At 46.1% G+C, this 144,179-nt stretch overlaps 2 protein-coding genes across 6 annotated transcripts in view; both read right to left on the bottom strand.

Moving 5' to 3' along the window:
• The window catches only part of Rgs16 (regulator of G protein signaling 16), a 5,161-nt gene extending 3,999 nt beyond the window's left edge, over positions 1 to 1,162 (bottom strand). The window contains exons 1-2 of the mRNA XM_021170586.2: positions 976 to 1,162; positions 514 to 624 (exon numbers count right to left, since the gene is read on the bottom strand). Coding sequence (XP_021026245.1) covers positions 514 to 624; positions 976 to 1,019 — 155 coding nt within the window. The 5' untranslated portion in view covers positions 1,020 to 1,162. The remainder of the gene's footprint in view (positions 1 to 513; positions 625 to 975) is intronic.
• Positions 1,163 to 43,957: 42,795 nt separating this feature from the next.
• On the bottom strand, positions 43,958 to 88,513 carry Rgs8 (regulator of G protein signaling 8). Of its 5 annotated transcripts, none has more exons than XM_029483087.2 (6): positions 88,233 to 88,513; positions 75,926 to 76,002; positions 71,331 to 71,432; positions 70,367 to 70,431; positions 50,519 to 50,685; positions 43,958 to 48,949 (listed from the first exon to the last, which is right to left on the bottom strand). In XM_029483087.2, the coding sequence occupies exons 1-6, from the start codon at positions 88,338 to 88,340 to the stop codon at positions 48,767 to 48,769; spliced, it is 702 nt and encodes a 233-aa protein (XP_029338947.1). In that variant the 5' UTR covers positions 88,341 to 88,513; the 3' UTR covers positions 43,958 to 48,766. The 5 variants fall into 5 exon arrangements, with proteins under 5 accessions (XP_029338947.1, XP_029338964.1, XP_029338966.1 ...); XM_029483104.2 differs by lacking the exon at positions 88,233 to 88,513 and adding an exon at positions 76,300 to 76,598; XM_029483106.2 differs by lacking the exon at positions 88,233 to 88,513 and adding an exon at positions 76,341 to 76,598.
• Between the last annotated feature and the right edge of the window lie 55,666 nt (positions 88,514 to 144,179).

Here is a 144,179-nt window from a genome sequence, read left to right as displayed (position 1 = left end):
CAGGTTATGTAAGGGGCACCTGGGCATCCGTTGCCAGGAACCCTTTAGTCCTCAGTATCCCTAACGCCCCCTTCTTCTGTAACTAAATGGATTCTAGTCCCAAGATTCTCAACCTTGGTTTGCCCACCTCTCCAATGAAACAGGAGGCTGAGAGAGTCTCTCTATTTACCTACAACCCCAAAGCCTAGCATCACGCCTGGCGTTCCATAAAAGGAGGCTTCTAGGCAGAGTGCTCACTAGACAGATGCAGACCCTGCCCTAGCCCTGTATTCGAGTGTTACAACATCCTCAGAGAAACAGGGATGCATGTCCTGCACGAGGGCATCTGCTGGGGGTGGGAAACCTGGACTCTAACACCTCCACAATGGGGCTCCGCAGCCACAGCACAGCAGTAAAGTCTGACTCAAATCTCCAGAGAGAGGCTTGGGGGGCACCTAGCTTATCTGCTCCTATTTTCCCTTTCAGGCCTTCTCCCCTCTAAAGCCCCAGGGCTGGACAGACAATGGGACTTACCTCTCTTTGTTATGCTTACTGGCCCACTCGAATTTGCTAATACCCCCAGTATCGGAGCTCAGCTCTGATTTATGAAGAAAGATTCCCAGCCGCGTCTTGAACTCTTTGGCTCTGAAAGAAAAACCATCAAGGTGTAAGGATTCTGTTTGTTCTGCCAGCACCGAGAAGTTGGGGAAGGAGGGCCTCCCAACGAGAACTAACTCCACCACCCAAAGTTCAGTCCCAAGAAACCTGGGGACACTTGACCATTCCCAAGGCCCTAAGCGCTTCTCTCATTGGAGTCTTCAAGTTCTAGGCCACAAAGGCAGCACTTGGGCTATGCCCTGATAGGTCTTAACACTTTGGGGTCTTTATGGCACAAGTTCTGCCCGGCTGTCCCCGTTTCCCCGCGTTCCCGAGGCTGAGGGTTAGTGGATTCGGGACTTTGTCGTCCAGACTGCTAAAAAAAAAAAATCCTCTTACCTCTCCAGGCAGGTGTTGGGGAAGGTGGCTAGGGTGCGGCACATGGTTGCGGACGCAGGACAGCACGTCGTGGAGAGGATGGTGGCGCACCGGAGGGCGAAGAGGGAAAAGCGAGTAGCAAGTACCAGGCGGCGCAGAAGAGGTCTGGAGAGCGGCACGCGCCGGGCCCGTGGCTACTAAGGCTTTTATCCCCGTGAGGCGGGGCGGGGACGAACGTCGCCGACCAATAAGAGAGTGGGGCTGGACGTTGGGAGGGAGGAGGCGGAGAGGGGAGTCTGAAGGGGTGGGGCACGACTGGTAGCCCCCAGGGCCTCATCTCGAGCGCACGGGGCTGTCCCCACCCCTGAGGTCGGAGACTTGGGGTGCCAGGAGACGAGGAAGGCTTGAAGACCAGACATACGCCCACAGCTTGCCAGGAAAAAAAAAGAAAGAAGGAAAGAAAGAAAGAGAGAGAGAGAGAGAGAGAGAGAGAGAGAGAGAGAGAGAGAGAGAGAGAGAGAGAGAGAGAGAGAGAAAGAAAGAAAGAAAGAAAGAAAGAAAGAAAGAAAGAAACGCCGACCTCTAGTAAAAGCAGGAAAACAATTCAAAAGTGACAGGAGAGGTTTCGTAGGGGTGGAGAGTTCACGGAGGGCAGGCGCATGGGGTGCATTCCAAGTACATCACTATACTGCACTCTCTCTCAGGTCAGAACAGGTACCATCCCATGGGCTTCGAAGGTGACGGGAGCCAAGTGAGCTCTTCGCCCCACGGTCATTACCTCCACTTTGAGATGAAGGATCAGAAGATCAGAAAACTAGCGACTTGGCCAAGCTCAGCAGGCATGGGCGGAAACATTTACTTAACACAATTATAGCAGAAATCTCTGCAACCGTGCTTAATTGCGCTAACGCTCTATAGTTACAGGGTAAGTCTTGGTGCCTCAATCCAGCTTTGAATTTACCATGTTGCATCTGCTGGAAAGCAACAGCAACAGCAGCTCTGTAACCGGTAAGTGATCCTGAGGCTAAGCAACTGCTTAGTTCCGCTCCTCATCCTGCCTTAAAGGTGCCATTGTCTTCCCCGCTGGCCCTCGGGAGCTCCCTTCAAGATTGCTACTAAGAAGCAGCAGGTAAGGTTAAGGGTAGATAGTTACGCAGTTTCAAATCATCAATTATGAGAGACCTTAGAGACTCCATCTTTCCATTTCTTTGTGGCTGGGGTTTAGACAGCACCATACTTATTTCATAAGATGTGATGGGGACCGAAGACATTTTTGGAGAGCTGGACTTCCCCAGGGAGCATTCTGTAGGGCTAGCAGGCATGCTAGGGATAATTCTCAGAAGCGAAATGAGAGCAGAGCAGAGCAGTTATGCTGCACACAGAGAGAAGTGATGTCTCACCACTTCAGGAGAGACCCCCACCCCACCCCCAGAGGGTCTTCAAGGATGTTCTAGAGTTGTGTAGACCTTTGCAAGTGTCTACTTCCGAAGCTGAGCAGGCCTTAGCATTACCCGTTTATTGGACTCTGCTGTGCTGAGATGCCTGACCTGGCTCCAGGTGATGTCTCTGTCAAGAGCAACTCCCAGAGCCTATAACAGAGACCATACCACACTGGTGGTGGCCAGGATAGGGGCTCTGGGTGGCATGCCAAAGGACCCACATCTATATACAAGGCACTTGGAACAAGTCTTGGCACACAATCAAACAGATTGGCAAACAGATAGACTGGAATTCTATGCTGTATGGAATTCTATGCAGTAAGGAAAACCATGTTTTGTGACTTTTAGAATACAGATTCCATCTCATAGGGGGCTTCTCTAGCAGTTAAGGACTGCTCTATGCTCTGTGAAGTAAAAGGTCGGGAAAGGAAGAAGGGAGGGAGTGGGAAGGAGGAACGGAAAGGGAGGCAAGGAAGGAGGCTGGAGATGCAGCTCAGTGGTAGAACACTTGTCTAGAGAAAGGGCACTTGAGAATGTGCATGCACAGAGAGAGAAGGAGGAGGAGGAAGGGGAAGAAGAGGAAGAAGAAGAGATCAAAATGCCTGGATTATACAGGGAAGAGGCATTGGGGGAAGGGCAGCCCAGCCCCTGGACTGAAAGTTCAGAGTTAGGGGCAGGGTATGCCAGGTGAGACTGAGGGATGCTGGGAGAACCTAGAGGCCAGGTCTGCTTTGATATGAAAAATTTGCACCTCAGTCCCTTGTACCTGTCCAGTCCAGTCTGAAACCAAACATGTGGAACAATAGTTCAGGTAGACTCCCCTCACTGAGCCAGGCCCTATGAAGGGTGGCCCAGTTAGTCAACCTGATCCACCGTTCCCAAACTCCCACGTTCTCAAGGCAGAACCAAGGCAGAGAGGACAGGGCACATACATTCCTGTGCACACTTCTACCTCAGGTGCAGCGAACATCAAATCCACATGCCGGTCTTGCCAAGCTCAGCTCTTGAGGGCTTCCTACCTCACAGCCTAAGGGCTAGACTGGGGCTGGGCAGTGATGTGTGGGCACTCGGTGGGTGGATGCCTTGTTGGGCGGCTGTGTATCTCAAGTCTCCATCTACATGGAGCAGCCGGCCAGCCCACCAGGAGTCCCTTCAGGATCTGGCGGAGAGGTGCTCAGCTGAGCTGAAGATTTTGCTTTGTCTGGTGCTCCTCATACCCACAGACACACTTTTGTCACACAGCTGCCAGGCACAGATGTGGGTGTTATCCATGGCACAGCCGTTCTCCATGTGACACGGATGGATCAAACCGGGCGCTCTTGCCCATTTTGGAATCAACCCAGAGTCACGTGACAACAATACTAAATTCTGCAGAGGATCATCCTCTCAAACCTCCCTGCCCATTCTGCATCCTTGTGGGGTCTTTAAGGAGGTTTGAAATTTCCATTTGGCAGGCAACAAAACAGCAGTGCCCAAGGTGTTTTTCATTAAATACATCCAGGCAGGGCTGCAGCCAGATTCCTGGGCTACTATGTTCTATTTGACAAAGCAAGTGGAGACAAAGGAATTGATACAACCGCAATGGCACAGACAGGCAGATCCAGAGAGCTCACAGCTCCCTGCTGAGGGTGAAGAGCCCTCCTCTGAGTTCAACTTGCCTCCCAGTTGCCATGGTTACCTTTCTGGTTTCCAGACAGAAACTTTCTGAAGTTCACAATGTATCCAGACTTCTCTTCCCAGCAGGTCAGTTCCTATCTGTGATTTCAGAGATGTGATTGACTCCACAGTAGCTGTGAATCTAGCCCATTGAATATGCTGGTGAATTGCACTGGCTCTGACAAAACCTGACCTCATTTTTGCCCAGCAGGTCCAGCACAGCTGCCATCTCTTTAATGGAGGGTGTGGGGACAACAGCTTTGTGGCCTGGGTCATCTGGGATCAGCAATCTGGGCAAAGCTGGGGGTCAGGATTAAATATCCCATAATGCCTCAGCCTTTCTGTCCTTCATCTCCTTCAGCCCCCATGGTACATCGCATTACCCTTTCTGTGGTAGCAGAAGTCCAGACCGAGCTTTGTCTAGTGTAAATGGTTTGGTGGTGAATGACTGTAATCCATTAACACACCACACACACCACAAACACACACACACATCCTGTGCTCTGGATCCTCCAAATGCAATCATCAGTCTCCCCACAAATAGTCATTTAAAATTTACTGTGTTCCCAAGTCCGTGGGAAAAGGCAGTAAAAGGCTATGCTGTCTTCTTAACATCGCAAGGGACTGTCCACCTGCCTTTTAGACTTGCTAGACTTCCCTTAGAGCTAGGAAGATGTGTTGGTGAGTAAAGTGTCTGCTATACAAATACGAGACCTGAGTTTGGGTCCCCAATGCCTACCTAAAAAGCCAGGTGGTGGCCACATGTCTATAATCCCAAGACTGGCAAGGGAGGGGTGAGGGGGATACGCTGGGGTGCGATCGACAGAGCGGGGTGGATCCCTGATGCTCGCTACTCGGCCAGTATAGCTTCAAAACAAAACAAAACAACAACAAAAAACACAGGTTCATGAAACACCCTATCTCAAAAACTAAGCTGAGGGTGTCTAAAAACAAAGGTGGAGACTACAAAGTCAGACACAGGCAGACAGGCAGATAGGCAGATAGGCAGACAGGCAGACAGGTGCGCACACACACGCACACACGTACACACACACACAAAGAAAAAAGACATTATAATCAAACACTGGGGTTTGAGCTCTGAGCTAACTCCAGAGCCCACATTTCTGAGCATTCGCCACATCAGCCTTTCTATATGTGTTCTCCAGCTCACACTTGGCTCATGATGAGAAACCCTGGAGGAAATAGCAGGATGCTTCACTCATCCTTCCTGTCTCCTGTCTTCTCTCTCTCTCTCTCTCTCTCCCACCCCCCTCATTTGCTCGCTCCATTCCTTTCTCCCCACTCACATTTTCCACTTTCCAGTCCTTGCCCTTAGCTATGGTGTCGTCACTGGCTCTGGACTTTTCTGCTTTTTTGCTTCCTGGTCCCTCGTGTCTCCAGTTCCTTTGTGTAGCCGTGGAAAACCCCTTCCTCTGCTGAAGTCCCCCTGGTTAATCTTTGAGGTCTTCAGTCCCCTGCAGCACTTCTCAGCCCATGCTTCTCCATCCCCTTTTGCTCTCCAGAGACCCTGATTCCCACTGGGGAGGGAGGCCAGGGCTAGTGTCCTGTAGTCAGAGCTTCATGGCTCCCAAAGTCATAGGGGACAGGGATCCATTGAGTCCTGAAGGCCCTTGTTCCTCCTTGACCTCCAGGGCCCTGGCCACAGCTAGAAGGAACCCGGCTCTCTGTGTTTATGCTTCCTGGATTCTGACATGTTGGTCTGAATCCTCATAAGCGTCAAGCATGCTGTTTATGTTTGGGTACACATGGTTTTGTCTGCCAAGCTATGCTGTCTTCTTAACACCGCAAGGGACTGTCCACCTGCCTCAACCTCCTGAATTCCCCCTGACTACCAATGACCAGGTTTCCCTCTCTTCACCAGGCTTTACCATTCCATGGTGCCTCAGTTTTCTAACATCTCCCCCCACCCCCATTCTTTCCTACCCCATGGAGTCTCAGTTCACAGCAGCAAGCAAACACACCTGCCCACTGCCCTGACATCATAGTGATGCATTCCCTGGAGACAATGTCAATGGGTAGCATCCATGAACTCACTTAACCCTAACATCACCATTTCCAAGCTTCAAGAATTACCTAAGGGGCTTCTAATTGTCTTCTTCTCCCTCTCTGTGGCTCCCCATCCCTTTCCTCAAGGTTGCCACAGATATTTCTTCACCCGAGAGCACCTCTCTTGGGTCCACTACTACGCAGAAACAAGTTTCAGTTAAATCTAGATTTCCTCCCACCCCTCCCCAGGCATTTTCCAAGGCCCTGAGAAATCATTTAGAATAAAAGACTCCAGAAGAGGGAAAAACTGAGGCCTGCCATTTTACAAGTGCCTGGAAGGCAGGAGTTAGATCTCTAGTTCTCTCTAAGACTGGGCACAGAGCTGCACAGTCCTATAGGTTCTGGGTGAGACTGTGCTCCGTTTTCAGGCACCTGCCACCCTGGAACTGGATTCGAGGAGGTGTTCTAACCACCTCCCCACCCCACCCGTCTGTCACCCATCCACCAACAGGAACTTCCAGCAGGGTGTAGCAAACAGCCTATGATTATGCTTGTGGCACAGTGGAGATCCAGGACAGATGAGGAGGGAGCACCGTTCAAATCTCAATGTCAGGATGGCAGGACTCAATGATGCTCACAGAGGAGCTTTCCATGATTCACTGTTTGTGTACCAGCCCAGAGCAAATTGGACCATCACTCCTGGCTTGAAGGACACTCAGGTCCTTTTCTTGGTCTGAAGCTGCCTTTGAGATATAGGTGCTTGCTTAGGCAGAACTAAGATGACCCCAAGGATGCTTCAAACCCCAAATCTTAATGTCCTGCACAATATCCAACACAATACACATAGTCACTAAATATCAACTCTATGAATAAACAAAGGGACAGCAACAAACTCAAAGAACATTAACACCCTTGGAGAGTCTCTGTCAGCCCTGCCTCCCAAGGGTCTTTGAGTTTCGAGCCCTTCTCTGCTGAATTTCCTTCTCTCCAGGCAAGTTTCTGGAAATGGGTCCCAGAAGGGTTAGATTATGCAGTGAAACTCAGTGCTAGGCATGCCCCTAACATGGACAGCCACTGTAGCTTTTGGAGTTTCATGAAACCCAGCAAAAGGAGCCGAATCAGAAGGAGGAGCAGATAGCAGGGCTGGGGCTAAAATCAAGACAAGAAGCACACCTGGAGCTTGTGCAAATTCTCCTTGTCCCTTTAGTGTAAAACTCTCAGAACATCTCACCTCTTTTGTGTCCCCTGAGGTAGTGGTGGGGGTGGGGGTGGGGGTGGGGGTGGGGGTGGGGGGAGGGTCATTCCTAAGATGCCTGTATCAGGATCCCAGCCAACTTGCTAGGAAGATTTCCGTGGCACTACCAGACCAGAGTACTCCAGACTCTGTCTTGGCATAAGGAAAACTACTGTGTTTAGGGACCTCCATCACCTGCCACTTAACTCCCTGTTTTAGAGACACCCTGCTAAAGATGGAAAGATAGTTGTTAAGGGTAAGAGACCACCTACCTATAGTGACACACCCAGGCTACAGGGATGTCAAAACTGGGCCCCAGAGGTGTCCAAAAGATCCAAACCCAGAACTACTCAATACTGACCTCAGAACAGCTTGGGGCGAGGCCCTGGGTGTGACCTGATTATGGGGTGATGTCTCCACACTATCCTGAAGTTCTCCTAGGCCACGGCTGGGGCGGGAGAACAGCAAGCACCAGCATATGATTATCGATGGCATCTTCAGACATAATGCAAGAGGCACTAGAGGGCCATGCCCTGAGAGTCAGGGACCCTTGCCCTAAGAGTCAGGGACCCTTGTACGACACCCCCTCCATTTTGGAGCCATCACTCCCCTGACAGGGAAAGTGGGATGAGGGATGAGGAGGGCTGGCACACGGTGGCACAGGTTTCACAGGAAAGCAGAGACTCCCCACGCAGCCCCTGCGCTGGCCATGATGCTGCGACCAGCTGTAAGCAAACGTGCCTCTCTCAATGCGCCCACAACACCTGAGCAGAGGGATTAAAAAACGTGGATTGATGTGTGAGCAGCCGGGAGGCTGGGTCTGGCAGCCAGGGAGGGGGAGGGCGGGAGTGAGCCACAGGAACAGGTGGGCCTTTCACCAGCTCCCAGGCCACCCGCCCCTGACACAGCAGCTGTCCCAGAAACAGGCCCAGGTGGACAGAGGAAGGAGCACGGCAGGGGGCCCATGATGTTTTGCAGAGAAAGAAATGAGCCTTTCCATAATGGGCCCCACACATCTGAGCAGGGGCGACATGACACGCGGGGAGCTGTGTGACTGAGCCTCTCCTTCCCACCCACCAGCAAGCAGCTGGCTCAGCTGCTCCAAGGCCACCAGGGAACCTTCTGGATCCAAATCCCCAGGCTTCTTAAACTGCCTGGCTACAGTGTTAATAATGGTGACTGTGAGCGTTTAGTGAGCTGTACATCTGAGTTCTCCATGCCCTGCTTCTCATAGTCGCACCGAACCCTCCCCCAGCCTCTGAAGGAGGCACAGGGATTGTGGTTTTCAGGTCGGGGAAACTGAGGCATGGAGAGGTTAATTGAGGAACAGACAGAAGGACCAAGCTATAATCCCAGGCTGTCTAATTGCAGTATCATCTCAGTCAGCCATCCACTCTGCAGACTGCCCAGCCCCCATGTCTTACTGTTCCAGAAAGTTATTTCTTGGGCCGAGCTCCAAGAAGATTCCTGCAGTAAATGTTTTCTTTCACATTCTTATAGCTGGTCTTTACTTCTCAGAAGGGGTCAGAGAGAGCTGAAGAAATGAGCTTTCAACTTCCCAAGTGTAGTATACAGGGGGCCAACACTGTTACTCCCAGGAGTAACAGGCCTTGGGGCAGCCCTGTTCATCCTTTCGAACAATCATCTACTCTAAACATACTTCACTTATCCAAGCGCTTTGAAGCCCTCAGTTGGGAGTCTGGAATTTCACACGCAAGGGCTCATCTAATGCTCATTAGGACATGCTCACTAGGACTGGCCCTCCATCCCCCATCTGTGTACTTTATTGATAACAGCAGGATTGTGACCTGGACCCTTATCTCTGTTCCTTCTCTGGCCTTTACCAGAGTCTATCGCTGTTGTTTCCACCACGACCCATAGGCTGATGAATCCTCCACTCCAGGTCGGAACCTGTATTTCCACCTGAAATTTAGATGTCTTCATATGTAACTTATCTGAAGTTGATTCGATGTCTTGCATGTATCTTCCCACATCCGACGTCACTGGATGGGTGGCATTAACAAACAACATTTAGTGCTTCTGTTCAGCTGCCTTTGAAAACCATCTGTTTTTTTTTTTTTTTTTTTTTTTGAAAGCCATGCTTGTAAGTCCAGCGCTCTGCAAGTGGGGACAAGAGAAGCTTGAGGTCATTTTTGGCTCTCTCTCTCTCTCTCTCTCTCTCTCTCTCTCTCTCTCTCTCTCACACACACACGCACACACACACACACACTCACACTCAAGAGCACGTGCCATGGTGCATATATAGAGATCAGAAGACAACCTCATTTGTGGCTTCTCGATTGCTACCTTGTTTGAGGCAGTGTCTTTTTATTGTTTGCCACTGTGTCCACCAGACTAGCTATCCCTACAAGCTCGCAGGGGTCCCCTTGTCTCGGCTTTCAATCTCTTTGTAGCAGCAAAGGGTCTGCAGATGTGTACTACCATGCCTGGCTTTGACATGAGTCCCGGAGATTCAAACTTGAGTCTTCAGCTTGTACAATAAGCATTTTATCAGCTGATCTATCTCCCAAGCCCAGAGGTGAGTTTCATAATATCATACTTCTTTCCAAATGCTTCAGCTACATGTCTAAATATATGTATACATTGGTATAAGTCTATATCTGCTCTTCTATAGTTCAAGAAAAAAAAAAAGGGACCAATATGCAAATTTGGGGGGAGGGGCATTGTTGAATCTAAGTAATAGGCATTTATAATTATTTCTCTACTCCCCTGCATGCTTGAAATTCTAATAGAAAAACTTCCTTCTGAATTGCCCCCTGGCAATGCAATTTACCTTTCTCTCGTTCCCTAATCGTATATTAATTAAGTGCTTAGAAACCTTCTACAGATCATTTCCTCTCACGAGGCTGTACTTGAGGAGAAGCAAGCCCAAGGATGGGGACTCCACCAGGGTTCCCCATAATCAGCCCTTCCTTGCTTCATTCATGGCCACAAGAACAGCATCTTGGCCCGATAGTAAATCGCTCGTAACTGAATGAGTTGTGAATGAGGTAATGTGATATAAAACACAGGAGAGCTGTACGCTGGGATTGCTCTGTGTGGCCATGAGCAATCACTAACCTCTCTGTGCCTCCTCTGTCTTCTCATTAGCAAGCAAGACTTAATAAGAGCTGTTTCCATCAACAAATGGGGGAAAGTGGTTGAAAGTACTCTGAGAAATGAATCTGTGTGTTCACTTTATTTTTGTTATCAAAATAAGGAAGATGTCCAGTGAAAGATTCTGAGACAGGGTGAGTGTGTTGGGTGTGTGTGGGGGGGTGCTACTTTCCTTCCATGAAGGATGGGAATTTCCACTCAGCTGGAAGTAGCACACTCCTGTGGCTCGGGCCTCATTGTCTCTCACCTCCTGCCTTCGCCCAGCCTTTCCTTTTCTCTAACCAACTGACAAGTGCTGGGAAACACAGGGAATCTTAAAATAGAGCAACAGATCTCTCCGGCTCACAGCCTAGGGCTTGGCTGGGCCGGGGACTTGTGCAGAACTCAACAATTGGCTCACATGGCCCTGTGCTCCGGAAGAGCCAGGCCATGGAAAAAGCAAGCACATGCCTTCCAGAAAAGGGCCATCATCCAGGATGCTGTGTTTAGTTTGGCTGCCCATCTGAGGCCCTGCTGCCTGGGATGCTTTGGCCTGGAGAGTCTTGTGTCTCTGGGGACCCAGCTTACAGAAGGACCAGCTCTTCCTGGAAATAGTAGCAGTCCCACTGGCCCTGAAAAAAATGGGGTTACAACAAGAGTCCCTGGAGCAGGGTTGGGGCGAAGGGCCCAAAACTCCTTTGTTTGAAAGGTGCTTGACTTCAAGCTGAGGATCAGATAAGAGATGCTTATGTAACTAAACATGGATGAATACACTGTGGGCAAATGGAGAGCCACCTTGAAGAGTGAGTGGACCCAATGGGTCCTGAGTAACCAAATGGCAAGCTTTCAACCTGACTCTTAGAGGAAAAGTCACTACATAAGTGTATGTGTGTGTTTATGTATGTGTGTGTGTTTATGTATGTGTGTGTATGTGTGTGTGTGTTTGTGTGTGTGTTAACCTTCCCACCACCACCCTTCCCCCCAGAAACCCCAACTGTTCTGTCACCTGAGTGTCAACTAACCTGGTAAGGCAGAAGCTCCGTGCCAAGCACTCCCTGGATACATCCGTGCCTTTGATCCTCACAACTGAAAGGCACAGGAAAGACTATTAACCTGCTTTACTGATAGAGGAACTGACACACACACAGCCCCACATATTCCCGTGACAGAGCCAGGATCCAAAGCCAGCTGCTGGCTACAGCTCTCGTGGGTGCCACACACAGCTCTGCCAAGCAGCTAGCAGGCCCTGACAGAATACACCCCTAGACTGACCTGCATTCTCACAGTGAGGTTGGGACTGAGAGGGACTGAGGAAATATCACATATCACTAATAGTTGATTAATGCCGTAAAGAAGGTAGAAGTTGAAGGGAGCACCTCCCCCCCCCCCCAAATGAGGCATTCTGAGGAGGGAACTGATGGAGTCTCTAAGGATAAAGAAAGACAGGCCTTCTTCTAACTCAAAGAGAAATATGTATGAGTTTGGAATAGCCCACAAAATTTTCAGGGTGGTTCAGAAAACAGATAAGAACAAAGCAAGGCAGTTAGAAACCCCTCCACAAAACCACTTTGATGAGGCACAGCAGGTACTAGGCCTTTGGGCTAGACAACTAAGCCTCCTCCACAGCCAAGCAGAACTCCCCAAGTGTTCCCCCAGCCTTGGCTGGCCCTAGAAAACCGGATGTGGTAGCTACCTCTGTCCACAAAGTGGATCCTCTACCATCCCTCCTCTTTGAACCACCAAGCTCTGATTCAAAGGCCCAGCAGGGTCTGCCTTATTATCACCTATGCTGCTATGAAATCTGTGTTGGACAGACACACAGCTGCAGGAGTTCCCAGTCCACTGAGTATGAAGGGTGGTAGGGCATAGAGGATACTGTAAACTACCCACTCTTATCATTCATTCATTCACTCATTTAGTGTGTGTGTGTGTGTGTGTGTGTGTGTGTGTGTGTGTGTGTTCGCGCGCACGCGTATGGCACTTGTGGAAGTCAAAGAACAACCTTAGATGCTAATCTTACCTTGTTTGAGGCCAGATCCCTTTTTTCATCACTGCATAGACTACTCATTAGCTGGCCCGTGAGCTTCCAGAGAATCTCCTGTCTCCACCTCCCACCTGCTATGTAAGAGCACTGACCTTATAGACATGAGCGCCACAGCTTTGGGTGGGTTCTGGAATTCAAACTCAGGTCCTCGTGTTTGCACAGCAAGCACTCTGCCCACTGAGCCACAACCCAGCCCTACTTATTTCCTGAGGTTGGGTCTTCCTACCTAGCTCAGACTTACCAAAATATCCTGATCGTCCAGCGTCAGCCTTCCAAATACTGAGATTATGACCAAGGGCCAACCCACCTGGCTCATCCACTCTACTCTAAACTGTACCCACCCTCAACATACTTACGGACACACCCTATTTTGTCTAATGTAGCCTCTTCCCTTCCCTGGGTTGAATTACAGCCTCTTGTCCAATAAAAATAGCAGCTACTGATTTTGAGCCCTTATTTGATGCAAATCCTTCGAGATACCGTGCAGCCTCTGTGTTCTCCATTTCCAGATGCAGAATCTAGGGCTTTTGGGGACAAAGGAGCTTTTTCCCAGTCTCTATGAACCAACAGACAGAGATTCAAAACTGACTAGATAGTTTCATGGTCAACTTCACAAGCAAAAGTCATCAGACAGGAGGGAACCTCAATTAAGGAAATCCCTTTCTAAGATTGGGTCGTACACAAGCCTGCAGGGCATTTTGTTAATTCGTGATTGATATTGGAGGGCCTAGCCCTTGTGGGTGGTGCCATGCCTGGGCTGGTGATCCTTAGTGCTACAAGAAAGCAGGTTGAACAATCCAGTAAGCAATAAAGACATACACACACCCTCTGCACCAGCTTCTGCCTCCAGAATCTTGCCCTGTTTGAGCTCCTGTCCTGACTTCCCTTAATAATGAACAGTGATGGAGAAGTGTGAGCCCAGAAGCCCCTTCTTCCTTAAGTTGCCTTATGTCATGGTGTTTCATCACAGCATTAAACTTAACACAGCACATCACCTTAACTAGGACACCAAGCCTGGTCTGTAATTCTTTTAGCATATGCTCCCTTTCCAAGGAGCTGATAGGAAAAGCTGAATATCAGCAGCACAGAAGTGACCTCACCTCCTCCCCATCCAGATGTCTGACCATGGAGCACAGGGAGAGGGGAGAAGAGTTCACTCCTCTGGACTTAGGGCACAGACTCTACAGCCCTTCCAGCCAAAGTTCAGCACCTACTACTACAGACTCACGGACAGCTGGACTCTGAGTGTCCGACATCCCCCTCGACCCTCTGAACCTGGCCCTCTGCTGTCTATCACTGAGTGGGGCTCAACTGTACACAGAGAGACTATGACTCCCAGCTACTCAAGGGTCCCGTGACTCACCAGTTTTCACTGCCATTGTTGATAACCAGTGACTTTTCAGCCATCATTGACCCCTTGGAATTCCAGATTGATGCTGTATTCTCCATCCCTTCCCTTCTTAGCAAGCAGAGACATATGCGCCAATAGTTAAGTGAGCCACGGAAGTGCAATACTAAGGAATTCCTAGGGGAAACCATAAAGTGAAAAAAGTACTGTTTATAGAAAAAATTATTCTCTAAAACATTTCTATGATGGACTGGATTTTTTTCCTTTTGCTTTTTATTAATAATGTTGCACGCATAGTCATCTAGTGATAACCAGTGCTTTAAAATGAGTAATTTGGTCAGAGACAATGGGAAGAAGAAAGTACAGTGAGAATGGATGATGACTTCTAGATCTTTCTATTACTGGGTAATCAGCCCATTTCTTATGACTCAGTTTCTCTCTTTGCAGTATAGTATAGTCATTTGTATTTTTGTGAGGCGGTGGTGAGATTTAGATTAAGATGTCTGTTTGAGGCCCTGTGGGAGCTGCACAGATATTAAAAGGCCACCTGTAGGCACCTGTAAAGAGAGCCGACTGTCCCTGGGTTGTTATGCAGAGGTTGCCACCCTCACCTGCCAAGTGCCCTCCCTAGGACTAGGTGTCTATCTTCCCAAAAGTCCCAGGGCTGCGCCACTCCTAGCAAGGAGGGCTGGTGCAGCAGCGCTCACGCTTTCTCTAAGGACAGAGTAGCAAAACAGATGGTTACAAGGCTGAAGACGCTGTCCCCGGCTGCTACTGAGAATCAACACACAAGTGTTTCCCCTGGCAGCAGACAGCTGCTGCGTTAGGTGTGAATCAAATGTGTAAACCTCTGGAGATTTCTCTCGCGCGCGCGCGCACGAGCGTGTCTATGAGACACAATTTAGCAGAGCTGCCAAAAATATGGTGACACATTGCCTCAGCACAGAGGCTCTGAGGGCGATGGAGGCGGGGAGCGTGAGCTGTCTCCCAGCAGGGCTCAGAGTGTCCAGTCCTGTCAATACCCTCCTGTGTGCCTCCCTGTCAGTATGCCATCTCTGTTACACCCAGGCACTTGGCCAAGACACTGACTAAATCTCCAGACATACTAAGTCTCCACCTAGAGACCTCCAGGTAGACTGGAAATGACCCTACTTCTCACATCTTTCAAGGTTTCTCTCTCAGGAGGCAGAGGCAGGAAGATCTCTGTGAGTTTGAGGCCAGCCTGGTCTACAATATCAAGCTCCTGACCAGCCAGGGTTACTGTCATAGTTTGAATATGCTTGGCCCAGGGAGTGGTGCTATTGGAGGTATGGCCTTGTTGGAATATGCGTATCATTGTGGGTATGGGCTTTAAGACCCTACTTCGAGCTGCCTGGAGGTCAGGCCTGCAGATGAAGTTGTAGAACTCTCAGCTCCACCTGCACCATGCCTGCCTGGATGCTGCCATGCTCCCACCTTGATGATAATAGACTAAACTTCTGAACCTGTAAGCCAGCCCCAATTAACTGTTGTCCTTACAAGACTTGCCTTGGTCATGGTGTCTGTACACAGCAGTAAAACCCTAACTAAGACAGCTACATAGTGAAACCATGTCTTGGGGGAAGGGAAGGACTCCTAAATAACTGCACCTGGGATACACACACACACACACACACACACACATATACATACACATTACATCTGTTTCATTTGTGCATATGGGTACCCCTACATGTAATTACTAGCCTGAAACCACTGAAATCCTCTCCATAAGTTCTGCAGTTTCTGCAACATTCACCCCCTTTTCAGTTGTAGGACCAATGTGTGACTTCAGGAAGTAGAAACATTCATTGTCCAGAATCCTCCAGTGGTGGACACAGGCTAGACCAAGAATCTACTGCTAATAGCCCATCCAGAGCCTGCTCCTCCCTCTTCAGCCCTGGGAATTTCTTTCACACTATTGCTATTTGATGAACTTGGTGTTATTTATATGTAAATGTGCATATACCAGTTATCAGTCTCAGCACATGACTATGTTTTATTTCCCAAAGCTCATCTTAATTTCTCAGTCAGAGCACTTACTCTACAGAGCGCTAGTTCAAAATGAGAAGTCTAACCTTTTTCCCCTAATACTTCCCCATGAATGACACCAGGGTCACAATGCCAAGACATCAATTGCAGGCATGCGCAGCCCTGTAAGGTCTTGGATCTTTCCTTCCCTCTATTTTCCACTGACATTCTGTGGTAAGTGCTTTGAGTCCAGTGTCCTCCACTGCTCATAACTTCAGCAGTTCTCTTGGTCAAAGGCACCTGTGCTGTCTTTTGCCCTCCAACCATTCCTCCAAGGGATGTTGTCAATCCCTTGGGGACACTGCCCAGACACAGCTCCTACTTACCCTGCTTTGGTAGCTGGCTATTCCTCCCTGCCCCAGCCCCAGGACAATCTTTTTCCAAGGAGGCAAACCACTCCAGAGAAAATACTTACAGGGGCTGAAGTTGAGGGTTGCTGGTAGGAAAATGAGCCAATGGTCTGAAAGTCACAGCCTCTTGAATATTGCAGACCAACCAAGGGTGACCAGGCCTTAGAGAAGAGCCTCAAATTTAAAGAAAAAAGCTAAAGAAAACCAAGGTTAGGACAAGAGCCTGGGGTGGGGATGGAGGTGGAGCATGGGTTCTAGTGGACTGAAGAAAGAATTGGGAGACAGGAGTTGGGGGACAGGGGAAGGCATGGGGAGGGACAAAGAAACAAAAAAAATGCAGGGAACAGAGTAAAAAGACAAACTAGAAGAGAACAAAACTCCCCCTTAGTACCCAGAAAAAAAAAACAGGAGAAAATAGTGAATTTATAAAAAAAAAGAATACAGTATTTCATTTTCTAATGAAGCAAGGGGAAAAAATGAGTTTTATTTTGGTTGATTTCAGTTTATTAATAAAATACAGTTGTACAGTTGTCTTCAGCTAAATTTTATTTAAAAAGAAAATTGTATATAGATATTTAGCAAACAAATTAGATATTTAAACAAAATAGATATTTAGCAAAAGAAAATTGTATATAGATATTTAGCAAACATTAAGGAATATATATATAATATGCATACATACATACATAGGGGTTTTCATGATACAGAGGGGATGGTCTCTGGTTTGTTTTCCTATCGGTTCTAAGTCACAGTATGTGAATCTCTGTCAATGTTCATTCATTATTGATAGTTGCTTCATTCACAAAAATCATTACTCAGATATGTTCTTTACTTGTGGCAGACTCATCTTTTATCTTCAGTTTCAGTGATAATAGCCCATCTTAGGGTTATTTTTAATATGAAGTCTATTTTTCCATCATCTTTTAGGTCTACCTGGAAAGTTTTTATACCACTATGTTTCTTCTATATTTTGGTTTTTTGAGTTTATAAATATAAGATTCTTCAAAATTAAGCTCATCAAAAATATATTACTAACTATTTTGATTGGAGAATATAAATAAAATCCAATTGAAATCTGTAGTCGTCAAACAGACTATATCATTACACCATTCTAAATCCAATATTTATTGACACTTGGGTTTTCAGATAAAACTGCTTGAAGACATATTTGGAAAATGACTATCACCAGTCCAATCAAAACACAGGCACATGCAGCTTTATCAATGACTATATTGATAGCAGTATTAGGATTGCTGACAAACTCTTTTTAAAAAATAGAAACCAGTTCCATGTTTTGGTTCACAAATGCATGAGACAGTCTCATCCGAGGAGAGGCAAAAGTGCAGCCTCTAAACTCTGGCCCCCTTATTGCGATTACGTGACAGCTGACAGCGCTGCTACATCCCTGCCACCTCCTCGTCCCCCCAGCCCCCGCTCCCCCAGCATCCTTCACCAGAAGCCCATTGATTCCATCAAACTCAGCTAGGCGTGGCAAGGGCTCCGTGCACCAAATTACAAAGTCTTAAAAACAAAAAGTTACCACGCACCCACCCCAACCCCCACCGGAAGTAGTCAAGGGCAATACTGGGGAAATCCCACAGAAGTTGAAAGAAGATACAGACAGATCACAGATGCTGTGTCTGTAGAGGGGGGTTTAGCCTCTCTGTCACCTCTCTCCACCCCAGACAGGATCCTCACTGTGACCTTTAGAACACAGATGCCACCTGGTTGGAAAGGGTGACTGGATGCCCTCGCTGCCACCGCCCACATGCCCAGCCAGGCTGGCTTGTGATCTCACTTTGCTCCTAGAAGAGACAGTCCCACAGCATAGTCACCTCATAGCAGCGTCTTATCCACTAGCCAGAGACCCCTCTCTGTTCAAAGTATAGGAAGTAAGAAATCTCCTCTGTGGGTTATTGACTCTCCTACCCCACCTTCTCCGGATGCGATGCGGTCGGCCTGCGCTACTAAAGGACAGCTCACCTGAAGTCCCCCTGCCATGCTTCTCCGTAGAGCGTGGAAAGAACTTGACAACAAGGGAGAAGAAAAGTAGACAAAACTGAAGAAGTCTTATTTCGAGGGCCAGCAACGGCTCTGGGGTTAAAAGGACTTGTCACTCAAGCCTGACAGCCTGAGTTGAAACCCAGTGTGGAAGGAGAGAACTGACTCCCGGAAACAGTTGCATGACTCCCGCACACATGCCAAAAGCACTGCTCACACTCACAAACACATCCTGAGCACACACAATAAGGCTGATAAATGAAATTTTTTTTTAAAAAAGAAGTCTCCTTTCTAATGGGAATTCTGGGGGTAGGACAAGAAAAAAAAAGAGTAGCAGACATTATCAAAGAGATAAAGCAGAAAATATCATTCTGAAGTGTAAATAAATCACCATGCAAGGCCTATCAGATGAATGGAGAAATCCAACCTCATTGCACATATAGAGTCCTGGGATACAAAGGGGATCCTGAAGGTTTAGAAGCACATAGAAACGTGGAGGTTGGGGACACAGACCCCAGAGAAGGCTGGGAGTCAGTGTGGCATCAAGAATTATACTGAAAGCAGATGACAAGGTACAGTAACATTCCAAACTCCCAGTGGGAATTATAAACCAACCACGGCAAGAGTAAGCAGAGAATGAAAAGGTTTCTGCTTGCCTGGCTGGTTGGCTGTCTGGCTGTCTGGCTGGTTGGCTGTCTGTCTGTCTGTCTGGCTGGCTGGCGGGGGTGGGGATGTTTGTTTTTATTGTTGTTTCTGATTAGCAGAAGAGTTCTCAGAAGCTGAGGATGTCGCTCCACTGAGAATGTTGTCTCTCATGCATGAAGTCCTGGGTTAGATCACCAACGCCGTATGAACCTGGCATAAGGAGGCTCACCCCTCTCAGCACTGGAGAGGTGGAGGCAAGAAGGATCATCCTTGGCCACTCAGTGAGCTGGAACTCAGCTCTGAAGTACATAAGATTCTGTCCCAAAAAAACAAAACAAAACAAAACAAAAAAATCTCAGAAGCGATTATCTCTCAGGCATCCCTTCTCAGAAACTACACTGGAAATTATGCTCTGTTGAAATACGGCAACAAAATAAGACAGTGAGACAGAGTCAGAGATGGGAAAGATAAGAATTCACAGGAACTCAGCAAAGGAAAGAGCAAGAGACTCGACAGCTGACCAAGAGACGGGCCAACTCTGAGTATGGGGTCAGAGGACCCAAGAGGATGTCTGATTGGGAAAGTACACACCCGATGAGTTGGTAGCTATCAGTGAGGCAAAAGCTCTGAGCAGTGTTTCAGAGCTCTGGAGACATGGGAGAGAGTTTGGCTGTTACTAGACAAACAAAAGCCCCCAAAAGAGGCAATCATTAGCTCCAGGAAAGACAAGAAAAATTCTATTAAGTGTAAGAATTAATGTGTAATTAGAGAGTATACTCTGCTTAGCAGTAAACAGTATTTATGCAACCGTTGCTTCAGAAAACCATAGTGCAAGAAAACAGGCTGCCAAAGGCAGAGAGAGGCATCAGGAAACCAGACAAAGGCAGGCATGTTCAGGACTGTGTTGTGTCAAATGCAATTCATTAGTGAGGACCGAAGTGTGTTTTGAGTAGCAACCAAATATGATCTCCACAGTTTAAGGCAAGAGGAGGAGGACTCTCCAGTGAGCAAGACAGAGTAGTCTAGAACCAACTGAAATATACTCGGCCTTCTTGTCAGGCATCAGCTGAGAAATCACTGGTATAATCAAACATAGTGGTTCATACCTGTGATCTCAGGTCTTGAGAGACCAAGACAGAAAATTATGAGTTTGAAGCCAGCCAGCGTCTCAGGGAGAAGGAGGGAGGCCAAGATGGAAGCGGACAAACAGGAAGAAGAACCAGCGTGGCTTTAATTAGCCACAGAAAGTTATGATACGAAAGATAGAAATATCATTGGGATATTTGTCTAATCTAGGTGGACCGCTTTTATCATTATCAGTTGGTTCTGAAGTCATTGTATTGGCATCTTGTGAATCGAGAAGTTATTGCTATATAAAAATGTTTGGTTAATTATAAGCTTCTATAGTTTTGTTTTGACTGGGTTGATGAGTGGATGGCCGTTGTGTGGGACTAGTGGGGCAATGATCCGCCAAGGGACTCAGGAGCTCCGGCCCAGAGAGGCGGAGCTCAGATCACCTGGCATGCAGCCATGTCGTCCACTGGTTGCTGGTGGTAGCATGGGAAGACTGCCAGTCAGATTTTTTTTTAATATTTCCCACAACACTAGGCTACATAGCAGATTCCAGATAAGTACTGGCTATAGATGGGGGTGGAGAGAGAGAGAGAGAGGTGGTTGTACACACCTTTAATCCCAGTACTCAGGAGTTGGGGTGGGGGGTGGGGGTGGCCTGGGACGTAAGCAGACAGAGAGACTGATATAGAGAGACAGACAGAAGAAGAGGTAGAGAAGGAAGAGTCCAGTTCTGGGTCACCTGTGGCCAGAACACTTTGTCCTACAGAGCGTCTAGTGTGTCCTAAGGCCATCTGGTAGGTGAGAAAGTGGTCACACCCAGGATGACAACAGCTAAGTCAAACTGAATCCCTATAAATCATCCAAATTAGAGCTTCATTAGCCAAGCATAGGAGGGGCAGGGGCCCTAGAAAAGCAGGACAGAATGCATGTGAGTGTACAATCCTCTTTCTAGGGAGTGGAACTCAATAACCAAGCTGATGAAGCAACAGGGAACTGTCCCTCCCGTGAGCTGGACACACAGCAGAGGGCAGGAGAGATGGTTAGGTGAGTAGAATTCTTGCCATTCAAGCATAAGACTTGAGTTCATAACCCTAGCACACACACAAAGAACCAGGCAGTCGGTGTTGATAACTCATTTCTGAGGGACAGAGGTAGAAGTCTGGGGCTCAAAGGAAAAAGCAAGCATAAACAGCCAGAGCCAGATTCAATGACAGACACTATCTCAGAAATGTAAGGTCTCGAGCAAGGGAGGAAGGTACCCTAAAGTCAATACAGACTTACACACACACATACACATGGACACACATACACACACATATGTATGTATACATATACACATAACATATACACACATACACATATATACATAAACACATACACATATAAACACACATATATACATATATATACACATACACATATACACACACAAACACATATATATATACACACACACATATACACACATACATATATACACATACACACAAAGAGTATGAGGATGACAGATGAGTTGCTTGACTTGAATGTGAAAGAGGTTTTCTCTGGAGAAATGGGTTAAAACAGAAGGGAAGGGTTGAGTTAGAGTTTGTTGTATTCTGTTTTATTCCCACATATATGATTTAAAACCAATTGCCTAGCAACCATTTTATTCAAAATAAAGTAAATATTTTTAAAAGAATACTCTTTTTATGTACACACATACACACAAACCAATAAGCAAAAGGTATCACCTAGACATAGACAAGGTGGGCAGAGACAACAGCCAGGTCTACTAGGAAAGAAGGACCAAGCATTTCATGGTCCCTCCTCCCCTCATTCTCCAGGCCATTGCCACACACACACACACACACACACGCGCACACACACACACATGAATGCACATAGCTCTCTTGAAGAAGCCTACAGGACAAGGCAGAATCTCACCAGCCGTGGAGAGAAGAGCAACAGAGACAGGCCTGTGTTCAGAAGGCCTATCTTGAATCCCTGCTGTATCAACCACTAGACAATTCTGGAGAAGTTATGAACTCACCTTGGTCTCCTCAGATGTTCCTGCCTTGCAGGGTCATTGAGAAACTGAATGAGTTGGTGTGGAAAAGGCTCAAAACAATGACAAGTGTTAGTCTTTCCATAGACACTAGATGATCCACTGATCTCGGGCACCAGATAAGCATTGGGGGTAAAATGTCTAAGCAGGCCCTGCCTCAGAGAAAGGAATAGAAGATGCACTAATTAATAAGCAAGCATTATTAGATTCATTATTCTATACCAACAGTAATGTACAAGTGGATGGATGCAAACGAGGGAGGGGCTGTTTCTTAAAAGAGGATTCTGTGCTTCTATACACGCCAAGAAGGTCTGAGGACTTGGAAAGATGGGCAGTATTTAGACACGTGAAGGCCAACCTTGGTTTGGCACAGTGGCACACACCTGTCACTCTAGCCCTGAAGATGCTAAGGCCAGAAGTTCACAAGTTTCCAGCCACAGTAAGGCTCAGACCACTTTGGATTGTGTCTCTAGGAATGTTCCTAGGCCCCTCTCACAATCCACATGTTGCCGCAGAAGGGACCATGGCTGATGTTGTGTCCTCCTCTCCTTGACCGAGTGAGCGCAACCAAACAAAGCTGTGCCAATCAGCCAGGCAGTCTCAGTCACCTGAGCCCAAGAGAATCTTCCTCCCAATTTCTTTGTATTAAGACTGACATGTAACATGGTGCTATTGGCTAATTTTCATCATATGAATGAAGATAGAGAGAGGCGGACCCATGAATGGAACAGAGAACCCTGATGAGAAGAAGCAGGACTCTGGATTCACTAGGGCTCTCATCCATTTCTAACCCATCTGGGCTGCTTCTCTGGCCAGTGTCTATGATATACAGTATTGTGGCCAAATTCCCCTTCTGCCAATGATAATTTGACTTGGATTTATGTCCATATCCATGTCAATATTTCCCTAATAATACCAGGGTGTCCCCCCCCAACTTCTCACCCCCATCTAAATCATCAGGAGAAAAGATGTCCATGTTCCCAGGTCTAGTGAGACATTTGATAAGCCTAAGCCTGGAAAACCCCAAAGGAGTCCCTAGGGTTGCATCAAAATGTAATCTGGCTCTAAACCTGGGGCAGAGCAGTGTCATCTGCTCAGGGGATGGGTTTGGACTGTGAGGCATTAGAGAATGACAGCAATGGCTGAGGTCCTAGGTTTCAGTCAGGTTGGTGAGGGCATCTGGAGCTGGAGTTCATTCAAGCTTGCAGTGCAGAGCCTGCAGCAAGAAGACAGGACGAGGAGGCTTAGGAGGACCTGTAGTCATGGCAACAGATAGGTCCTTCTTTGCCACTGATGCAAAGGAGAACTAGACAAGGTGAGAAGCTAGACAAGGCACAAGACCAGTCGAACAACACCCACTGATATTTGTCATTTTCTGTCTACTTTATATTAGGCAGTAGCCTCTTAAGTGAGGGAATCTAAGGTTTGCTTTTCGGGGACCTAGCTATGTAGGTGAGTCACAGAATTATGGAGTCTTTCCTCACCACTCCCGTTGGGCATGGCTCAGGAGCCTTCAATCTGCACCTTTCAAAACTGCAACTCCAGTTCTCCAGCAGGCAGTAACAGAGACTGTTGCTGGATTGGGAACTTGAGAAGGTTCTGCAAATGAGGAAGACCTTGAAAGATAAGTGGCATTTAGACATACGAAGACCAACCTTTGCTGGATGTGATGGCACATGTCTGTCATCCAATCACTCAGGAGGCTAAAACAAGAGCACCGTGAGTTACAGGCCAGCCTGGGCTATATAAAGAGACCCTATCTCAAAAAAAAAAAAAGGAAGGAAGGAAGGAAGGAAGGAAGGAAGGAAGGAAGGAAGGAAGGGGGAGAGAGAGAGAGAGAGAGAGAGAGAGAGAGAGAGAGAGAGGAAAGGAAAGGAAAGGAAAGGAAAGGAAAGGAAAGGAAAGGAAAGGAAAGGAAAGGAAAGGAAAGGAAAGGAAAGGAAAGGAAAGGAAAGGAAAGGAAAGGAAAGGAAAGGAACTAAAATAAACAAAGAGCAGGTTTTCCAATGCCCAGCAGCTAGACACTAGCCCCGCCTCTCAGTCCTAACTCAGCAGGTTCACACGCATGGGGTTTAATTGAATCAGAGTCCACGCATTTGGAATAAGTACAGGCAAGGGATGAGAAATGGTGTGATATATGTGGGTTGGGGGTGGGAAAGCTATTTGTGGGTAATAAAAAGTGCAACAGGCAGGGCTGGAGAGCTAGCTGGCTCAGCAGTTAAAAGTGCCGACTGCTCTTCCACGGGACCTCAGTTCTTTTCGCAGCACCCTATAAAGTGGTTTTCAATTGCCCAATAATTCCAGGTCCAAAGGATCCAATGCCCTCCTCTGGTCTCCATGACCAGCTGCACATACATGGCATATACACAAATAGAAATAGAAATAAATATTTGAAAGGTAGAAGAAACCATGAAACATAAGTTGAGGAAGAAATCAAAGCCAGAGCTTTAATGCTGAGCTACTGTGTGTTGAATTCCATGAAGAAAAAGCCATGACTTCATCTTGACCTTCCTGGTGACAGTCTCAGGGCCTGGGGCACAGTAGGCATGGAAATGTGTCCAGTGAATGAAAGAGTACAGAAAGCTATCTCATTAATTAAATGGTGAAGAATACACCATTGAGTTCCATTAAATCAAACATTCCTTAATTCATTAATTTAGGAGTCAGTGTGTAGAAAGATACTCCCCAAAGAACTTCTGAAATGAAGTTGTCTTCATTGCTTTTCCTATTGCTATGATATAATACCCTGACAGCATTAACCTAAGGGAGGAAGGGTTTGTTTGGGTTCATAGCCCATCATGGTGAGGAAGTCAGGCTAGCGAGTCTTTGCAATGGCTGGTCACACTGCAGAAGCAGAGAGCAATAGATGCCTATGCACATGTAGTTTCCTTTGTATGCAATCCAGAGCCCAAGCCTAGGGAATGGTACCACCCCATTTAGTCAGGCTTTCTACTTCAATTAGCCTAAAAACAATAATCCCTCACAGGCTTGGCCAGAGAGTGAAAAATCCCTTACAAGTCTGTGTGTGTAAGCTTGTCTCTTGATGATTCTAGGTCTTGTCAAAGTGACAATTTTAAGCACAATAGAAGCCCATTGATATACTACATCCTTTGGTAGTAAACAGGGCTCTGACCCTAGCACAATGGTTAAGGGGAACATTTCTTTCTGGTTCTTCTGTTTCCACATTAAATAACTGCCCTAAAGTAACACCTGAACCTTTCCCTAATTTAGTCAGCTCTATCCATGCCCATGAAGCCACAATCCCTAATCTCCTATAAATTTAGTGGAACTTCAGGGGAAGCTGGAAATTTGAGCATCACATTCAATTCGGGAGAATTATCAGATTCATTTGGCATTATTAAACTCTGAGCCAAGCCCTCCGAAAAGCTTTTATTAGTAACCAGCTGACATTTTCATCACCATCTGTCTGACTCCGGTGTCAAAGGTTAGAAGTCACAGAGTAGGGGTTGTTGGTCGTTGGCTCTTTCAAACACCAACTCTTATTGGCCTGAAATTTTCTTAGCAATGAAATGGCTATGGTGACAGTATCTGCCTCATAGATACACAGAAGATAATGTGTTAGAGTCCCACCACGTGCAGAGTGACCTGCATCTTGACCTCTGTCTCTGATGCCCTCTTCTTTCAGCACATCTGCAGGAAGGCAGGCTCTGTATCTAGCCTAATGAATGAGCCTTCCACAAAAGTTAAAAGGTGGAAATGATTGTAGCAACTCTCAGTAACTTGTTTATATCTATAAATATTTTTAAATAGATTTGTTAAAGGACAACAAAAATACAAGAATTTGTAAATAGGTGAAGTAGATATTGATAAATTCTGACTTAAGTAAATGCCAAGGAAATCAGCATAATCAAAAAAGTGAATACATACTATATTCCAATGATATTCTCTTTCCTTCTCTCCCTTTCTTCCATTCTCTCCCTCTCTGCCCCATCCCCATCCCCTGCCTCCCCACATCTGTTTGTAAGTGTCTTAGTTAGGGTTTTACTGCTGTAAACAGACACCATGACCAAGGCAAGTCTTATAAAAAAAAAAAAAAAAAAACATTGAATTGGGGCTGGCTTATAGATTCAGAGGTTCAGTCCAGTATCATCAAGGTAGGAGCATGGCAGCATCCAGGCAGGCATGGTGCAAGAGGAGCTGAGAGTTCTACATCTTCATCTAAAGGATGCTAGCAGAATACTGACTTCTAAGCAGCTAAGGCAAGGGTATTAAGGCCCACATCCACAGTGATACACCTAATCAACAAGGCTACATTTCCTAATAGTGCCACTCTCTGGGCCAAGCATACACAAACTATCACATTCCACTCCTGGCCCCCATAGGCTTGTTCTAGCACATGAGTCTATGGGGGCCATACCTATCCATAGCATAATAAAAAATACATTTAGTCCAGCTTCAAAAGCCCTCATAGTCTATAGCAGTCTCAACAATTTTAAAGGCCAAAGTTCATCCAATCACTTAACTATATATATATAATCCTCAAAGCAAGACAGGAAGCCAGCTTGACAAAGTCCAAACTCTGCATCTCCACGACTGATGTCAAAGTGGTCTTCAGATCTCCAACTCCTTTTTTATCTTTGTTGACTGCAACAAACTTCTTTCTCCTGGGCTGGTTCCACCCCCTTGTTAGCAGCTATCCTCAGCAGATAGCCAGCCCATGGCTCTAGCATCTCGAACATCTTGGGATCTCCAAGGCAACTTTAATGTTACAGCTTCCTGTTTCAATGTCTGGGATCCACACATGATCTTCTGGGTTCCTCCAAAGGACTGGTACCACTTCTCCAGCTCTTTACTCTGTAGCACTCTAAGCTCAGGTTGATCCACTCCACTGCTGATGCTGTTCTTGGTGATCATCCCATGGTACTGGCATCTACAATACACTGGAGTCTTCCACTGCAACTAGGCTTCACCAATAGCCTCTCATAGGCTCTCTTCACGGTGCTAAGCCTCAACTTCTTTGCATTACCCCTTCAGTCCTGGGCTGTCAACTGCAACTGAGGCTGCACCTTCACCAGCGGATCTTCCATGGCTTCTCACAATGCCAAACCTCAACTGCTCTTCATGACCTCTTCATGCCTTTAAAACCAGTACCACCTGGATGACTCTTAGACATTATCAAGTACAGCTGCAGCACGAGGTACAACCTTGGCTATCACTGGAACACAGCTTCTTTGTGCTCTCAGAAAACACTTTCCAGAAGATTTCACCACAGTGATGCAGGTCTCTTCTTAATCACCACTAATTTCTTAGCTCCAGCTAACCAGCTATCCATTGTCCTAGTAGTCTCCTTCCCCTCTTGACCAAGCCAGAGAGCCAAATGACTCAAGCTACTTCCTGGGGCTGGAACATGCTCCTCTTTTCTATTACATTATTACCAGCTTTCTGTTTTCCAACTCCTACACTGCCTAAGCTTAGCTGTCCTGCAACTTGCTCTGTAAACTGACTTTGAACTCATGCCTATCTCCTAAACACTGGGATTAAAGGTGTGGTCCACAATGCCTGAGTCTAAAACTTGCTTTGTTCCAGGCTGATCTTGAACTCAGATCTGCTTGCTTCCATCTCCTAGAATTAAAGGAATGCACTACCAAGCCTGATCCTAAACTTTGCTGGGTGGGATCTTGCCCAAGGTCACCACTCCCTTAATTCAATTTAATATCCTTGAACAAAGGATTCAGCTCCATTTAACTTCCTGGTGCCCCTTTAATACTCGAACCATATATTTTATATTTTTCCTTTCTCAGCTTGCTATGCTTGTTCAAAATGTTCTTCATGAGATTTAACCAGAAAACAAAGTTTCTGCTGGGCTTTTTTGAGATTTCTTTTGTCAATGCAATTAATATAAATCTCTTTACCTTAGCCTCATGTAGACTCTTCAGATAAAGGCAGAAAGTGGCCACATTCTTCACCAAAATACCACAATAACAGTCTCTAGACCACATACTTAAATTCTCCACTGAAACATCTTGGTCCATTTCCACACAATTCAAATCACTCTCAGTAACAAAGTCTTCCATATTCCTACTAGGATATCCCTTAAGCCCCCATTTAAAATCTTCCATGGCTTTCAAACTCCAAAGTCCCAAAATCAACATTCTTCCAAACAAAAGCATGTTCAGGCCTATCACAGCAATACCTCACTCCTGGTACCAACTTCTGTCTTAGAGTTTTACTGCTCTGAACAGACACCATGACCAAGACAAGTCTTATAAATGACATCATTTAATTGGGGCTGGCTTACAGGTTCAGAGGTTCAGTCCATTATCATCAAGACAAGAACATGACAGCATCCAGCCAGGCATGGTGCAGGAGGAGCTGAGAGTTCTACATCTTCATCTGAAGGCTGCAAGCAGAACACTGACTTATAGGTTGTTAGACAAGAATATTAAAGCCCACATCCACAGTGCACTCCTACTCCAACAAGGCCACACTTCCTAATAGTGCCACTCCCTGGGTCAAGCATATACAAACCATCACAATGAGGGATGATATCATTGTACTGAAGAGGAGAAGAATATAGAAGAACCAAGGCCATTGTGCTGGTTATGGAGTAACATGTAACCTTGAACAGGTCACGTGATCTTTTGGGTGGGTCAGTTTTCCTTATAAGTAAAATAGAAAGAGATTACACAACAGCCTACACACTCATTTACAGTAGAGCTGATGCAGGGGATACCCTTCTAAGGAATGTGTAATACATGCATATATGGAAGTAGCTAACTGATGTTTGGTAATGGTAACCTGATTTCTTCCTACTTAACATTTTGTCTCTCCTTTCATTTGAGCAAACGGCTGAGTATGTGCCTTATTCAGTCAAGAAAGTGTTAGAAACAGAAGCACCATGCAGAACTTCCTGGCTTTAGCCTTCCCAGACCCTGTGACTTCCAAGGGTTCCATTTTTTTCAGAATGGCAAACTGAGGCTGGGCCTTGGAGACAAGGATAAAGCGAACCCCTCCAAGCAGATTCTCTAACAATCCTATGTCCGCAGTCTTCGCCCCTCCACCCAGCTTATTCCTGTGGGACCGGAGCCTTTCAGGGATACTCTAGGCAACTGCACTTGCCTTTTGTCAGTCAGCCAATCCTCTTTCTCAGTTCCCCCGCTGTTGCCCTCTGCTCGGAGTCAGGTCCTTACTTTCTGGTTATGAGTAAGCTGAGAGTAGTTTACCTGACCTAGCGTTTCACCTCAGCAGAATCACACAGAATCAGACCTTCTGGGTCCTGTCTGTTGTAGAGACATATTCTGTATTCTGTGCACGAATAATCTGCTTATTGCTGCCTTGCTTATTGCATTGTTTTGAGTTTTGCTTATGGTGAATAAAGCTGGTGTAAGCATTAGCATATGCATCCTTTTTAACATTAATTTTAGTTAGCTTGTAAAATAACAGGTTTCATTGTGATAGTGCACACATATACACATGTTTGCATTTGCCTAATCCCCCCACTCTCCTTCCTCCCTTCTGTTTTCATGTCACATATATATATATGCCTATATTTATATGTACATAAATCTGCATTCTACCTATGCAATGTTTTACTTCATCTCCCACACTGCCCCCACCCTTGGAGATTTTTCCTCTCCTTTTTTAATCACCGTCTACCTTATGTTATATACGTGTTTAAATCTAGATTCTACATATGAGAGAAAAGGTGATATTTGTCTTTTTTTTTTTTTAAATCTGGCTTATTTTGCTTAACACAGTGATTGCTCCAGTTTCACCCATTTTCCTGCAAATTACACGATTCTATTCTTTTTGAGGCTAAATAAAAGCCCTGTATACATATTACATTTTCTCTCTCCATTCCTTGGTTGTGTATATCCAGGCTGGTTCTGTGTGTGGGCTGCCATGAAGAGTACAACAGTAGATATTGCATAACTGACTCCTGATAGACATGTATTTTTCCTAGTAACTGGGCCATAGTGTAAGTATACATTTAGCTTTATGTGAAGTGCCCAAGTGTCTTTCTGAAGTGCTTTGGTCCGCTTTGCATTCATACCACCACTGTGTAAGAATTTTACACAGCCACACTTTTGCCAGACCTTTGTGTGGTCTAGTGGATTTACAGCACAATCTCACTGAGGGACTTGGATGATTTTTCCAAAAGTTCCCCAGTCCCTGGGAGAGCTTCCTGGAGCTCCGGTGCAGCTGGCTCTCCGTTGGGTTGTCACTTATTCTTCACAAATGTGGCTGTTTATGGGCAGAAGAGAATCGTCATGGCGCTTGGCTGATAGTAATGATAGCCTGCTGGCTTGCAGAGAAGAGGAACCACAGCCCACTTGGATAGTGCTCCCTGGCAAAGAGGATCAGTAATACATCATTTGCAAACTTAGAAAGGAGGTCTGTAAAGCTATACATAAAAATTATATAGCCATTGACATCTGTGGAAATCTGGCTGTATCCCTGTGGCTTTAGTGCTAGAGTTTAAAATAATTTGGAGGAAGAAAAAAGAGCTATGAGGAAAAGAGGGTTAGGCAAAGGGAGGAAAAATGTATTTGGAGCTTGCTCTAGTTAGAATCAATGACCTCAGAAGGGCTATGTGTCCAAGGCTTGGTCCCTCCACACTCCTTTTGGAGGTTTGGGGTCATTAATAATGTGTCCTGAATGGAACCCAGCTGCTCAGTCTCTTTTCTTTATTTGATTTTCTGGCTTGTGATAAAAGTGGGTTTTCCCCTGCTCTCTTGCTATGGTGAGCTGTCCTCAACCAAGGCCCAAAGACTGGAACCATCTAGTCTTGAACTTGACTATCTAGGGTCATAAGCCAAAATAAACCTTTAACACACACACACACACACACACACACACACACACACACATTAGCAACAACAACAAAAAAAGCTGACTAATACAGGGACCCTCAGATACAAGGACCCTCGGAACTGGCAAGGACACAGGCTGTTTCCGGTTCTGGCATCACTATCTACAAAACAAACAGTTGGTCAACTATTTGTTCTGCACATTCCTGATGATTATGAACCAATTTTTAAATGTGCTTTTTTTGGCCACGTAGATACATGATTTTGTGATGGGCCTGTTCACATCTTTTGGTCAAGGTTATAAGTTGTTCTAGGATCAGATTTTCTGTTGAGTTATAAGAGTTCTAGATACAAACCTTTTGGCAAACGTGTGCTGCAAAAATCATTTCCTGACCGGGCTATCCTATCTATTTCAATGCTGTCATTGGGCAAGGAGAAGTTTTAAATTTTGGTGTAGTCTAAGACTCTTTCCTCTTCTGCCTGCTGCTTTTATGTCCGAAGGCTCTTTGTCTATCCCTAAACTATGCAAGTATTCTCTCCTCCATCCTTCTGTAAGCTGTGTGGAAACTGATGCCCTTTAAACTGGGCTCTTTGAACCCTAGATGGGCCTAGGGGAGAAAAGATGAGGTCTGCCAAAAGGAACCCTAGACTTCACCCTCCTCCCCTTCTCCCCTCCTCCCTTCCTCTCTTCTTTTCTACCTCTCCTCCTTCACCCCTCCCCTCCTCTCTTCCTTCCCTCCTCTCCTCCTCTCCTCTTTTCTACCTCTACCTCAGCTGACACTGCCCCTTCTGCCTTCTACGGATTGCGAATGTAACTAAAATCTCACTGAACAGGAAGATGTCCACTCTGCCCTTAGCCATCCCACTGAGCTGTCCAGTCATCGAAGACAGGCATGGCTTGTATTGTTTTCCTTTACATCATCATCAAGGCACATTGTCTGGGAGAAAACACTGTAAAAAAAATAATTGAAAAACCAAACCAAATATGGACTGAGAAGAGGGACTGTATTCAAGTTATCTCAGTGTTATATAAGATGCCATTCTGAGCATCCCATCTGGGTCGGCCCCATGAAGGGAGACAGGCCCCTGGTAAGATGAGCTCAGAGACCTTTGCCTATGCTCCACGGGCAGCAGGAATAAAATCCATCACTTCTACTTACATAACCTTTCCTATTTATAATCTCCTTTCCTATATCACATCTTTTAAAAAGGAGCTTCAACAGTAAAAGCCCTCTTTCCCTACTCACAAAGACAAGCAAAAATACCCACAAGAATTTCAAATATACGGAACAATCGGGAAAGGTGGTGGCAGGTCACAGTTTCAACTGAAAAAGAATTGCACCAGGTAAGGGGATGACGGGTCTATGCCCCTGGGCCTCCCTTTAGCCAAATCCCAACTAATGCATGAGAGCTCTCAGCCTCATCTCTTCTGGGTGAGGACGTCATCTCAGTTAAATGCCAATCAGACAGACAGTGTCCCCTTCCCCCAAGACAGCAGTGTGGCCGTTCACTAAGGGCAGGGATATTACACATAAGTCTCATAGTTACTGCCTATTCAAAATTCACAGACACCACCCCCACCTCTGAGCGAGACAGGCAAGCGTGACCCCAGACAGGACGTGACACTTCCTGTCTGTGGTGGTCAGCAACTCCTACCTCCATCACTCACTCCACCCCTACTCCTGGTTTCTTCACCCCCAGTTTCACTGTTTATCTCCATGTAACTGCAGCTGACCTAAGAAGCTGACGTGATTATATTTCCTATCTGGAAAATGAGTATTTGGACACATTCAATGGTTGGATAATAAGTTGTGTTTGGGTATGCAGAAACACAGCCCGTGCCTAACACATAGAATGTGCTCACTCTCTGTCGCTATGATGAAAATAACCAGCACTGCTCCCTCAGGCGTCTTGTCTGTCTCACAGGCCTGATCTCAGTTTTGTATCTGACCCAGACTAAGTTCTTCCTTTAGGAAAAGGGAGGTAATTTTTCTGAAGCCACGACTAACAACTGTTGTTAACTTGTTTCTGGTATTTGGGGCAGGGTCTCACTTATCAGGCAGGATGGCTTGGAACTTGTTATGATACCTAGGCTGTGCTTGAAATCCAAACCCTTGTGCCTGTCTCCTAAGTTCTGGGATTGCATGTGTGCACTGTACCTAACTAAGACTGAAGCCTGTCTTAGTTAGGGTTTCATTGCTGTGAAGAGACACCATGATCACAGCAATTCTTATGAAGGAAAACATTTAGCGGGGGTTGGCTAATAGTTTCAGAGGTTTAGTCCATTATCCTCATGAAGCATGGCGGCACACAGGCAGACACGGTGCTGGACAAGGAGCTGGGAGTTCTACAGCTCGATTCTCAGACAGCAGGAAGGGACTACCACACCAGGCATAGCCTGATCATCCAAACCCACCCCCAGTGACACAAGGCCACACCCCCTCCAACAAGGCCACACCCAACCCAACAAGGCCACACCCACTCCAACAAGGCCACACCTCCTAATAGTGCTACTCCACATCCTATAGGAGAATTTTCATCCAAACTATCACAGAGCCTAACACTTTTTAAAAGCCCCTGTTTCCATTTCACACCCATGTGTGTTCCCAGAGCTTCTTTTCACTGAACTCCTCCTCCTCCTCTTCCTCCTCCTCCTCCTCCTCCTCCTCCTCCTCCTTCTTCTTCTTCTTCCCAGGCCTGTTTTTGGTGTCTCTTCCCCTTCATTCCACCTGACACACAGGTTGAAGACAGTAGGCTCAGACCACATGCCTTGTCACGTCTGAATTGTGTACAGCTCAGGGAGCATGGATGGAAGCTAATGACTTTCCCCAGCCACCCAGGGCAGAACTTCACCCTTCATTCCTTTTGTCCCTTTGTGACTGGCTGAAACCATGAGTCAAACTAATTTTTTTTTGTCCCCATAAGTTGTTTCTTAAAGTATTTTAGTCACAGTGACAGAAGAAATCATCAGTACCCCAGGCTGTACCATTCAAGCCTAAAGCTTTTTTCTGTTAGGCCATAGATACCATTCAGATGCAACCTCAGGTCACCTCCTCTATCACCCTCCTAGAGTGGTAGAGATCACAGCAGCTGAGCTTCCCTCTGCACGGGGACATCACAGTCCCTGTGAGTGGGCCACCAAAACTCAAGGAGCTCCATGTTCAAAAGCTATGTTTTCTTCCTATTTTCTGGCTGAATGCAGGGGAGATAGAAAACAAAATTCTATCGGGACATTTAATGCCTGGAAGAATCTGTCATCAGCTGTTATACTCGATCTAATTCTGTGATATAGGACACGGAAGCTTTGGTCTCAGGAAGCGGAAGCAGAGGAAAAGACAAAGGAAATGGATGTGAATGAGTGACTTGGGAATCCACCCTGAAGAATCAAAGCACTAAGAATACAGTTACATCGTGGTATTGGCCAGGACCAGGGTTCCAGGGATACTTGGAGGTTCTGAGGGAGTTCTAAGTTCTTGGGCCCAGGAACAAGGAATTGAAGAGATGGGTTGGATAGCTGTAAAAACAGGGACAGTTTATTAGAAAAAGATACATTTTAAAGAATGGAAGGGAGCCAGAAAGGTTAGTGACTCAAATGTCCTCTGCTGCAAACAGGGCAGGGTTCTTATGTGATGAGCTGAGTCATTTTAAAAGCAGGACACTTTCTTGTGTGTGCTCCATGATGTGAAGTTCTGGGGACAGCTTCATGCACCACACAGCTCATTAGCATCTTAAATCTCCACCCAGGAGTATACATTTTAATATTATAATGAGTTGTCACCTTCAGACTCTCTGGCCTGTCTCTGCACCTGTGCTGGTGGCTTCCTCCAGTTCTCCTGGGCTTTAGGCCCAGGGATTCTGTCCTTCACCTTTGCCCACCATTTTTGTTTGTTTTGTTTGATGATGATTTGTAAGGCGTTGTACAAGGCCATCCAGCCTTTACTTTCTTCTCTCCTCTCCTTGGTGGAGACTAAGATAAAGTCCCTGTTTCCTGGGAGAGCTAGTTCTTGAACTCCTGGTGGATGGTGGATGCTAGAAGTATGGGATGCACTTTCTCTTGTGCAAAGCAATCCTGCAGTCCCTACAACTGTATCTGTTATTAGACCATAGTAAATACACAAAATCAAGTGAATCTTTAAAACCCTTTGTTCATTTTATACTATCCTTCTTGACCCATTGCTTGAGTCTTCATTATTTCTTCTTTCTCTCACCCACTTGTTTCAACGATGTGGCTTACATGGATGTGAATTACAGACATTCTCCTGCGCTCTTTGCCTGCCCTCCTCTGCCTCTCATCACCCAGGCTAAACCTATCCCCTACCATTTTCTTGTTCTCTTTAGGTTCATTGCACACACCTTGAAATATATTGTTTCAGGGCATATAGCTCTTAATCCCATCACTCCAGAGGCAGATGGGTCTCTGTAGTTTGCAGCCAACATGGTCTATATAGTGAGTTCTAGGCTACATTGTGAAACCCTGTTTAAAATATATATTTATGCATGAACAGATTCATTGTGTTTAAATTTTAAGAAAAAAAAATCAAAGCATTCCATAGCTTTCCAAATCCAAAGTCCCAAAATCCACATTAATTCAAACAAAAACGTGGTCAGGCCTATCATAGCAATACCCCACTCCTGGTACCAACTACTGTCTTAGTTAGGTTTTTATGTCTGTGAAAAGACACCATGATGAAGACAACTCTTACAAGGACAACATTTAATTGGAGCTGGCTTACAGGTTCAGAGGTTCAATCTATTATCATCAAGGCAGAAGCATGGCAGTGTTCAGGCAGGCATGGTGCAGGAGAAGCTAAGAGTTTTGTATCCTTATCTAAAGGCTGCTAGGAGAAGACTGCCTCTCATGTGATTAGGAGGAGGGTCTCATTGCCCACCCCCACAGTGACACAGCTACTCCAACAAGGCCACACCTCCTAATAGTTCTACTCCCTGGGCCAAACATATTCAAACCACCATACACACACATCTAGAGGGGTTTAGAGTGTCACTGTTATCTGTTGTTTACAGCTGCATGATATTCCTGTAAAAGTATTAATCTCTCTTATAAGAAGTCTGTTTAAAATGTCTAGTCCTTTAATCATCAACGGTGCTGCTGCTGATGTTTGGTGGCAAGCATATATAAGAGCACTTCTGAAGTTACTAGCTCCACTTAGCAAATGAGGAAATGGAGTCTCAGAGAGATTCCTGAAAGTTCTCCGTAACACACAGCAAGCAAGCAGTCAGAGAATTAGGATGGCCACATAGAATAGAGTTGAGAAAAAGTAGAGGGCGGGGCTTGGGGGCAATCAGAATAATGAGGAGACCTCCACCCAGCACAGTCTTATCTTGAAAAGAACTCTTATTTGCTGGCATTGATGAACTCGTTGAATGTCTGTTTAATGTGCCTTGGTCTATACTGGTCTGGAAACCCTGCTGTGGTCCAGATGAAGAGTCACGTGGCCCTTTAATCTGCAGGGCTGAGCTCTGCACTGAGAAGACCGTCTCTGGGCATCATAAGCCATCATCTCTCAGGGTACTGCCTTCCTCCCTCCCTCAGAACAGAGGAGATGCTCCCATATTCCCTGGCAGGTGTCCCTCCCCCAGGGTAGGTTGACCCAGAGTCAAAGCCTCCCTAGTTACTCCTGCTTTGCCTAGTTACACCCACTCCCAACCAATCCACAGGCTAATCAGGGTGAGGCCACCCACAGAGCCAGTTAACTGCCCAGGAGTGAGTGCAAGATCATGCCCTGGGCGCATGCAACAGGAAGGGAAAACAAGATCACAGCTGCACCGTGATGTCAGGGATGGGGCAGATGGGCATTCAAATAAAAATTAGAATTACCAGGCAAATACGCCCTAGGCAGACCAGCTGTTGCTGCACCGTGGCTGACAGACTTCCTGCAGAGTCTATACAGTCCCTCCAAAGAAAGTCCCTGAGACTTAGGCAGGAGCCTCACTTTTTCCCAAGGTCACTGATGAGTGCTCATAGGCTAAATCTTCCAGGGGAATTTACTACAGCAGTGGTTCTCAAAACTTCCTAAAGCTGCGACCCTTTAGTACAGTTCCTCATGTTGCGGTGACCCCCCAACCACAAAATTATTCTCATTGCTACTCTCGTAACTGTAATTTTGCTACTGTTATAAATCGTAATGTAAATATGTTTGGAGCTAGAGGTTTGTCAAAGGGCTCCCAACCCACAGGTGGAAGAACCTCTGTGCTAAAGATTTAAATTGAGGTTAGAAGAAAAAGTGCAGGGGTCAGTTTGAAAAACCTAGTGTTGAAGCCCCACAGGTGGAGAGTGAGGGATCTCATCTTTGTGTAGGAAAAGCTGTCCCAGGTCTACTTACCATCATCATGAGAACTAGGATGGGAATCACGTAGCCAGCCAGGGTCCTGGGCAACAGGACTGCCAGAGAAGAGGTATCAGCTTTGACTCACTCCCTCTGAGACTTCAGACTCCAGGTAAAGAGAGCGACAAGAACTGAAGAGCTAAGAAGCTTAGTTCGCTCACACAGGAAGTGCTCTAGAGAGGCCTGGGGCTTTTCCTCAGGAAGGCAAAGCACAGGCTGGGAGCCAGGGCACCACAGAGGCAGAGTCTGCCACCCCAGCTGCTACTCATCAGCATACTCGGTTAACCCTTCAGAGCCCAGGGATCATCACACCTACTGCACTGAAAATGAAAGGAGATGCGAGTCACAGCATCCCCTACATGAATGTGTGCCCCCCTTTTCTCATTGACCTCTCTATGGGGTTTATAGTAAGTGCTACTTCTGTGCTTCTGATCTATTCCATTCTTCTCTGGATGGGTGGTGGATGTACATGAAATTTCTTCTACGGCTTTTGAGAACATCTCCAGACTCTTCCAATCCACCCCCAACTTATGCTCTCAAGCAGGCACCTAAAGGTCCTTGGCTTTGCCCACCCACCTTATAAGGACAGGTTGTTATGCCCTATGAATGGGAAGGGATAGCAATCTAAGAGGCTGAGGTCCCTTCAAAGTGGCCAGGCTTCTCTGGCTTCTGTCCAGCCTGGAATGCTTCATTCTGACCCTGAACACTGTAGAGAACAGGGGCAGGTGCCAGGGAGACAAAAAAGGCCCTCAGGGACAGGATGGACAGCTGTCAAGATCCTGAGTGGGGGAGGGGCAAGAGGGGAGCGGTATGAGGACTTTAGATGAGGTGAGCAGGGGAGCCAACCAAAAACAGCACACTGGGCTCACCTCGAGAAGCTAATGACCCAGACAGCGGGCACTGAACATGCCGTGGCGCTTCTCCTGTTTCCTTTATTTTAGAATCCAGGCTTCCAGCTTCCACTCAAAAGAGGGATTAGCCCAAGCCAGTGAACAAGTGGCCAACAGCTGCTCCCTCAACAATGCGAGCCTGTCTCTGTGGCTGCAGATGCCAGTCCCTCTGTGTGAGAACACTTCCTCCCCGCCTGAGTCAAGTCCCTCTGCAGAGCTGCCTGCAGAAAAGGCCATTGAGCAGTGTGAGGAACAAGGGTCCGACAGCTCTCCTGTACCCCCCCCCCCCCACACACACACCTATTCTTTCAGGTTGCTTCAGCTCAGGCGTGGCAGCCCCTGAATCAGGTATGCAAGGCTATTTGCTCCTGATTGCGTCAGGGTTGGGTCCGCCCTGAGCCTGTCCCTCTCCTTCTTTTACCCAGGCCAAGGCCACAGGGAAAGCAAAAGAGCTGCTGAGTAATTGCCCACAGTCACCTCCCCAGGGATCTTTCCCCCACCTCGCAGTAAGAGTTTCCCATGATCCACACAGACCGGACCAAAATGTGGACGTGATCATGATACACAAGCTCCCGGAAGCCTAGCATCCCAGCCCCTCACCCCAGTTCTCTGCCATCTCCTGGGAGACTCTGCCAATTGTCAATGATCCTTACACACTAGCTACAACTGGCCTAACAATACCCTCACTTGGAAAACCCCAACACATTCATTTTTAGAACATGCGGTAGAAAGCATTTCCTTTGGAGTCCCAGCAAACCTACACATCACTATTATGAGTTGAAAGTGACTCCATCCCCATTCATCCCTGAGCAGTTTACACCGGGGTGTGGGGGTACTCAGAGTATGAACATCCACCTGTGGTACCCCAGAGCTTACAAGCCAAAAGTATTGTTCGATTCCTGCCATTAGGTAAGGGCATGCTGTCAGTGCCTGATCAGATCTGATGCAAGGAGGTTGTTTTGGGTTTTTTTTTTTTTGGTTTTTGTTTTTTTTTTCCTCTGCCAACTCAAACATCCAGTTAATCTGTTTGCATTTGGGGTGGTGATTTGAGGAGCTAAGTGACAAGCAGAGAGTCCTGGCATATCTAACTTGCATTTAACACAGTACCCTCTTAGGTGAGAAGCGTTGTTTACAAGCTAACAGAGGCTCTGTTTTTCTGCAAGCATTCACCCACCTCAGCTGACTAACTGCCAACTGATCCCAGATAATGTTAAGGGACTGAATAGTAAGATAGCCTCACACCGGGGCCAGGGTCGCCAACGCTTAGAGCTATAATTTTTTAAGCACTTCCCCAATACCCAGTCCTGCTCCATGTGGTTTCAATAAATTACCCATAATCCTGTGGCTACCCTGCCAGGAAATGTACTGACTGGGCCCCTTTTGCTAATAAGCAAAGCAAGACCTGGAGAGGCTCCTTCTCCAGGGTCCCAGACAACACCAGTGTCCAGGCCCCTGCCTCTGTGGTTCAGAATCCTCTGTGCTCTCCCACCAGTGACCTCTGGGAAGAGGCAGCCCCTGTTCATGCCCATGATGCTAGTATTAGTGCCTGCTGAATGGAGCTGGAGGGAGATAGCATTGAGGTCCACACACTGGGGACATACCTTCCCACGGCAGATGAGGGAGATGGAGCCACATGTCCTTAGTCTGGGGACTGGGCTGTGGCTCAGCAACCCTAAAAGGAATGTTGTATCCTTGATGTGCCCTTGTGGAGGACAGACTGAAGGACTAGGGGAGACAGTATGAAGGCAGGACTGACACAAATCAAACTGAGTGACTGCATCTGTAGACTCATTGCCAGGGAACAGCCTTGCACACAACTGGCCATTCTAGCCCCAGGCAGGTTCTACAGTACATCTTTTCAACCATGGTTGTTTTCTATCAGGATTCCAGACTTCTGAGTGAGCAAAGGTCAGAAATGTGTCCCCCATCTCTACTCTAGTCAGTGTACACTTGTTGGTCCCATCCCAGGACAGTTTAGTTCTAGTACTCCAAGTTCCTTCCAGTACCAGCTCCACCCACTTCATCCCCTAGAACCTCCTGTCCACAGCACAGTAGACACTGGGATGTTGACTCTGGATTTAGAGTGCCAGAATTCTAAACTCCACTTCTGCCAGCCTCGACCCATGTGACATTGGGGATATCATATAATCCATCTGTGCTTTCGTTTCCTCTTGTGTTCTTGGTGATAACAGCAGCATTTACCTTATAATGGGCTGATTCCTAACCCCTAGTACCTCAGAAGTTGGAGACAGAATTTTAAAGAGGATGACATTGAAGTTATGCAAGAAGGACATATCTGTCCATTAGGACAGCTGTCATTAGGAGAAGGGAAGAGACTCTAGGAGTTCCTTGGCTCTTCTGAGGACTTTCTACATAGCAAGCATAGGCACCTACCAAATGAACATAAGTGGCTCCGTACTTCAAGCAGGAAAAATAGAATCCAGTGCTTGGAAGTCAAGAGCCATCCAGAGGGTGCTGTACAGAGTCACCATTGAGTCTCTGATCTGACAAGATCTGAATCCTCTTGTTTCCCCATCAACTATCTCTGCACAGAGCCAGCCCCTGTAGGTGCTCATACGGCTGGTTTCAGTGCCTGAAGGAGAAGGACTAGGGACACGACTTGCTGAAGCCTACAGTTCAGGGATGTATATTCCCAGTAGCAAGCAAAGAGCCATCACCAAGTCTAGGGGCGATGCCTCATTGGAAACCAGCTGAGAAGGGCCTTGATCTTGAAAGTTTAGCTCCAGAGTCATGAGACAATAAAGTTCTGTTGTCTTGGTCATGTGTGTGGAACTGACTTCCTCCTTCCTCCTTCACATAGGTTCTGGGGGTAGATCTCAGGCTGCTGGGCTTGCAGAGCAATTGCCTTTACTTCCTGTGCCGTCTCACTAGACACGGTTCTCTCTCATAGTCATGCAAGAAGCAAATGGGTTTTGAAAGGAGGAAAGCGCTAACTTGTTTTGACCATCCTAGGAAACTAATGCCCCATCCCATAGGATTGTCATGGGGATCTGGCTAGACAGAGTCTCAGCTGCTCAGCTAAGCCTCTGACTCCCAACTGTTTCTTTTCTTTCTTCCTGCTCATAAGTGCACAGCTGTCCACATTCACCTGGCAGATGCCAATGCTTATAAACCAAGGAGAGTCATTGTAAGAGCCAAGGAAGTTCACCGAGGTTCCGGGTTTTAGAGGTCTTGCCTCCACCACTAAATTATACTAGCGTCTCAGCCGTACACAGTGCCTCCCCAAAGCACTTGTGGGTTCAACATTCTTTCAGTAAATATTTAGGGAGCCAAGCAAGGAATGAGGAAGACACAGTCTCTTCTCTTGGGAGTTTAGTGAAGCAAAGAAGAGAAGGCATACTGATTTTATAATAGCATTGGCTTTCTGAGGTTTTCTTTTATTGTTATTTATTTCTGCAGCATCACAGGCACATCCGCCATGCGTTTGGAAGCCAAAGGACAACTTTGTAGAGGTGGCTTCCTCCTTCCACCTTTACATGGATTTGGGGGATAGAACTCAGCCTGCCGGGCTTGAACACCAGTCGTCTTTACCTCCTCCGCTCTCTCACTGGTCATGGTTCATCTTTCACAGTCATGCAAGAAGCCAGCGAGTTACAAAAGGAGAAACCTAACTGCACTTAACACGCACTGCATTTGCACTCATGAGTGTAGCAGCACTCAGATACAAAAGTCATCTCTACACCAAGTAACCATTAAAGGAAGGAATGGAGAGCCAGGCAGAGGGCCCTGTTACCCCATCCAAGGAGCAGGAGAGCACAGGTAGGGCAGTGTGTGAAGCTTTACAGAGGAAGTTGTTGGTAACCAGAAGTCCTATCACACCCCATCCTCAGAAGGAAGAAAAGGAAGAGGAGTCAGTGCTAACTACTTATTGATCACAGCAAACCCTAGTACTGGCTCTGTTAACATCTCAGTTTTACAGATGGGAATTCCCCCAAACTCCTATACCTTGCAAGAGTTAAAACTGGAATTCCAACCCAGATGTTTTTAGTGTCAGATTCCAAATCCCTTAGAGCCTGTAGCTGTGACCCTATCAAAGACAGCTCTTGGATTGTGGCCTTTCCTGTCTAGCTGTGACCTGGGCTGTGAACTTAGATGCCCTTCTGTGCCACGGGGTGAGGCATGGACTGGTGGGATGTGTATCCTTTTATAAAAAGAGACTGAGAGTCCCTTATTTTCCTTCTATTATTGCAGCTCAGAAGTATGACCTAGAGTTTGGCCCGACAGGAGGTGGCACAACAGAAATACAGATCTATTTATGCATAAGCCAGCCTGTCTATGGTGTTTTGTTATAGCAGCTCCACAGAAAAGACAGGCCCAACCTAACAGCTTCCCACAGGAGTCTCTGCCTCTGGCAATGACTCTTACTTAGTAGATGTAGGACTTATTTTTTCCCGTGTGTTAGGAAACTTTAGGTGTAGCCCCAAGTCTCTTACATCGGCCAGAGCTTCTCTCAGAGTTCAGGAGAGCACACAGACACAAAAGCCAGTTCCACACCAAGTTACCATTAAGGGAAGGAGTAGAAAGCCAGCCAGAAGTTCCAGTTACCCCATCCAAAGAGCAAAAGACCATGGGAAGGGGAATTTGTGAAGCTTTATAGAGGAAATTGTTAGTAACCAGGAGCCCCATCACACCCCATCCCTAGAAGGAAGAAAAGGAAGAGGAGGAAGAAGACTGTGCCTGACTCTCACCTCAGCCCCTGGAGGGAGCGGGTTCCATGGTCTGTTGGAGAGCCTGGCATATACCCGATGCCTGAAGCCCAGAGATGAGGGTCTGATTTCAGCCCCGAAAAGCCAGTGATGTGTTAGGCTGATTAAGGAGCCCTGGCTGCCAAACAAAACATACTTTCTGCTTTATCAGGCCTCAGGATTCCCAGTGGACCAGTTGTGAGCATCCTAAGTGAAGGTCAGCACAGGGTCCTCCTGTGACCCGTGGGAACGCAGACTTCAGGGGTCATACCACAGGGCATAGTCCAGGAAAAAGCAGGCACAGCCAGAATGGAAATCACTCTCACTGAGGGTGTTGTAAGGAGTGTCTCCTGAGACACAGAGTCACCAGTAAACTAGAAGTGTACCAGAGTCCACTCCAGTTTCTCGTTCACAGCCCAGGCTAGAGAGCATCCACACTGGGCATGATCACTGACTGGGTCCTTTGGCTCTCTGCCCCCTCCATTCTCTCCTGGCCATAGGAGATGACCTCTGTTGGCAATAAAAGAAGCAGCAGAAAAGCAAAGCTGGAAAAAGAGAAAGAAAGCCACCACATGTATTCTCCAGGGAGGGCTATAGTCTGCTGTCTTCCCGGTGGTCATGATTCCCGGTCAGCAACATTGGAATTTGAGGGGTATTGGTTGCATAATAACCCTTTCTACGTATAACCCTTTGAAGAAAAATCAGCTTTCCACTAAAGCCAGACCTTCTCTGGTCTGATTTTATTTTTAATTGGGATGTATTTGGATTATAAAGTTTCAATGTACCTCCATCTTTTCACCCCACCTGAAGGATAAGCCTTTGGCAGCAGAGTTAGTGGCTCACTCTTCTACTGTCCCCTCAGCAGGACCTGAGCACCAGGCACAAAGATTTGATGACTAATGCAGCACCTTTCAGGGAGACGCCATTGCACAAAGCAGTCGACAGCTATAAGCAATATGAACCAACTGCGTCTCAGATGGCCCCAGCTGAACAAACTTCCAAACCGTCGCCAGCCTTTTCTCTCCCAGCATTTTCAAGCCGTAGGTGGCACAAATAAAAATACCACCTGACATTTGTATGGCACTTCACAAAGCCACTCTCATAACCACCCCCGACGCTCAGCCCCAGACCGTTCTCAATCAACCCGTGTCTATCCACACCCCTACTCTCCCTGGTGGCCAGCCCCGTGACAGACACTGCAGGGCCGGGCCACGCGCTGCCCCCCTGCGGAGTCCACGTGTTGTGGGAAGAGTTTGCTCATAGAGAGTCAGACAGCCAGAAATGTGGGCAGAGAGCGAAGGGCAGCTTGTTCAGGTTTTGTTTATTATGTTCTCACAGCCTGTGTATAGTAAAGGTGAGTGAGTGTATTTCACTTTACATGGTAATGAAAGAACTCAATGAGGATTCGGTCGGCCAAGCGGTTTATAGGGCAGATGAGCTGCGTTGTGCTCCGTGAGTGACCAGCTAAGGCTACTGTGGTCGGGGCGTATGTAGGGCCTACTCGCCTTGTAACCCGGCAGAGGGGAAGGAGCAGAGGGGTTAAGTTCAAGAAATAAACAGTTTATTGAGAGGACCCCAAACCCAAAACCTGGTGAGGGCCGGAGTCCCATCCTGACGTATCCCATGGTGCCCCTACGGCATCCTGTAGAGTCTTTGAGAAGCCACAGGGACAGAAAGCCATCTCTCCTCTTCGCTTCTCCCTCCTTGTCTCATGCCAAGTGTCACAGTGGCATAGATGCCCAGCGCCAGGAGTATTGTTGGTACTACCTCTCCTGTTTTAACTGGAAGGGGGTGGACCTCAGGAAAGCTGACACTTGACAGACTGAAGGCAAGGGTAGAAAACCAGAGTTCCTCTGCAGGGTCGACGGAGTTCTGGGGTTCTTGCTAGAAGGCCATCCTGCCTATGAATGTGCCCTCTCCCCCTTTCCCTCTGGGAAATGGAGAAGCAACTGGGGAGTCTCTCCTGCCTTGCCCCTCCTCCTCAGGCTCCCTCCACATTGTCCACCTTTCCCCGGTTCTCATGCCTTCTTCCAGCAGAGAAAGCTTCTCTACTGTCCAGGCGGTGCGGGTCCATCCATGACAAACACCTGGGCAGAGCATTCGCCTGTTCACAGCTTTGGTTTCTCAGAGCAGCAAGTTCTGGAGAAAGCACCAGAAAACAGAGCCAGCTTGCAGCTTCCTTGCTGCCTATCCAACACAGGGCCAAAGAAAATGGTGAGGGCTTAAAGCAGGAGTCTGAGTCACACTGTAGTCTTGGAAAAGCCTCCCAGATTTCATCCAGGAAGGGCCACCCTCCACAGAGAAATTTGGAAGCTGTTGCATCACGACTGTCACTACTGAGACACTTTTCACTCCCTAGCTATGTTCCAGTCACCCTACTGCATGACCTTGGGTACAGAGGCACAGCCTGACACACAATGGCCAAACACAAGAGTATATGAAGACAAACGGAGATGGAGTCCATGATGCAGGCCGGGGAGGAAGCGCTGTGGTAGAGGCTGGGGAAGCAGGGCAAAGCAGTTCTCCGTCAAGTGCCTTGATGTCCCCAACCTTGGCGGACCTACTACCAACTATTGCATTTAGCCTGAACGCAAACATGACCTCAAAGGAGCCAGTCAGACTGAGAGGCAGGAGGCAACCACCGCGAGAGCCAGCTGCAGAGTGGGCAGGGTGGCCTGGTTATTGTGCTTTTGGCATCCAAGTGGGCTGCCGGGCCCTGTTTTACTCAGTTCTGTTCCTCTTCATTGCTTAGGCTGCCGTTTCCTGTCCACATCTGCACATTGGAACTGCTATCAAGACATTAAAAACTACTGCCACCTGGCTCCCTCCGAGCCTTTCCAATTTAGCTACTCTATGGTAGAAACTGAACAGTTAAGTTTTTTGTTGTTGTTGATGATGTTGTTGTTTTTTAGTGCTCCCCTGGTAAGCCTAGTGAGCAGCGAGGCTGAGAACCACTGTCTTGGGCCATCTCTGTCCAGTGCCTGTAGGCCATTACACGTCCAGGAGCTTCTTTCTTTTGTTCAATGTTGTTTTATGGGCCTCTTGCCTAGGTCTATAGGATCAGCACCTCCTCCGGGTGTGGAAGCTGGGAGTTAGCGTTTGTGAGGGGCTTTCAAGGTGACCCTCTATTCTTCATGCCTAATAATAAATACTACGTCAGGGTATCACTCCCCCCTTCAACCCAGAATGCTCGAGTTGTCAGTGACTGAGATCTAGTTAGTCCACAAGAGCAACGGCCAACCACACACCAGACCCAAAGCAAGTCAACACTCCAGTGGGACCAACAGGTCGCTCAGGGATGGAAAGTCACAGCACGGTGTCCTGCTGCCTGGGACAGGTCGCTCAGGGATGGAAAGTCACAGCACGGTGTCCTGCTGCCTGGGCTGGCCTGAGTCCAGGGCCAGTCGTCAGCACACTCGCATGACTGGAGCAAAGGAAAACATCAAATGGAAATGGTGGCATCTGTGATGACAACCCAGTGAGGCAGATGAGGCTCGTAGAGGAGGAGATGAGGGGAGGGGGCTGGGAGGCGTGGAAGCTCGGAGATGAGGTATGCTTGGATATTGCTCTAGATGTTGTAAACATTTCTCTGTCTCAACACAGACCATAACCTGGGCTAGCATGACCAAAGTGCCTAAGAGGAGGTATCGGGGATAGAAACGCTGTGCTTTCTAGAAGAAGCAGGGGAGATAGGGGATATGAAAAGCTACTCACATGGGAAGATCATGTCTGAGGTGTACTGCCCAAGACTCACAACTCACAACGAAACACACACACAGACACACACACAGACAAGATGCTTCATGGGAGTACCATAAATGGGACTATGACACAGACACAAACTTATCTAGCTACAAAATTCAGGATACTCAAACTTGGTCCTTCATACCTACTCTCCGCCCCCACCCCCACCCAATGTGGAAAGGAGTCATCAGGGTGCATGACATCATCATCTGCAGCCTTCATCCCACCAAGAGCTGGCAAGAACTCTAGGCCCCAAAGGAGGGTGCCACACCACACACGTGGAGCCGTTTTGCATTGGGATGGGGCCAGTGTTGAGAAGACCCATCTGGGATGATTCCATCACTGCAGGTCCAGTGTATATGCACCGCATATTGGACAGTAGCATTTGGCAGCAGATGCACATTTCATATGTAAACAATGTTTAAAATACCCTGTGAGAGAATTTAATCATTACACTAATTCTGGCAGCTTTAGCTAAGAATATTTTTATGTCAGGGTAGGGAAATCTATGTGCTCTGACTAGGATCACCATTTGAAGCTTCAGAGTTCTTTTTAAATGACTGCCCCAGGTCCCTTCAGTGTGAGGCCTAGGACGTAGATGTTCTCTCTCTTTGAGGTTCACACCCATACACTAACACCCACTCACAGATGACAGTGTGCCACTTGGAAGGGCAGTTGGCACTAATACAGACTCATGGGGCCTTCTTGGCCTTGTCTGGCTACAACCAAGGAAGGAACTGATTCTCCAAGACCAGAATACAAACCCTAGGATGCCTTAGAAGGCCTAGCACTCCACAAAATGAGAGTATCAGCCCAGCCTTCCACCTCCTGCTTTCTAGGGCAGCTTGGTCACAGACTTGGCCAAGCTGAAAGTTTATGGCTCTTCAATGGGCCCAAGTTGACTGGTTGTGAATTATCACAGCAGTGCCTTCACCACATTCTCAGGTCACCCAGAGGTCACAGCTTCTAGGTTCATCTTCCATCTTCTGCTCTCTGTGCTGAAGATTCATCTTTCTGTCCCTGCAGGAGATGGCAGGGTCAGCTTTCTCCTGGGGAACTTCAGAGACTCCATGATGTTCGTGCCTCCTCCAAGAGAGAATATCCTGGTGTGTTTCCAGGAGCCAGCGCCCCGCCAGGGTACCACATAAACATTGCAGGAGAGTTTCCACAGCCTGATATTCACAGTGATTTTCCCAGGTCAGTCCCAAAGGCTAGAGACCAAGAAGGGAGCTATTTCTCAACAGCCAAAAGTGGACCCTCTCTAAGAAAGTATGTCCAGGAAGCAAGCTGCAATGAGAGTCTCAGGCTAGGTTCTCAGTGTTCCCCATCATAGTTACATGCCCTTCATGGAAGAAGGAGGTGGAGAGACAGGGAGAGCAACAGGCACTAGGGAAGCTGTCATGCTATGGGAATGCACCTCCCTTTGCCAAGCCATCTTTCATCCTAAGAGATCAGTGCTATGTGATGCCACGGGAAAGTGAGGACATGGAATACATTAGGCAACAGACAGGTCATACGGAGCCTCATTGCACAAAACTCTACTGATGCTACATTCCCTGGTCACTCGGCTTCTAGGAAAAGTTCTTAATAGAATTGAAGAAGATTCACAAACTCTTATCTTTCAAAAGGACAGCTCTGCTCAGAAGTCATGGGAGAAATCTCCCAGGACCCTTTCTAGAATTGCAAGTGTAAAGGAAGTTCAGTGAATTCCTTAGACCGAAAAGGGACCTCAGACTCCCTATTGGTCCCATGGAAATGGAAGACACAGCCAACTCCAGGGAATATATATCCTTTGTCAGGTCAGTCTTTGTCAGAGGTCACCTGTCAATGATGCTAGGGAAATGGAATTCCAAAGAGACCTCTCTTCTAAACTGTGAGGTCCAGTTACTCAGGCTGGGCCTCTGGGTTGTAACAGTGCAGCAGAACTGAGAACCTGAGGCATCTAGCTAATCCTCCTTTGGGGAAAGGACAAGGTGAAGGCCAGGAATCCTGCTGAAGAGGGTGTGGTGTGGAGGTCATGGGAGCTGCATTTGCGTTATTTACAAATTAGCCCGGCACAGTGAATTTGCCTTCTCAATAGAGATGACCGAAGGCATTATAAAGGGCCTGTTACTGGCCCACCCAGAGAAGGATGATAGCAGCGGTGCTGCCTCTAACCAAAACACAAATCTGGGTAGAAGGAATAGAGTCCCAGCTCCATCAGCTCGGTCATACTTTGGAAAAGCCCTTCATTCCCTTGTCACCGCCCCCAGCCTTCTACCCCAAACCCCAGCGCCTTTGGACATCTATGACATTTCACTTCAGAATATGGTCTTGGCAGCAAGGGGAAAGGAAAGCCAGTGACTTCCAAGCGTCCCCATCCGAGGTCTAGCTGAGCCTCCTCTGGCTTTGGGACAGCAGATCTAAGTACATTTTGGATCTCAGGAACCTAGGGTAAGAGTCTTTCTCCATGAGGCTGTGGACTTTTCCCTGAGCTTGATCAAAACAAGTCAGGGATGGCTCTTGCATGTTCTTCCTCGTGGCCTCTCGGGTCTGGAAATCGATATTCACCTGGAGATACAAACAGAGAGCAAGGTCACAGGCCCTCAGAGGCCAGGGCACCTATTGGGCAGCAGGCCAATCCACGGCAGCATCTCACTCTTTAGCTTTACTCCTGCTTCTCAAACTGCTTTCCTGGGCTTTATTCCTCAGGATTCTAGATGAAATGTGGTGGAGGCTGAAGTCCAAATAGGCTTAGTTTTGTGGTGTAAGTAAGGTAAGTGAAGAAACAAGAGACTAGCTGGGTTTGGTGGCACACACTTTAATCCCAGCACTCAAGATGCAGAGGCAGCTGGGTCTCTGTAAATTCAAGGCCAGTCTGGTCTACATAGTGAATTCCAGGAAGGCAGAGTTATGCAAAGAGACCATGTCAGAAAAGGAGAAGAGGAGGAGGAGGAGGAAGAAGAGGAGGAGGAGGAAGAGAGAGAAGACAGAGAAGGAGAGAGAGAGAGAGAGAGAGAGAGAGAGAGAGAGAGAGAAACTACAAAGCTTGTCTAAAAAAGGAAGGATGGGTAAGAGAACCATGGCAAGAATTCTCAAATCAACGAATCCTAATCAAGAGGGTTGATACCAGACTAATGTGAGTCTCAAGCCAGTTGTTAATGAAGGTCCCCCTAAATATGCTCTCTCATTCTTCCTTAACTACCAAGGTCAATAGATGCCCAATACAGACAGACCCTGGTAAATGTACATCTCTCTATATGTCACTATTAGGGGCTAATAGCATTCTATCCAACTGGTAAAGGCCTTACATCCAAGTCAAAGCTGCCTAAATAGAGAGAGCAAACTGTTCAATTAAACCTTCCCGAGGGACATGCTGTATTAAAATTCAGAACAGCTATACCTCATTCTAATCCAGCAATGAAAGTGACTATAAATATTCATTAATGAGCAATGGCAAATGCTCAGGAGGTGCTTCATCTCTAACACTTAGAGTAGCCTGGAAAAGCGAGTGACATTATCCTCTCTTATATCGGGGAAAATAAGGCTCAGAGTGATTGAATAAATTGAGGACAGTCCCACATTATGGAAGAACTGCAAACAAAATCCTTTAAAAGAGGGTACTTATTCTGTTAACCTCTGCTGTCCTTAAAAGCTATTTATCACAAGTTTGTTCATTTGTTTAGTGGTGTGTGTGTGTGTGTGTGTGTGTGTGTGTGTGTGTGTGTGTGTGTGTAGACAAGTTTCAGGAGTCAGTTCTCTCTCTGCACCATGTGGGTCTCAGAGATCAAACTCAGGTCATCAGGCTTGGCAGCAGGTGCCTTTACCCAGTGAGTCATCTCAGAGGCCCCAATGCTGCCTTCAACAGGAAAATAGACATGCACTCCACGGTACCTACTCTTGCAAAATCACTGGGGCAAAATAACATCCTGGATTACACGTGTCAGGCAGACAGCAAAACCACTCCTAATATAGGGCCTTTTGCACAAACTCTTGGCTTTCACTCATTAAAAGCTACCCCTTTCTCATCGGGATCCAACTCAACAGAGTTAGGAGGCCCATTGGAACAGGAAGAAATCCCAGGGCATTGTTCAGCCCCACCCACAAGACCTCAGGAGATAGCTGTCCTGACAAACTCACCTCCCGTGGAGCCTGCACATCCACAAACTCCTCAAAGATCCTGTGGGCCTTGGTGACTAGCTTTGCAGTTGACCTGGTCTTCTTGAACTCCTCGCAGGCCAGCCAGAACTCCAGGTTCTCCTCGCTGAACTCCGTCTTCAAGAAGGCACGGAAGGCTGCCACCCCATCTGTGGATGCAGAAAGAAATGGGAGAAAAGACAGACAGCAAGAAGCTTAAGATCAAAGATTGCAGATGAAGGAGACACAATTTGTCAGCATCCTGACTAGTCAAGCCTGTTGCTCCTCCACACCTAATGACACACAGCTACTCTAGGAGCAAGCCATGTTTCTTGTCCATGGGCCAGCATGCAGTATCAGGGAGAAATGTTTAAATCCCATAGTGACAATAATGGTCAGTTCTGATTAAACCCTCAGAGTTTACTGCCTTTCCACTAATGCCGAGTTGGCTAAACCCCCGAGTCTGCGGGTAAGCCAAGGTAATAGGCACTATACTTCTATACCCTAAGCTGAGTCCACACCAAAGAGAAGACTCAGGCAGTTGTAAGACAAACTGGATGGGAATGTCTCAGGGCCAAGCCTTTCCCACTATCAGAGAAATATCCAACAGAAATTCAGTCTGTACTACACCCTGCTGCATGGATAGTATTCTCTGTCTCTTTTAGAAAACCTTTGAAGACCTGTATTTGGTGTTTTAGTCTAATCATTTTTTTTAATTTGAAATTTGCCTACCAAATTGGATTTTAAAGAAATTTTAAATTACATTTATTTGTCTGTCTGTCTGTCTCTTGCTCTTCTCTCTCTCTCTCTCTCTCTCTCTCTCTCTCTCTCTCTCTCTCTCTCTCTCTCTCTCTCTTGTAGATCAAAGGACAATTTGCAGGAGCATGGAAGTTAAAGGACTTGTGGTCAGCCTTGGTGGCAAACACTTTTTACCTGCTGAGCCATTTTTGTGGCCCAATATGATATGAACATACACACACACCACCACCACCACCAACAACAACAACACCTTGTGGGTGTGGATCCTGGAGGTGACCTTCAGGCTATCAAGCTTTGTAACAGTTGCACCTACTTGCTAAATCATCTCATTGATTCAAGTTGTATGCTTTAATTGAGGTTGATTATAACTTTTCTGCCAATGTATCTAATGGCTAACCCAGTCTTTCCTCTTATTAATCAATGTCACATGCACTGCCAAGCAGTGTTTCCAGTCCGCACATACAAGGTGAGTCACCACATTGGGCTAGAAGGAAATAACAGCTATTTATAGCCTAGGTTTGTTTTCAGTAGTTGCTTTTATTTGAAAAAGTTTTTAATCAATTGTCTTAACTCTGGAAGCAGTCCCTTCTGCTGGAATAACAATGATGCCCTTCTGGAAAGGGTTCCCAAAATAAAGAACACCCTAGAATACGGAGCCAACCTGGTTAAAAAAATGACTCGATGACCATTTTTATTTCTTTTGTAATATTCATGTAAGGACAAAATGTTACCATTTTTGGGTACTGGTCATTGAACCCAAACCCTCTGGTATACCGTGCAAGTGCTTTGCCACTGAGGTATGTCCCCATCTCTCCCACCCCGGCCCCCTTGTAATTTATTGCCGGCCTAATGTCAATCTATAGCCCAAGCAGGGCTCAAACTTGAACCTTCTTGCCTTAGCTTCCTGAGTGGGGTTTAACTAAGATGACTTGCTCAACTGATCCTAGCTCAACAATCTCCTGTCTGTCTGTCTGTCTGTCTGTCTGTCTCTCTCTCTCTCTCTCTCTCTCTCTCTGTGTGTGTGTGTGTGTGTGTGTGTGTGCGCGCGCGCGTGCTGCATACACCTGACTGTGCAGTTGTACACACCTATGAATGGTCATGCTGGGGCCAGAACAAGATACAGTATGCTTTGTTGTCTTGAGAGAGGGTCTCCCACTGAAGCTGACTCCTGTTTCATATAAGTTGATTCCTAAGGCCGGCAACCTCTCAGGTATCAACTGTCTCCCCACCAATGCTGAGGTTGCAGTCCTGCCCAGCCTGGAACAAGAGTATTGTGGATTCGAACGCAGGTTCAAATTGCACAGAAAGCACCCTTGCCTACTAAACGGTCTCCCAGGTCCCAGCACTTTTTAATTCCATGTCATCAATGACTTAGACATCTGATAACCACTGCTATATGACAGGCGAGAGCCCTAGCCAAGACAACTCAGTGCACACTGGTGGGACATGTGATTTTAAACATTTATTTGTAATGTATATTTATTATTATTATCACTGTCTGTATTTATATCATGTGTAGAGAGTAATGAGTAATGTGTCATGTGATCATCAGAGGATAACTTTGTGAAGTCAATTTTCTCCACGCACTTTTATATGGATTCTGGGACTTGAACTCAGGTTATTAGGTTTGCACAGCAAGTGCCTTTACCCACTAAGCCATCTTACTGGCCCTAAAATGTTTATTCTAAAATGTTTTTATTTCTTCTTATTAAAAAGCATTACATTTTGCCTTCTTTTGTATATGTATGTATATATATATATATATATGTGTGTGTGTGTGTGTGTGTGTGTGTGTGTGTGTATGTATATATTTAGAGTCTAACCATATTGTTGCCTAGACTTTCCTTCAACTAGCCCTCCTCTTGTGCCTCCTAAATGCTGGGGTCTCCATCACACATTAGCCAAAGTAGGTATTTCAATGTCCACACTAGAACAACAATCCTACAAGCTACAACCTTTTATGGCAAACACCAAGGACTTGAGAAAGAAAAGTGTTTTCTGTTATATTAAATAATCTATTACTTATCTTTATTTTATGTGCATTGGTGTCTGCTGGCATGTATGTCTGGAGGGGGGGTGTCAGAGCCCCCTGGAACTAGAGTTACAGACAGTTGTAAGCTACCATGTGTGTGCTGAGAATTGCAGAGGTCCTTTGGAAAAACAGTCAATGCTCTTGACTGCTGAGCCCTCTCTTCAGCCCAATAAGAGCATTTTCATGGGGGCTCCAAGAGATTTAAGCTTTGAGGGGAGGGCTGTTTTAAAGTGACTAAGTAGGGTGCTTGTGTGATTATCATCCCATCCTGGGAAGGGACTTCTGTATGGAAGGGACATTGTTGTTCACTGCATTGAATAACTGGCTTAAGTCACAGCACCACAGGCAAGGCCTAGGACGGATCCAGTATGGAGAAATCAAAAAATCACGTAAGGCTCCTTCCCACTGGGCAGGATGAGAATCGAAACCTCTCTGCCAGGGAAGGAAGAAGAACTGATATGATCTAAGTTCAAGAAAGAGAGAGAGAGGGATGTTCCAGGTACCTCCCACGCCCACTACTACACAGGTCAAACCTCTAGGGAAAAAAAGTAGAAACACTAAAAGCTGGCACTCCAAGTGACGAACAATGAGCTGAGAGTGAGTTACTCCATCTGATATGAATTTCAGACTAGAGGTCTACATAGTTCTGTACATCTCAGGATGCTGCCTATGGCACAGGCGATGGGCAAACACTGGATGAAATACACCAGAGAACAAATCATAAAATGACTGGCCCTTAGCACCCTGTGGATGCTCTCTTTGGGACCCTTCCACATTCTATGCCCTCAGAGTTCCCCATGGAGGACATACAGACATTTCTACATGCTCTGGAGTAAACTAGATTTGCTTACAAGCATGCATGCCAGGAGACAGTCACTGCTTACAGATGGTCCTCTGCAGTGCAAGCTACAAGCTGAGGTTAGACGGGAGACACCCGCCCCAGAAGGGGCTGGGTCAGCAAGGGAGGACTCTGAGCAGCAACCTACAGCAGATACAGGGAAACCCAAGGACCATGGAGTCTTCCCACATCCCTCCTTCTTTTTCTCTGCAGTGATTATTTTTCATAATAAAATTATTTTAACTGATGTAGACAAACACAGAAATCATACATACTAATGAGATAAGATATGTTCTACATGTTGTGTAATATTTAAATCAAACATTTAAACACCCTTTCTTGGTGTTAAATTTTTTTCAAAATACTTTTTAACTTTTAGAAATGTATAACACATTTGCTTTGACTGGTTTGGTTTGGTTTGGTTTAGGGCCAGAGTTTCACTTTTTAGCCCAAGCTGACCTGGAACCAACTGTATCAGCTTCATAGCAACTCATAACAATCCTCCTGCCTCAGCTTCCCAAGTGCTGGGATTCCAGGTATGAGCCATAATCCCCGCTTGTATGATACACTGTTACACAAAATGTAGTCACCTTCCTGTATACCCTAGACCTTCTTGCATCTTTCTAACTATATTTTATGAACAACCTTTCCTGGCTCCTGGCTCCCGCCTTTCCTCCTTATTCTCCACAGTCCCTAGCTGCCACTCTAAACCTCAACAAGATCTACTGTTAGGTGCTACAGATAGACGAGGTCATGTGGTACTTGCCTCATCGTCACACACTTTCCACTGCTGTCAGGGAGAGGGTTGGAAAAGTATGAATGACCCTCAAACAGTGCATTTACCTAGGCCAGTGGTTCTCAGCTTTCCTAACCCTGCTACCCTTTAATACGGATCCTCATGTTGTGGTGCCCTCAACCATAACGTTACTACTTCATTGTTGGGCACCATCTGTTGTGGTGAATTAGTTAAACCATTTTGGCTACTGGCAGATCACATGCACACACCCACCCAAGAGCTCTCTGGATTGGTGAATGAAAGGCACACACGTCAGTTTAACATGTCTTGACTAGCTCAATGGTTAGGCATTCTAAAACTCCCCTCCTGCATTCATAAGACTTCCTAAATCTATATTTTCTCTTTATTGTCTTGGATCCTTCTGGGCAGCCCTCTATCTTTTCTGCCCAAGTTGCTTCTGGGGAGCCCTTCCTTCCTGTACCTATATTTCAGGTGGTACTCCCTCCTGTTCCTTCACAGCATGGTCTGTCCTATCCCTTCTCATGGCAGACCCTCTCCTCCTCCTTCCTTCCCCCAGGAACCTAAAAGTCTTGCCTCTTTCATCCTGCGCAGCCATTGGCCATTGGCTCTTTATTGATCAATCATAAACCAATTGGAGGCAGAGGCCGTCAGTGTTTGGACATGCTGTGTCCCAATTTTGGGAGTCGAATTAAGACAAAACATTAGCACCAATCCCCAGCATAACAACTGTAATCTTGCTACTGCTATGAAGTGTAAGTAAATAGCCATTTTCTGGTGGTCTTAGGCAACCCCCGAAAAAGGGTGAGTTTACCACTAAGGGGTCATGACCCACAGGTTGAGAACCACTGATCTAGAAGGCCTGGGAAGTGACTCAGCTGAGCTCTGGCAGTTTTTAAGCTAGAGGGAACTAAATTCCTTAAATGGGAGAGTTCAGGTTCACTGTTTTGTTTCCCTCTAACCAGAAACAGATGCCTGAGAATAAATGGAGTTGCAGATAGAGAATAATACATTTCTGCTTCCCTCTACTGTATTAATAAGCAGCCCTTATGGCCCCAGCTCTCTAGGACACAGAGCTTATCTCTCTTCACTTAGATTCCAGCTTTGGTGGGTCTTGGTGGGGATTAGAAGAGCTTATACCTACGCCGTACTCCCTGATGTGGCTCTCCTTCTCCCCAGCTTACAGAGAAGGTTATGGAAGCTGAGAAAGAACTTGCCTGACCTCATAGCTGACAACACACTGCATTAGCGATTAAGGGTTATTAACTGGAATAACAACTCCATCTTTACTGATTGGTGCATTCACCCTATTAGGTGACCCAGCCATTCCAACGGGTACAGAGAGCAGACACAGATACAGTGGGATGAGCACCAACACTTACTTCTTTTTGCATCTGGAATGTGGGTGCAATATGACCAGCCACCTCACACCTCAGACACCATGACTTTCCTGCATTGCTAGGCTATGATCAGGACGATTATGATGCGGTGGGGTAAGTTCGATGACAGGGAAGGACAAGGTGCTCTGAAGGAACCCCAAATCCCCTGAACTAAGTCTGGAATCAAAGATCTGCAGGAAGAAGCCCCTCACCCGCTGGGAGTTGTAATGGAGAAGAGAGCAACAAGAAAGAAGGAAGGGGTGGTGGAGAAGATGATTTCAGGAAGAGAGAACCACATTACAGAGGTGCAAACTTTAAAACATTCGGTTAGCATAATGTAAAAACCCGTTAGATAGATCAAACTCACTGGCCCTCCCTTTCAGACAGGCATACACAGAGGAAACACCTGTGAAAGAGCCAGGGAGATGGAGGTGGGTGTACAGCCCTGCAAAAGGCCAGGAGAGAGAAATTCTGCATGAAGGAGGAAGTGGCTGCTGTGTGCCGGCCTCCTAGAGGTCAGGCTGGAGAGGATGGAGAAGAAGATATGGGAAGGAAGTGTCCATTCAGGTGTCTCTCGAAAGAGATTTGGCCAAAAAGAGAGAAAGAAAGAAAGAAAGAAAGAAAGAAAGAAAGAAAGAAAGAAAGAAAGAAAGAAAGAAAGAAAGAAAGAAAGAAAGAAAGAAAGGAAGGAAGGAAGGAAGAAAAAAGAAAAGAAAAGAAAAGAAAAGAAAAGAAAAGAAAAGAAAAGAAAAGAAAAGAAAAGAAAAGAAAAGAAAAGAAAAGTGGGAGTGGGTGGGTGGGAATGGCGCGTAGACAGCATAGCTAAGGGCAAGCCTGAGATCAGCGATGTTTCTGTTCGCTTTCAGGATACTTTCGATACACTTAAATGTTGATGTGTCAGAAAAGACTTGTTGAGTACGAGGAGTTAAATAAAGGCTTGACGGGAAGGCAGAAAGGTGGCCTGAGCACACAGTTCTGATGGAGAGAAAGAGAGGCTGTGGGACAGTGCAGGGGATCCTCGAGTTTAGGGTGGGGAGGGGAAGGAGTTCTATCTGATGTGTGGGAGGTGATGGGCTAATTTTTATTCATTTCGGAGTTGGGTCAAGGAACTCTATTTACTGTACCTCAGGCTTTCTGTTCAAGATTTTACAAAACCCCAGGTGAACCAATTTTCAAAATGCTGCTCGGTAATAGATAGCATCCCACACCTTCCACAGGGAGATGCTAAAGGGGCTGGTGGTCTGCCTTTCCACAGGGAGATGCTAAAGGGGCTGGTGGTCTGCCTCGGCAGGTAGAGGGCTAGGCTTCTGCACATGAAACCTGGGTTCCGATCTCCCGCAGCACATAAAACTGGATGTTACGGTACGAGTCTATAATTCTATAACCCCAGTGGAGGGGAGGTGGAGGAAGGACAGTCAGAAGGTTACTCTCAGCTACATAGTGAGTTCGGGACCAGCCTGAGGAGATGAGAGCGGGGAGAGGGAAAAGAAGAAGGGGTGGGGAGAAGAGCAGAGAAAGGAGCTAAAGCTTAGAGAAGCTGAACCAATGGCCCCTCTGCATAGTTGGGGTGAACCAAGATGCCGTCTCAGGTCCACAGGACTCCAGAGCAAGCTCTTTACAGCAGTGTTTGTAGGAAGGAGAAGAGCGGGTGAAATGAGTGCTTGAAGAGCAAAAAGCTAGCGTTGGGGAAGGTAGGTTTTAGAGAGGGACTGAGAGGAAATGGTAGGGCTTGCCTTCCTTAAGGATGAGAGTAAGCAAACAAAACGGTGGTGAAGACAGAATCAGTCGTGGGGGGGGGGCGTATATTTGAGATGTATCCAACTGGATAGCCTTGACCTTTATTCATTTGGGGTGAGGTTGCTGGGAACGAGGTTCTGAACTACAAGCACAAAGAAGTCATATGAAATCACCGCCTCGCTTTCCAGCCTCTCTAATGTAACGAGCGTGAAGGAGTCCTATAAAATAATGGATTGTGTCATGATAGGTGCCACATGTGCTATAGGGGAGACGCCTGGGAGAGTGGCAAAGAGTTAGAGCAGCCAGCCTACTAGGGGGAAATGAACCTAAGTGCAGCAGGGAACAGAAAGCAATCGTGATGGCTTAGACTTTGATTCCTGGAGAGAGCTTCCATGCCCAAAGAAGGGAACAGAAACAGATTCTAATTTGAGAATGTAGCTATCCTTCAAAGAGTCCTTGACCCTAGAGAGCAGCAATTTGGGAACTGGAAGTTAGAACAAAGAAAGGCAGAAGAACAGAAGGAGTTTTAAAACAGCGCTGGAGTCAGAATATATGCCTTGAAACACTCTCCGAAAGTATTTACTGAGCACTGACTTTGGCCACACCAAGTGCTTTCTGAACCTCATGGTAGATCCATAGCATAGATCTTGATGACTTTACCATTTGAGAAGAGAGAAAAGCAAACCTTAGGGAAGGTACATGACTTGCCTTGGTCATGTGATCCATTGGTGGCAGGAAAGGCAAGTTAAGAAGCAAATATTAGGGGGCTGTAAAGGAGGCTTAGCTGTATAGAGCACTTGTTGCTCTTGCTGAGGACATGGGTTTGATTCCCATCACCTACATGGTGGCTCACAACCATCTGTAACTCCAGTCCTGTATATCAAACTCCCTCTTTGGACATCTTGGGACACAAGACACACATGGTGAACATACGTACATGAAGGCAAAACATTCATACACATAAAATAAATAAATCTAAAATAAGGAAGATGTCAACATTAGCATCTGTGTTGGTGGTTTCATCTCCAGACCTCTAGGACCTGGGGCCTAAGGGTTGCTAAGGTGGAGCGACAAGAAGGAGCCCCACGCAAGGCAAGACAGGGAGCCATGAGGAACCCTGTGGATTCCCTGTCTACGAGCGACAGCAGAAGCCAGAGGGATGGAGAAGTAAATGAAGAAAGCCACTTAGGTGGGAAAGAATCTAGTTTCAAGAACCAACACATAGACACAAAGATGGGCGTGGGCCTCAGAGTTTGATGAATTACACTCTGAGGAACTGAAGGAACTGCACAGGTTGGGAACCTGAAGGGGTGTGTGTGGTAAACTCTCAGGTGGCTCGGCAGCACCCCTGGCTGGGCAGGCAGCCTGCCAGAGATAGCCACGCCTACCCACAAGTGGAAGCAGCAGAGGCCTCACTAGACACCAGTTTGAGCACAACCAAGCCCCCACTCATGTGCACAACACATTCAGCCTTACTGATCTCATGGTCCTCACGGGAGAAGGCCAGGGTAGATTGGAACACCCTTTCCAAGGAGAGTTACTGCTCTGTTGTGTACTCAGACCTGCCCTCCTCCGACATCCCATCTCCTCCTTCCCCTCAACATCGTCACTGCCACACACAGAGGACTTACTCCAGGCCACTGTCACCCTAACTTTATAGCAAGATACATCATGTCATCAATGTGATTAAGAAAAAGGTCCTGGAGCAAGAGAGGGCTCTGTCAATAAGTGCTCATTGCACAAGCACAAGGACCTGAGTTCAGGCCCTCAGAATCTGCGTAAAATGAAACAAAAAGCAGGCTGGCCAGCCCAGCCTGTGTCAATGAGAGACTCTGTTTCAATAGAACTGTTTCAATAGAACAAGGTGGGTCCTGACAAGACGCCTGATCTGCAATTGCATTTGTATGCATGTGCTTGTGCATCTGCACATGTATGCACACACACACACACACACACACACACACACACACGGGCTCTGGTTTTGAATCCCTTATGACCTTGGGAGAGTACTCTAACATCTTAAAGCCCAAGATGGAAATCTAACTTGTAAAAATGGAGACCATTCGGGAACTCACTGCCTCACTGCGCTGTACGGATCAAGTGAAACAATCTATGCAAAACTGCTTGGTACTCACTATGAGCAGTCAATAGTGCCAGCTGTAGGTTTGGTTTACAAAAGGAGTGTGAGATCTGAGCATAGAACTGCCTGTGGTCACTAAGCCAGTAAAAGGAGCAAAGGAGATTTGCCTACACATCTGGGTGATGTTAGAGCATGCCCGTCCTCTCTCCAATGACCACTTTCTTCAAAGAGGGGATAAATGGTAAACCCCGGTCAGGCAAACACACTGAGCATATGTGTGCCACAGCCCTGCAAAGGAGCCATTTGGCTCACAGGCTTGGGGCTGGTCCAGCTGGAGGACACCTCCCATCACCTTTTCTATGGTGAGAACTGAGGCTATTAGGAACCACCAAGAGCCTGGAATCTACCTAAATTCTTTCCATCCTGCAACCTCAACAGTCAGCCTACCACTAGTGGTTCTTTCATTGAGAGAAAACTAACTTGTCCTTCTCAGCATCCCATTGTACCTTCCTGGGCATCCTTTCCAGCCTTTAGCTAGGGACCACAAGCATCCTTGGAAATACACTGCGCTCTTCCAGGCATCAAATCGATTGGTTGCCTGCAGTTCAGGATGGGATGGGGAGTAGGGGGTGGAGGTGGGGGTCGGCAAGGGCTAAACTCAGGCATTCACTCCACTTTGGAGTTGTCAGGGGTTTCAAGGGAATGTTTGAGGGGCCAAGAAAAGAGAAAGAACAGCTCTGTTGCCATGGACTCTCCTGGTGTCTGGACCTGAGAAGCAAGAACAGACGGCAGCAAAGGCAGCCATCACAAAGGCCCACAGATGCACCTGCCCTCATCCCTTCTCAACTCACCCACATTCTCTACCCAATCGCTCTCAGCCACAGCCTCCTCCCCCTACCCTTTTTATGCTCCCAGAACAGGTGTCACTGCAGGTAGGCCATAGAGGGTCACTGAGCAAAGAGACATTCCACCCAAGAACAACCGAAGTGAGTGGTGGGAATGGGGGATGCAGGGATCGTCAATGCTTCAGAAGCTCCGCCTCCTTCTGCCAGCAGCCCCGCCTCTTCCTGCCAGTAGCAGATGGCAGGAGACAACAGCAGCCTCAGGACAGACCACTTGCTCCAGGCCTGGTCCGCATCTCTTGCTGATGTGTCCCAGCAAGTGAATTACTGGATGCAGGGGGGGCAGGGACCTATTTTTCTTCTCATTCACTTCTTTTCTCACCATCCTTCTCCCAGTAAGCTTTGCATCGGTTCCTCTGCATCTTCCCTACCCTCTGTCCTGTTTCTTGTCTTTTACCATTTTTCTCCCCTGTCATTCCACCATTCACTTTCCCTCCGGTGGACCCTCCTTCCTGCCTTCTGTTTGTCCACAAACCGTAATTGGTTCCAAATGCAGAGTGTTGATTTATCACTAAACAACTCAGCGGCATCTGCTGTTATCTCTAGGGGTGGCCATGTTTGCATTAGCAGTGCCGCCGAAGCTAGAGGCCTGCGTACACTGCACACTAGGTGGGGAAGACTGGAGCTCTGATCCAGACCCCACTCTAGAACCTTACTCCTGAGCTCCCACACATTTTGGGCAACATGACTCCAACCCCAGAAGCTATTGTGTCCTGGCTCGGACACACAGTATTTGGCATGAGTTAGTGTGCAGAGAGGTGTGGCCTCTCTGTTCTTTAGTCTCCTCCACAGGGTTAAGGGGACTGCAATGGGTTTACACACACAAGTGACAGGCAGAGCCTGACTTATAAGCAGGGAACGCTGGATACTTGTTCGTGACTGTTACTCTCATGTTCTAAGGGAATGATGATCCATAACTGAATGTTTAATGCTAAATGCAGTCCTGGCAATCAAAGGCAGTGGACAGGCAGTGAACAGTTCAGAAAAAACAGGAGAGGAGGAGGAGGGAGGTAAGGGCTCTCTTCTAGTTATTTTATTAGCATTTGACTTGGGCTTTCTTTGAATAACCCTCCAAGGAGTAAAGGCTCTGGAAACAGCACAAAGGTTTTGGGATTGGTGCCTTGCCAGCAGTAGGAAGGGACAGGCATGTGTTCAGGATTCCTGGAACAGTGGGCAGGATATTGGCGTCCTTTCGAACAGCCACAGAACCTCCAAGAACATGCCGTGGCCGCACATGCTGCCGGCTGCTGGCTGGCTCCCTCTGATTCTTTCCTGCAGCGTGCTTACATAAGGGGAGAAATTGGGTCACTATGAATGAGCGGTGCAGCGGGTACAGCAGGGAGGGTGGCTTAGGTAACAGTTCAAGGTCCAGCAGCCCCGATTTAGCTGGCAGCAAGGGTGGACTTGAGCCTCCATCAGTTCCCAGGCTCAGGAAAACACAAAACAAACAAGGGGGAAAAACTATTTTTAAACACTGTGTTTACCAAAGTACTCTCTCAAAAACCAGCGTCCTCTTGCATTCCTGATCAATGGGAGAAAACAGTCCATTGAATAGAATCCAAAGTCAAGCCGAGGATAGGAACAGGAAAATGTGTTTATACAAGCTAAGGTGCATAAGCTACTGGAGAAGACAAGACCTGTTTCCCTCAGAACCAAGCCGCTGGTTTGAATTTTGCAGTGAGAATCACATCAGGGTCAGAAAATCTTCCTCTGTGTCATCTGTGAGGCAAAGGTTTTGAAGTAAATTACTGTGGCTAATCAAGATTTATGTTTGGATTTTACTTAGGGAACAAACTATTGCCAGTTATGAGATCTGCTGGCAAGCAATTGTGATGCTAATTATAATTTCACACTTATGATTACTGGTTTTCTTAAATGATCTCTGGTATATATCACCTGAGTGTGTGTGTGTGTGTGTGTGTGTGTCTGTGTGTGTGTGTGTCTGTGTCTGTGTGTGTGTGTGTCTGTGTGTCTGTGTGTGTGTGTCTGTGTGTGTGTGTCTGTGTGTGTGTGTCTGTGTGTGTGTGTGTGTGTGTGTCTGTGTGTGTGTGTCTGTGTGTGTGTGTCTGTGTGTGTGTGTGTCTGTGTGTGTGTGTGTGTCTGTGTCTGTGTGTCTGTGTGTGTGTGTCTGTGTGTGTGTGTGTGTCTGTGTGTGTGTGTGTGTCTGTGTGTGTGTGTGTGTGTGTGTGTGTGTGTTGGGATGACAGTATATCAGGCTTCTCCCTCTTCCTAAGGTACAGAAGTAGAAGAAAGGCCTTACAGAGCTTACAGCTGCTACCCCAGTGATCCTACCCCAGTAAAAAAGTACTAAAGGCCAGGTGGTGGCTGCCCATGCCTTTAATGCCAGCAGTCGGGACAGAGAGATCTCTGAGAGACCCAGAACAGAGTGAGTTAGAGGACAGCCTGGGCTACGCAGTGGAGCCCTGTCTCAAAGAACAAAACTAAACAACAGGAACCCAAAAAAGTACTGTAAAGCTCACAGATGCTAGTCTGTAGCCTAAAAAATCTCTACATTCAGTATCAAAGAGGAGTAGCTCTCGGATGCATTTTATGGAAAAATACTGCTGGGACCCTCAACCGAGGGAACATACCAGATTTTTACCTCCTGGGCTTGTAAAAACTCCACTCCCAGCAGGGTTCTCTCACATTCATTAGGGAAGGTGGGTAGGAAGACAAGAGGGAATCACAAAAGCTCAGGAGAGCTGAGTAAGAAGAAACATCAAGTCACTCTGGGAACTCTCCCTCTCATCTGCTGCCTCAAGCTGTCCACGGGATCAGTACGCCTTCCATTAGCACAGGCACACAGGACTCACAAAATGCATATTTTCTCAGTAAGCCAATGTATTATAGCAAAAAAACAATCAGACAGCTATCCTTTATCAGGCCTTCTGTGTGCCAGGTCACCTCTTTTAGCATTTGGGGAACAGCAACTGTGTTGAAGTCTTACACCATACAAGCCTTCCTTCCCCTTTCACAGATGAGGAAAACTGAGGCTCCTTGCCATTAGGTGATTGGCCTGAGGTCACAGAGCTGATGGGGGACAGGAGGCAGGGTTAGGAACTTGAACAGCTGCTTCTCTTCAGACCTTTTATAGGCAATGAGGAGCTGCCCATTGTCCTGGAACTCCTCCCAGCAAGGTACAAGGGAGGCATACAGTGGTGTTCTTGTAATTGACAGAAGAGCCAGGAAACTCCTTTTCCACCCATTCCACTCCACAGAGCTAACTCAGCCTCTGCCTTTTTGTTTTAGTCTATCTATCTATCTATCTATCTATCTATCTATCTATCTATCTATCTATCTACCTATCTATCTATCTATCTCTTCCTCTCTTTCCTTCCTTTCTTTTCTTTTGACTACCTATGGGATCCTCCACACCACACACATGGGACCCATGATACCCTGATAGTCCATTACAGGCAGATGCTGCCTGAGGCCTCAATGTCCTCCATAGAATACAAAGTTTCTCCAAAAGCCTGGGCTACCCACCCCACCAGGACACAATCCTTTCCTGTTTTTGCATACTTGTGCTTGAAAGCAGAGTTTCTCAAGCTTGCCATTTCGGAAAGACTCCTGGGAAAACCATACCCCAGTCTCCAGTCCCCAGGGATTCTGGTTGCACAGGTCTGAGATAAGATCTAAAAATGTTCATTTCATACAAGCTCCTGCAGGTGTTGCTGCAGATGCCTTGGTTCGCACTTTGAATAAGACTTCTCTAGAATTTTCTGTCTTAAACAGTATGGGGAGAGTCAAGTGATAAATGGAAGCCTGCCTATTTGCCCTGGAGCTAAAGCTTGCCCAGATGAACACTGTAGAGTGTCCCCAAGAGCTGATCATTTAGCTTTTATCTGATCATTGGTTTGGGGTCTTTTATGTAGTAGCTGTGTGAACTAACTTATTTTGTGTTTTTATATCTCAACCATTCCCTGAAGGGGACTAAGTTTTATGCGCCACAGACTTCTCCATTGGCCTTGTTTTACAGAGACAGACAATGATGTTACTGTGAAAGGGCTCTCTGTGGTCTTACTTCCCCTAACCTGTCATTCCCTGGGGCCAGTGGGTCAAGTGAATAGAAGCCTTCCATCAGATTCCATACACACTATTACACAAGATGGCCTTCCACATCAGTCCCCAAGTGAGGCGCTCCAGGTGGGGTCGGGTATAAACCTGCAAGTTACTCAAGTTTTATGTACAAGGAAGGGAGGGAGGGAGGGAGGATGGATGCATGCAGGAGCAAGGCAAAGGCAAGAGGAGGAAGAGAGAATGAGAAAGAGAAAGGTAGTAGGGAAAGAGAAGCAGGAGGGAGGGGAAGAGGAAAGCAACGAGAGGAGGGGAAGGGAAGAAGAGAAGGATGGAAGGAAAAAGGAAAGAAAAGGGGGGGAAAGCAAAAAGAGAATATTTCTTCAGAGTTCAGGGCTAAATATCCCTCTAAAAGCAGGACAGATAAGTGCATGCCTAAACCTCATGGACAATAGAACTAAAAATAAAAATAAAAGCAAAAGGTAAAACACTGGGTTTTTCCTATCTTCAAGTTGCCTGACAGAGTAGATCTCCCACACACTGGAAGGTTTGGTTCTGTTAGGAATTAGCTTCGGAGCAGAAAGACTTCTAGGCACACACACACACAAACACACACTCGAGAGCACACCACACACACACTCACTCAAGAGCACACCACACACACAAACACACACACACACAAACACACATTCGAGAGCACACCACACACACACAAACACACACACACACACAAACACACACTCGAGAGCACACCACACACACACACACACAAACACACACACACACTCACACACTCACACTCATCCCCCTTCAGGGCAGACTGCATGCACAATTCAGATATCAAGTCTAACTATAATTAGACGAACAGGGAAAAGCTTCCAAATTAGCACATATTAGAAACCCATCTAGCTAATGAAGCCATCAGCAGTGCCCATTTCAGTTGCATTTGTTGGTTTTAAGGAAAGCACTTAGCAAGTGCTGACCTCTTAGCTCATGAGCGCTTTTCCTCTGTGCTCGTCTGTAAACAAATATGATGAAAATAAAACTACTCTAAGTATTTTCCTCCCACATTTTTTTTAAACCCTAAGGTTTGGGAGATAGTAAAGTAGCCTTTTTCTCCCTGAGACCTGAGCCTATGCAGTGCTCAAAAGGAAGACGAACACAGGTACGTTGGTCCCCCTTCTGGTTGCTGGGTCCATTTCACGTAAAAGCACACTTATGTAACCGCACAGGCAGTGCTTAGTCAAACCACCTGTCACAGGTGATTGGTTATCACCCAGCCTCCATGTCTGCTCCAGAGAACACCCTGAGACCAGAGCAGAACTGAACTCAGCCTCTGTCACATCTGGTTCCAGCTCCTTTGTCAGACAGTTGAGAAATCCGATTTCCTAAATAGCAAGGTTTCCACTAGGGCCACCTCAATCTCCAGGAGTAAATGGGACACGGATGTGCATGCGCGCGTGCACACACACACACTCACACACAATCAGGATCATAGATCTAACACCAGCTCCTATTCTTCCCTTAAATGTCCGAAAGCCTGGTCCTTGACTACTGGAAATCATTGTCCCAGCCAAGTAGGACTTTGGCACTGATGAAGCAGGATTTAAGAGCAGAACTGTAAGTCAGGCTTCTGTTTGCAATCCCAAGGCCACCTGGCCTGCGATGAGAACACTGCTTCTGTTCCTTGCCTTATTGTGAGCATTGAGAAGCTGAGTTCTCAAAGACCTTCATTCTCTGACAGAGATAGACCATGGCCTCTTTCTCCTGTGCTACTTCCCTGCTGCACAGACTGTGTGCGCGATGCACAAACACACCTTTAAGAAATAACTAAACAACATCAGAGCATGGGAAGCAAAGATGCTCTAGAGGTTGAGAAGGGCCTGGAGGGTGGGGTGGGGTGGGGTGGGGTGGTAATTATCTGATTCCACAGACTAGAGAAGCCTGGGAGGGAGAGATACCTCAGTGTGAAGAATGACAGAGGAGTGGGTTCTAGACTAAGCCCCACTGTTCTGGGTCCCAGCCATGCAGGAATTCTGTACTCTTCACTCCTTAGGATATTATGTGTCTTAATTGGAAGCTCTGCACCGGTCCCATTAGTGCTGTTGGAGACAGGCGCATGTGAAATCTCATTGGAGAAGTTTAATCAGCTCTGATTGAGTCACAATACCAACCCAAATTCATTAGAGTTCTAGAAAGCTGTCAGCACCTTTTAAGGTGGCCTGGGTTCTGATTGCTTCACGGCTTTCTGGGAGCAATAAACATCCGAACCCTGAAAGCTCGAAGTTCTTCTGCCAGGGACACTAAATACCCTTTTCCTCCCAAGAACTCTCCTATGGCTGGCTTTTTTATTTCTATATTAAACAGAAATAAAAAACAGAACCTTGGACTCCAAGAAGAATTAAAGAACTTGCGTTCAAAAAGCTGGTTTTTTGTTTTTGTTTTGTTTGTTTTGTTTTGTGCTTTAGCAAGGTAGCGAATTGGTCCCAGCTATGACCAGGTAGCAGGATTCCCATCCCAGCGGTCCTGGAAATCAAAGTGTTCCTTGACAGGAGGACCACACATCTGCAGATCTAAGAGTCCCTGAATCTCTAGGTCTCTTCGCTGGCTTAATATTAATAATTGGGTACAAAGTTCACTATGAAGGTATGTGTTTTGCATTTAGTAAATAAACGTATCATAAGGGAAAAACCAACCACAGAATCATTACATCACATCTTGAGGAAAGAGGCCACCGTTCTGACAATCGTTTAGTTTCCTGTCTGCTGGTGGTGGCAAGCAGGCATCTCTAACCCTGTTTTTGGAATGAGGGAACAGCCTGGGGGACTTGCGCTGAGGCTGAAATAGAAACGGGACTTGAGGATGACCTTGAATCAAAGCCAGCCCGAAGAGAAGACATAGCGTGGCAGTGACATTTCTTCCGCAGAACTCGACTCCAGGAAAATAATCAATACTCTCATTTTTGGAAAAGCATTACTATCTAATGCTGAATATCACCACACGTGTGCCACTGCCTTGGCAGACTCACCCTGCCAGCTTGCTATTGAGGCACGGCTGTGTCACGTATGCCGCACACTCCACGCTGAATCATTTTCCTGCCTAAGTATATCCCGCGGAATACCAAAGTCACAAGTGGTTTGTAATGTGCACTTACTCTTAGATATGGCAGCTTATTTTTAAATCTACTCCAAAGTATTTGTTCAGCTGAGGAGATGGCTCGGTTAGCAAAGTGCTTGTGGTGCTGCCATGAGAACCTGGCTTCAGACCCCCAACACCTACATAAAAAAATAAGTGGGAAAGAAGAGGCTGGTTCCTGGATCTCATTGGTCAGCTAATGTTGCCTAACTAGTAGGCTCCAGGTTTACTGAAAGACTGTCTCAACAACAACAACAACAACAACGTAGATAGCTGGCAAGCTGGCTGAGCAGGTAAGGGCATTTGCAACCAAGCCTGACTCCTAAGTTCAATCCCCGGGACCCTCATGGTGGAAGCAGAGAGCCAACTTCCAGAAGTTATCTGCTAACCTCAGTAAGTGCCCTGACACAGGCATGAGCCCACACACCTACACACCCACACACCCACACACCCATATGTATACACATACACACAAACAAATCAATTATAAATAAAGTAGAGAGTGATAGAGGAAGAAACAGCAACCTCTGGTCTCCACACACATGCACACATGTGTACACAGGCACAGGCACAGGCACACACAAATGCATACTTGCATATACCCCCTTCCCCCCGCCCCTCCTCCCACAGAGTATTTCTTAATTTGTTTGTTAAGAATGAGAAGCAAAGTCAGAGGATGTAACTTCATCAAATTAAGAGCAAAATTACTTCTTGTCCTTGTATGATGGTGATGGTGGTGGTGGTGGTGATGGTGGTGATGGTGGTGATGATGATGATGATGATGATGATGCAAAGCTGAAGATGAAACCTGGAGTCTCTCCACTCAGCTACCATTCCAGACCTGGACAAGCCAAGTCACTTTTAATGGCATCTGCTAAAAACCACCATGGCCACCCCAGCATCCAGTAACCAAGCCAGGTCAACAATTGAGGTCACAGATCTGAGTCCCAACCATAGCGTTCAATTTAACTGTCCAGAGACGCATTCCCCCAATATAGGAACAACACAGCAAAATGTAGGCAGCCCTTCTGTTCCCCGACCTCATGCTGCCATGAGGAACTGAGGAGGAACACTGAATGTCTTGTCTGCAACCTTCCTGTCTCCTCAGTACACCCCCTCTCTCCTTCCCGCCCCTGCTTTGCCACTTCCATGCGCTTAATGCCAGAGGGATTTCAGAGCCCGAGGAATTTCGACTTGCTCATGGTAAGAAGGAAGAGCTGAAAAGTTTGCCAAATGATAAACTGCCCTCTGCTCACCGTAATGTGCACAACCCTCCCTGCCTTTGTAGGGAACAAAAGATACAGCAGAGAAGAGACGGAAGAGGAGGTGGGGTGAGCGAGCGGAGCCGTGTTCTGGCCGGGAGGAGGGGCGGGACGGACACATGCAGCTAGGATATGAGTGGGGTTCTGTGGATCCAAGGGACCACACAATATTCATTCGACTAAGTAGCCAGCACTCCCCAATGGCATGGGGGAAAGGAATCATTTTCCCTTCTGAGACCTCACCTGGAACCCAGACCCTCTGCTTCCGGTCAGCTCATCGCTCCAGCTACCTAAACTGAATCCTCTCTGGTCAAAACTGCTGAGCCTCCAGCCACAGTGAGCCACACCTGTAGCTCTCAGTGCTTGGAAGGTGGCAGGTTAAAAAAAAAAAAAAAAAAAAAAAAAAAAAGGCAGGAGAATCCCGAGTTCAAGGCCATCCTTGGCTAAATAGCGAAGTTGAGGCCAGCCTAAGCTATAAGACACCCTGTTTCAAGATTTGAATCCAGAGCCTCAACACACTAAGCAGGCACTCAACCATTGATTGAGCTACCTTCCCAGACCTGGAAAAGCAAAATCTCTTTTAATGGCATCTGCTAAAAAAACAAAACAAAACAGGGACTCCACCATGACCACCCAAGTCTCCAGTAACCAAGATAGGTCAATAATGAGAGCACAGATCTGATATATAATATAATATAATATAATATAATATAATATAATATCTGAGAACCTGGGGCATCCTGGGACAATGGAATACAGAAAACAGGAAAGACAGACCTAACCTAACTTCATTTAAAATATCAGTTTTCTCAGCAATCTGCTCCCCTTGCTGTGTGCAGTACCACGGAAGGCTGGTGTCCCTGCACTGGGTCCTGAGCCTAGGAAGGAAGCATTCACTACGTCTTTTACCACATGCGAGATTTGCTTCGATGTGATGGGGCCTGAATTCTACTTACACTTATGAGAGAGAAGCACATCAAAAGACTCCGCCCACCTCGTTGCTTCTTCTGTGGAGAGTCTCCTAGGAAGCAATAGCATCTCTCTGAGTGCCTCTGAAACATCACCTCTCCCCCAACCATCGCTCACATCTGCTCGGGACTCCTTGGATTGGTGGAGAGCAAATGCATACCCTACTGAAGCCTTGAGCTGCGGTGAACCCGTAGGGATTCAAGCCACAGCTGGGGAAACCTCTAAGTGGGGGTGGGGCTACAGCTTACAGGTATAGTGCTGACTTGGCATAATGAGGTTCTAGGTTTACTTCCCCAATACCAGAAAAAAAAAAAGGTATTCAGAATCCTATATATTACTTTTGGTCTGAACAATAAAGGCATGTAGCTATGTCATTTCAAGATGTCAAGGTGATAGTGGGGGTGGGGGCGGGGAGAAGGACTAGTCTTGGAGACAAAAGAGTTAGTCTCAGCTCACAAACTCTACCTCTTCCTGTCACCTCAAAGTCTTCACCTCTTGGAATGGAGACAGCGATGCCCCTTACAGAGGTGAGTGTGTGTGTGTGTGGGGGGGGGTGAATCGAGGTGACATCTGTGACATCATTGAGTACAGTGTCTGCGCAGAGCAGGTGCTGAATCCAGATGATCTGAATCTAAGCATATTTTTAGAGTAACTTTGGATGCTTATTTCCAAGCTGAGAGCTCAGGTTGTCAGGTATGTAGAATCAAGAAGCGCTCTTCCCTAGCCTCGGCTCGAGGCGCAATGGGCAGGATGGGTTCTTAGGAGACTCAGGCATCCCACCTGATCTATGCCTTTTTATCACTCACATGCAAGGGTAGAAAAGGAGCTGCCAAGGATCCAAAACGTTTTTGTCCTATGGTTTATCTGGTTGACAACTCGCTAGAGAACAAGATCCCAAAGACACCCCAGAATGTGGGGACCCAGGAATGCAAGGCAAGCCCTGCTACTCACTTGAGAGCACGGTTGGGTTTGTCAGGAAGGATGGCGGTGAAGTCACTGCAGGAGTCTGATTTGTGGGACAGGCACCCCAGTCGAGTCCTCATGCCTTTGTTCCTGCAGTGGGTGGGGACAGAAGGAAGGGACTGTCATGCCATGGCCACAACTGCCAGCTCTGTGAAGGGCCCCTGGACCTGCTGCCCTGCCCACTCCCAGGTGGCCTCCTGAAGAATCCATCAGCAAGAGCAGAGGCAAGGGCTGTGCTCACACCTTATTTCACTGTGGAAATAGTAATGATAGGTGTGGGGCCCTTCTTCTGCCCTTCCCCTTAAGGCTGAAAGCTTTTTAAGGCTGACATGGCAAGCTGATGGTAAGACAATGAAGGTCATTAGCTTGGGAGAACTTCTAAATCAGGATTCTCTGTAGGGAGTGGAAACGCAGCAGTTACAAAGTAACAATCCGCATTCTGCTTTCCTACGAGCAGGGTAAAGCGGGTAAAGCGACAAGGTTGGTGGTGGCAGCCCCTAACTACGAAGCCATGAAAGCAGGGCTTGCACACAGAGGAGAGAGGTGACTCAAAATGCAGGGGTGCACAAGAGAGGGTCAGAGCACAGAGTGTGGGGCTTTCCCAAACGGTTTCTCTCAGCTTATCCCACCCAGTCAGGCTGTTTGTACACAAACGGCTACAGACCAGCAGGGATGGAAGAAGGATGGATGCCTCCCACAGAGGAGAGTCAGTGTCCCCTTGAACAGTCCTTATGCCTGCATAAATTGCCCTGTTTACCTTCAACCAGTGGCTGGCAAGCTACCTTCCTGCAAGGTGTGTATCTACATGGTTTGCTGGGAACAGAACACCACCGTTGGTTCACATACTGTCTAAAGTTGCCTTCAACTACAAGGGCAAAGTTAGATAGCTGCAACATTGACCATACACTCAGCCTGTAGCAAAGCTGAAAATATTTACTCTCAGGCTCATGACAACAGAAGTTTGCTAACCTCTTACCTTTAACCATGACAATGCCTCACACTGAGGGCAAAAGTAAATGGAGGGGGGGAATTGGTATAACCACCGGGTGTTCAGTCTGACCTGAAGAAGGAATTACCATATGCATCATGGTAGATATCACCATGGAAACAGCCCTACAACAGGTCATCTTCATCATGCCAAAAGCAAGTCCTTCTGGCCTGTCTTCCTTTCCCTCTTTTGCACAAACCCTAAAACCAGATAGGGGAGCTAGGGGTCATGCAATTCATTCACTTCCATTAACTTCAAATGGATTTCCATCCCCTGGCCTGTTCATTGTCTTTGTTCACAGAAATCTTATCTGACATTTGTCTACTGAGATGGTATTGTCTTTGGCGGGGATGGACATTTGTATTCCACAGCACATCTCTGCAGAGCCCCCTTGGAGCTGGAGCCTCCAAGTTTCCAGAAATATCCTCTCCCACAGGAAATCTGCCTGCAGGTCTCTGCCCCACCTCTCCTCCCAGGCAGGCTGCACTGCTATCTATTTTGTGACATTTCAAAAGGGTTTTGACAGCTACTCGCCTGAAACAGAGAACATCTTATGTGTCCATTCACTGTTACAAATCGCAGGGTACCCCGCACCAGGCCATTCAAGCACCTGATTAAAAGCCCTATGAATCATCAGTGCTGTGAATGCAAGCAAAGGTCCGCTCGCTCCGGCTGTACCACGGGTCAGTCCCCAACCTGCGCTGACTCCCGTGCCTTAGGACCATCAATCATAAAAACTGTCAGGTCACTACCTCAAGAGCAACAAACAGGACTCTCAGAAAGAGGCAAATCCACACCATCTTTTATGCACTGAGGTTTGGCTCAGGCTAGTTTAAATAACACTGCTTGCTCCCAAGACCACTCTGAGGTGTTCAAATAGTTACAAAAGCAAATTTACTTGAGACAAAATTTCTAGTCTTGACTATTTCTAGTCAAGAGCAGAATTGCCACCTCCTTAGCCAGGTAGGAAATGATGGGAGCAGACACAGGAGAAAAAGGCTAAGAGAAGGAAGGAAGGAGGGAGGGAGGGAGGGAGGGAGGGAGGGAGGAAGGAAGGAAGGAAGGAAGGAAGGAAGGAAGGAAGGAAGGAAGGAAGGAAGGAAGGAAGGAAGGAAAGAAGGAAGGAAGGGAGCAAGCAAGCCAGAACAGAAGGAAGGACGGAAAAGAGAGAGGAGGAAGGAAGGAATGGATAGAGGGAGAAGGAAAGAAGAAAGGAAAGGAAAAAAAGAGGGAGTATCGTTTCCTCATCTTTCTCTACAAACCCCTGTCCCAGTAACTCACAGAGTTTCATACACGTTCATGCACAGCCCCTTATCCTACCCCAAAAGTCACCACCAAGAGATTCTACCAAATCACCAGGAGAGCATGGGGCTGATGCAGGTCCGACTTGCAAGGCTATAACTTTGTAAGAAGCACAAAGGCAAGAAAAGCACAGTGCACACACTGGAGGTCCAGCAGAACTAGTCCAAGAGGACCAGGGAGAGCTTTAGAGCAGGAGAGCTGAGAGACCAGAAGGTGGAGCAAAGAAGAGAGGGGCAGGGACAAGGAGACAGGTCATCAGTTCATTACCTGCGTGGCATCAGTAAGGCAGCCATACAGGCATCCGCTTACGGTTACCCCTTGGGCTGGTTTGCAGGGACGTCAGGGTTGGAAATAATACTGCTGGGTGCAGGGATTTACCCTCTCACGTCCTCTCACCTAAAATCAAAGAGTCTGCTGTAAGAGGGTTCACCCCCTCACATCTGTCTGCAAGATACACCTTTCCAACGGCTCTCCACCATCTGAGCACTTCCCACAGCCCCCACAAATGTCAGCTCGAGCTTAGCAAGGGCAGCTGATCCAAGACTGACAGGAACAGATGCCAGGTGGCCTCACATTGCAGACTGTTGGTCGGAAGTTCCTACTTCCCTAACCACTGGCCATCAACCAAAATTGGGACATGTACCCTTAGGGAGGCATGGGCCTGCAACCCAAAAATTACTGTTCTCTTTCTCTCGCTAGACCGATGCCCAAGTGACCAGCCTGGAAGAGGCCAGGGAGGAGAGGTCAGCACTTGTTCCAAAATAATCTGATTGGATGCTACTCTGGTTCCCACCTCCCTCCAAGGACACCTGTCCCAGGTGGAAATGAGCCAGGGTTTGAGAAAAGGGGAGCAAGGAGGGGGGTTGAAAGGGACTTGGAGGGAAGCCATCAGACACCCTCACCACTGGGCATGCTCCTTGGCAGGGATCCCAGACACAAGCTGAAGAAATGAATATGCAAGTCACTCTCGCTCATAACGGGGTGGGGGGGATTTGGGGGGAGCCTTCTTGACCTAAGACAGGGAAGATTTGGGGATGGGGGAAGGGGTTATGGAGGCTGAAGGATGATTGGCTTATAGCCTCTCCTTCCCATGGGTGTTACTGGCAGCGTTTCAGACCATTATTCCCACAAAAGACAGCTGATAGGAAGAGCTACCTACCTATCCATAAAAGGTTCCCCTGGGGAACCCTGCCACCAAACGTAGAATCCATTTTAAAAGAAACCTAATTTGGATAAATAAGAATCCTGCGTGGCTGCACCATTTAAGTGGTTTGTGTGTTACCCTGGTCAGGTCACAAATACTTTTACAAATCACTCTCAGAGTAATTATATCAGTAGCCACATGGAAGGATGACTTTATTAACACTGAAAAAAGAAAATAACAACAAAAATCAGGCTTCTTGTAAAGGCTCATCCCACTGGGTCACGTTCTCTAACGACAGGGGACATTTCCTTAATCATTGTCCTAACTGGGATTGCACCTGCTTTCCAGAAGTGAGGCCATCAAAGCCCTTTACAGCTCTAAGGGTCTCCAGAAAACATGTCTGGGGCACCTACGCCTCATTTCCTCTTGTTTATAGAATATGTCCCCAGGGGAGGTGGGGGAAGATCTTGCCAGGGGCCTTCATTTTTCTGTAGCTGAGCAGACCAGAGGTCACAACCCATATACACCACAGGCAAGGTCGTTCAGGGCAGGGGACTACTGGCTCTGTCCCTGCCTGCCTCTCTTCCCTCCCTTTCCTACTCTCAGCCCACTCTAGCTTGCTGCTGCTATCCAGTTGTCTCCTCTCCAACCCCCACCCCCACCCCGCGACTTCAGCACCTCCCAAGTCACCCCTTGAGTGAGGTCAGCTTTGGACTCACAAATCAGAACCAGCTGGATATTGCCCCAGCTGCTTTGTCTATTCCAGGATCCAGAACCCTCAGGGCTCTTATCCCACTTAGCCCTAGACTGACTTATGAGGGACAGATAAAGGGTTACCCAAAGCCTGGGAAGTTCAAAGATGGACATGTCAACCCCCCTTGCCCCCATAGTGCATATATCCTTAGAAGTAGGCACCAAGTCACAAGTGACTGGAACAGACAGCGTAGAAAAAGATGTCATTCAAGGTGGAGAAGGGGCATAAGAGGGGGAAAAAAAGCAAAGATTTATAAAGAAGGGAAGAGAAATTAAGCTCAGCGGGGAGAAAGCAATCAGTATGCATGAAGAGGCAGATTAATTAAATATGTATAATGCAACCAGCTTCCCAACATCCCAGAAAAAAAAAAGAAGAAAGGCAGAGCCAATACTTACTGTCGTTGACTGGTCCTCATGGCCTGCAGGTCTTTGCCAAGTAGATGGTCAGAGATGCTCCTCCGGGCTAAGGAGCTCTAAGGGAAGAGTAGATCTTTCTTTTAGCAGTGAAATCCTTGGCAGGTGGAAGGCATGTTTGCAGGGACACCTAAGCTCGCGCATGCACACACATATACATAAGCATGCACGTACAACACACCTCCCACCACTTGAGCCAGGCAGCAAGCGGCCCCAAAAGCTCTTCGCTCTGCTTGTCACATCCAGTAAATACTGAAGCAGCCTACACCCAGCAGGCGGCGGCTCAGCTCCCAGGCACAGTCTGCACGCCCATCCTCATTGGCAGGACGCAGGAGATGCCCCCAAGCAGAGCTGACCTGGCATGCATCCTGCGCCTTCCTCCTTCGGCCTCACTAACCTGCAGCTCCTTTGGCTGCAGCTCAGGGAGAAGTCTCTCTCCCAGCCCACAGCAGCTGCTCTGCCCCCCAGCCAAGAGTAGGTATTAACTCTTTTCAGGCCACCAAGTGGCTGAAAATCCAGGGAAGGGGACTTTCCTAATGAGCTCTGCTGCTGGCTGGAAGGCTGAGAGGCTGGAGGCTGCACTGAGGAGCAGGGAGCAGAAAGATCTTGCCCCAGACAGCTGCTGACAGCAGGAGCCAAGCCGAATCAAATCTCCTAATGAGCCAGGAGGAGGGGGCCTGTCTTGCTGGGTGTGATGTGATGTGATAAATGCAGAGAGGGAGAAAGCTACGGGGCAGGTCGCACATCTAAATTCCACCCCCTTTCTCCCATTCTATTGCACTGCACTCCCAAGCCAAGCCAAACGGCCCTGAAATTACCCCTCTCTGCCAAGTCTTGGCTGTCCCCTTACTCGACGGAGGAACCTCTCTTTTAGCCTATTTCCACCCCACCCACCCACCCACCTCACCAGGACCAACCACACCATTCCCCACTCCTTAATGAAAAAATTCCACCTCCTCTCCCTCCTGGAATGTGCAGATTTCCAACTCTGCACTCCTGCCTCTCACCTGGTTTTTCCTACAGTAGAAACTCACCTCTCTCCCTCATCCATCACCTAGCAACTCCCCCCCTTGCATCCGTGATAGAGTGCGACTTTTCCCTTTGTTCTGCCCGATCTGCTCATCTGCTCGTCATCTCTATGTTCCTCGCTTTCCTTTCCTTTTTTTATTTCCAATTTTATTTCCAAACCTCTATACCCACATAGACCTTCACACTGCCTGCCTCTGTTCCAAAAGGAAGATTTTTTTTTCCTGTTTGTCCTAGTTCCCCAGAAGTGGTACCCAGACCAGTGGTCTGGGCATCACCTAGCAGCTGTGGTGGACATGCCAGTGCTCAAGCCCCATGCAGAGACCCTTGGTGGCAACCTAGCACCCCCCAGGGATTCTAATAAAGCCTTCTCTTCCTCCTTACATGCTGAGTCTCTAAGGGCGTCCCCAAGTCTGTTCAGGAACCAGCTCCAAATACACTTGGCCTTTGTGGCAAATCATTTCCCAAAACAGAAGTGAGACTACATCTCCATAGAAAGTAGTGGTTTATCATAAAAGTACATTCTGTTTATTTGACTTACTGTTGTTCATTGCTAGGGATTGAACCAAAGGCCTTAGATATTCCAGGTCCTCTGCCTGGAATATCTCTACCACCGAACTGTGTTCCCGGCCCCTCTTCTGTCTTGTTTTCTTTTCTTTCTTTCTTTCTTTCTTTCTTTCTTTCTTTCTTTCTTTCTTTCTTTCTTTCTTCCTTCCTTCCTTCCTTCCTTCCTTCCTTCCTTCCTTCCTTTCTTTCTTTCTTTCTTTCTTTCTTTCTTTCTTTCTTTCTTTTTCCAGACGGGATCCTTAAATTGTCCAGGCTGACTTTAAACTCACTCTGTAGCTCAGGCAGGCTTTGAAACTGCTATCCCTCTATCTTGGCCCCCTGAATAGCTAGGGTTATAGGCCTTGCCATCACGTACAGCTTATTTAACCTTTTTAAAATATTTAAAGCAAAACTAGGTTGATGGTACAGCACCCACGAGGCTGAGGCAGTAGGATCAGGAGATCAAGGACAGCCTGAACCACACCCACCTTTACAACCAAGTATAAAATATTTTCATGTATTGTGAGTCAACAGTGCCATGTGCCTGCTGGTGAGATGGCTCAGCGGTTAAGAGCACTGACTGCTCTTCTGGAGGTCCTGAGTTCAATTCCCAGCAACCACATGGTGGCTCACAACCATCTGTAATGGGGTCTGGTGCCCTCTTCTGGTGTGTCTGAAGAGAGCAATGGTGGTGTACTCATATGTATAAAATAAATAAATAAATCTTTAAAAAAAAACATTTAAAAAGAACAATGCCATGTACCCACTCGGGATTATTACTAACCCATGCCACAGATGAGAAAGCTGAGGCCAGATGTGATAAAATTCCTTCTTCAATGTGAAACAGTACACAGTCTTAGCACAAGGGTCAAAATTTGTCTTATGGCTCTGACAGAGGAGCTTTTGCTCCCGTGTCATGCTGGGACACGGTCTCTGGGCAAATCTATTGGTGCGTGACCCATGTTCTGACAGTGAAATTAATGTGCTGTAATCATTCACTGCCTGATGCTACCATGAAATAGAAATCTGGATGCTGCCCCCACAGTGACTCACTGTCTCCCTCCAATCATGTCCACACCATCCCTCTGTGAGGCAAAGACGACTTCATGTTACCAAATGCAATGTCTTGAAATATGATGCTAATTAGAATTTAAAGCTAAGCTGAAAGAGAATTTTTTCATTTTCTAGACCCTTTCCTGGTGCTTTGTACTATAAGAAAAAAAAATTCCATGGATAACTAAGACACCTAGGATGTGTTTACACCTTAAGATGAGTCCACAGAGCTAATATTTAAGGATCATTTTGTATGTGCTAGACACTGTTCCTGGCACTGCACTTGAGTTAATTTCATTCTCCCAACAAATTTACAAAGCTAACATTTTTATCAGCCCCTTTCACAGGTAGAAAAACAAAGACAAATCATTTGTAAATAACAGAGCTGATGTCTGGTGTCTAAGTCGGTGCCTCCGGGCCCCTCCCTCTAACACAAAGGTGACGTCATCAGCTTACTCTTCCCCACCAGGGCTAATACAAGGCAAAGCTTTCTCAGAGTTTCCCCTTGTCTGATACCCAGGAAGGAAAGGCACTGGGGAGAGGGGGAGGCGCAGCAGATGGGCCTGGGTCTGAGGCAGGAGCTGATCAATACTAACCAACCAGGCATGAGAATCTTCAATTAGCCTTAGAAAAAGAATGCAGTCAATAAGTCAAATGAACTGGGAAAGATACCATAATTAATAAAGTTTTAAAGAAAATGGAAAGAACGGATGGAGGGAAAAGAGAACAGGGACAGGGAAAGCATGAGAAAAAGAAGAAAATCAAAACTAGCCAGAAGTTTCTAGGGACACATTCCTAAGCACTGACAGTGGAACGTAGAATACCCAACCCAAGAAGTCACTAATGCAGCTTTGTCTACAGGAGGGCTCTACCATAGCCTTCCAAAGAGCCAGTGTGTGTGAGGAACTTCTGAGGGTCATGAGATGTCACTTCAGCACTGGGGAGGCTGAGACAGAGCCACAAGATTGAGGCCAGCCTGGGCTACAGAGGGAGACCCTGTCTCAAGACAACAACAAACTCTCCAGGGCAAACATTAAGCTGGCTCCAAAGTTAAACTCGCTACAGTGGCTTTTCCTGGATGATGGAGTCAGAAGAACAGGATTTTACAGCTCTAGGAGGCCAGAATTCACCCACTTGGACGCTGGGTTCCCCAGGCTTAGAGCCATGGCCCGTAAGGCCAAGCTTTTGTGACTATTGCTCCTGACATCCTGGCTGAAGACTGGCTCCTCAAGTTCTGTTTTTCCCAGGAGAGCAGTGATGGCCAGCCCTGATCTGGTTCCATGGATGATACAGCCTCCCCTCTGCTCTTTTCCTTCTACAGCACTATGCCTCCCTCCTCCCTCCCCCAAACCCCTTTCCAGGGCTCAGGCCAGTCAGCACCTCTCTGAAATGAGGGCTGCAGGAACAGGGCTCTGCTGCACAGCCCCAGGCACCTCAGGCCCATAGGCTTCAGATATACCCAGCAACCCTGCTCTCGGCCCTCCCCTTCTTCCCGCAGGGCTCCCTCTGTTTGCCCATGACGTCACTGTACCTTCACCCCTGGGGTAACAAGTGCAGATATTTCTGGCATCTCCTTCATTCCTCTTGCTAAATCGGTGTTTCAATCTGATCATTGTGTTTCTGAGTTGTTCCTTAGCGCCATCCCCCCTCCCATCCATTGGCACAGAGGTTATTCAGCTCCCAGTACGGATCTCCCTGCCCCACTCCCCCCACCCCCTGCCCGCCCACCCGCAAACCTCAGTTACCCACTGAACAGACGCCATAGCAGATCATCTGTATAATAATCTTTGATGGGCTCCGTTGCAGCTCCTCTATTTGCCTGACAATAAGCTGGTCTTGCTTCTCTGTCTGGTTTTATTGCTCTCTCAAATACATACATACACGCCCCTGCACCTGCTCCCTCCGCTCGGGATTGTCTACCCTGTATCTGCCTCTCAGCTCCGGGCTCCTTTGCCAATCCCTTTACCTCTGAGATAAAAGCTCCCTTTCCGAGCTCTTTCAGAATGATTCCAATTAGAGGAGCCCCTCTATCCCACCACCTTGCCGGATGAGACTGACAGCCTGAACCACAGTCTAGTTCATTCATTTCATGTGAGGTTTCCAATTCTCCCAAATACATTCCCACTCCAAGATGAGAGCCTCTACAGCTGACTCTCTTTGCTTCATACAGTGTAGGTGCTTAATTCAATGGCTGTCATTTATGAGTTCTTTTAAATTTTATTTTATTCATTTATTGGGGGGTGGGAGTTGCTGTGTACATATGTGGAGGTCAGAGGGCAATTTGCACAAGTTAGTTCTTCCCCTCCTCCACGTCGGTCCCAGAAATCAAACTCTGGATATCTAGGTTGGTGACAAGTGTCAGCCCTTAGTATGAATTTTTGACAAAAACGAAAAGCAAAGAAGAATCACCAAGTCTTCCTCATGACAGAAATGTGTTGAGACTTCTGCAGTCTCCTGGTCAGGACTGAAGTCAGCAGAATGCTGATAACTTCGGAGGACAGTAGTGTAGGCTTTTATAAACGACCCCAACAGCCCACTCTGTGCAGGGTAGAGTTAATCAGGAGTGAAGGGGGCACCTGGCATTGCCACACAGGCTCAGGAATATAATTAAATTGAAGATAAGAGGAATTAAAATCTGCACTATAATATTTTTTAAAAGCCACAGCAGAAGAGGTTTATTGCCGAATGCCTGCTGTGTGTTTATTTAATCAACGCGCCACCTAGGACAGCACCGTTTCCAAAGCTTTCAATAAAAGTCATTTGGATATCAGATTTGAATTCTGGTCAGCGTGCTCAGGCTCTTCCCACAAATCTTTTAAAAGCAATTTCCACCGCTCAGCTTCCTAGTAACAGTAGAAACCTGGATCAACATATGCCACATTGATTTGGGGTTTCCATGGAGATCAGAAGGACACAGGGAAGGGCAGGACAGAAAGAGGACACCTAACCCAAAATTCTGCTTTAAAATAACATTGAAAACATGCATCTCATGAGCATCCCCTCTGAGCATCAGCAGTCCCGTTTCCTGCCCATCAGGTCAGACATCCAGATACTTAATTTGTAATAACCTTCCTGGAGTCCCATAAGGGTTGTCACAGGGTCAGAGAGAAGGTCAGTAGCTAATGCTGAGAACCCATGCAGTCGGTTTGCAGGAACACACACACAAGTACAGAACAAAGGGTCATTGTTCATCACGCTTGTTAACTAGCTCTGCAACACTAAAGACCTGTGTTAGCACTGCGATCGATCGACCGGCAACTAACAAGACCAAGAAATCTTGAACTTTAATTTTCTCCCTGAGCCAGGCATAGTGGTATTGCCCAAATGACCAGCCCTTGGGATGGAAAGACAAGAGGACCAGGACCTAAAGACATCTTTGTGTCACTACTCACCATAGTCCCAAAATTCTTATCATAAGACTCAAATAAACACACCTGCCCTGTCTACTTTCCAGTGTGTGTGTGTGTGTGTGTGTGTGTGTGTGTGTGTGTGTGTTGAAAAATTCTATGGCTGCTTTGTAAGTTCCAGAACACAGTCTTCTGTTATTATATTTGGAGGTGACTATGGCTTTCCTTTAAATAGAATTTTGCCAGTGAGAAGTATATACCAGAGAGAGAGAGAGAGAGAGAGAGAGAGAGAGAGAGAGAGAGATTATTAATCCAGTGGAGACTATAGAAGTGGATTTGTCAGCCCAGAACTTTCAACACAGAAGTAATGCTCTCCAGGCTTGTGACTCTGGGCAAGCCATTCATCCTGGATGTCATAATCACTGTGAGACATAATAAAGACAACAACCATGCCAATGTCCCAGGCTTGTTAGCCAGGTTAAGTGAGGTAAGAGCATAGGGTGTTTTCCACAATGCCTGACAGGTAGCAAGTGGCCCTTAACTGTGAGGCACCTTTGTGTTATTGTCAGCTTTGTCAACAGCTCTTTGCAGACTGTAAATGGAAATTAGGTTCCTACTACTTCCCTGCTTGACACAGAGGCAGCACCTGGATGGTGTCTGCTCAGCTATTTAATAAGCTATTTGGGGAAAGGTGCTAGAGTAGAATGTTATTATTTAAAGACTTTCTTTTTTACCACTTGCTCACCAAGGCAATACAAAATGTCTAAGACAATGCATTCCTGAGGTTTTAAGAGCCTCTGGTCTTTGCTGCCTTTCTTTATCCCTTTTGTCCCTCTTGGGCCTCCATTTGTCTCCTAGCTACTCACCACAGGATTTTCTTCTTTCCATCCTTTTTTTTTTTCCTCTGTACTCCCCTTTCTAAATGTATCTAGAAAGGAATTTTAAAACTGGACCACAGAGGATTTGATATCTAAGTCTGCAGATGCTCCTTGGGGCTCCTGAAACTTGCAACACTGAGAAAATGACCCAAAATGTGGAGACTTGGTTACACAATCAGTCCCATCTCTTGGACAATGATTTTCAATGTTTTTTTTTTTCCTTACTGCAATACACAGACCTTATATCATGTTCCAGTTTCAGACAAAAATGATTAAAATTTGATGAGGCAATTAGAAAAAATGTGAACACTGATTAGATATTTAATGATCTGGGGGCAGCCCTTCTCCTTGGCTCTTGGCTGGCTCCTCCTCTGCCCATCCTATAAATGCTTCCTATCTAACCTTGACTCTCTGCCCTGCTGCTACTGCATGCTCCCGGAGTAATCTCACCTTTGGTGACTTTGGGTGGACTCCAACTCTGATGCCTTTCCCAGTCATGCGGATTCCTCTAACCTATGGATTGCCAGACACAGTCCTGTGATAGCCCACAGGCACATCAAATACAAATATACACCTACAGCCCAAGCATACCACATCCCCTTTCCTGACCTATCTTACCTACCATCCCCTCTAACCCTTGGCTCCCTCTGGCTCCCCCTGGCTCCCCTGGCTCCCCCTGACTCCCCCTCATGCCCCCTCACTCCCCCTGGCTCCCTCTGGCATTGGCAAAATTTGATTTTTGGGTTTTTGTTTTGTTTTGTTTTGCTTTTTTGAGTAATCTACTGAGTAATTCAAGCCACCAATAGAGAAGCAGTTGGAGGTCACGCCTTTTCTTTTGGTCCCCGGCTTTTAACCAATTATCAAATCATGCTGATTAAATGTCCTCATGGTTTTCAACTCTATCTCCTGCCTCGCATCCTTACCCGCACTACCCTGACTCATTCCTCATGGTCCCAGATGATTTCCTCACGGCGTCTGTTCTCTGCAGCCCAGTCTGTGGCCTTAAACTCAGCTCCATTTTATAGTCATAATCATATGTTTGAGTCCCAAATATGATTAGGCTCCTTTCTCCTCACAGCTTATAAACCTCCATAGATTAAGCATAAAGTTCAAGCTTAATTGAGACCTTAATAAGCAAACTCCCTCAGACCTGGGTCTTGCCTCCCTTCCTTGCAAGCTAGCTGGTCCATCCCTCTCCCTGCTTGAGCTTCGAGCTCCATCACCCCCACAATGCTCACCCTCTCCGCCCAGGGCTCTTATCCCTACCCCTTTTTTGTTCCAGTCCATCTGCTTAGAATTCTCTTGATGTGCCTAACCCAACTCATCCTTCCAACTGAACTCCAGGAAGCCCCCCTTGCCCATCCCAGTGTAGCAAGTGTCCTCTACACCCTTGAGACTTCTGGAAATATTGGAGTACCTCATTACCAGGCACAGGGGCAAGGTACCTTCAATTCTCTCCTCCAAGGACACGGGGATGTATTTACTTATTTATTTATTCCTCCATTCAAGCAAACCTTAAGGACCTCTTTGTGACAAGCCAAGTGACATGCATTGTGTTACCTATGCACATTGCATAGGCAAAAGACATTTCCACCTGCGTGTCCCTCACGCTTACCACGGCACCTGAAACTAAGGAAATGCTGCAGTGTCAGAATACCTTGATCTGGTGAACAGTAAAGCAAGTGGACCATGTCTTGGCCTGGAGCAGGATGCTGACCAACATGGAGTCATGAAAATGCCACGGGCTTTCTGGCATCAGTGATGCCAGAAATAAATGCCAGCACAAATGGTGGGTTTCTAGCTCTGGTTCTACCTATTCACGACGGGTTTGCCTTTCCTTAGGATCTCCCCCACCCCACCCTTTATAAATCTATGAAATTAAAGTTACGAAGGCAAAGCCTACTCCCTATGTCATTGTACAGGAATTCATGGAAATGTCAAAGCAGGCATGGATTGCCAATTACTCCTTCTCAAGAAAACATGGAGCCCCACGATAAGCATCAGTCAGACAAGGCAGGGGCCAAGATGGAAATAGAAGTGGAGGCTACGGAAGCTGAAAAGGCAGTGGGGCCAGGGATGAGGAAAAGGGCAACCTGGCTTCCAAGGCCTAAGGGCAGGAGGCACTGCCACAGTCAACACATGACTCAGTCTTCCTATCTATCAGTGCTAGGTTATCAATTTCTTTCCCTTATAGACAGTCACAAAAGCCTCCCTATTTTTCTTCAGGGTCCATAGCTGAGGGCAGAAGCAGCTTTAACAGAGAGAGAGAGAGAGAGAGAGAGAGAGAGAGAGAGAGAGAGAGAGAGACTTTCAAACCCTCTATTTTATCTGCTTCAGGCAATGGCTTTCTGTCTTCCCTTCAAGTATCATCCTAGGCAGCCACTTGGATCAGCAGAGGAGAAAATCTACAGCTGCCAGAGCCTGGACTATGATACGGAGGTATGCCACAGCTGTAGCCACAGGAAATAGTGCTGTGCAGACTGGGGCCCTGCTGACGGGTCACCCTCTTCGTATGCTCTTGAATCCAGAGTCCTCTGGGAAATGAGTGTTCTTCAGATGCCTCACTCCAAGATACATGCCCAGCTCGCATCAGTGATGGCCCTGGGGGTGGGAGCAGGGCTGTGTGGATGCACCTTGATGTGCAGAGCTGTTAAGCAAATTCTCACTGGCCCTTTGCCTTGATAGGCGAGGCCTTGGCTAGGTGTCTACCTGAAGCCTCTCAGCTTTTCCAAGACACTCTTCCACTTAGAACCTCCTACTGAAAACGTCAGAAGACTCTTATTGGAAACTGCAGCAGAGAATATGGACAAAGACCTTGAGGAGAGGGCTGGTATTTGTGGATAGCGGAAACTCTTCCCTATAAGCCATACAGCAGAGCAATGGGACCTTAACAGCATCTCCAGAGGTATAGGTGTTTGGATTAAGAAAGTATGAAAAAGCTACAGTACAGGGAGCCTGTGATGGGATTCATGTGAAAAATGTTTCACCTCCAGGGATGTAGCTCACTCAGGCAGAGTGTTGGACTAACGTGAGTGAGGTCCTGGCTTCAATCCCCCAAAGTCCGGACAAATATTGGGAGCTGGAAGGCCATGATCCATCACAGACCTTTCACTTGAGCAACACAGTGGAGACTTAGAAAGCGCGTTCACGTCTCAGCCGAACTTGATTGTGGTTTTTAACCTCACTGAGCCTCATCTTATCTCCCAAGAACTTGGACATTAAACCTCACGACAAAGGGAAAGTTCCGAGCAAAGTATCTTGGGACATCTTCATCACAGGAGGCTATTTTGTCTCATTCCTTTTAGCTGACTCTCACCAAAACTTTCAGAAATAACTGGACATTTGCAATTGTTCCCATTTTCCAGATGACCGAAGTGAAGCTGCCCAGTGACTCTGGGTAAAGGGCCCCAGGAAATTAGCTAACGGCACTAGGAAGCCAGCAATCCAGCATCACCAGAACTTTTTCTTCCCTGCCAGCACATTCTTTGCACCTCTACCTGTTGCCTCCTCATTGAGATCACGGTTTTAGGAAGAAGGGATTTCATAAAGCATGCTCTGCTTAACCAGCCAGCCACACTCTCGAGGGTCTGTGAAGAGTACCTGGCATTCATAACATGGCTATTGTGGCTAAGGACCCATCCCAGGGTTCACTGAGCCATGAGAGAAAGACTCTGCCACCATTAGCAGGTGATTTACTGAACCGAATCTGCGTACATTTTCAAACTCCTTTTGTGTTGCTGGTCATGGCGATAGATAATATCGTCAACTTGACAAGATCTAAAATCGCCTAAGAGATAAACCTCTGGGCACATCTGCATCCGGTTAATTGAGGCAGAAAACCACACTCTGTGGGTGGCAACATTGTATGGGCTGGTATCCCAGACAGAATAAAAAGGAGCTATGGAGTTGACCACCCACATCCATCTCTCTCTGCTGTCTACTGCAGAAACAATGTGACCAGAGGCTTCATATTCCTGCAGTCATGGCTTCCTCACCATGATGGGCTGCACCCTCAAACTGTGAGCCAGCATACACCCCCCTTCAAGTTGCCTTCGTCAGGTATTTTATCACAGCAACAGGAAAGTAGTTAATGTGGGCACTTCATTAAATAATAATAATAATAGGAATAAAATAAAGCTGAAAGGGTCTGATAGCCAGGAGCACTCCAGCACTGCAGATGGCCTGGCAGTACTGATAGATATCGGCCATTGAAAGCATATTCCCCAGTCACCTGACTCCCACTAGGCCCCAACCCTGACACAAACTTCTCCCAGGTAACCTACTCCAAGAGTAAGCTAGCGAAGACTAGACTACATGGATGGGCATGGGCTGTGGCGATTTCCAAAAGGATAGTAATAGCTGCCATGGGCACAATCTCACGTTGCCTGTTTTCAGAGGTTTAGCTTTTCCGAATCGCTGATCCGACTTTAGAAATAGGGGTTATGCTCCCCCACCCCCACCCCCCACCCCTGTATCCTCTGAGAAAACCCTAAAGGTTTCCAAATCTGTAAGAACAAGTGGCCCCAACTTAAGTCGAGTTGCAGGCTAGGTTAAGCTTCGAGGCATTTCTGCAGCTAGAAGCCTCCCTCACAAAGTCAGACAGAACACACCAGAACCTGAAAGCCCACTCTTCAGTATATGGCCAGACAATAGGTGGATGTTAAGTCGTTCTAACACAGCAAGAAAAACTAACAACCTCCTTCCCCTAACATGACACCTCCCCATTCCCGCCCCCCCCCTCAAAAAAAATCAGCAGCTACCATGCCAGGGAGCCATCACCTCCTGTTGCTGGTATGTGTGCCCCTAACTTGCCACTTAGGAACTGGCACCCCCCTCCCTGGATTCATTTTAGTCTCCCTCCAGTTCACTGTCATTGTGAGTCCTTTTGCATCGGAATGTGTCACTAAGTGTTAGTCACCGGCAGAGCCGACCTGCTTGGCTGACTAGAAACAAGACAGATGCTATGTGCAGCCAGGCTGCTGTGCAAGCGACCCCTGTTCCAAACAGCTGAGCTGAATGGAACTAAATATAAGAAGCCCGTGGCACCGTGCAGACATCAACTGACAATATTTTCAGGGACACCCCCTCCCTGCCAAGAAATCTGAGGCCAGAAGCAGGATCCTTGTTTGACAGAAAGCAGAGTTGGGGGGTCCTGAGGAGTTGAGACTGAGGCAGATGGGGGGAAAAAAAGAAAAGGAAAGAAAGAGAACCCTCCACTAACTAGAAAGAAACGGCTATTCCTGCATCCTTACTAGGACCAGGGTGGCAGGGCTTGCCCTCCCTGCTCCGAGCAGCTCTGAGAGAAAATTAGTGGAGATTATGAGAGGAGGACGTGCCTTTCTGCTCTCTGTTGTCTGTCCTGCTTCTCCCAGTAAGCCTCAGCGGGCCGGCCCAGGGATCCATCCCAGACCCTGTGAGAAACAGGCATTCTTATCTTACCTGTCTGGCGGTGGGCAGCGCAGCTGGAAAGATGTGGCTGGTGCCGGCAACAGCTGTACATGGCTCGGTGAAACCCTGAGTGACAGAGTCGGCCCTCTCCTGGTACATGGGTGAGGGTGGTGGAGCGTGGCCGCCTCACCTCGGGCCCCTAGAAGAGCTCCTGCATCATGCTGCTCTGAGGGCTCTGCTCTGCACCGGACTTTGCATCTCATGAAAAGGGAAAGAGCTAGCGAGCGAGCGCAGGGGAGGGGGCAGGGAGCCAGAGGGAGGGGAGAGGGGCACTCTGACAGATGATGCGCAGCCACGCAGTTGGGGGAGGACCGCAGGCTCCAGCGGGATGGCAATGCCTGTGTGGCTCTCTGTTGATGGCTTGGATACAAGCGCTACCTCCGGAGCGGCTGGTGGCTCTGCGAAGTTCAGCCAAGAACAGAGAGCATAAGGGTGTGACTGCGGTCATCAACCTGGGGGAGATCTGCTTTCCACTGACCACACCAAGGCAGGAGCATTGGCTTGGTGACATAGGGAAGGGGGAAACACGGTCCCACATTCCTGGTCCAGCTTCAAGGTTGTCCCTCCCCATTCAGTAAAAAGCCATTTAGATTTAGGATTGAGAATGGCCAGGCAATTTGTGTCAAGCACAGCTCCAACTTTCTCAAAGATGAGGAAAATATTAGACATGGGTGGGAACTAGACAGCAAATGGTGAGTGTCCTTTGTCACCCTGTGCAGAGGCAAGCCAGACTGCTCCCTCGGCCACATGCACAATGGGTTACCAGGGGTCTGTGTTGTCAAGAACAGGATCAAAAAAGGATGTTCAGAAGAGTAGAGCGAATATGCCATTTGATGCTTCTGTCTGTACAGTTCCACTGAGGTAGGTAGGAACCCAACCTTCTGGCTAGCTAAGCATCAGAGAAGGGGGGCCTTCGCAGGATTCTAGAGTGTGTCCATTCATTCGATGGGTTCACCGCACCAGCCCCAGGCTGACAGTCACTGGCTCTGTTTACAACCATGGCCAGACAGAGGAGGTGACCAGAGCACACAAACAGTGGAAGAGAGAAGAGACCAAAGGAAGCTGTGACTGGGGAACACATCATCAAGCACAGCTAATGAAGGATAGAGAGACCCCAAACGACGGCCTTCTTGGGAGGGAGACGATGGTCTGCAGAGGATAAACATGTGACTGATTCTGATGTCCAGGGAACCATCCTTCCCTCCCTTGAGCTACTCCTCCTCAGTCAAGCCTCTCTCCAGAGGATGTGACTAGCACTGACTGTAGACATCAAGCCCCATGACCTGTCAGACTCCTGTCTCCAATAGATGCTCATATCATCCCTCTGCTGCTACCTAAAATGTTGCTCCATTTCAGTCAGGTCAATATATCATGCCATGGTTGTGAGTTTACTATGTGCTATGGGTGATCCTGAGGGAATAGATATCCTTGCCGTGCCAGATGACTGGAGGAAGGGACAGAGATTCAGGCGGCCGGTTCACACATAAATGAGCAAGGTGTTCAAATCACTGATGGAGGGAGAAGAGGAAGAGGAATTCCAACTGGGAGGTCAGGGGGAGAGGAGGTGCCTTCCTTCTTGCTGTATACTGATGGCTGTTTCTCCTGTTTTTGAGGGGCCAGCTAAAAGGTTCATGACACCTCACCTGAACCCCAGGAACATGTGATACTCCCTCTGTTCTCTGTACATGCCCTCTAAAATCTTCTTGGATTGAAAGTAAAGACCAACCCTTTTAGAGAGACAGACATCTCTCCTCTCTCTATTGGTCCAGCAGGGTCCAGCCAGTGCTGGTCCTTTTCTCAAGTGAAAGGAATTAACCCCCATCCCGGACATTCCTGAAACATTTTTATTACTTACATGAAAAATATTGCATCTCAAGCAGATTCCCCGTCATACCGGGAAATTGGCAGGTCTTGCATGCACGTGAGGACACCTAAGTCAAGAGTATGATTATGTCATCATTTTTCACACGATCACACAAGCAGAAAGTAGTTTGGTTTGGTTTGTTCTTTGTTTTAAGATAAGGTCTCTCCATTATGTAGCCCCGATTATCCTGGAATCTCACATGTAGACCAGCCTGGCCTCCAAATTTACAGAGATTAGCTTTCTGATACTGGGAGTGCCCGGCCAGAATGTCTTTTTTTTTTTTTTTTTTTTTTTTTGTAGAAGACACTAGAGCAAATGGAATGGAGGATTCAGCTGTGTGCCTTAGGACTGAGAAAAGAAATAGTACAGAAATGGAAGGATCTGCTTAGCGAATGGATTTGTGAAACAAAACAGGGTCAGACAGCAGAATGTGCCCGGCTTGTCAAAGCCTCAAAAATGGATTTTGCTTTAAAGAACAGAAACCCTTTCATCTTAGAATCCGCAGCACTAGATAAGCACCCAGAATGTGCAAGAACTCTATAAGTGTTGGAATAAATTGTATCAGGATCTGAGACTGTGGAAGAAAGGGGTTTTAGCTTTAAGGGCAAGCAACATAAAGGTGGGGTTTTGGAGTGAGGGAGAAGAAACTGCTGGCCACAGAGACTAAAGAAGCAAGAGAGAAAGGAATCAAGGTTTGAGGCTGTATGGCTGTCCACGCATCCTTTTCTTGGTAAGGAGGAATGCAAGAAACAGCAGACACACAGCAGTCAGTGACACACTTACAAGGACTCAAAGCAGTAGATCACACCGCAGTCTGTGCCACACTCCCAAGTGTCCCCTAACTGGTATACATCCTGTAAACTGCAGGTGTGGCCTTTCCAGGTTTTTGGTTACAATATTTATTCTACTCTGAATATAAGAGGAGTTGAATAGTAAGGAGGAACATTACGGAGACTTGATATATGCAAAACATATTAATACATTATTTTTGCCTTCAATTAAATTCTCCCATCTAATTGTGAGCTGTTTGAGGGCAGATGCCATAATGTTTCATGTATTCCAAGTTCAAATTTACTTCATAACTGAGGAAGGCTTTGAACGTCTGATTCTCCTGCCTCTACCTCCCAAGTGCTGGGATTAGAGGCATGAGCCACCACACTGGGTCTATGCAGCCCTGGGCACAGGATCCATAACATCATGCATGCGCTGCCAACTCAGCCCTCGTCTGTTTATCACTGGTGTCCACTGCTGTGCCTGTCATATAAGTATGTTCCCCCCAAAGCAAAGCTTTGTTTTGTAGAGAGAAGTAAACCTGAGAATGGCAGAGAGCCTGGAGAGGCAGGGAAGAAATCAAGGCAAGATACAGAAGGGTTTGTGGAGGTAGGCAAGCCGAGACACACTTACAGGGTGTGGCTGGAGGAAGATGGCCCAGTGATAGCCACAGCTAATCTCTGGAACTTGTGAATGTTTCACCCAGCATGGCAAAGGGACTTTGAAGAAGATTTGTAAGAAGGTGAAAGACCTAGAGTTAGGAATGCAATCCTGGATTGTCTGGGCCAGTGACATTCTAACACAGTCTAATAACGAGGTGCGTTTTATGATACTTTTATGTGTTTGGTGTGACATGCATATACCAGAGGGTGCATGTGAGGGTCAGAGAACAACTCGCAGGAGTCAGTTTCCTCCTGCTACTCAGTGGGTTCCTAAGATCAAACTCTTGTTGTTAGGCTTAGTAGCATCCACCTTTCCCCACTGGGCCATCTTGCCAGCCCTGTAACATGATTTTTAAAGTGAAAAAATGGGGCTGGGGTGTGGGGTGGGGACTAGTAAGATGGCTCAGCATTTTAAGAGCCCTTACTGCTCTTACAGAGGACCCAGAATCAGTTCCCTAGCACCCATGTCACATGGTGGATGACAGCTTTTACTCCAGCTCCCGGGGAATCTGTCACAATCTTCTAGCCTTCACGGGCACCTGCAGGGGTGGAGGTGGGGTGTGTGTGCGCACGCACACAAACACACACACAAAATGAAAATAAATCTATTTTTATGGAGAAGACTGAGAGAGAAGGGAAGATGAGAGACGAAACAGATGAAACATAGGGGAGATTCAATGCACAACAGAGACTTGACCCCCATTTTCTGGCTTTGAAATGGAGGAGGAAGACAAGAATGAAGGAACATAGTTACCCCTAAAAGCTGTAAAACTACCTAAAGGTGCAAGATGTCCAGTCTGCAAGTATTGTGGTGGGGGGCACTGAGTTAGCCAAGGCATTTTAAGAATAACTGGCATGCATATATATTATATCTATAATATATAGATAGATAGATATGTGTGTGTGTGTGTGTGTGTGTGTGTTCTATTCACAGATCTGAGATAGCTCCTGGGGAGGTGCACAAGTGTGACCAGGCAGAGATACAAAGCAGCATAGACAAAGCTACACACTACATACAAGCACAAAGAACTGAATGCACATCAAGGAGCCAAAAGAGCAGGAAAACAGATCACTCCTGGAGCCTTAGGAAGGAACCAACCCAGTCAATAACTTAATGTCAGCCCATCGGGACCCTGGTGAAACCTGTAGCCTATGAAACTATATGATAAAAACCATGTGCTGAGTCACTGTTGCATGTGTGGAATTTGTCATGGCAGCCATGGCTGTAGTAAAGGCATTTCTTTATTTAGGTCAGAACCAAATTCTAAGGACAATGAATACTCACCATGCAAAAATGCAGAAGACTGCTAAGAAGCAAAATCAGAAGCCAGACAGCCTTTGCTTTTCATATGTAAAGTCTACATACATATTGCTCGCCCCACCTTTAAATAACCTGTTAGGCTCATTTTCCTTCTTCCCTTCCTAGGCAGACTTTACTGCCTGTAAAAATGGCTCAAGCTCTGTGGTCAATTAGCCACACCTGAGGATGGTTTTTGCTCTCTCACATGGTATTGGCTATGATGAAGAACACAGTTAATGCCCAAGAGCTGAGTGGCAAAAAAATAGAGAGGAGGCCATCTCCTTTGACAAAAGAAGCGTGTGTCTGACCATGAGAAAGCAGAGCCTGCCAGCTGGAGGAAAGGAAGAAAATAAACAGCAGAAATATAACCAAAATAGCCCAATCCTGAGGCACGAAGGAGCCAGAAGGTTCCAGAGAGAAAGGAAATAGGATGGACTGATCAGTAAACAGATGGATAGAAAGAGTTAATAGTCAAAGGAACCAAAGATAGAAAACTAAAAAGTAGGCTTCTGAACTCTTCCAATAAATCAGTTGATACAGAAATCCATGAAAGTCCAGTCCAACCAGCACTTGAGACCCATGAGCAGAGGTCTGCATGAGAGCGTGTGCTCACGACACACACAAGTGCATGCGTTGCTTGTGGGCTAAAATGTTATATTTTAAGATTATTTGAAGCAAACAGATCTTAAAGTATCTATCCAAGAATTCTGTTCCCAGCCTTCATTTTTCCCTATCCCATGCCCATAGTCAACAGACAGGCACAATGAAAACGTTGGACCCTGGAATTGGGTTATAACTGCTAGGTCAGCCATTCATTAGTTCTGTGACCTAGATTAACTCAGTGAACCATCCCTGTGAAATAAGGGAGCCCCTTTGTGGTCATCACAGGGTGCTGATGAGAGTGAATGAGTTCAGATGAGACCCCTCTACATTTTCATGGTCCACACTCCCCTTGACCTAGCTTGGCTTAGTATGATGAACTACTACTGTGTGGGAGAATGAAACCATCGAGTGTGGATGTCCTATCCTTTGCTGTCTTCTGTCAGATGTCTCTGGCATCTCTACTAAACGATACTATGGAGTCAAGAACCAAATCTCAGCCGGGCAGTGGTGGCGCACGCCTTTAATCCCAGCACTTGGGAGGCAGAGGCAGGTGGATTTCTGAGTTCAAGGCCAGCCTACAGAGTGAGTTCCAGGACAGTCAGGACTGCACAGAGAAACCCTGTCTCGAAAAACAAAAACAAAAACAAAAAAAGAACCAAATCTCCTGTTTCCCTTTGCCTCCCTTGGCTCATCAAAATCTCAATGATGAATGGCATTCTATTATTCTCCAAGTGTGGGGGTTTAAATGAACCCACAGACTTAGATATTTGAATGTTCAGTTACCAGGGAGTGGAATTGTTTGATAGGATTAGGAGATATAATGGTTTGTATATGCTCAGCCCAGGGAGTGGCACTATTAGAAGGTTTGGCCCTGTTGGAGTAGGTGTGTCACTATGGATATGGGCTTTAAGACCCTCATCCTAGCTGCCTGGAAGCCAGTATTTTGCTAGCAGCCTTCAGATGAAGACAGAACTCTCAGCTCCTCCACCATACCTGCCTGGATGTTGTCATGTTCTTTCCTTCATCAAAATGGACCGAACCTCTGAACCCGTAAGCCAGCATCAATTAAATGTTGTCCTTATAAGACATGTCTTGGTCATGGTATCTGTTCACAGCAGTAAAACCCTAAGTAAGACAGAAGGATTAGAAGATGTAGCCTTGTCGGAGGAAGTAGTATGCCAGGAATGCCAGGGCCTTGAGGTTTCAAAAGCATTATGCCAAGCCCAGTGTCTGTCTCCCTGTCTCTCTGTCTCCCCCAGCTTACAGATCTGGATGTAATCCTCGGCTACTGTTCCAGCACCTGCCTGCCTGCTGCTATGTTGTCTGCCATGGTGATAATGAACTAAACCTCAGATATTATAAGCAAGTCCCCAAGTGCTTTCTCTGGCTTTTATTTTTGTTTTTTTGAGGTTTTTTTTGTTTGTTTGTTTGTGTTTTAATATGGGGTTTCTCTGTGTAGCTGACTTTGAACTCACAGAGATCTGCCTGCCTCTGCCTCAAAGTGCTGGGATTAAAGGTGTATGCCACCACCACTGTGCAATGCTTTCTCTTTTAAAAGCTGCCTTGGTCATGGTGTCTCTCCACGGTGACAAAAACACCAGGTTCTACAACTACTGGCAGATAGGCACAGATGTTTAAAGTATGTAATCAGTTCCTAGCTCCTTTCTTTGAGCACATCATTGGTTTCTTTGGGCTCCGTGCTCACTAAGTTATCTATCTCTCTGTTGCCATTGCTATGGCTCTGTGTTTTGTTCTTCACCTGCCAGCTGGAAGCCTCACCTACAATAAGTTGTTAAGGCAATGTCAACCAAAGATACTGTGATTCGATAAGAGCATCACTGCGGTGTTAGCAGGCGCTAAAGTTGACTGTCATGGAGGTCCTTGGTCTGCTTCTAGTACTGCCTAGCCATGCTCTCTTGTATGATCTCGCACACCAACCCTGCCTTGAAATTTTCCATATAGGCTCTGTTACCTATCAGCCATGTGTGTTAGAGCCTTTAACTAACATACATACTTCAACGAACAAACCTAGCTTTGGGAGACATTTTGTGCCATAAAATTTTATCTCATAGCCTAGCAAACGTTTCTAAATCTCACTTAATAATACAGAATCATCAATGTTTAATTTTTCCAAATAAGAGAATTAAAAATTATATTTATTACACTATACTTTTATATAATATTTTAATGCCAAAAAGTATAAATGATAAAAAAATAAAGAATAATTCTTTACCCACATATAGAAGCATAAAAATGATTATAAGAAATACAAACACACACACACACAGAGCATTGGGTTTGAAGAAGGGGTTCTTTAATTTTTCTGTAGTCAGTGCTAACTTTTTCTTTGGTACTTATAAGTAGGTTGTAATTGTAAATCATTTGTCTACATCACTGCATACATCAAACAATTCTCTGGAATGCCAGAGGACCACAACCAGAAATCTCTCAGGATTGTCTTCACCTTCATGTGTTCTGCTAACTCTGCAGCAAGCTTTGGGCTTCAGGACCACAGAAAGTGGACACATTGGACCAGAGAACCATAGTGTGCATTTTGCAAAGAGCTGTGAATGACAACAAACTCTTCTCCACTTTTGTTTTGGTTTTTGTTGATTTTTGTTGCTGTTGGTCTTTGAGACAGGCTCTCACTCTGTGGCTTGAGCTTCCTGTCTTCGTCAGTGGTCTGCTGGTGTGAAGAGACACCATGACCAAGACAAGTCTTCTAAAGAAAACCACTTAATTAGTGCTGGCTTACAGTTCCGACGGTTTGGTCCACTGTCATCATGCTGGAGCAATGGTGGCATACAGGCAGACACAGTGCTGGAGCTAAGAGTTCTACATTCAGATCCACAGGCAGAAGGAACAAAAAGCCACTGGGCCTGGCTTGGGCTTTTGAGAACCTGAAAGCCCACCATCAGTTGATCTTCTTCCAACAAGGCTACACCTCCTCATCCTTCCAAATAGTGTCACTCCCTGGAGACCAAGCATTCCAACATATGGGGGCCATTCTTATTCAATCCACCACACTTCCCTAAAACTCTCTATCCATTCTCCTGCCTCAACCTTAAAGGGCATGTATCAACCATGCCCAGACTCATCCCTCCATTCAACACACTATGCAGCTACTTCAGCACAGAAACACTAGAGAAGGAGACCCATCACCTTCAAGTCTAAATTTCAAACAATGGCAAGACCATCGACACCCATTGCTTTTTGAACATTTTCCCCACGAGTACAGAAACAAGAAGGAAGAGAGCTCCTTCTTTGTATAAAGTTAATAGTTGTCTTTCCTCTGTAACTTGGTCTTCTGTCTTACTTGGTCATTCAAGTGTTTGTTCATGCCAGAGAACCAATTTAGCAGTTCCCTAGATGGTTGCCATCACTCTCGTCACACAGGGAACAACATGGGACAGAAGGCAGAAAGAAGGAAAGAACTAAAAAATGGGGAGGGTGTTGGGAAATGCTGTCTTCTGGGTGTGACATGGATGCTACACTCATGAACTCACACCAGCTGATCTCATCACACAAAACCTACCCAGGATCATGTCAGACAAAGCCCCTGCATCAATGGTGGAGACGGTCTCAGGATCCACCTCTTACTGAGGCTACTGAGCGAGAGAATCATTTTTTCTTTAGGGTGTGGTCACTGGTAGTTTTCCCATGCTCCAGTGGATGGCCCCATACCCACAACATAGCATGGGCAGCACTAACTGGATTTAGTGAATTGGCAAAAGAAGGAGGAGGAGGAGAAGGAGAAGGAAGAGAAGGAGAAGAACAGGAAGAGCCAGAGGAGAAGGAAAAGAAGAGGAGGAGGCAGAAAAGGAAGAAGACATACCGTTAGGAGGAGGAGGTGCTGAGGGGAATGTGAGGGGAACCGGAGGTGGGAAATGAATATGATCGTATTCCATTGCACACGTGTATGGAATCCTCACAGAATAATAAAAGAATCTGCAGGCAATTTCTAGTCTGGTGGGGAGCAGCCTTGTCATTAGCTCTCCTCCTGAGAAGGAAATACAGTGCCCATCCAGGAACCAGTTTCCTTACAAAACAATCTCTCTCTAGTCTTTTTTTAAAAAATAGTTATTTTTAATCCTTCAGTTATTATTAAAATAGGTGTCTGAGCAAGGCTGAAATCATCAAGCTCAGATATAGTTTGAAACTCAGATACCCAGAGAAGGGAGGCCACCTAAGGAGAGCCCTTCCAAAGGGCTTCTAGACTAGGGTTCCATTCTTGTGAAAAGATGGAAGTAAAATACTCTGTTTTCCCAACACTAAGATCTACACACACACACACACACACACACACACACACACCTTTAAGATTCCCACAGCCAAGAAGTCTTACAACCTGTGTGTGTCTGGAATGAGGTAAGGTTGGTGACTACCCCACCCCTCCCCACCCCCCCACCCCCACCCCACCCCCCCGCCGCTGCCCCCTACCAGGTCAATCTTCCTGAAAATGTAAAGCTACAGTAAAAACATTTGCATTCTCCAGTTTGTATAGTGTGGTGATGGGTCTTCATTGCCAGGAGTCATTTGCATGCTCATTAAAATGATTTGAACTGAACTGGGAGAAAGGTTGGTGCACACTTGTGATAGCCGAGCGTTATCATGGTGGCTGCAACTCAGAGAATCCAGTATGACACTGTACCCGCAGGGAAGAATGACCCAAATGACCACTAGAACGGCTGAAGGCTGAAGCAGCCTGTTGAAGCTGAGCACATTTGAATGTTTCTGGCTCTGTCCTCCTCTGTTACTCTGTTGTGGGTCCCCATGACTATTCGTAAGCAGGTTGAGAAAAGCAAGATGTAAAATCCACTGAGGAGGAGGGAGAAAACTGGAGCCTCGCATACCTGGAGAGGGTTTGACAGGACTGCTGTCAGGGTCAGTTGTGGCGCTGATGCCTGTAGTTCCTGAACTCCAGAGGATCAAGATGAGTCCAAGGCCATCTTGGGCTATATAGTTTAGGCCAGCCTGGGCTACAGGTGAGACCCTGTCTCAAAAAACAAAAACAAAATAAAAAACAAACAAGCAAAGTTTGTGTGACTTTAGGCAAGTGACTTGATCCCTCCGTGCCTCGGTTTTTTGAATGCACTAAAAGGGAACCAACCACACACGAATTAAATCAATGCACACACAAACCGCGGTAGTGAAGGTGTAGTTACATATATTCAAATGTCAAGGAGGGCTCAAATGTGTCTATGAGAAGAGAGGATGGCAGAAGAGATGAAAATACCTGGAAGAAACTAGGTTCTTTTCGCTTTTCGTTTCCTTTTTTAATAATTCTGAGAAGGTTAAAGCCAAAGACGGATTACAGCAGAGGCGTTCTAACTGAATCTAGATGAATCGCACTTGCCGATTCATCTCTGTATCAGAAGCCTCCTCTCTGCCTGTACTTTCAGATCTTCATCCCAGGGCCAGAGGTTTCAGGACACCACCGAGGCAAGCCTTCGTTCACATCCTTCCTTCCACCTGGGATTAGAAACATTGGCCAGGCAGCCACAGCTAAATGGCTTTTCTTTTCCTGGCATCGAGCCGTATTTAAAAGTCAAGAAAGGCATTTATTTGGTTGGTTGGTGGGGAAGGAGGAGGATGGGGGGCGGGCAGCAGAGATAGGAAAAGCAAGGGTTTCTGGAAACAGCTCCTTCCTGGGAGCAGAGTTTAGCTAGGAGAGCCAAGCATCCTTGGCATGGGGCCCGGGGACTCTCCTCACTCCCAGCCCCCAGGGACTGACACTTGCCACAGGGAAAGTTGAAAACACTTCTCAGAGCAGTCTAGACATGCGCCATATGTTTGCGTCCTCGGAAACTTCCATGCAGATCCCAGTACTGTGGCTCTCCGAGAGACTTGGTTGCTGCCGGGGTTCATCGGAATCCAGAGAGCGCCCTGGGGGTGGCCATGGGGCTTCCGAATCCCGGAAAACATTCAGGGAAAGCCCGGGAGTGGCCCTCGGAGTACCACAAGCCTGGGGCCTTCCTGGCAGAGAGGATATCTTATTCCAGCAGCCAAAAGTTCTCAGATCTAAAGAAAGAGGTCCCTTGGGGACTCTAATGAATGCTGTGCTCCAGCAGGGCCAGCTCAGCTCAGCTGTTTGATTAATGTCACACGAGAAGACTTGAGGCAATTTTAACATTTGAGCAAAATCTTTACAGGGTGTCTGCCCAGGATGAGATCCGGCGCCTCACACCCCACCGAGGAAACTGCAAGCCTTCAGGGAGATGGGGGTGGAGGGGGGGTGGGGGGGACCCGGGCCAAAAGAAAACCTGTGAACGGTCTGTCTCTGCCTCTGCTCCCGAATCTTGGGGGCACTGCAGCCAAGCCCTGGGAGCCCACTGAGGCTCCATCTGCCGCTTGCCAATTCTGCTCCAGCCAGGAGAAGGGGGAGGGGCCCCCAGCTGTTAGGCCGGGTCCCGCCCTGCTATTGGCTGACACCTTTTCAAAAGCTTTTATGAAACTGCTGTTGCTGGGAAGCAGCTGAAGCCATTTGCCCTGGAAAATGGAAGGAAGCAGGTGTGACCACTCACCCCAACCTGACCCTCCCAAACATCCGCCCTGCCTCCTCTGCCCGGTGCCTTACTTTGTTCCTGTATGCCTCTATGAGCCCAATCATGCCTGGCTGGCCTAAGCATTTCTCCCCTCTTCCCCTAAACGCAAGCAAGAACATCATTCTTGGATTTTTCCTGGAGGAAAGGAAGTGCGGTCCAGAGACGAGATCCAGGAGACACCATGGATACAGCCTTGGGATGATCCTGGCTTCGAAGGTGCAGAACGGATCTTCCATCTTCTGGGCTTTCATGAAATAGCCAAGCTTCCAGGAGACCTGGGAAGACCCAGAACTTTTCTTTGCTTTCTTGTTTTCATAAGCGCACAAAGCCAAAACACATACCCACAAGTTGATGGAATCTCTGTTTGCTACCTGGCAAAATGTATTCGAAAGAAATTTGAATTCTAGATTTTGCATTTAAAAAGACTCATATATGGAAACAGCCAGAGGACTACTGACTTTGCAGAAAATTGATACACTAGAAAGAAATAATTATTTGAGGCTTCATAATATGTAGTGGGATTTGAGGTCAGGTTTTTCAAATCTGAGTCCAGTATTCTTTGCAGACACCTCTGTTTACATGTGTATTTACATGTTTATATGTGTGTGCAGTTACCATGTGCCATACTATACACATGCATGCATACATATGTGTATATACATAACATATACATTAATACATATACAGTTTTGCCTATTCTTTTGAGACAGAATCACACACTATAGCCCTGATGAGCATGAAACTTGAACTTGTGGCAAACCTGACTCAGCTTAAGCCTGTCAATTTTAATGAATGAATTATATTCACTATATAGCATCATAACAAATTCATCATAAAAATTGTCGTGTGTCATTTTTCTTGTCAAAACATAGTATTTAGGCCTTCTTCACACAGCTGTAGCTCTGCCCCAAAGGCAAATTAAGTGAGCCAGTAGCACCAAGGTGGTCCAAGGCAAGCCATTTGAACTGATGGGCCACAGACAAGCATGGTTTATGTTTGAGCAGAGTTGTGGCATCATAGTAGAAGCGTCCATTAGGCAACAAGGTGCCAGACACAGAGAAGGCAAATGAAAGTTATCATCTCCTTATACCATACTCATGCCCAAGCTTCCTTTGGGACAGTTGCAACTTTGTGTCCCTTAAAGCACTTGATGTGTCATAGAAGAGGTTCCTAGGATGCCCCAGATCTTCCCTACTTTTCTGTATGGTTCTTGGATTTAAATATTTGTGTTAGGCTGGGCATGACGGTGTACGCCTTTAAGCTCAACACTGTGGGAGGCAGAGGCAGGCAGATCTCTGTGAGTTGGAGGCCAACCTGGTCTACACATTGAGTTCCAAGCCAACCATGGCTACATAATGAGATCCTGTCTCAAACATAAACTAGCTTATTAATTATTTGTCATAGTATCTCAAAGGCCAAGAAGTCAACCAACTAACCTGAGAAATAGGAGATCATTAAGATCAAAACTTAATGAAATTATTTACATTGTCTAAGACTTCCTATATAAAAACAAATCTTCCAATAACTTCCTACAATGATTTAAAACACATTTTTGAGAAAAGATCTCAGGTAGCCCTGATTGGTCTCAAATCCACTAAGCAGTCAAAGATGAATTTGATTTTCTGGTCCTTATAACCTCAATCTCCCAAGTGCTAAAATTACAAACTAAAATTTAGCACCACCTGGATAAATTTAAGAGAGTGTGTGTGTGTGTGTGAGAGAGAGAGAGAGAGAGAGAGAGAGAGAGAATCAGAGAGACAGACAGACAGAGACAGAGAGACAGAAAAAGAAAGACAGAGAGACAGAAAGAGACAAAGACAGAGAAGAATGGGTTTGTGTCAATATCCATGTATGGGCATGGATGTAGAAGTGAGAGTCAAGGTGTGTTGTCTTCCGCAGCCACACCCTGCCTTACTTTTTGACACATTGTGTCTCCTGTACCTGGAGCTTGTGATTCAGTTCTGCTGACTGGCCTATGAGCTTCGGGGTTTCCTCACAGCCCTGGGGTTACAGATGCATGCCTACCACTGTACAGTCTTTATGTGGCTGGTGGCCAATTCAAGTCAGCACTTTACCAACTGAGCCATCTCCCCAGCTCAAAATTCAATTCTTTAACTTTGTTATTTAAGCCCTAAATGGTAACCATAACGGGAATTTCATAGAAAGTCAAAAGCATAGGTCACTTGGAGGTAACTCAACATGTTGAAAGGGATGAAAACTTGGCTCGTCGAGTTTGATCAAAGATGCTCAAACCTACTGTCCTTCTCTGACCATCCACAGTGACCATAGCATAGAGCCCAGTGAGCCACCTCTATTGGGAGCACAGTGGGTGGGTCATTGGAATGTTCACAGTGACAGATGGTCAGGAGCTCTTGGGGTGTGGTCTCATCTGTGCATTCACTCAACACCCACCTAGCTCCCTTTTGATCCCTTTAGTACCTATTATGTGTAGCACAATCTGCAACATGGCCAAGCTGGGTGTTCTGAGTGGTCCAGACAACAACAGATACAGTTCTGAGCCTGTGTTCTAACCCAAATTGTCCCAAGATCCTCTAAACTCTTCTAGTTCTCTCTGGAAGGAGTGAAACACTCTCTCCTGCCACTCATGATGGGTAAGATGCCTGGGTCATAGCGAAAGCTGCAAACCAGAAGTTTCCCTGGCAAAGTTGGGACACTTACATTATCTCAAGAGAAGATGATGCTACTGGGGATAATGAACTACTAATGTCCTCAAAATCCTGATGTCACCCACACTGCACCTGGAGCCTCAACTCAAGAGTTGAGGCAGCAGACAGAAGCACTAACTTATCTCTAGTGAGGAGTGGGGTCTAAGGGGATATTTGCACAGACTTAAGCGAAGTAAAAGAGTATCTCTTGGTTTTGTGTCAATTCACCACAATTAGTGAGTTTTTATGGCTGAGTTTTCTCCTATTTCATGGTCAAAGCAATCTCACGCTTTCTTCCTCTGTTCTAAAGGGGAATACGAAACCAATACCAATTATAACCTGATTAGCTGAAAGAAAATTGGGCCAGCATAGGGTCACGGATAATAACCTCGGATGAGTCTGCAAATCATTTAACTGTGCCTCTCTGTCCTATATTTGCTTTGGTGAGCGCAGTTCAGGGTCCACTCACCTCTCTAATTAACTCTTTGTTTGCATTCCCTCAGCACATGCACCGGCAGAGAACTCAGGGAGGCACATTGTCATTGTCATAGAGTGGGCTGCGTATGTTGAGAGAAACTGCTTTGAAACAAAACTTCGTGGGAGTGAAGCCACAAACTGCAGGCTTCACTTCACAAATATTTATCAAACATCAACAAATGGCAAGACTTGGTTTCACTTGGTTTCATTTGGTTTCACTTGGTGTCACTGGAGACACAGAGGGGTGAGATCATCTTTGCTGTGAATGAGCTTGCCATCATCTTAAGAGGTGTCTTAGTCAGTGTTCTATTGCTGTGGAGACACACCATGACCCAAGCAACTCTTATAAAATAAAGCCCTTAACTAGAGCTGGCTTACAGTTTCAGAGGTTTAGTCCATTATCATCATGGTAAGTTACATGGCAGCAGGCAAACACGGAGCTAGAGGAGCCAAGAGTTCTACATCTGGATCTACAGGCAGAAGGAAGAGAGAGCCACTGGACCTGGCTTGGGATTTGGAAACCTCAAAGCCCACCCTCTAGTGACACACTTCCTCCAACAAGGCTACACCTACTCCAACCAGGCCACACCTCCTAGTCCTTCTCAAGTAGAGCCATTCCCAACAGGACTAAGCATTCTAAAAGCAAATATATGAGCCTATGGATTGTTCTTATTCAAAGAAGCACAGGAGGAGAGTACACAAAGACTTTACCTTTATACAAAGATTTCACTGGAGCCCAAAGAGTGCTGTGTAACCAGAATGCCCACAGGTCACCGGTTGCTTCTGATGTTGTAGGACTCAAAGCTGTTCCTCCACTAACCATAGTGGTAGGGACTTGCTGCTAGGCATGATACCACATGCCTGAAATCCAACTTTTTGGAGGGCATAGTTAGGAAGATCAATGTTCAAGGCCAGCATTGACTACATGAAACCCTGTCTCAAAAAAAAAAAAAAGCAAAAACCCAAACCAAAAAAAAAGAGCAGATGTTGGGGGCTGGGGGGAGGGAGAGGGAGGAAGGGAGGAAATGGAGGGGAGAAGGAGGGAGGAAGGCAGGAAACTGCTTTTGCTCTAAACTGTTGACCCACTTAGACCCTCAAGGTTCGATGAAAGCGGCACACCTCTGCCTCCATTTTGTTTGGTTCATTTGCTCACTCATTTGTGACAGGATGTCACGAGGTAGCCAAAGGTGATCTCAGATAAGTGAGCAGTCTACCGGTGTCTGCCTCCTGAGTGCTGGAACGTAAGGTATGTGCCATCTCCCCAAACAAGGGCAACTTCTTTAATCAACTGTCAGTCCCCATGCTGATCCCATGGGAAGCATTCCACAGTCTGCGCACATCCCCCATCCTACCCCCTCTTCCCCCACTCCCTCACCCTGCTTTCTTTGAATGTGGGGAATCCTGTGTTTGGTCTCCAGCTGATAGCATTGTTTTGGGAGATAGTGGCCCTTAAGGAGTAGAGCCTACCTGGAGGAAGTGAGTCGCCTTGAAGTGGTGGCATTGAAGAACTTTGATCCCTGCCCACCCCCTCTGCTTCCTAATCTTCACAAATGCAAGCAAGCAAGTGCCTACTACCTCCACTCTGAAATGTTCCTGCTAACATCTTTCCCAACCTGATGGGCCAACCCCCCTCAAACCATAAGTCAAAATAAATCCTTCTGCCCTCAAGTTACTTTTTCTCAAGTATTTGGTCACAAAGACAGGAAGTAACTGACGCACAGACTTAGTAGAAATGATGAATCCCGGGTTAAATGGGCATTCTCGGTTTTAAGTTGACATAAAAAATCAACCATTATAATAATTGTTTTTTAAAAAAGCAAAATCTGCTTTGGCTTTGCAGTAGGTAAGTAGACTACAGAGCCTAGGAGTGACCTATAGTATTCATCAAATCACTAATACTAAAATAGAAGTGTGTATTTATGCATTTACAGTAAATGGCAACATAACTTAAAACCATGATATAAAGAAGATGAAGTTTCTCTTGAAAGAATGCTCTGTATAGAAAAATTGTCAGACCCTTTTAATTATTACCACAGGTTCCAGAGGCCCAGAATGACTCTCATCACCCTACGTGGGGGCGTCAATAGCCTCCTACTTCAACAGCTTCTCCTGCAAATGATGGGTTTGGGAGCAAGTCAAGTGCAGAGCAGCAGATGCTGAGCGCCCCCCCACCCACCCCGACCCAGGTACCAGGTTCAGTTCCCCAGCATCCTGAGAACAGACTCTCCTGTTCACCTGAGCTGGGGATGCTGCAGAGGAGAGATCTGAAGACCAAGGTGCAGAAAGTAATTAACCGCTTAAGCTAATACTCCAAAATGTCTAGAGTCATTCTGTGTGTATGTCTGGCTCTGTGTGTCCCCAGCACAATGCCTTCTCCCGTGGGCTGACCCCTAAGTTAATGTTGGTTTACATCAAAATTCATCTGTATCAAAACCTAAATTCCCTTGAGGCAGTAGCACTTGAGGCAAATGTTCCTCAGGGTGGTTCCTCTCAGCTTCCTCTCTCAACCAAGGCATTGACAGAAACAGCAAAAGATGGCGCCCGAGAAGATCATATAAAGAAAGGCCTCGGAAACAGAGGCTCAGAGCCCAAGGCAGCCCTTTTCACTTCATGTTGCTTGGAGCAGCTCCAATTGAAGAATGTGGCCTCTTGCCCACTGAGAAAGATGAAGCCAAGTATGACTTGAGCCAGCTTTCTAAGAATGCTGGCCACAGGAACGCGTCTTTGAATGCAATCCAAGTGCATAACAGGGTAGAGTGTGCCAGAGACTCAAGACTTGGCGTTAACATCTGTCAAACCACCCTTAGACTTCTTTTTTGGCTCCTTGGCATCTTACCATGACAGTAGCATTCCAATAAGCCCCTAAACTGGGGCCAGAGCATCTCTATGGCGTGATTAAGAAAAGTTCAAAGGTAGAGGTGCTGAAGACTTAGTCATCACAATCAATAAATAACACATATTAGGTACCCTTCTATATGCCAACGTGGTGTTTGGCTTTTTGTCATGGTTTGGTGGTTTGAATGTAATGTCCCCTCAGAGTCTCTGGCATTTGGATACACAGTCTCCATTTGGTGGTTGTTTGGGGAGGTGTGGCCTTGCTGGAGGAAATGTGTCACGGGCTTTCAGATTTCAGAGGACACACTCATGTCCAGTGTGCTCTCTGCTTCCTGTTTATGGTTTGACAAGTGAGCTCTCAGCAGCTGTTCCAGCTGCCTGCGACCTGCTACGTCCACTCCACCATCAATGACTCTTAACTATAACCCCCTTCTATAAGTTGTCTTGGTGATGGCGTTTTGTCACAGCACTAGAAAAGTAACTAAAGTGAGTGGATTGGTTTTCTCAGTCATCAGAACTCCTGAGCTAAATCTGCCACTAGGCAGATAATAAAGCTAAGGCACAGAGAAGTTGGGTATTGTGCATGGACACAGGGCTTGAACTAGTTCAGCTGGAGCTAAGCTTGTGCAGTATGGGCTCTTAGCTAAAAGGCTAAGCAACAGCAACCCTTACAATGGAGAGCCAGACCACCAATAGGAAAACATCACTTCCCTCTGTGGCTTCCTCTCAGCCTCATCTCTTACAGTGTGACCTGACACACTCATCCCTTCCTACTCCTTCCAAGGTAGCAATGGGTAGGACAGGGATCCTATTGTGTCCTTGAAGCAAATTCATGAAGGAGAGACAGACCTAGCTCCTAGCCACTGTTAATTCTGATGCAACTAAGTTGCCCTCTTAACAGAGGAGGACTCCAGCTCCACCCACTCCTGATATGAAGTAAAGGTTCTGACAAGAGGCTTGAGGCCATCCATAGACTGACAGCATAATGCCCATGACCTTGGAGTGTATCTTTCAACTACAGAAATAAGGGCAAGATAATTTTAGCCCCGCTCCATCTTTCTGACTGCCAGGCTGGCTCCCAGAGAGAGGCTGATTATGTCCCTCTGCATTGAAGCCCTTAAACTCTGCCTAGAGTCACAGACCTCAAAGTTCAGAGAATGAGTTTAGATCTCCTAGAGTGTAGGACTCAGGGTAACCTCCATCTGTGTAGCAGTATTCCAGATCTGCTGTGTCTGCAGGAAGCTACTTCCTCTGTGACTACTGGTATAAGGGGTCTATGCCAGTAGACAAAAACCCACTACTTTGTAAAACCTCTGAACATCTACAAAGACACAACTGTTCCTGGGGTCTGTTCGACAAGACCCCCTTCTGAAGCAGCAATCAGCTCTGAAGAGACAGGAAATAGAAGAGATTTTAAAAGGCCTATTTGAGATGCCCAGGTAAAGACACCTTTGGCGGGTGCCTTCTCTGCTTCTGCATGCCTTCTCTTGTCTGTCTTCCATTCCAGTGTTTCTTCTGCTTCCTGCTTTTCTATTTCTGTTTCTACAGATGTGCTTTTATGTAGTGTGTAGATCAAGATCCTTTTTAGAACATTATCTGTCTTTCTCTCACATTTTCAATTGTCTAGACCTTATTTGTGGGTGGGAAAACCCCCCAAGGTCTCCACTCTAACTCCCTTCTCTCGCTTCAGTCTGGCTCTCTGCCCACCAAAGTCCAGGCCTAGGTGATGGCTGGCAGGAGAGGCTGAATAATCTGCTCTGTGAAGGGCACCCTCATGTAGACACCCTTCCCACTCAAGTCAGAAACCTCTCCCACAAATACCGGAGCCTTTCATTCTCTGGTTACCGCCTCCACCCAGAGGTACCTCACTCATAATAATCTTTAGAACTCAAGGACTGAGATTCCTTAGCTCTGGGTGAATCGTAAGGGCCTCCACAGAGCCACGGATAACCCAAGGGTCGGCCAAGTGCTGCTAATTAATGACAGCTTATCAAGGGATACTCTTCCTAGTTGGCATTCAGGGTTTTAAGAGGTTATCTCTATTTCCTGCTTTTAAGACAATGGATGCAGAGCTGTTCATGATTACAAGGCTCACTCTAATTCTTTAACTTTACCAATTTCATGAACTTGGACAATTTTGGCTCCTCTCTGCTTCCATTTCCTTCACCTATAAAGTGGGAAGAGTAAAAACTCCCAAGAGCAGAAGAGATGGGGCTGGGTTAACTAAAACTAAGGACGTGTGGAAAATCCTTATGAAAACCCACTACTTTGTAAGTTAATTTTAATTATTATATATTAAATATATATTTTTATAGAAGGCATCTGAACATAGGTACTGTGCATGGATGGCCAGCACTGCTCCCAGAAGTCATGAACCATTAAATAAAAATCTCAGTACCAGGTATATTGTCTAAGTTATTGGTCAGGAAGGCCACAAAGGTCCCCAACACGACACAGAACTTTGCCAAGGCCTTTGATTGCCCATCATAACTACATGCTACGACCCCATTGTTGAAGATACTACACACTTGGCTAAAGGGCATAGAGGAGTCAAACTGAAAATGACTCCCTGTCGTTTTCATCGTGCCAGCTGCTGGGGGTGAAGAGTCACCGAGAGTCTTGCCCAGTCTGCTATCACCTAACACAGCAAACCCTGTGTGCCATAATCCTGATCTGACAGGTAAGATATGCCCACAGTGCAGTAGCGGAACGCGTGCTATGATGATAACCAAATGACTTCAGTTTGGGTTTGAGGCCAGCTCCGTAGGAGGAAGCTCATGTCTGATACTAGAAAAGCCACGGTTAGTGTGTTCACAGATCACTTCCTTCTAAATACTTATGCCCACAGATCCATGCCAACCTCAACTTTGACCAGGTTTCTATTTTGTACTTGGCAGCAGAAACTCATAACTGGTCAATGAGCTGAGAATTAGTGACCATTGAGTGCTATGCCCTAAATGGGACATATGTAATAACCTACCACCACCAAGACCCATGGAACGGCTTAGACAAGGGAGCAGAACAAATGTAAGAGTTATTGGATGGAGAGGAAGACTATAAAATGCAGTCTTTGAACTTGACAAGGCTGTCACACTCATGTGATTTCACCTACATGAGACCTATACAGGATCAAGCCAGTCAGTATTCTGGCATGATGGAGGAAGGGCTCATAAGGCTCCACTCTTAGCTGAGGAGTAAGTAACTGGCAGTTGATAATAGAGATTTAATTGTCTTTAGGGTGTGGCCTCTGATGGGTTGTCCATACTGCAGTTAATGGGCTCATACCCATGCCAGCAACAGTAACAGGACTTAGTGAGTTGTTAAAGATAAGAAGGAGGTGAAGGAGGAAGAGGAGAAGGAGGAGCTGAAAGAGGAGGAGGAAGAGAAGAAATAATGAAAATGGGAAGATGATGTGTTGGGGAGGAGTTCAGGGAGGGAGGGGAGGGTAACAGGAATAGATACGATCAAAATACTGTGTGTGTGTGTGTGTGTGTGTGTGTGTGTGTGTGTGTGTGTGTGTGTGTGTGTGAAATCGCTAAGGAATAAGTTTTAAATGATTTTAAAGTTACCCATCTCTCGGAGCCATTTTATCAAACAAATGTGCATCTCTTAGTTTTCTGCTACAAGCAACAGAGCCAGCTCCAGGCAACTCAGCCAATGACACACTTCCCATATTCAAAAGAAACACAGGATGCTCGGGTCGCAGCAAAGCCAGGACCAGGGAAGACTCTGGGTCTCAGGACAGGAAGTTGTTTCAAGACAGGCCTGACTGGATTAACACTCTGCAGTCCTTGTCCACCCTTGTTTGCCTCAACTTCACCTTTCCTAGTTACAAGGAAACAAAGGCAGCATGCTTGCTTTAGCAGAGGTTCTCTTTACAGAGGAAGACACAGAACTATAATTTATAAGACAAAGGACTAAAATAAGGCCCGTAGCTGGGCGCAGTGACACACACCTTTCACCCCAGCACTCAGGAGGCAGAGGCAGAGGCAGGCAGATCTCTGTGAGTCTGAGGCCAGCCTGTCTACATGGAGAGTTCCAGGACAGCCAGAGCTACATAGAGAAACCTGTCTCAAAAGTAACCTAAGGCCCAATATTACCATAGGAACAAAATAAGAAGAGTCTTAGACAACCAAACCGCAAATTCTCACCACACCTGCAAATAAACAGCCCTCTTCACCTATCCTACTCATTCCTGAGTGTGGGTTTCACCTCCTGCTGGCCTGCGACATGATTGACGTCACCCAGCCACACCCTCACACCTCACACGTCATAGGCATGCCTCACCCTCTTCATACTGCAGAGTCCGCTTCCCCAGGCCACTTTATGCTATACTTTTCCCGAATCCCAGACAATCCCCACCCCTGCCCATGACCCTGGGCGGCCTGCAGTGTCCTCCTCCACAAGGTTGTGACTATGTATGACTAATAAAATACTGGTCATCTCATTCTGGTGTCAGGATTCAGCGACACCAGGCCCTAAATCAGGGATCAATCCCTCCCCAGTAAGGTGAGAGGGAGATAAAAACCAAAGGAAACCAATGGTCCCCAGCAGGATTACACACAGGACACACATGGGAAGATGTGTGGGTCTCAAAAGAAAATCAAGATGTTGTTTTCAGAAAATCTGAAGAAACAAAGAACTAGGGAAATAGCCAGGTGTCCTTTCCATACTTCCTGACACAAGCTTTCCATGGTGCCCAAGAAATAAGATTTTGGGTTTGTTTTGGTTTTGTTGTTGTTGATGTTGTTGTTGTTGTTTTATGTCTTGTTTTAAGACAGGGTCTCTTTCTATAGTACAGGCTGACCTCAAAATTTATAATCCTCCTGCCCCAGCCTCCAGAGTGCAGAGATTACAGGCCTTTGCCACTACACTCCTCTAGAAGTGATTAAGTGTTTTTAATGTTACATAGTAGTCCTGTTTCCACAGTGTCCTAAAAGTCAGCTAAGTCTGCGGAAAGACACTTCGACTGTTGTCTCTTTCATTTTATTGATTTGGCTTTGTCTTCCTCCCTACAACCTTTCTCCATCATCTTCAAGCCTATGCAGGACAACGGATATCAGGAAATCTAACAGCATAGACATCTTTCTAGTGCCTCAAGTGTGAAACATAGGTGCTGACTAGAGTCCCTAGTAAGAGACTCCTGGTCAGACAAGTAACCAGGGGCCCAAGCAATGGCGCAGATAGGCATCTTGCTCTACAAATCAAGTCAGTCAGCCTAAAATGCATTCCTCTGGAAGCAGACAGATGACCGTCTCTAAGCCAGGGGTTGTTCTGCCTGGCTCTGATCCCAGCATTTAGAACATAAGAAGCAGAAGGACCTTCAAGGTCAGTCTTAACCATATAGTGAGTTAGAGGCTAGCCTAGGTTACATGAGAAAGAACAAGGGAAGGAGGAAGAGAAACAGGAATGGGGGGGATAACCCCTGTACACTCCACTGGTGTTTTACACCCCAGATAAATTAAAACCCCTCTCTGGCAAGGAGTGGCCTTCTTAGTAGACAGTGTAGCCGCTGCGTTCTAATTACAGGTGACAGGGAGAGTCCTCTGACCCCAAGCGTCAACCTGTTGTCTATCATTCTGTCATTAAAATGTCATTCTTCCAGATTTCAAGAGTCCCCTTCCAAATGTCACAGGCCCCATTTTGTCAGCAAGTACTTCACCTTTGCGAAGGTTTGCTCTCCTTAGCAGAGACCAAAATAGAACACAGACTGGGTACCTGAGTGGAAGCGGAACACCTGACTAGGACAGGACCCAGGAGAGAGGAAAGGAGGACTGGAAAATGGCTGGGGACCCACACCACTGACAAACATCAAGACAACTAGTCAGTGGACCAGGGTCAGCCAGCTCTGCTCCCACCATGTGCTGAAACGGTCCAGCTCAGCGAGACCTCTGCAGCCTGGCCTCAACTTACCCATATGCTAGAAGCCTGAGAACATAATATCTGTATAAAGACAATGGCCTGGGAGACCAGGTGTGATTCCAAACCTCCCAGATGTGCTCAACACCTGGGCTCTCAGTTCCTTGAACACAGGAAACCCCAGCCCTATCTTTCCACTTTGACCCTTGTTTTCCTCCACCCCCCCCCACCACTCTAATACTTTTACTTCATATTCTTTTTGTGAAGGTGCACACAAGGTCTTTATGGCAGCAGAGTGGCAGTAACAGCAGCAGTGAGGGCCACCATTTTTGACAGGTTTTATTAAATGTTGGGAACTCGATGGTACTATAACACCTTGCAAGTGGACTCTGCATTCCACTGAAGACATCTAAATCCACAAATAGTGGGGGGTTGGGGGGAGCTGGAATTCAGTTCTAGCTCCAAAAGCCTCAGACACATCTGCTCTTTGGAAAAGGATATGTCAGGTGTGCCATCATGTCTTAACGAAGTTTCATTTCAACACATGTTGGGAGCAGAGCTGGCTGAACTAGTCCACTGGGAAGCTTAGCTACACTCTAGTAAAGGACCCAAAGAGCGTTATGGTTTCTTGTGTCTGTTTTACTCAGGTTTAATGAATTTAAACTCTTTGACATCAATCCATGCCACACCTACCCCATGTGATGGTTTGTATATGCTTGGCCCAGGGAGTGGCACTATTAGGAGATGTGGCCTTGCTGAAGTAGGTGCATCACTGTGGGCATGGGCTTAAGACCCTCACCCTAGCTGCCTGGAAGAGGTCTCTCCTGTTTGCCTCCAGAACAAGATGTAGAACTCTCAGTTCCTCCGGCACCATGCATGCCTGGATGCTGCCATGCTCCTGCCTTGATGATTATGGACTGAACCTCTGTACCTGTAAGCCAGCCCCAATTAAATATTGTCCTTATCAGACTTGCCTTGGTCATGGTGTTTGTTTACAGCAGTAAAACCCTAACTAAGACAGCCCATGACCCAGGTCTCCAACCTCTGGCACCTAAGAAAATATATTTCTTTTCCATTTGTGTTTGATCCCAACTCCATGAATCTCTTGTCTTTTTTTTTTTTTTTTGAGTGCCCTTATTGATGTATCTTCTCAGTGTGTTCTCATATCACCCACAGCTTGAACATAAAAATGTCTGTGCCTTAGAACACCATATGAATAGCATTTACACCTTTTAAAGCCGTGGGCATCTTTTAAAATACCCACATTTTATAATAAACAATACCATTTAGGGTGTTCTAACATAGAAGTATTCTTTTCCTTCTGTTCTTCTATTGTAGTCATGGAGACCTCTGAGTTGGTTGAAATGAACAGACAAAATTAAAAGCTGCATAAAAAGTTGGTGGCAAATAATGCTGATGGTTTCTGCCTCAGCTTTTCGTGTCTGAGGATGTCAATCATACTTCAGGCATTACCTCATTCTGATCTCGCCCTAAGGTAGGAAATGTCAGGTGCTCTCTTGGTCTGAAGATGCACACAGGACTCCAGCAAAGAGGAGGAGGGGATGCCTTACAGTCACTAGAATGGAAGTTGAAATATGAAAGATGCTTGTCACCCTATTATTTGGCATCGGGCTGGCCGCACTAATTATTTGAATTTAATATTTAATCAGAAAGCAATTAAGGCTAAATCTAAGGTCACACTCACTCTTGAATTTGCTGTCAAAAAAAAAGTAGAAGGACTAGTGAAGTAGCTCAGCAGGCGAAGGTGTCTGTCACAAAGATGCCTGCCACCGTGCCTCGTGACCTGAGCTAGCTAGATCCCCAGACCCCATATGGTGGTATCAGGAAGACCAACTCCCAAAACTGTCCCCTCTCCCACACTCCAAATTTAAAAAAAAAAATAGTTTAAAAAAATTAAACTATTTGTTGTGTATTGGTTTTGTTTTGTAAGGAATGGAAAGGAAAAAAAAAAAAAACAACCAAATAAATAAACCACTCCCGGCCTTCTCTGTGTCACCTTGGTGAAAGCAGCTGTCTAAATCCCTCTTGCTATCACCACAGGATGTCTGTAAGACACAAATCTCATCACTTTACTCTACATTGACCATGGAATGAACATGAACTTCCTGCTGACACACTTAGCCTCTGGGATTTGATCTCTTGCCTACTTTCCTGTCTCTTCGCTCACCCAACCCCCACTGCCATGCTGTAGTTACTACACACTATTAGTAACGAGCAGTTATTTAGACAGACATGCCGCTGTTCAAGCCACTTCCTTTGCCTGGAAGCATCCCTTCTCCCCTACAGCGTACATTCCAACCCAGGCAGGCCAGGAAGGTCTTTTTGAGTCAATCAACCAGTCTTTCCCTCTTGCGTGTGTTCTCTCTCTCTTTTTCTCTCTCTCTCCTCTCCCTCTTTATGAACATTTTCTCTTTCTCTTTTCTTTCTTTCTTTTTTTTTTGGCAGTGCCGGTATCATATCACAGGCCTGTACTACCAGATTTACGCCACACTGCAGACTGAACCAAAAGCTTCATTTGTTCATACTAGCTAAGCACTGTACTGACTGAGCCATGGTTGCTTTTTGAAGGTAACTTTTATTTATTACAAAAGGACTATATACGCAATATGTTTTTTAAATATGCACACAAATAAAGAAGATAAAGGTACCTCCGGTCCCATTCCCCAGTGATAGGTCCTGTTCACATTTTGACCTACGCCTTATGTTCCTTGCACACAGGCATTTTCCGCCGCACCAGCACGACTTCTGAGACAGCGAGAATGCCAGTTCCTATAAGAAGACTTTCTTACCTTTCCTCCCCCTCAGCTTCCCACATGCAATCTCGCTACTCCCACCCAGCCTTCAGGTTGCAGCTTGGAAGTCTCACTGGAGACAGGCCTTGCCTGGTCCCCATAGCAAACGCCACAGCCCAGTACTCTCCCAAGAGCAGCAGTAGTGGCAGCTTTTCCTTGCCTGACTCGACCTGAATTTGGAATCAGATACATAAATAACCAAGTTTCTCTTCATCCAGAATTTTGGCATCTTGCTGGTTCATTCAGCCCGAATTAAAAAAAGAAAATGGCGGCTTTGCCCCTCCTCTACCAACACAGACAGAAGACAGACATAAATAGTATGATTAACTATTTCGATTCAACATAAGCTTTCAGCATTCCAGAGGCATGGCTTGCACGTGAAGCCTCTACCACAGGAGAACACCAGCAGGCTTGGAGTTTGGGTTCAATAAGTCTAACATAGTAAGCTACACTGATTCTTCCATCCAAGAGCCATACTTTAAAAAATCTCAACTTACATCATGATCTACTGGGGCTGAGAGAAGCCCAGGGGTGATGCAGAGCTTGGATTTTAGAAGTCAGCCACAGTCAACCGGAACAGCGGCTAGACAGCCTCATAGGCTCCCAAACCAGAATTACATTGTTCTGCTGTCCTGAATAACCCTTGCAGATAGACATTAATTATACCCATTTGCCAATTAGGATATTGAGACTCAGAATAATCAATAGTCAAACCACTATTGAGTCCAATAGCCTGGATTTAAACTTCTATTTGTGTGGCTCTTAATGGCCAATGCTCTTGGCTAGGATTTATTTTGGGAACCTGGGTTTGAATGCTAGCCCCATGGCTCTTTTGGCCCTCACATCATGGTCCAAGATCAAATACAGATGAAATCAGCTGACTTTGTTTTGACGACGATTACAATTTAATGGGAAATAAATGTGTTTTAGAAATCAGGCAGAAAAGTATGCTTCGGGCTTGCGCAAGTTGCTAAACCGCCGCATCTATCCAGCTTCAACCTCCTCAAAGCCATAAAGAACATCTAACATTCATCTCAAGAAATTTAGAGCCAGTGGCTAAGGAGATGGCTCCGTTGGGAAAGTACTTACTACATAAGGAAGTGCTGAGTGTGGTCCCCGGCATCCACATAAAAGCTCAGCACTCAGTATTCTACTAACCCCAGCAACACACAGGCAGACACATGAGGATCCCTTCAGTTCCGTGGACGTCCAGCCTCGTGGAATCAGAAAGCTCCAGATTCAGAGAGAGCCTGTCACAAAAACTAAGGTTGAGAGCAATTGATAAAGACACGTGACATGGATTTCCAGATGCTGCACACTGTCTACAAGTACACCATAGAGAGGGGAGCGGGGGAGGGAAGAAGAAGGAGAGGAGGAAGAGGGGTGACAGAGACAAAGAACCCTAATTGGTTGGTAGGTTCAGGGTTAATGTACAGTGAACACTCTGTCGCTGTCAGAAGACATGTGGGTGGCTCTCATTACTATTGCCAGCTCTGTGACTTGTGTATAAACTTGTGTATAGACTGAGAGCCTTGCAGAACACTTAGGACACCTAAACAGACTCTGAGATAACAAAGCATAGCCCTCTACACTGAAGTCATATGCAGTTGAATGGAAAGCACACAGTGCCCTATCAGAATAAAGGGAAAATCATTTTCCCTGTCAACAGGAGAACACCGGAGCTGATGCTGGAGGGTGGATGGGAAGACAGAAGAGGCTACGAGAAGCATCAACAACTTCCCGATGGAAAGGTGGCGGGCTCCTTCTTCTTTATCAAGCTGAGAGTTTCTCTTCCCTGTTCCCATCAATGACTCTGAAGTGACACTGTGGTGATGAGGTGACAGGTCTAACCTGTGGAGATGAGGTGACAGGTCTAACCTGTGGTGATGAGGTGACAGGTCTAACCTGTGGTGATGAGGTGACAGGTCTAACCTGTGGTGATGGGGTGACAGGTCTAACCTGTGGTGATGAGGTGACAGGTCCAACCTGGAGCACAGGTGGAATCTGTGCTGCAGTTGATTTCATCACTCACATCCCATCCAAGATTAAAACTAAGTCTGGTCTTTGGGGTATTTAAAGAGGCCCTCGCTACTGGGTCTTCACCCCACACTGGCACACCTTCAACTTTTATCCTTCCTGTATTTCCTTCAAATAACATACCCCTATCTGAAATGACAGCATTCGTTTGTCTGTTAACTATCTCATCCTCCTGCAAGAAAGTAAACTCCAAGAAAGGAAGAATGGTTCTTGACTTCACCACTGATGTGTCTGGCCTCAATCCCAGGACAGTCCCTGGTATTGAGACTGTATTCACTACTGATTATGTGTGTATTAAATACATGAAGAAATAAATGCATAGTTATTTAAATAACAGAAACAAACGGATCTTTTTCTCCAAAGTATACTTTTCATTGAGTGAGACAGTAATCCAATTATCCTAATAATATACTTAGTTGTATTTCACCAAAGAGAGCAGCTGCAAAGGACTTAGCTTGCAAACTTAAACTCATTTGACTTGTCTAAACTTACCAGGGATGTAATGACCCTCACCAAAGGAGCCAAAACACCCCTGGCAGAGAATAAGATCTGAGCGACAGGAGACACGGAAGAAAGGCTTCATGCCAGTGTTAAGCTATATTTTCTGAGTTCAGCCAGGTTTAGCTTCCAGGTGTGCCCCATAACCAGGGATTTGCACCTGACTCCTACAAAGAGTGACAACAAACCTCTCAGGGCCATCGTTGACTCAAGAGAGGCAGTGTTCAATAAATACATTTGAAAAAAAAGTGCCAAAGTTAATCTCAAATCTCAAGCGGCACCTTGGCACTTTCAAAGGCTTTAGAAACATCTTGTCAAGCAATGTGGCAATGCTCTGAGTGACATTAGCATCACTTCCTGAATCAGTCACGCCTTGGCAAATGTCAGCAGTGGACTCTTGAGTGGGCATGATAATGATCTCAGAGACGCAAGCTAAGAAGGAGAAAACTAATGCAGCCCGGAAGACAGCCCAGACACAGACTCCAGAACCCTTAAACAGAGAATCTTTAGAGGGAAGAGAGAACAGAAATATCATTTTTATATGGCACTCAAGAGTCTGGGGCAAGAAGATTGCTACAGGCCAGCCTGGTATACATATTGAGAGTATCCCCCCCCAAAAAAAAAAAACCAACAACAACAAAAAATAATACTCTTTTATAGCTGTTACGACCATCTTTTATAAAAGTCTTTTTGTGGTTTGAGTACCATAATATGCTTGCTTAGAAAGGGGAAGGGAGAGCAACCCAAATAAATTTGGGTCAGGTTACACAATTTCCTCATTTTTTTTTAAATTTTTTTATGTGCATTGGTGATTTGCCTGTGTGTATGTCTGTGTGAGGGTGTCAGGGTCTGGAATTACAGACAGTTGTGAGCTACCATGTGGGTACTGGCATTTGAACCTGTGACCTCTGGAAGAGCAGTCAGTGCTCTTAACCACTGAGCCATCTCTCCAGCCCCCTCTTTCCTCACTTTAAATCAGCCTCAACTCATTAATATGTGTCTTAGTAACTTTCCTATTATGATTAAAAACATCAACAACAACACTGTGACCAAGGCAATTTATAGAAGAAGTGTCTAAATTGGAACTTCTATTTCCAGAGGGTTAGAGTTTATAACCATCAGGATAGGTTGTATGGCAGCAGGCAGGCAGACCTGGCACTGGAGAAGTAGCTTACATCTTGATCCACAAGCATGAGACAGAGAATGAAAGAGAGATAACTTGGAATAGTGTGGACTTCTAAAATCTCAAAACCCACCCCTGTGACACATGTCCTCCAATAAGGCCACACCCCCTAATCCTTTCCAAACAGTTCCACTAACTAGGGACCAAGCATTCAAACGTATGAGTCTGTGGGAGCCATGCTCACTCAAATCACCACAATATACTAGAAAAAATCTGCACACATTCATAAATCTGACTGTATGAATATAAAGGGGAAATGGGGTATTCTAACAGGACTGTCTAAGGGATTTAGAAACAGATGTGACATGTTCTATCCCAAATAAAAAATCCCTTTAAAAGACTTTTAAATTAATGCAAAGGGCTATGAGAGATGGCTCAGCAGTTAAGACCACTGGTTGCTCTTCCAGAGGACCCAGAAGCACCCACATGGAAGCTCACAGCTATCTGCATCTCCAGTTCCAGGAAACATGGCACCCCCACACAGATGTGCACATGCAGGCCAAAAAAAAAAAAAAAACCAACGAACCTAAATGAGTTATTAAACTAAATCTTAGTTTGGTGTGCTTTAACACCAGCACTCAGGAGGCAGGGGCAGGCAGATTCGCTGGGGAAGGAGGAGACTGACAACCAGTTAAGGATGAGATGCTGGGAGCATGAACATCTGAGTTGGTCCAGCCTGGGCTACATGGCAAGTTCCAGGGCAGTCACACAGTGAGAACTTAGAACAAAAACAAGGCAGGCATGGTGGCACATGTCTTTAATCTCAGCATTTGGAAGGCAGAGACAAACAGATCTCTGTGAGTTCAAGGTCATCCTAGTCTACATAGTGCTTTCCAGGACAACCATGGCAATACAGAAGAGATCTTATCTCAAAAAAAAAAAAAAATAAGCATAGTCATTGTCACCCACCCCAATTATCTGTAGCAGTGGCTGAAGTCTTCCTCAGTTTCTTTCTGCTCTTACCTGCTCACTCCTCATCTGCCCAGCATCTCACCTCTATTACTAGTCCCCAGTCTCCTCCCTGAACTACCCAGCCTCCTAGCATCTCACCCTCACACTGGTCCCCTGTCTCCTCCCTCCCAGCATCTCACCCTCACACTGGTCCCCTGTCTCCTCCCTCCCAGCATCTCACCCTCACACTGGTCCCCTGTCTCCTCCCTCCCAGCATCTCACCCTCACACTGGTCCCCAGTCTCCTCCCTCCCAGCATCTCACCCTCACACTGGTCCCCAGTCTCCTCCCTCCCAGCATCTCACCCTCACACTGGTCCCCAGTCTCCTCCCTCCCAGCATCTCACCCTCACACTGGTCCCCAGTCTACTCCCTCCCAGCATCTCACCCTCACACTGGTCCCCAGTCTACTCCCTCCCAGCATCTCACCCTCACACTGGTCCCTGTCTCCTCCCTCCCAGCATCTCACCCTCACACTGGTCCCCTGTCTCCTCCCTCCCAGCATCTCACCCTCACACTGGTCCCCAGTCTACTCCCTCCCAGCATCTCACCCTCACACTGGTCCCTGTCTCCTCCCTCCCAGCATCTCACCCTCACACTGGTCCCCAGTCTCCTCCCTCCCAGCATCTCACCCTCACACTGGTCCCCAGTCTACTCCCTCCCAGCATCTCACCCTCACACTGGTCCCTGTCTCCTCCCTCCCAGCATCTCACCCTCACACTGGTCCCTGTCTCCTCCCTCCCAGCATCTCACCCTCACACTGGTCCCCTGTCTCCTCCCTCCCAGCATCTTACCCTCACACTGGTCCCCTGTCTCTTCCATCCCCATCCTCCCTGCACTCTGCACCTCCAAGGCTGAGGACTGTATAGAACAAAGTATCCTTCCTCCAGGTAAGTAACCAGAAACGCTTACCATCATTTTCCTGTTTCAGAGAAATCAAAGCCGGCTGGGGGCGGGGAAGGGGGTGGACAATTTTAGGTGAGGACAGGAAAAAAAATTACAGTCTCTAAAAAGTCATTTCTACATGATAAGTGCATAGTCATAAAAGGTACTGTACTTCAAAAGAGAGCAAAATTGATGCAAATGTGGAAGAAATAAAAGGCCATCTTAGGAATGGAAACATAAAATTGCTCCAAGTATTCAAAATCAAAAGAAAATCCTACCTTTCATTTACATACTCGAGAAAAAAGAAAATGTTACAGAGAAATTAAACAAAGGCGATATGTTTATAGCGTTCCAAGGCACTGCTAGCCAAGTCTATAAAATGCATTATATACCACACCTTAATTACTTATGAATTTTTTCTCCAAACTCTTCAGCAGATTTGCCACTCCCTCTATGCTCCACAGTGTAGCCCATTTTGTTAATCCTAGGCTCCAGCCAGCTTTCATAACAGACTCCAGTTTCCGAACTGCTCACTCAGTTCCTGTCTCTTATGAAAGGCATGTCTCTTTGAATTTATTTGATCACTTTATTACTGATAAACACTTAAATACTTTATTCACAATATTAAATATATGATAAATACTTAAGTATTTTTTTATTAAACTCATCTTTAAAAAACAACAGATCTACACCAAAAAGCTTTCTCTAGATTTTTCTTCCTTTACTTCCGTTGTCTCCCCTTGGGCCTACACATTTCTATTTTAGAGTACCAGAAATTACAAATATGTTTTTGAGAATGACTGTATCTAACCACAGACCATCAAAGGAAAATGACTAGTCATAAAAGTGGCCTACATGGCATAAATTCGAAAACTCTTTCCCTAAACATCTTGTCTAATGTGCTATGTGGTCTTGAACCCCTGCTATGTAGGAGTGTATAACAGTCCGGGTAGAAGCTTCCGGTTTGCTGCTGGAACTGTGTAACAGGTAACACCTCACCTCCTTCTCAATCTTCCATTGGTTCCTTTGTGGCTCCCAAAAAGTTCTAAAGTTTCCAAAACCCACTCGGTCTGTTCAACATTGTCCCCGTGACCATCATTTGACAGGCAGGAGGACCACAGCACTTCTGAGTTCTGAGCATGCCCAGTTCATCCTTCCTGTTCTGGGGTTCCCTCTCTGCTCCGTCCTGTGAGCTTATCAACAGAAAACATCTACCACTGCTTGTTAGCACTTCAGTTCCACCTTGGCTTATTGGTTACTTTTTTCTCACTTTGTGCAGAAAAGCAATTTAAGGAAGGAAGGACTTCTCTGGCTTGCAGTTAGAGAGTTAGTCCGTCGTGACAAGTTAGACTACAGCAGCGCAATTAGAGCGTTGGCAACAGAAATAAGTGTGTGTTGTCTGGTCACAGAGACATATCTCCTAGGTGATTCTAAATCCAGTTATGATGACAATCAAGAGTCACCATCACACATGGTTATAATTGTATATACGCATAAATATGTGCATATATATATATGTGTATATATATATGTATGTATGTGTATATATATATATATATATATATATATATATATATATATATATACTTCCACACCTACGTGCACATGTATTTATACTTTTAATCCTCTTGATTTAGTAAGAACTCCTCTGCTTTGAAGTAACAGAGCCAGCACTGGCAATGTGACACTGAGTGATGTGAGCTTGATCCCTAGTATTCCTATGGAGGAAGGAGAGAATGGATAGAATGGATTTCTACTTGTGGTCCTCTGCCTCTCACATACAGGCCATAATAACACATCTGCACACACACACACACACACACACACACACACACATCATAATAAAAATGTAAAGAATAAAGAATTAGGGGGTTGGAGAGATGGCTCAGTGGTTAAGAGCACAGACTGCTCTTCCAGAGGTCCTGAGTTCAAATCCCAGCAGCCACATGGTGACTCACAACCATCCGTAATGAGATCTGACACCCTCTTCTGGTGTGTCTGAGGACAGCTGCAGTGTACTTAGATATAATAAAGAAATAAATCTTCTTTTAAAAATTAGAATAACAGCCCACGTTGCTCCTGCATTTCACAAATACTTATTTAGTACCTACCACGTGCTAGGTTCTAGGAGTTGGGATGATCTGAAGAGGAGGGAAAAGGGAAGAGCTCGTGTAACTGAAAAGCTAACTTCAATTCTGGTTATAACTGGATCTAAGGATGCCATCAAAATGACTCTCTCTCACTTCCCCTCTCAAAGGATGCTTCTGTTATCTCTACTTTTGTTGGGCATGCTTTAGTCTCCATCACCCAGAATGACTGAAATGGCCATGGCTGCCATGATGCCACAGCTGTCAAGAACCAAGGAAAGAAGAGTGCTTTTCTGCACCTAGGGAAAGGGCATTTTAGGGACTTGCTGAGGGCGAGCTGAGGCAGGAATAGTGTGGACTATTCCACGTGTCTCTCAGTCACGTTCCTGTGTGCCAAGAACCGTCTGGCCCTCTGGGCGGTGTCTCTAGGTGCCACCCAACCAGTCACACCAAAACTTAATACTTTTCAAAAGTATTTGACATCAAGGAAGGCCCAGGCAGAGGCTGCAGCTTGGCTGCTGAGGTGGAAGTGGGAAGAACCAAATCCTGTAAGTTATCCTCTGACCTCACACACTGCCCACGACACACTGCACGCATCACTATGTAACATGCTGAAGTTAACTTTGGCAGTCAGTCTCCTACAAAATGTCTCTCCTTTACCAGCATGTTGCCCTCCAACACACACACACACACTTGGGGGAGGGGGAAACTCAGTTGATAGAATGCGTCCCTGAAATGCTAGTGAGATGGGCCACTCATTAATGCAATAAGACTCAACCAAGCTCCATTATTACAGGTAAAAGAAGGATACGCTGGTTGAGCTTTTAAAATAAAATAGCATGACTCCATTAAAATATCAAAACGTTAAACTAGCAATTTACAAGTAACATTTATGTATACACATTTCAAACGGTGCAGGGTGGAGGAAATCATGAATAAGTTGTGAACACTCAGTTACAAGGTAACATCTGCCTCTGCTTCTGAAACCACTAGGAGTTCCTGTGTATCCTTCCTTCCTGCATCCTTCCTCCTTCCCTCCCTTCCTTCGTGTATGGATGTTCCCCTGTGTGTATGTCTGTACAACACATACCTGCTGAGCGTCTGGTTGGGGGGGGGGGTCATCAGAGCCCCACAGACTAGAGTTACAGACAGTTCTGAGTCCCCATGTGGTTCTGGGAATCAAACCCAGAGCCTCCACAAGAACAGCTCTGCTGGTTTCTTTTGGTTTGGGTTTTGGTTTGGGTTTTAGTTTTGAAAGGATCTCACTATGGAGCCCTGGCTGTCCTGGAACTTACTATGTAGACCCAGCTAGCTTCAAACTCACAGAGCTCTGCTTGTCTCCACCTCTCAAGTACTGGAATTAAAGGTGAGGCTACCATGCCCAGGTTGCTCAGTGATCTTACTCACTGAGCCCTCTCCATCTCTGCTCAGGGTTCTTACCGTCTGGGTGCATCACTGCTGCGGGTGGCTTCTAAGCAGCTTGGTGTTTGCAATTTTGACTTAATTGCAGTAAGCTGGGGCTGCCTGTCCTTGGGAAAGAATTTTCATTTCTGTCTGTAGAATGCTAATTCCAGAAAAATCCTCAGGTTCTTAAACCTCCCCCCTTTTTTTTTTTTAAGAAAAACTGCTTTGAGTTTTACTAAGTTTTCCTTTGCAGAATGCTTACAAGCATCCTTTGGCAGCCCCAGATAACCCCCTTCTCTCTTGGGGTGGAGCCAAGTATGTTGCCACCAATCTAAATGTTCCTAAAAGATACCACTCTCTGTCATTTCCTCCTCCCCAGCGAAGCTGGAAATTAATGCCTTTGCTGGTCATAAAGCCTGAATGTGGCAGCTGTCTACACAGTCCAGCACAGCAGCCTCCTGTGCCGCCAACAACTGTAGCCATGACCTTTGACAAGGGGCTTCTGCTACCGGAGACCTTCCTGGTTGTAGATGACTTACTAGCCTCCCAGGGCCATGTACACCCATCAGCAGTTGGGATGCTAAGATGAATTACACAACAATAACTTCCTCTCTTGTTCCAACCTTCCTCATCCATCCCCTTTTAGCAACCGATGATGCCAGGATGATGTGATAATAACACGAAATGGTTTTTATATTTTTTAAAATTTTTGTTTTTGTGTGTAAACATTTTGCCTCTGTGTGTGCATGTTCGTGTGTGTGTGTGTGTGTGTGTGTGTGTGTGTGTTCACACATGTGCCTGGTGCCCACGGAGACCAGAGGAGGGTCTCAGAGCCTCTGGAACTGGAATTAAGAGTGGTTGTGAGACACAGTGTAGGGGGTGGGGACCAAACCTGGGTTCTCTGCAAAAGTAGCAAGTGACCTTGCCTGCTGAGCCATCTCCCCAGCCCCAGGTGAGATAACTACTTTTTCATTTTTTTCTTTTATTTTTATTTTTGAGATTATAATATAATCACATCATTTCTGCCTTCCCTTTATTCCCTCCAATCTCTCCTATATATCTCTAGTTGCTTCCTTTCAAACTCATGGCCTCTTATTTTAGAGTCGTTATGTATATGCATGTATGTGTAAATACATAGATAGATTCCTAAATATGAGCTGCTTGGTCTGATTAATTTACTCCTCTGTATGTTTCCAGGGCTGACCGTTTGGGGTTGGGTAACCAGTTGGTGTGCTCTTCCCTGAAGAAGGCTGTCTCTCCCACTCTCAGCATTCCTTAGTTGCCTGTAGTTCTTTGTACAGGGCAATGCCTCCCGGGCTTCCCACTGTCCACTTTGGCACGCCCATAGTTCAGCTCATGTTTAGGCAGCCATGTTGGTAAGACTGTATGGGCGTGGCTTCTGACCTTACTATGTCACACAAATCTCCCTGATCCTCTGGCACTCTTTTCTCCCCCTCTTCTGAAATGTTCCCAGCCTTAGGTACAGGAGTGTTTTATAAACGTGTCTATTGGGATTGGGCTCCACAACTCTGTACTGTGGTTGGTTGTGGTCTTCTGTAGTAGCCTCCATCTGTTGCTAAGAGAAGTTCTCTCGATGCTGGGTAAGGACTACACTTATCTATGGAGATAAGGACAAGTTTTAGAATGCAGTCAAGGGTTGAGGAAAGTGGTGGTTGTAAGTTCGCCTCCAAGGTCCTCAACTTCACAAGTCCTGTGTAGTTGGTTTGGTTTCCAGTACTAGACCTGATTTCTCTCTTGTTGAGAGGACCTTAAGTCTAATTAGAGAGTTGCTGGTTATCACCAAAGTATGCGTGCCACTCTTGCACCCTTAGGGTTATCATGCTATGCGGCAACTGGTGGTGGTTGCTGGGTAGGACTGCTGGTTGCCTCCCTCCTTTTGAAGCTTGCATAGCAACTTGTGGTCCCATAAAAGCTAGTCCTTAGGGAAGACTCGAAGGTCAGGTCCAGCTCAGGAGCATCTGAGTGAAATACACGATGTCTTTGGTAATTGGGACTAACCCTCAACCTCTGGGGGACAGCCCAGGGCAATAACAATAGGATGTATATTTTGGGAATCTCTTGGATAACCCTGAACAACAACTCAAAAGACAGCTTCTCTCCCTCTTCTCTCTTCCACTGGCACCAGGCATGCATTCGATGCATAGGCACTCATATACATAAAATACTAAAATAAACAATTGTTTAAAAAGAAGTTTTCTCGTGCCTGGTATAGCGGTTTTTGTTAGGTGATCTTTGGTGCTTAGAGGGAGCACTGTCAGCCCAGACAAAAAGCATTTATACAATGTAGGTATATTATGCAAAGAATTACATATAGGGATTTTTAAAAGATAGATTATAATATGATTCCTTTTGACTTTTTCAGGCAAGGATGCTGTTGCTTTATCCTCCTTCCTCTGCCTTTACCTTCTGTGGAAGCATCCTTCCATTTACAGAAGATTCTAAGTGATCTAAATGGAATTAGATAAGCTCCCTTCCCTCCTTAAAGAGAACCCTTGCTCTCCCATTTCCCCAGTCAGATCATTTGTAAGCTGCTACCCCCTATCAATTGGTCCCCAGTTCCCCTACGCTGGCAGTGGTCCCTTTTAACTTCCCTGGGTTTAGCAGCTACTCTGAGGTCTGTACTCCCATCTACAGAGTTGGAGCTAGGAGCCTCGGATGAGAGATGACATGTGATATTTGTCTTTCTGCATCAGAGTTACCTCATCTAATACAATCTTTTCTAGTTCCATCCATTTACCAGACTAGACCCCAGAGAACCTAAAATAACCTTTAAGAGATACTTGCCACAGGTCAGAAACTCCATCGAACCATTTGCCAGAAATGTCTCTCAAGTGAAAACTTCCAGTTTCTATGGAAAGTTAGCTTTGTCAAATGTTGTTTCGCTGGGGCATACAGGTGAAGGATGTCTTGCTAAAACAGACACGTGAAAGAATGTTTTCCTGAAGCAGACACGGGTGAAAAGATATTTTGATATAGCAAATATGTGAAAGGATGCTTGATGAAAGAGTATAAATGTGACCCCACAGACAGTGGGAGATGAGCACTGAGCTTTGGTCTGGTTTGCTCTGCCTCACTATTCTTTGCTAACACAACACATGTATTGGTTCACCTTACATAGTGTTGTTGAGTTCGACTCATGGTAGTGCACCATTCAGAGAAACTCACCCAAGAACTGCTTGTGAGGTTCCTGCGGCAGCTTGCTGCTTCTATGGCTGGTTGGCAAACCTAGCAGTTACTTCAGGACTGGACTGTAGCTGCTGGTTCATGTCTGGTGTCTGTCTGCCTAGAGGACTGGTCTGCAGCTGCTGAGATCATACATATTTGGTGCTTGCTATGGGACTGAACTGCTGAGAAAGAATATTGAGCTTGCCCCCAAGGAACTATTGCTGAACAGGTCCATGTCCCCCATATCCTAATAACTGTTCTCTTCTACCACCTCTGCTGGGTGGTGGGCTAGCAGAGAGGTTGAATCCTTATTTAAAGTAGGTTGCAAAAGATGTATGCCTACATGTCTCGTTGAAGAGGTCACACCACAGTTAAGATCATGGGCTCAAATCCTGCTCCCAATGACCTTGTTTAAATAAATAATCTATCTGTGCCTCTTCATCTGAGGATGGCACCATCATGGAAGAATTGCTGGAAGAATGAGGTGTGTTGTCTTATCCAGAGCAGGGAGACAGTGCCTGGCACAGGGTAAGCATGTGGTAGGTACTGGCTGCTCACATGTCTGGGTTGAGCTCTATGACGAGTTGGGGGTTTTTTTCTTTGTTTATTTTTTTCTTTAAACATTTAATTACTGGTAGGCAGGGCACCATGGTGCATGAGTGGAGGGCAACTTGCAGGAGTTGTTCTAGTCTTCTAATATGTGGGTCTCGGGGATTGAACTCAGGACCTCCGGCTTGGCAGTGTGTGCCCTGGCTCACTGAGCCATCTCACTGTAGCCTGAGTTTGGTTTTTTTTTTTTAAGACTTGGAATTTTTCTCTTCATGACATTTCAAAGGAGTAAAATTGTCATTGTGTTCTTTATTTATCCTCGTAAAATGTGAAAGATTGGGGCTGGTGAGATGGCTCAGTGGGTAAGAGCACCCAACTGCTCTTCCGAAGGTCCGAAGTTCAAATCCCAGCAACCACATGGTGGCTCACAACCACCCATAATGAGATCTGATGCTCTCTTCTGGTGCGTCTGAAGACAGCTACAGTGTACTTACATATGATAAATAAATCTTTAAAAAAAATGTGAAAGATTTCCACACAGAACCTTTTGTGGAAGACTCATGATCCAAATGGAATCAGGTAACTAAAATCTAAATATAGTTCTCAACAGGTTATTTTGTGGAGTGTTACAAGCGTAAGGACACTGGTTAATGCTTATAAGAGGATTAAGAGATCCCCCACTTTCTATTTTTACTAGCTTGTCTTCAAATTAACTGGATGTTGCCTATAATGTGTACATATAAATGGGGGTTTGTTTGTTTTTGGGACAGTACCTTATTTAATAGGCAGCTCCATCTGGTCTGGATCTCTCTGTAGCACGACAGGCTCGTTTATAGAGATTGCTACATAGAGACTCTACAACATAAACTTATTGATCATACAGTCAGTGCTCACAGGCTAAAAATGTCAGAAATAATACTGAGGCAGGCATTTATCTATATAGGCTTCAAAAATTGAACGGAAGGTCCTGGAAAAACAGCAAACCTTCAGTCTATCTGTAGTTTTACAGAACAGTGCTCAGCCATGAAGACTGACAGCCTAAGACTTAAAGATATGGACAAATAACCAGGATAGTATTAAAGAACATTTAAAACAAAACAAAACAAAATAAAACCAAGATAATTATGTAAGTAATGTGATTCGAACGCTTTCCATATGAACTCTTTAGATTCTGAAGAACAGAGACCCACTCAAACTAGTCCAGGTAAGAGAATAAACAGTGGAGTCACACAGCATGAGGATCAGAGTTCATAGCCCTAAAACACATATATAAGCCAGGCGGGCATGGCAGTTTGCCTATAACCCCAGTGCTGAAGGGGAGGCCAACAGTGAATTTCCCCAGAGCAAGCTAACTAACTAGGCTAGCCTTAATAGCAAGTGCTGGGCTCAGCAAGAGATCCTGCCTCAACAGGTGAGACTGAAAATGACAGGAGAAGACAAGTGATGAAGACCTCAGACTTCCATATGCACACACACAAATGTACACATTTGGGTCCATATGTGCGCCTATACGCATACATCATAAACATACATAAACAATAATAAAATGTAAAATAAAATGAAAAATAAAGAAGAATGTTAAACTCCTTTTTAAAAAAGAAGTAGGAGGTAGTTTTAAAAAAGAAAGAGGAGCCAAGCATTACAGTACACACCTTTGGTGGCAGCACGTGGAGGCAGAGGCAGTCAGATCTTTGTGAGTTTGAAACTGGTCTACATAGCAAGTTCAAGGAAAGCCAAGACTGTTGAGAGAGAGTGGAACGAGAGAGGGGGAGGGAGGGGGAGAGAGAGAGAGAGAGGTTTGAAAGCTATGTGTTTTGTTTTCTAAATTTATTTCATTCTTTTTGTTTGTTTGTTTGTTTGTTTTTTGAGACAGGGTTTCTTTGTATAGAGCTCTGGTTGTCCTGGAACTCACTCTGTAGACCAGGCTGGCCACGAACTCAGAAATCTGCCTGCCTCTGCCTCCCGAGTGCTGGGATTAAAGGTGTGCGCCACTACACCCAGCAATTTATTTAATTCTTATACTGCATGTACATTTGTGCACATGTGCATGCCTGGTGCCCACAGAGGTCACTTAGAAGAGGGCATTGGATCTCCAGGAACTGGAGTTATAAACATTTGTAAGTCATCATGTGAATGCTGGGAACCCAGCCTGGGTCCTCTGCAAGAGCAGCTAATGATCTTAAGAGCTGAACCACCTCTCCATCCCTTGAATGCCATGTGTTTTGCTCATAAAAGTTGACAAATACATATATACTGTAGCAGAACAAACAAAAACCACTAATTGACTTGATGAAGTCTTTGGGGTATTTGTGAAATAAAAACCTAGATGGCAGCCATAGGAAAAAATAATCAAGACTCCTAGGATCCTGCTGAAATAAAGGCATCAAGGAAGGAACCAAACGCCACTAGATAATGATATATACAGACTTGACAGCTTGATGCTCAGCCAGCCAAAAGCTGTGTTCAAGTACAGACACACACCCTCTGATGATGTTATTCAGTGGGCCTTATAGTCACAGGTTCTGCATTTGCAGAATCAACCAATTACAGATCCAAAAAAAAAAATCTTTAATTTTACCTACCCTGAGTGTGGGTCCACATTCTACCTTGCCACTGGGGTGTGCGAATGAAGCTTGGGCAGACAAAATGAAGAGGTGCTAGGCTACATTCCGTCCATCCTCCTGTGCCAGGCTCGCTGAACTCTAATACCTGCTCCGGGATGGCAGAACACAGCCTAAGATGGGGGCCCCAGCCCAGGTGAGAAACAGCTGAGACTGAGGTTGGGGTTCTCATACTCCCAGGCAGCCAGACTCTGCTGGGAACCATGGGGAGTCATGGAAAATGGGTGCATACAACTTACTCAGTGGACCAGAAATGAAATACCTTTTGCAGGAAGAAACGTCCAGTAAGGGAAGCTTATTGGCTAAATCCTCAGGGCCCACCTAGATACCTCATTAGCACGGAGAACTCTAGACTCTATGCTGCGTGACGAGTGGCCATGATCCTCCTATGGGATGTCATGGTCATGTGCTTCAGGACAGGAACTGGATCCGGAGTAGATAAAATGTCTATGGTTCTCAAATATGAGAATTATTGGGGTTTCTGAAACCACTCAACTTTCCTGGGTTTTGTCTGGTAACACGGTTCCACTTGCCCCACACCTGAGCATGCACATACTTCTTTTTACTGTCTTTATTCACTAAGCTATTTTCCTTGTTAGGGTTACTGTTGCTGTGATGAAACACCATGACCAAAACAGCTAGAAGACAAAAGGGTTTATTTTGCCTACACTTCCACATCCCTGTTCTTCATTGACGGAAGCCAGAACAAAGACTCAAACAGGGCAGGAGCTGATGCAGAAGTCATGGAATGGTGCTGCTTACTGGTTTGTTCCCTATGGCTTGCTCAACCTGCTTTCTTTGAGAACCTAGGACCACATGCCCAGAGGTGGCCCCACTCACAATGGGTTAGGCGCTCTCCCATCAATCACTAATTAAGAAAATGTTCCACAGGCTTGCCTGAAGCCCAGTGCTATGGAGGCCTTTCCTCAATTGGGGATCCCTCCTCTCAAATGACTCTAGCCTGTCTCAACTTGTCATAAAATTGGCCAGCACAGCAATAAAGTACAACTCTTTATACAGTATTTCCAATATGTTCAGTATTATATGAAACATAAAGGTGATTTAAGTGTGGGAGATGAGATGCACGGGCTTTATGAAAATGCTATGCCATTTATATAAGGAGCATGGACACCTGAGGATTGCAAAAACCGTGGAGGTGGGAGGTAGTCTGGAAGTCTGCAAACAAATACAAAAGAGAAAAAAAAAACCTATAGATTTTTCTTTTAGTTAAATCTCAATACAATTTTAACACAAGATTATTTATTATGTATTTCAGCTATCAGGTGTATTGAGCAAGGAAATTATATGCCATGCTCAATATTCTGGGAAATGAATTACCAGAGAGAATTCCTGGAGGGAGGCGGACATTACAAGGCTGCATTTTAATATACATCTGCTATTTCTCCTGCTAGCACTTGTTCTCTGCCAAAGAACATCAAATATCAAATGTCATGGCAGGATAAACATAGCCCAGAAAAAAAAAATAGAAGACTAGAATGTGGGTCTCGGCACAGGCTTGTGCCAAATCAGAATGTAATGCCTTATGGTGGGTGACCTTATCCTAATCTCAGGGCTCCTGGGGCTGAGAGATTGCATAGCTATTGATGAAGCAAAGGAGACAGAACTAGGAAGTAAGTCAAGAATCAGCCAAAGTTCAAGGTAAGTAAGAAATGAATGAAGGGAAACACGGGCAGATCCATCTCCAGTGCCTGTCTTCACTCTCTAACATTACGAATGAGCTACACAGGCAGGCTGGGGAAAGACCCTGAAAGCCAACAGTGTCCCCTGTCTATCCGATCCCATGACCAAAATCAAAGGCAATACTAGATGTCAACTTTGGTTTTTGACTTCAGGTTTGAGTTTAAGAAATGGGAAGTGGTCATGATGGGATCTGATTATCAATGTTCCTAGGTGGGTCTTAATTCACTGGAGGCTGAGGACCTCAAGCATATGGTGATAGTTATGAGTCTATCAATGCAAGGAGCATGGTAGCAGCAGCAGCTACAGTCTTATGAGAAAGCACTCATGGTTAGTTACTTTGTGTGTGTGTGCGTGTGTGTGTGTGTGTGTGTGTGTGCATGTGTGTTACTGTGACTGAAAATCTGACATACTAAGTAAAGAGTGCAAATGTTATTCTATGTTAAGACAGATATTTCAATCCAGAACTATGGCTCTTCTGACTAGAGGCCTGTGGGAAATCAGGTCATCATGGCGGCAGGAGCTTATGGAGGAAATGGTTGTTCATCTTACAGCAGACAGGAATCAGAGGGAAGAGAAGGAATCAGGAGGCAGGTGTAACCTTCAAAAGCAGCTATGATCTGCTTTCTCTGGCCAAGGCCCACCTTTGAAAGCCTCAATAGCTCCCAACACGGTACCACCAACTGTGGATCAAGTATGAACACTTCCCGTACTCAAACCAAACCTCATCACAACTGAGAAGCTGGTAAAACTTGCGTAATCAAAATGAAGATTCTCATTGATTAGCTACAGAAATATAATTGAAGAATCTCAAGGTTGATATAGATATACTTTTGGATAGTGGTAAGACTATTGTTCTGTACATTATCGACAACCCCAAAACGTTACTAGGTAATTTTTATGTTGCCTCATTATAAGGGATGGACACAAAAGACTAAGTCTTGGTCAGATGAACTTTCCATAAGATAGTGTTTCTCAACCTGTGGGTCACAACCCCTTTGCAGGTCAAACAACCCTTTCATAGGGCTCATCTAAGACCATCAGAAAGCACAGATATTTACATTACAATTCATAAGAGTAGCAAAATTACAGTTATGAAGTAGCAACAAAAATAACTTTATGGCCAGGGGTTACCACATCTTGGGGAACTATATTAAAGGGTCACAGCATTATGAATGTTGAGAACCACTGCTGTAATAGAATTAAGAGAATTCCCCTAAATATTCAAGTTAGGAACCAAGTCATCATATATAACTTGGTATTGTAAGCATTGGGAAGGTATCAAGAGGTTCAGAGCCTACAGGTAGGTACTTTGCATTTGATCTATAAAAGCTTTGAATTTGCTATAACCCAAACCTCCATATTTTCCAAAGCAATGTCATTCAAAGAAATATATAATGTGAGCCACGTATGTAATTTCAAACTTTCTAGAACCATATTGGAATAGGCAAATTAATGTGAATTTAATTCATATTTATTAATTTAAAGGTGAGAGGAGAAGATGGAGGGTTGAAACAGTAACAGAATGCTATGCTGGTGACATCAGAGAAGACTGTGAGGGAGTAGAGGGTCACACTTCCACCTACGCTGTAGTTTTGCAGGGAACCAGTTCTCATGCCTAACTTACACCTCTGTTCACAACAATGGTGCCAGTTGTGATTATTGCCTTCTCTGACTCCTCAGGCTCCATGCTCACAGAAGACTCGCTGGAAGCCAGCTCACCCGCTTGTCTGGCAGCTTCATGACTGATCCTGATGGCCAAGGTCTTCTCCATGCAACGTCACAGATGATAACCTCAGGAGCCTGTATCTGTTCTTTCTACCACAAAATGAATCCTCTGTTTTTCATGTTGCTGCCACAAGTCCACAGAGTGCCTTTGATAGGGGTCAGGGGGTTATACAATGTTCCCCAAACTCTATCCCATTACTTCTGCCATTAGTTTTACCCTGTCTATATACCATCTATCATTTTCTCCAATTAAATTCTCTCTCTTTTTTTTATAAAAACACCTATACAAAAGACACTGTAAATAGTTCCCCTACCTGGGAGGTTAAACACACCTTTAATCCCAGCACTCTGGAAGCAGAGGCAGGAAGATCTCTATGTGTTCAAGGCCAGCCTGCTCTAGAGAGTGAGTTCCAGGACAAGCAGGGCTACACAGAGAAACCCTATCTGAAAAAAAATAAAATAAAATCTCCCCTAAATATAATCCCACTATTAATTTTAAATGGCACACATGCATCACCTAAGGCCAATTACCACTAAGTAGGAAATACTGGGTTAAGGGACTGTCTAAAAAGTACCTGCTAAAACTTGAGTATCAGAGAGAGGATAGAGAGTGCGCACAGAGTTAGCCTTGAGCATCACATGAACAGGAGACTGCACCCAGACAAGGGTTCTCATCCTCACTGCACAGAAGAAACACAAATCACCTAAAAAGCAGTTTCCAAATCCAAGTCTCTGGTCTCACACAATATTTAGCAGAATGGGCTTGGACCATGATGTCTGTGTTTTCCTAAGCTCTTCAGGCAATTAGGATGATGAGTCAGCAAAGCAAACTTCAGGCGACTCTGGGAGGGCCAGCAAGAATGGCTTATAGGTAAAGGTGCTTCCCACCAAGCATGGAGACCTGAACTTAATCCCTAGGACCCACATGGTAGAAGGAAGGAAGGTCAACTCCTGCCAGATGTCCTCTGAACACTGAATGTGTGTGTGTGTGTGTGTGTGTGTGTGTGTGTGTGTGTGTGTGTGTGTGCGCGTGTGTGTGTAAAAATAAAAGAAACCATGGGGCACCCAATGACAGGCCAGGAGCAGTAGGAAATACAGGGAGCTATGCTCTGGCATAGAGTCCTGGGTTAGAAGCAGGCCTCCGTAGAGAGAAAAGGGGAGGGGAAAGGGCAGGAATCTGAGCCACAGTTAGCTCCATCAATGTTCTGGGGATTGCAGTATCCAGATAAACACAGCCTAACACAGCGATCCATTCATTCATTCCACATAAATGCAGCAACAAAATCAGTCCTCTGTGGATAATTGTAAATAAACCACACAGCCCTAGATGGGGTATTTCAGAGAGGGGTGTTTTTCCTCTTTCACAAAAGATAAACAGGACATTTGTTTTTTTCTTTAGGATATGGGAGGCTGTACAAATGTCTACTTAGTCATGAAAAATCTATGAAAGAGATAAGACCTTGAAGGTTGGTGTAAAAAGGAGGCAGAGTGGCTGTGGATTGCTCTCCAGTAAAATGGAGTGAATCAGGATAGGCCTCATAGGGATAAGATAATTCCTAAACCAGGCAGTGGTAGCACACACCTTTAATCCCAGCACTCGGGAGGTAGAGGCAGGTGGATCTTTGTAAGTTTGAGGCCAGCCTTATCTACTGGTCTTCAGGGCAAGTTCCAGGACAACCAGGGCTACAAAGAAACCCTATCTTGGGGGAGAAAAAAGGATAATTCCCAACAAAAATCCTCCAATAAAGTCTTCTCTGTCCATAGAACAAGCAAGAGGCAGACTTCAGCTAAAGCCTGTCTTGAATTTAAGGTGTTTTCTGGAACCCATTTCTCTCACAACAAATACTGTAGATGACTGTGCAGTCAGCTTCTACTATACCCTCTAATGGCCCTTGCCTCCATGTAATTTTTGCTTGTTATTCAGCTTTCTGTTACTATAATGGAGACCTGAGGGCTGGCCAGATAGCTCAGTGGGCAACGCACTCACTACACAATCCTCATGGTCTGAGTCTGATGCCCAGAAGGTGACAAACTGTCCTCTGATCCCCACATGCTCACCATCACACACACATGCACCACATACCCAAAATAACAATTTCTTTAAGCGTCAAGAAATCAAGGCTATAAACAGGAAAGGTTTAAATGACCCACAGTTTTAAAGCTTCCAGATTGTCCTGGGTCTGTGATGATACGCCATGGCAGAAATGGACAGAGGAATGAATCTGCTCACCTTATGGCTGAGAGGCAGAAGAGAAGGCAAGCAAAGGTTGAGGTCCCTCAATCCCCTTCTGAGGGTTGTGCCCTCAGAGACAGGAAGACCTCCCAGTGGGCTCCAGCATCTAAACCCTCTACCACTTCCTAACTGTGTCACAAGCAAGCTTCCACCCTTGAACTTCTGGAGGATACTTAAGATACAAACTACAGCTGTGACTCTGGAATCCCCTCCACTGTGGCATGGACTGAAGACATTGACTTGCTTTTAGATCACAGAACACAATAAAAGGGTTACAAGTTCTAATACTGTGGCCAGCATCCTGCTCACCTAGCTCTCCCTTCTCCGGTTCTTTCTGCTTGCTCACTTTGACAAACCTATCTTCCACATCATGTGATATGCTGCAACGAAGCTGGTGTGACAATGGACCACGGGAAGCACATTACTTCCTGTGCAATAGACTAAATTACTTTAAAGCTTGAGGCTCAGCCAACAGAAAAGTATTCTCTCAGCTCTGGAAACCAGGAAAATAGAAATCCATTTCTCTTCAGCAAGATCAAGATGCTGACAAGGTTGCTTTGGGGGGGGCGAGGGGAGCCTCTAGGGTACTTTTGCTTTTTTAGCCTTCAAGTGTCCATCCACACCCCGACACTCATGGCTCCAACTCTCCAGTCTCTTCCTTTGTAGTCACATCACCTCCCTTCTGTATCTAATTGCCCTCTGCCTCCCACATAAGGCCACTTCTGGCAGAGAAGAACCCTCTCCGATGGTTCAAAGTACTTTTCTCATCTCAAAAGCATTAGCACAAGGCTTAGGCTGTGCTCCGTGGAAATGCACTTGCCTGGAATCACAACGGCATGGCTTCTATCGTCAGCACAACAATAATTGTCACCTCATTCTTTTAAAAAAAAATCCTACATGATAGCATGGTGGCACATGTATTTACTGCAGCAAGAAGACCCTTTTTTAAATACGGCCATTTAAGACGCCATTCCCACAGTGCAGAGATTAGCCCTGCTATCTTTGGAAGTCATTATCCAGGAGCCTGCTATGGTTCCTAGCCAATAGATGGGAACAAAGGCTGTCCAGTACCACTGAGAGCTGGGAAGCAGATGGATCCCCTGGAATTGACTGCATCCAGCAGCATCTCCAGCCACAACACCACAGAACCACACTAAGCAATACTCAGATTCTTGACCCAGAAAAACTAAAACATATTTATTTTTTTTAAGCAACTAAGTGTTGGGACATTTTGTTACACAATAACAGATAATAACCGCTTTGCTTGAGGTTCATACAAAGCTAATGCTTTATGTTTACATTGTAAACAAGAATACAGGGAGGGGGAGGGGATAGGGGATATTTGGAGGGGAAACTAGGAAAGGGGATAACATTTGAAATGTAAATTTAAAAAATATCTAGTAAAAAAAAAAAAAAAAAAAAGACTTGTCGGGAGGTGGTGGCGCACGCCTTTAATCCCAGCACTCGGGAGGCAAAATCAAGTGGATTTCTGAGTTCGAGCCAGCCTGGTCTACAGAGTGAGTTCCAGGACAGCCAGGGCTACACAGAGAAACCCTGTCTCGGAAAACAAAACAAAACAAAACCAACCCCCGCCCCCAAAAACGACTTAAGAAAACAAACAAAAAGAATACAAGCTACAGAATTAGAAAAAGCTCACACACTGGGCCTACCTGAGTGAGTTGGCTTAACTTCTCTGTCCTTTGTTCTGATTTACACTAGGCGGAAATGAAATTTTTCCCATTTTATTGTTGATGATTTTGAATAAAAAGATACATGAATTAAAATACCTACGCAAAACAGGCATGATGCCATACGCCTTTAATCCCAGCACTTGGGAGGCAGAGGCAGGTCAATCTCTGAGTTTAAAGCTACCCTGGTCTACAGAGTTCCTAAACAGTCAGGACTACACAGAGAAATCCTGTCTCAAAAGAAAAAAAAATGGTATTTGGTGCTCAATAGGGAGAAAGTGCCTATGCTAGGCATGGTCCAGCTATCTGTAATCCCAGATCTTGCGAAATAGAGACAGGAAGACCTTGAGCCCAAGGAATCAATATGTCCAAAAACCAAACCAAAAATAATTCCAAGCTGAGTGTCAAGGCTCAGAAGGCTGGGGCCGGAGGACTTCAAGTTCAAGGCCAGCCTAAGCTGTTTGTTTCTCACAGAAACAAAGGAAGAAGAGAAGATGGGGAAAAGGAAAGGATGAAGAAGGCCTGCAGTTTCTTATGGAGCATAAGAAAATACAAATTTTAAAACAAAATAACATGAAATATGTTTTAAACTTATCAGCTTAAGGGGTTTAATGAAACTACACCAACCATGATGGTACACACCTGTAAACACTTGGAGCACAGAGGTAGGCAAATGGGGGGGGGAGGGGTGCTAGCCTCGTTTTAACAGTTCCAAGGTAGTCAGAATTACAGAGAGGCTCTGTCTCAGAATAGCACACACATATATGCACATACACATGCACGCACACACATTTTGATAGAACTGTAATTTTCTTAGGTCAGATACTCAGTGTTACTTTGAAAAATTAAAAGCATCTAACTCCTGCAATGGGCAGCATGCCCATGGGCCACGCTAACACTGGTGCCCTTTTTGTCCTGGTTAGTTTGGGTTTGGGTTTTGGTGTTTCCCCAACTTAGCACAAGCTAGAGTGATCTGAAAAGAGGAAACCACAAGGAGAAAATGCCTACACAAGATGAGCCTGTAGTCGAGTCTGTGGAGCATTTTCTTAATTAGTGATTGATGTGGGAGGGCCCAGTCCACTGTGGGCGGTGCCATTCCTTTGCAGGTGGTTCTGAGTGTATAAAAAAAGTAGGCTGAACAAGCCACAAAGAGAAAGCCTCTAAGCAGCATTCCTCTGTGATCTCTACTTGAGTTCTTGCCTCCAAGTTCCTGCCTGAGTTTCTGCCCTGCCTTCCCTCGAGGATGCACTGCAATGTTGAAATGTAAACCAAACAAACCCTTTCCTCCCCAAGTTGCTTTGGGTCAGACTTGATCACAGCAATAGAAAGCAAACTAGAACTTTCGATGTGCAATCATGTAGTCCTGGTACGGAGTCAACAAAATAAAATAAAGCAATCAAAACCAAATTGGTTTAGCTAGAGTCAGACATTTATTGATGGAGAGAGATGATATAAGCACTTAATCTTAATAAGAGCAAAGGAGCAAGGGACCTTGAGACCGAGAGTGAGTCTGGAAAACAGCTCAGAGATTAATGGCAGGTCCTTTGTTTGTGACAGAGCAGCGAGGCCAGGTCAGGAGGCAGTCAGGGGAGACAGTTTCAGAAATACTTTGTGGGTCATGAGGCTGAAGGTTAATGGTAAGGATACTGAACAAGAAGGAAGCGAGAGAACCAAATAAAGAAGTCTCCCTCCCTCCCTCCCTTCCTGGCTCTGTCTCTCTCCCACAGTCTCCCTCTCCCTCTCTGTTAGAACTACAGATTCGTTCCTACACTTGCTATGCACTGATGGACTCGCCTCATTCCGAAGTGAAGAATGTTACTGCATCATCTAGCTGTCATGCTGGGCTCTGAAATGATGAATACACTGCTCATGGTCAGAAACCCATCTGGCTTCACCGTCTCCAGCATCAGCACAGTCCTCCTCATTTAGTGGGAGAACTACTGCTTAATGTGTCAGAGAAAAGATGGTGAAGGATGGCTGAGGGACTCTATTCATTTTCTCACTAACGTGACACCAAGTGGGAGGGGACCGGACCATGAGTACAGAGGTGTAAGAACTCACATCCTCTGGATGGGGGATTTAAAGGCACACAGAAAAGTCTGCTCTGTCATAACCTATGCTTAAAATGCATGAAGAGTTAACTTTTCTTTTAACAGAAGAAAATAGAAACTAAATTATCCCTTCTCCACGGTATTATTTATTTACTGGCTTTTTATTTGAAGATTTCCCGTTATCATCAAGTTTTCAGACCTTCAGCTCTTCCATAAGCCTAAAAAGGATTGCTGTGGCCCTCATTTGTGTATACAGAGGCTCTTGTTTTCATTCCTTCTGACCTTGACCTCTGCCAGCCTGCTTCTCCCTCCCACCCAGTCACAGGCTACCAATCCCAAAGCCCTTGCAAGCAGCAGTTACCTGGCAACAGTAACAATCATGTTAACAGGATGAGGCGGGATGGAAAGTAGCTGCCTCTTCCTGAATGTAAGTGGGGATCGGAAAGGCTGACAATGGCCCTTTTTATCAATGGCTTTTCACACACACACACACACACACACACACTCCCTGTCCAAGTCCAACCCTCAATTTCTAAGATTGCCTAGTAAAAATAGCCTCCAGTTGAAGGATTAATAACAGCCCCAAAGATTCATGTGGAATCAAATATTGGGGAGAATCTCCACCATTCTTCCCTTAGCTCCAATGCAGAAGGTTTAAGAGCTTCTTGGGGGTTTTTTGTTTGGTTGGTTGGGGTTTTTTTTTGTTTGTTTGTTTTGGTTTTGGTTTTTTTTTGGCTTTGTTTTGTTGGGTTTTGAGACAACATGTCTCAGGCAAGCCAAGCCAGCTTTGCCGTGGAACCAAAGATAATCTGAACACCTTGATCTTCCTGCCTCTATCTCCTAATTCTAGGATTACAGGTGTGTACCACCATGCCTGGTTGAACAGATTAAGAGAAAGTCATTTTGCTTGGATTTATGCAATGCTGAGAATTGAACTCAGGGCTTTCTGCCTACATAAGTGCTCCACGAGTGAGCCACATCCCCAGCCTTTACTCTCAAGATCATTTGACCCTAGTTTCAGTCTCTGTGTGCTCTGGTCCCACCCAGTGATGTATTTTGACTACCTAACTGCCCAACCATAGTAGAATCCTAAATGCTATGTTCTGAGAATTGTCTCAGATCTTGCCTCCATAATCATGGGTGGGCAATTGGCACTGTAAGAGAATGTAGTTAAAGTGACTAATAGACTAGGCTCTGCAATGAACTCTCGACAGACACATCTGACTTTCAAAACTTCCCTATGTTGTCAGTAAGACAATCAGATGAGGACAACTGAGGTTTAGAACGAGTGACAATGGTCATGTATCTATTAAGAATGGAGCCAGGATTTGAACTCATGTTTTTAACTCCTTTTGTATAAAGATAAAGATAGGAGGTGATGAGGAGCTAAGAGGGAGGCTGGATGATAAGGCAAAGATAGAAATCACCGAACTCCAAGAATGAAAGGATAAAAATCAATTCTACTAATGCCACCTAATTAATATTCAAAAGTGGGGCTGTATACTAAGACAGCCTCAACCATTTCCTTTAGTACAGGCTTGAAAAATGATGTAAACGTCACAGGTATTGGGAATCGTTAACGGTTACCTACTACGACCCCTTCTATATTCCTGTTACTCAGTAACCAAGACAGATAAGCAATGCGATTATGTGGGTCTTAGAATGATCAACAGAGTCAAGTCTAAACCCTCATCCTCCGTGCATCCACTGTGACCTGGAAGAAGTTAATTAAATGCGCAGATCTTTGAGCCTCTATCTTACACAAAGCTCTGACTCAAGATTTAAGGGAATAAGATTACTAAACTCAAGCCATGTCCTGACATGGGTCAGGAGCAAGGGAAACTGCAAGTTCTTTTTTGTATGTTTCTTCTCTATAGATTAGAAGTCTGGTGGCAACTTCCTGTGCTTGCTGAGGGCATCAAGATAGCGGCTGTTAAAAGGGACTCCTGAATTAAACCGTACATAGTGTAGAGTTAATGGGTGATCAGTGCAAACACAGACCCGTTTCGATAACTCAGACACGACTCTGGTGATTGCCTAGGTGCCATGACCTATGCCACCCTCGTCAACTTTGTTGGGAAGATCTTCTTGTGCGCTGTCTAAAAGTTGTCTTTACATTGTTCATATGTTGATTTCTGCACCAGCAGAGTGCTGAGGACTGTCCAGATGTTGGTATTGTTATTCTAATTACTCAGCACCTGCATCATATTCTGTAAATATTCTTCTCCATTATCTTCTGATTGGTTCAAAATACAGTTGACAGCCTATGGCTGAGGCAGGAGAGGAAAGGAGGGACATCCTGGCAGAGATAGGAATTCTGGGAAAGAATCAGGCACAGGAGATTCGCCAACCAGACATGGAGGAAGTCAGATGTATGGGGATTGAATAAGAGATAACCGGCCACGTGGCAAACGTGGACTAGGATAAATGAGTTGTTAAGTTATACAAGCTAGCAGGAACAAGCCTAAGCTATAAGGCCTCAACATTCATAAATGTAAGTCTCTGTGGCATTATTCAGAAGCTGATGCGTCAGGACAATCCAGCCATACAACTTCCCCTCCCATTATCTACCAGGCACTTTTCTAGGCTGAACAGTCGAAAGTCCCTATCCCAGAGTCCATTGCAGGAGCTCCAATGTAGTTACTCCAGTTATCCCCACTGCATTCAGATCTTTACTTTAAAGTTATAAATAAGTGTGTGAGATGATGGATGTGACCATTAACTTAACCTGATTATTAGACCTTGTATGCATGTGGTCTTCTTGAACTATCTGTTGATTAACCCATTTAAGAGACAGAAATAGCCTCACAAAAACATAGCAAAAATTGCTCATAGTGTGCTTTTGTTCGTCTGTGGCTTTTGACAGGTTTTGTTTTGTTTGTCTCTATCCACAGAGAAAAGGAAGAATTGACAGAACAAATAAAACAAAACAATGGTATCTTAAGGATCTATTGTTGTAAAGAGACATCATGATCAAGGCATCTCTCATAAAGGAAAACATTTCATTGGGCCTGGCTTACAGTTTCAGAGCTTCAGTCCGTTATCATCAAGGCAGGAAGCATGGTAGCATCCAGGCAGATACAGTGATGGAGAAGAAGCTGAGAGTTCTACATCTGGGTCAGAAGGCAGCCAGGAGAAGTCTGTCTTCACGCAATTAGGGCGAGGGTCCCAATGTGCCCACCCCTGCAGTGACATACTTCCTTCAACAAGGCCACACCTCCTAATAGCAGCATTCCCTGGACCAAGCATATTCAAACCATGACAAATGGAGTCTCTGAATGGACTGTTTACCTACTTAAGAGAGTCAATTGTTTTCAGATCCTCTGAATTAAGCATTAGTTAATTCTAACCTAACAGTGCCCAGCCATACTGATTACAAAGCACTATGTATTCAAGATCTTGATCAGGCAACCCTGGTAGACAGAAGTCCATGCACTCATAGTCCTGAAAGTGATTAAAAACAAGTCTTTGATTATTTCCAAGCATTTCATAATTGGCTCCACCAACCAACTTCGCTTCTACCTTCAATTACTTGAGATTTATGAGATTTTCCTGCATAGATAGGTTCTGCTTTAACCGACAGTACTAAATTAGCTGCCATATTTAATAGGTATCAATGTATAAGTTAAACTACAGGCTAAGCTCTTAGAACAGAGATGGAACCTCTGTTCACTGGGTACTGCAGGTCTCCTGTACTGTAAGTTCTGCACTTTGTAGCTTTCCTGGCTTGACTGTACCCTGGCATTGAAGACGTTCCCATTGCCAATGAAGTTCCCTCCATCATCCAATGGGAAATTCAATTATTATTCCCTATGATAAACTCACGTTTATACCCCTGCCTCACTGAATTGACCTTGTAGCTCTGGTTCTGCCCTCCAGTGTGGAAGAGAGAAAGGCTACCTCTTACTGCACAAGGTAAGCAAGCTCCTCAAATGACCAAAATGGTTTTCTTCCCTGGCTAACTGACTCTCAACCCGCCTTACAGACTCTCCTCTCCTTGGTGCTGCCACACCCATCTCCACCTTTGGGATCATCTGCCAGTTCCTTGCTGTTCCTCAGTACAAATGTGCAATGTGCTCATTTAACTGTGAGCCTTGATGAGGGGCTATCCCTGTATCCTGTTAATTGCTAAATAAATGTAAACACGACGTATATGATCTTGCTGGGAACTAAATGAGCTCTTCCCTAACTAGGGGGTCTGTGGTTTGCGCATATGTGTGGCCAAGGCTGCTCTAAGCTAAAATGAACACCCCCCATTCAAACAAAGGACAATTCAAACAAAGAAACTGCAGTTCCTATCTTTAGCACATTCATTCAAACAAGGATATCATGAATGGAACAGGAGAACCACAGTAATTTGGGCAGCTGTGAAAAACAAAAATAACAATACCAAGCTACATCGTTCATCCAGCTTGGAGCTTTCCCAAAAAGAAAAAGTACATTTCAGCATTCTTCCCATTGAAAGGTTCTACAGAAAAAATGCTGTGTCTCCAAAGTCCTTCCGGTGGCTCGGGGGCTCGCTGGTGCTCTAATAGAAGCAGAAGACTTCAGAGTCTGCTGTCATCAAAGCCACTGTGCCCCGGGGACTCTGGTCACACCAACTGCAGCCACTAGTAAGTGTCTAACCCGGGAGACAACTCTGACCCAAGAGTGGTAACAAGCAAGAAGCATCACACAGGTTCTTTCGAGCAGGGAAGCGGGCACAGGGAAGCAGTCACGGTCTGAGAGTCAATCCACATACCACAC

The sequence above is a fragment of the Mus caroli genome, unplaced genomic scaffold, assembly GCF_978045245.1.
Source record: "Mus caroli unplaced genomic scaffold, Mus_caroli_1 scaffold_1, whole genome shotgun sequence".
In the NCBI taxonomy this organism is placed as follows: Eukaryota; Metazoa; Chordata; class Mammalia; order Rodentia; family Muridae; genus Mus; species Mus caroli.
The sequence above is the reverse complement of the archived record's forward strand: the minus strand, read 5'-3'. Positions and strand labels throughout refer to the sequence as shown.

What these genes read in the sequence shown, in the direction of transcription:
- Rgs8 (XM_029483087.2), bottom strand. Translation starts at nt 88,340, where the DNA reads ATGTACCAGGAGAGGGCCGACTCTGTCACTCAGGGTTTCACCGAGCCA. An exon ending in CGCTGCCCACCGCCAGACAG is followed by an intron (nt 76,003 to 88,232) that starts GTAAGATAAGAA and finishes CTCTTCCCTTAG; the next exon opens with AGCTCCTTAGCCCGGAGGAG. An exon ending in AAACCCAACCGTGCTCTCAA is followed by an intron (nt 70,432 to 71,330) that starts GTGAGTAGCAGG and finishes ATTGCTTCCTAG; the next exon opens with GAGACTCTCCACAGAAGAAG.